Below are 144,179 nucleotides of genomic sequence, written 5' to 3'. Positions count from 1 at the left end.
GTCTTCCTCTTCTCCTGCTGCCCTCAACTTTTCCTAGCATGACTGTCTTTTCTAGTGACTCTTGCCTTCTCATAATGTGACCAAAATATGATAGCCTCAGTTTGCTCATTTTTGCTTCTAGGGTCAGTTCAGGCTTGATTTGATCTATAGCGTACTGATTTGGTTGTTTTTTTTGGTAGTCCACGGTATCCGTAGCACTCTTCTCCAACACCACATTTCAAAGGAGTCTACTTTCTTCCAGTAGTATCAATGTAATGGGATTTAATTCCTGCTGGTTTTAGATTACTGTCTCTACTGTATTCAACTTGGGGAAGCTTTCTTCAGACACCTGTCTTTCCACTAAGTTTTTCTTTCCTCAGCTTTCTCTTTGTCTCATTTCCTCTGAAAAATTCTCATTTTTCTAACCCTTAGCAACTCTCAGTTCCCTGCCTCGGGTCCTCTTATCTCCATGCTAACCTTCTCAGCAACTGCCACTCACTTTTCTTCACCTCCCTCAAAGAACTTTCCAGACGGTCAGAGTCACTCCCTGCAGCAGGTTTGCTACAAAGGTACCTACCAGGCATTCCAGTGGCTAAATGTCACTGAATGTCCATTAGTCCAGTTGAATGTCCCACCTTCCTTTAGCTCTGAAACCCCAATCCAGAAATATGTTTCAGGATGTAGCCCAACTAGACTAGTTAAATAGTCTTGTTCATATCTATGGAGAAGAACAGATAATTAATGTAGGCAAAATGATGCTTCTGCTGATTTGACTGCACTTTTAGATTCAATTGATAATCCACATATGACCTAACTGTGTATGTTAGGGAACATTCTCTGCTATAAACGTTATGTGAACTAGAAACTGCACAGATAAATATATACAAATAAATCCATACAAATAGATCCATGATTTATCCAGTATTCCTTAAAGGTTCAATATAAGATGGGTAAGGATGTGCAAACAGAAGAGCCAGTCCCTTAGCCTACATCCTCAGTAAATGCCAGTCCCAAATCTACCTTTATTCTGAATGAGTTACTGGCCTCCTATTAATAGCTTTATCTTTCTTCATATGCTCTTCCTTCTCATGTTGGTAACTACTGAAAAACATGCAGAGACCCGTGAGAATCATGCAGGGGGAACTCCCATCCCTTTTTCTTTCTTTTTTTTACTCCCCACTCCCTCACTGGGCCAACCTCTTGCTGGCCAGACCAACCCTGATTGAGAGAGCCAAGTCTGTACCCTTTTAATATCTGCCTTTGTACCCTGGTGGTCTGGAAGAGAAACCCAGCGATGGCTAATCATGGTGCCTGGAATATTTGGAGAGAGAAGCAAATGGGAGTAGCAGAATAAAAAGACTGGTTCTACTGATTTTTGTTTAGATTGGTTTAGAGATTTCTTAGGCAGGTTAGGGATTTTTGCTCTATCTCCAGTCGCTTTAGGGGGAAGACAACTGTTTAGACTGGTAGCCTAAAGTGGCCCACACTGGTTTAAGGTCTCTTCCATAGAATTTCGGGTATATTTGAAAGCTAAAGGGCAGACTGTGGTCCACACTTAAAAGGTTGTAAAAGGTTAGGAAACTTAGGGAAGAACTTAACAGGTCTTACAGTCAAAAGTACTTTGGCATTCTCTCCATCAGAAACAATATACATAATCTGCAAAGACACTGTATTACCATATCTCACTTTCTCCATAAGCTACATTTGTATAAAGTTGATCTTAAACATTCATCATTTAATTTCCCTTCCTAGCATATTAAAACTGTTCCTTATTGTTTTTTAAAATATCTGTTTTTATGGAGATCTTGGGTATTGTGGCTGCAAATGTGCACTTTATTTTTATGCATTTCTCCAGAGTCCTGCTCAAGGCAATGAAAGATGCACTGTTTGCATATAGAATTATTGACACATGGCTCCTTACACATGAAAAAAGCTGCTCTATGCAAATACAACATATGTCTGAAAAGTGCTAAGGGAATCAGTTAAAGCATGGCAGAGAACTCAAACCTAAGCAAAGCCATTGACCTGAATCACAGATGACAAATCAAGCAAATCCGTGGCAGACAAGAAAAAGAGGTATGGAACAACTCATTCCTGAAAGTGAGCCATCTAAGCCATGGACTTCAGGTTAGTTACAATATCGGTTCCATTGTCAAACAGTTAAATGGATCTGTCTCATGGGCATTATGAGATGCTGCTCCTTTCCAACCCACTGCTGCTTACTTTGCTTCTTGCTAGGGGTATGCCTCTAAAAATTCCCAAACAGAACCTATGCACACAAATTCTGCTTTATGTAATTACCATGATTTCCAGAATGGTAAACACAAACCTGGTATTCTTAGGAATTACAAAAAACACCATCAGGAAATATCAGCATGGTTTTAATGGTTTGGGTGCTTAGTGTTATCAGCAGCAGGTGGCATCTTGTTTTCTTTGATTCTCCTAATTTCCCAGACAATGGCTCCCCCTCACTCCAATTGGATCCTTGCAAGAGATCAGGAGAGTCCTCCTAACCAATCACTATAGGAGACAAAACCCAGAGGGGATTTTTTTAAGGCCTGAAGCTGATGCTTTTACCTGGATGGCATTGTCTGAGAACCAAGAGACCCCACACACCAGGAACTCCTCAAATAGTAATAGTAATAATTAAGGAACCCCTACAGTGGATGCCCATTGTAGAGACATGTTTCTCATAGCGATTGGATGATCAATTTGTTGCATGCAACCACACATACATACATACACTGTGTGGTTGTTTCTTGTGAACAATTCAAACTAGTTTCAAAGATTGCAGTGAAGGGAAGGGAGTCTTTTTAAAAGAAGTGGACTCCTATATCATAGAGAAGACTCAAGATTACATTATAAGGATGCAACACATCAAGATAGAGCCAATTGCGTGGGTAAACAGCAGTTGGCTGGTGCTATGTCTTCCTTTAACCAAGTCTTCCTCCATTGAAGGAAGTCATTTCTCCCTTGGAGGAAGAATTAGCAGAAGAGAGTCACCAGATCCAACCAGTTCACTGCAAATATCCTAGTAATTGCCTTCAAAGCATTGCTTGTTAATAGTCCCCCTCGTGAATCTGGATGGCAAGATTACCAGATCTTCTAAATTAAAATAAAACATTATTTCCTAAGGTGCCATAAGGAAGACTTTCCCTCTACTTATTATCAAAAGTTTTGACTGGTTCTCTTGTGTTCTTTGAGTCCAAAACGCAGCCCCCTCTCCCTTCATATTGAAGCCATGTGCTGGGCAAGGTGGAGTTAATTTTCTCCCCACTACCATTTTTCTGATTGAAAATCCCTGATCCCCTGGGCAGCAGTGAGCTCCAGTAAGAAACGAAGGCCAGTATCAGTTCTTTGTATCTGTTTTTTCCAGAGCTTTTGGCAGCCTGGAGGAAGCAGTTTTGGCTCTCCTTGCTCAGCATCACAGTTGGAATCCAAATTCGGCTCCCACAGGCTGCTTTTTATGGTCAACATGTCAGGCGATCTGATTGTGGATCTCTAACATTAACATGAAGTTTCCCCCAATGTGGCTTTTCACTTGTCATTTAGCAGCATACTTAAATATAATTTTTGCCCATCCCCCATGAATATCTTGTAATTTTTAAATATATTCCTACAAAAAAAAAGAAAACACAGAGTGTTCTGAGAGACTGATCACTTATATACGCTTCATTTAAAAAAACACACGCATATCTGCTAAGTATGCTTATTCGTGTAATTCTGTGATGTTTAATAATTCTGCGTTCTGTTGCTGACAGCTTTTTCTTGCTTGGAGCCATGTAAGAGTTGATGCGGAATTTATCTGGTATTGATTTCCTGTCGAAGGATCTCTAGTCCAAAAGTCATCATTGTCACCTGTAGATAATGTTTAATAATACTATTGTCAACCATTCTCACGATGCTGAAGCAAAATCTTTCAACTTGGTCTGACTGTCAGTGACCCTGAAGCAAGGCTTTCTGTCTGAGAGGAGGTTGAAGAGAGAGAAATGGCCCATGACCTGAACTTTCTGTCAGGGAGAAGCTGAGCTGAGGGGACTGGAATCATGAGGCTACTCGTCTGTTAAAGAAGGGACCCTGAAGAGTGGTTACCAGTTCAAGAAGGAAATAATGCTGGGAAGAGAATTCATCGGGTCACTCTAACAGAAATGCCCCATTGTGAATCCAATTCCACAAGGATTTGTCTATATTGATCAAATTGATAATTTATATACCACTCTTCTCAGTTATATTCTAAGTATGTGTCCATTGTGCTAAAATGGATCAGATAAATCAAACAAAAGGGTGAATTAAGGATCTAACTATTATACTAAACCTGTGTTTTGATTAGCCAGTGTGGACAAATGCATTGATACAGGAATAGCTACACATTTTGTAGAGCTAGGATTCCAGTCCATCACATCTGTGTTAGCTGGATTTAGTTTCAAACTGTTAAACCTCATCAGTCAGATTATCATTGCCAAGTATTAGGTTAGAACTGAGATAATTTTGGGAGTCTGAAGACACAGCTGTGAAATCAGGTAGGTACTGTTATTATTGTTATATGAGGTTTTTCCATATATTGCACTCCATACCTGATTTACATAAAATCATTGTACTGAATGGTTGAATTTATACAATAGAACAAAACTGTGACTTATCAATTATTAACTGTACAGTTACTGTTACTGTAGAGTTATTTAATAGTGTGGAGTATATATAGATCCTTGCTTGCTTTCTCATTTCTCAATGTATTACTATGCAGAGCCACTCCTCTCTAAGCCTAATGAAACCAATGGGCTTAGAAAATTGGAGCTAACTCTGAGTAGAATAGCAGCATTTGAAAAACAAATAAATCTGATTTCAGTTCATGCTTCTGATCCCCAATTATTAGTTGAACTGTACTCTGGAGGCCACAAAATCTCATTCAGGGAATTTATATGAGAGACTGAAACCTCATCTGATCTACTCTAGGAAAAGAGGAAGGCCTGTGTTCTTGTGGAACACTACCAGAGTACTACCAGTACACTGCTTATGCGCAAAGGAAGCTAATAGTTATTTTTATACTGAAATTGTTTGCCTGCAATCAGCAATTTCTCTTATGTTTGACATCAATGAAGACTATCCACACAGAGGGATTCATTTAACCGGTTAGCATCCAGATCCTATCAACTTAGGTAGCTTCAACTAACAACGTAACCCTATGCAGAATTACTCCAGTCTAAGCCCACTGATTTCAAAGAAGGGGCAAGCAGGTGCCCCAGCAGCCTTTTCTGCTTGCGAAACAATGCAGTAGGGAACCATGAAGACCCTACTCCGCCCTAACAGCACTTGGAACCATATACTAATTGTATGGTTTAATATAAAGGCTTTTTCCAATGGGGAAGCAATCTGAACACAAGCCATTGACAACAGTGGGGAGGGGGCACAGATCAGTGGGAGAGCACCTGCTTTGCATATGGGGAAAAGTCACATAAATCTTGATTAATTATGATTTAGATACATTATCGAGCAGCTTAAATATTGCACACTTTGAAACTCAAAATTCCACTATGTGATGGATTAACTTCTCTCTGGTGTGAGATCAGATTGAAAAAAGAATGTCTAGAACAGGGGTGGGGAACCTTTTTCCTGCCAAGGGCCATTTGCACATTTATAACATCATTCGGGGGCCATACCAGGTGTAGATCTCCCGGTGGGGGGGAGAGGCTAGGGTTGCCAGGTCTCCGGCCACCACCTGGAGGTTATACAATTCAAAAATCGTCCCTCGTGCTATAATAACAGAGTTGAAGGAAAATAACAAGCACTGATGGCTACTGGAAACATCAATAAGACTTTTTATAATTCAGTCATAAAAATCAAACCTTATACAGTGAAACAGAAGCAAACAAAGTCCCGTGGTGAAAATAAATTTCGCCAGGTGAGGTCTCCCGGTTGCCAAGTTCCAGGTGAAGGCTGGAGATCCGTTCACTGGGGCGGCACTAGCGGCATGCCAAGCCGCAGATGAAACAGGTACCGCAGGCAAAGGTAGTTGCAGATCGATATTGGCTGTATGTAGCCGAAGAATTTTGAGCCAAAACTTGATTTTAAAGTAAATTGTAACAAAAATTGGGGCTAAATTGCCCTGTACTTTGAGGAGAATTTCCTTAGAATATTTTAAGCCCGAAATAGGATTCCGGTATTTTCCTATTTCGCTGATGCTTTGTCCATCGGGCTTAAGGTGGCTTGAGCTAGTATATTTGGCTCTATATAAGAAAAATAATACAAAAATGCGAGACTTGAATATGCTATACAATCTTAAGAATACTAATATTGCTAATATAATTATACAGAGGAGTCTTAACACATACATACCAAATGCCAGTGAATAATATCACATCTGTCATGAGGAAGGCTTGTAGCATTCTTAACAATGAGTACTCATAGCAATGCTTAAATGTGCTATATTGCCAACAGGTGCAACTAGCATTAAAGAAACAGTACATTTTAGAAACAAGAGAAGGCCTTGTGCCAATTACATGTTCAAAGCTACCAGGTCATTTTACAAAAAACAGGAATAATCATAGGCTGTATTCAATCCATAAGGAGACATTGTGTTAAACATAAAAATAAAGCGATTTTCTTGTTGAGACAGAAGTCTGTCTATATTTTGTTTTGTGTGAGGTTTGGGTGCATATTGCCAGATCACAAAGAACTGAATGTCAGTGTCAGCATGTCTCATTTCATTGTAATGTGAAACCAAAGGGGCCTCTGCCACGTTATTGCGAATACGTGACCTGTGTTCACCCACACGTAATTTAATGGGTCTAGTTGTCTTTCCTACATAAAGTAGACCACATGGACATCTCAATAAATAAATAACATTTTTGCTATTACAGTTTGAGAAATGTTTTAATTTAAAACAAAAATTAGTAACAGGGTTGGTAAATTCTTTTACTGGCAAAGAAAATGGGCACATGTTACATTGTCCACATCTATAATGACCCAATGGAATAGTAGAAGATTTTTTAAGTAGGGCATCTGTATGAATTAATTGATCCCTTAAAGAGGAAGTCTTTCTATAGCCAAATCTGGGCTTTATAGTACAGCCAGGAATTTCCTGTACTAGATGCCAATGCTTATATATGATATTTTGAATATCCCTGGTATGGGTAGAAAATTGTAAAGATGAGGTAATCCCTTGAAACACACTTTGCCTTCTTTGGTCACTAATTAATGTAGAACGATCCATGTTATCCACTTTAGCTCTAGCTTGAGAAATCACTTCATGTGGATAACCTCTAGAAAGAAGTACTTTGGTCAAATCATCAGCTGCTTGATTGTAAATAGCTTGTTCTGTAGCATTCCTACGAAGCCTGAGGAATTGACCATAGGGTAGGTTTTGCTTTAAATGTTTTGGGTGAAAAGAGTTATAATGGAGTGCTCCTTTGTCTGTGATTTTTTTAAATGGTTGCACTGATAAAGTTAAATCCAAGGTAACAGCCACAGTTAAGTCCAAAAAATTAATTTTGTTTTTGTGCATCTGTCCTGTCCACTGAATATGTGGATTTTTTGAATTAAGCCAGACTATTAATTCATCATAGTGTTGCTTATTATTTAGGACCATGAAAGCATCATCCAAAAAACGAAAATAAACCAAAATATTAGAAATGAAAGGACAATTACTGTACAAAAAGGATTTTTCATAATCTGCCATATATATATTGGCCAGAGAAGGTGCACACGAGCACCCCATTGCTACTCCCTTGACTTGTAAAAAAATATCATCCTGGAAACGAAAAAAATTATTCTCCAATACTAAGTCAAGGAGATCCAACAAAAAATGAGAAGGAGGAATTTTTTCCATACGTGCCTCCAGCAAATCAGAGACAATAGCCCTAATATGATCTAAAGGAATATTTGTATAAAGGGCTATAACATCCAAAGTAACCAAAATTGAGTCCTTAGGGATGGAAATGCCTTCAATTTTATTTATAAAATCCTTACTGTCCTGTATGTAAGATGGGGTATTTTTTGAAAAATCCATTAAATAAAACTGCAAAAATTGAGCTAAAGGTTCAGTGATACTTTGATTCCCAGAAACTATAGGTCGGCCTGGTGGCTTGGAAAGATTTTTATGTATTTTAGGCAAGGAATAAAAAATAGCCATACGAGGATGTTGATTTAAAAGAAATTCAGCTTCCTTGCGTGTAATATAATCCATGGCTAAGCCTTCCTGAATTACTGTTCTAATAGATAACATTACTCTTGAGGTGGGATCATGATTTAATTGTTGATAATAATTAAGATTGCTGAGCTGGCTGCGATTTTCCTGAATATAATCCCGAGAGTTGAGTAGGACGATGGCCCCGCCCTTGTCAGCTTCCTTAATGGTTAAATCGGGATTATTGGCCAATTTAATTAAAGCCTCACGTTCATCTTTGGAAAAATTATTTCCTTGGAACCTGCGTCTTTTTTCCAGTTTAGTAAGGTCTTTAAGAACCTGATGGTGGAATGTCGTTATTAAATGACTGCAAGAGGAGGGAGTGTAAGTAGAACGTGGTCGAAATGTCCGAATTGGGGCGGCAGATTCGCCAAAATGTTCCCTTAATTTAATTAGTCGGACCAACTTAAATATGTCAATGCGGGTTTGAAAAGCTGAATATGTGGGTTTGGGAACGTACCCCAAACCCAAATTTAAAACCCGTTGTTCTGTAGGAGATAATACATAATCAGATATATTGACTATGAGATTGCTCTGCGCCGGCCGCGCCTGGGAAAATAATTATATCCCCGGCCTCTCCTGGGTCTTAAAAAGTATTCCCTGAATGAGGAGCGGCTGGAAAGGCTAGAGGAATCACTCTCAGTTTGATTTTGACGGGTATATCTTCTGCCTGTATTTTGAGGTTCTGTCCCTCCTTCCTGAATATTAAACCAAGGATAAACAGCATTTTTTGAATAATCCATTGTGTCCCTTTCAAATTTTTTAATTTTATAGGACCTTATGTTGTCAGTATAGGATTTCAAATCAGACTCCAATTTCTTAATTAAGCTAGCCAGTTCAGAAGTATCCAATTCATCTTTTAATTTGTCTTTCATCTCTTCAGTTTCTTTTTTAATTTTTATATTCTCAGCATTTGCCTGTTGTACAATAAGCAACATTAAATCATAAGAACAGACAAAGGAGCACTCCTTCATTATAACTCTTTTCACCCAAAACATTTAAAGCAAAACCTACCCTATGGTCAATTCCTCAGGCTTTGTAGGAATGCTACAGAACAAGCTATTTACAATCAAGCAGCTGATGATTTGACCAAAGTACTTCTTTCTAGAGGTTATCCACATGAAGTGATTTCTCAAGCTAGAGCTAAAGTGGATAACATGGATCGTTCTACATTAATTAGTGACCAAAGAAGGCAAAGTGTGTTTCAAGGGATTACCTCATCTTTACAATTTTCTACCCATACCAGGGATATTCAAAATATCATATATAAGCATTGGCATCTAGTACAGGAAATTCCTGGCTGTACTATAAAGCCCAGATTTGGCTATAGAAAGACTTCCTCTTTAAGGGATCAATTAATTCATACAGATGCCCTACTTAAAAAATCTTCTACTATTCCATTGGGTCATTATAGATGTGGACAATGTAACATGTGCCCATTTTCTTTGCCAGTAAAAGAATTTACCAACCCTGTTACTAATTTTTGTTTTAAATTAAAACATTTCTCAAACTGTAATAGCAAAAATGTTATTTATTTATTGAGATGTCCATGTGGTCTACTTTATGTAGGAAAGACAACTAGACCCATTAAATTACGTGTGGGTGAACACAGGTCACGTATTCGCAATAACGTGGCAGAGGCCCCTTTGGTTTCACATTACAATGAAATGAGACATGCTGACACTGACATTCAGTTCTTTGTGATCTGGCAATATGCACCCAAACCTCACACAAAACAAAATATAGACAGACTTCTGTCTCAACAAGAAAATCGCTTTATTTTTATGTTTAACACAATGTCTCCTTATGGATTGAATACAGCCTATGATTATTCCTGTTTTTTGTAAAATGACCTGGTAGCTTTGAACATGTAATTGGCACAAGGCCTTCTCTTGTTTCTAAAATGTACTGTTTCTTTAATGCTAGTTGCACCTGTTGGCAATATAGCACATTTAAGCATTGCTATGAGTACTCATTGTTAAGAATGCTACAAGCCTTCCTCATGACAGATGTGAAATTATTCACTGGCATTTGGTATGTATGTGTTAAGACTCCTCTGTATAATTATATTAGCAATATTAGTATTCTTAAGATTGTATAGCATATTCAAGTCTCGCATTTTTGTATTATTTTTCTTATATAGAGCCAAATATACTAGCTCAAGCCACCTTAAGCCCGATGGACAAAGCATCAGCGAAATAGGAAAATACCGGAATCCTATTTCGGGCTTAAAATATTCTAAGGAAATTCTCCTCAAAGTACAGGGCAATTTAGCCCCAATTTTTGTTACAATTTACTTTAAAATCAAGTTTTGGCTCAAAATTCTTCGGCTACATACAGCCAATATCGATCTGCAACTACCTTTGCCTGCGGTACCTGTTTCATCTGCGGCTTGGCATGCCGCTAGTGCCGCCCCAGTGAACGGATCTCCAGCCTTCACCTGGAACTTGGCAACCGGGAGACCTCACCTGGCGAAATTTATTTTCACCACGGGACTTTGTTTGCTTCTGTTTCACTGTATAAGGTTTGATTTTTATGACTGAATTATAAAAAGTCTTATTGATGTTTCCAGTAGCCATCAGTGCTTGTTATTTTCCTTCACCACCTGGAGGTTGGCAACCCCAGGGGAGGCCATGCAGAGAAGGCCTGGAGGGCTCCCCCAGTCCTCCCCCCCTCCCAGGTGGGAGGGCAGCCAGCGGTGGGCCCCGAGCAAACGAGGCACCAGGGAGATGCAGCCCGCGGTTGATCGGCAAGGAAGGAAGGGAGGAAAACAGAGAAAGAGGAAAAGGGAGAGAGGGAGAAAGAAATGGAAAGATGGGGAGAAAGAAAGGATGGAAGGAGACAGACAAAGAAAGAGACAGAAAGAGTGGGAGAGAGAAAAGCCTTCCCCTCCACACACACACCCGCCAGCCCCACACGACCTGGCCCCAGGCTCAATGCCCTCCCCGCCCCAGAGTCCACAAAAGGCCCCCTGAAGCCCGATCGACTCCTGCACGCATGCTCTGCTGCCGGGAGCTGCGGGCCTCTTCCCCCCCCTCACTGCTCAACAGCCGACAGGCAGCAAGAGGGGCTTACAGTGTGCCCCGGTGTTCCTGCACGCTGTGGCTATAGGGGGCAACCTTGGGGGAAGCGTCCCTCCCCCTCCTTTTGCTGACCAACAGCCGTCAGTCAGCGAGAAGAGGTCCAAAGGGCACTGCAGCACCCCTGCAAGCCATGGCCCCAGGAACACCCTCAGGGAGGGCCGTCCTATTCCGCGCCTCCACGGTGGGGCCCCGGAGCTCTCGAGGGCCACAAAAATGTCCTCGGGGGCCACATACGGCCCCCGGGCCTGAGGTTCCCCATCCCTGGTCTAGAATGTAATGCTGCATCACTCTAAATCGCTCACTGTGTTTTAACATATCTCCATTGTTCAAAACTGCTATTGGCATTTCATTAGTTTAATGAATAATGGGAAGACCAAGGTGTGGAACAACTCATTGTCCATTGTTATGCATTCAACATACCACTCATTCTTATACTTGAATGGAAATACACAGGGGTCTCCATTGGAATTGTCTCCAATTGTATACTGAGCTATACACAAAGTGGAATAAATAGAATTGTTAATACAGAAATCCTACAAAGTCCTCAGCCCAGAGCAACAAGTACAGTTCAACAAGTTCACTTCAATGGAAAGACCCATTTTGGGTTCACTTTCTTTTGCAGGGATGCTGTCTATGTCGTTTCCTTTGAAGTGAATGAGAAAGTCTTTTTGTACATTACCTTTGGAACTAGGGTTTTAAGGAAATGTCTGGTCCTGGGTAAAAACATTACATCTTGCCATCACTTACATATCTATGAGTTTCCACAATTTTGTTCCATTGAATTAAAGCAAAATAAATAAATAATTGAAAGTAATGAGTCTTGGAGATACATGCTTTGACCAGATTGTGATAATAACATATATATTTTAGGAAAGCATAATGGTGTCATAGAAAGGTGTATGTTTTGAAAAGAAATGTGTGTACCTGGTCTGTATTTGTTTTTGAAACAGTTCTTTTACAGGACATTTGTTTGCAGGTGAGAAAAGTTCAAATAAGCTATATTTATAGGACAAAATTTGTTTGTTTTGCTCTGGTTTTTTAGTCTCCTGGCAGGTGAAGGGCCAGCATGGCTAGATGCCAAAGATTCACCATGTTTAATCAGATGTTCAGTTTAACGCTGAAAACAAACCCTCTAAAATTTACCTTTTTTACAATGGCATTTACAGTTCTACATTAGGCAATATGATATTATATATACAAGAAAATTTTGCCATGCTGTTGATCACGCCCCTCCCCCTCAACCCACTAATTTCCAAGAAAGCACTGAACTTCCCTTACTCATATATCCATTGAAAAGACCAACGTCATCCACCCTATGCCTGCACAAAGTGTTAGCTGTGCATTTAACTTCTCTCTCTCTCTTTTGCTCACCATGTTCAGCATGTCATGACACTTTGCCCTCCGTAGCATTAAAAATTATGGGTCTTCTGTCTGCTTACCTGACAAATGCATGAATACATAGCGTTGCCTTATTCAGAATTAGACCATCAAAGTCATTCCATGAACCTGATACCCCTTATCTGGTTGCTCCTGTAGGCAAGTACCTGCCCTTGATTCTTCACTCTTCCAGCTCCACAATCCTCAGTTTCCTGATGGTCTCTCACTCCCTCAGACAACTCCGCCTTCTCTGTTTTGCTGCTCCTTAGTTCTGCAGCTGCCTCTCAGAAAATCTGCATGATGCCACCTCTCTCCTTTCCTTCATATTCTGCCTTACAACCTACCTTCTCCATGAAGCTTTTGTGGTGCAGCCATTTTAGACCTCTTTCTCTACGGATACTAAGCTTAAGTACCTGTAAAAGGAATGAATTGATAATCATCCTTTTTTGGTTCCTCCCATGCCCCCCCTTGCTTCCTCCATGTCAAAATGTAAGCAGCTCAAGGCAGGGACACATTTTCTTGTACTCTGCAGGCATCACACACATTTAATAATAATAGAATCCAGGTTCTTAAAACAAGACTGCTGTACTCAATATTAGGGAAAGGGTCTTACTGGCTACTGGTTCTTTCAGAATGAATATGCACAGTCTGTGAGTGAATGTGCATCAGCGAGGGCTTTCTACGCAAGTCAACCAAGTTTTTGGGAAAGCTCACGACTCTCAATAGGCAATTTAAGAACCCTTCCCATGATGCGGCATAATGTATGCAACTGTACTTCACTCCTTTACATGAAAAAGCAAAGCTACTTTGGGAGAAGAGAATTTACAGCAGGGATTTAATGGATCACTCAGTCCCTGTCCTCCCACTATTTCCCTACTCCAAATGGTTCCTAGGTGTTTTTTCCTTTGTGGATATCAGTGTGTCAGCGCATCTGCCTTGCAAGCAGCAGGTCCATTCGCTAGCATCTCCACTTAAAGGAGCTAAAGAAATAATAGGTAAAAATTTTCAGGCTGAGACAGTGGAGATCTGCTACCAGATAGAGTAGAGGATACAGGCCTAGGTGGACCAATGGTACGATCAATGCTATTGCCACATTGAGTACAGGCAGGATAGAATTGTTCATTTAAACTGAATGAATGACTTGGTGTAGTGGATAAGAGCAGTGGTTTGGAGCGGTGGAGTCTGATCTGGAGAACCGGGTTTGATTTCCCACTTCTCCACATGAGCGGCGGAGGATAATCTGGTGAACTGGATTGGTTTCCCCACTCCTACACATGAAGCCAGCTGGGTGACCTTGGGCAAGTCACTCTCTCTCAGTCTCACCTACCTCACAGGGTGTCTGTTATGGGGAGGAGAAGGGAAAGGTGATTGTAAGCCAGTTTGAGTCTCCCTTAAGTGGTAGAGAAAGTCGGTATATAAAAACCAACTCCTCCTCCTCCTCCTCTGGATTCACTTGTGGGACTCAATTTTTAAAAAGGTGTGTAAAAGGTAAATGTCCTCTGTGCAAGCACTGGGTCATTACTGACCCATGGGGTGACGTCACATCCTGATGTTTACTAGGCAGACTTTTTTTACGGGGTGGTTTGCCAGTGCCTTCCCCAGTCATTTTCCCTTTATCCCCAGCAAGCTAGGTACTCATTTTATCGACCTCGGAAGGATAGAAGGCTGAGTCAACCTTGAGCCGGCTACCTGAAACCAATTTCCATTGGGATTGAACTCAGGTCGTGAGCAGAGCTTGGACTGCAGTACTGCAGCTTACCACTCTGCACCACGGGACTCCTTAAAAAGGTGTGAGCTACATACTATTGTGTGTAACTTGTACTCGATGCCTTATATCAGGGGTGTTGAACTCAATTGTTACGAGGGCTGGATATGACATAAATGTCACCTGGTTGGGCCGGGCCATGCCTCGCAAGCCCAGATTGAGAGTAGGGAAGGGGGCTGCCTCAGCTGGCTTGCAGGCTAGATCTCTCAAAGGGCCAGATCCGGCCCATGGGCCTTATGTTTGAGACCACTACCTTACATTCTGTCAAGTTTGCTTAGGACAGCAACTTTACACAAGTTCCATTGAAGTTAGATGTTCACAAGAAAGATATTGAGCAACAGGATGTACGAAATGAATTCTTTCAACACCATGAGGTGGAGTAAGATATAACTGAAAAGCTAAATATATATCCTCTGCAGCAACGCCTGAAGATATGTGGTGTTTTCTCTCAAATTTGTAACAGCTCTTCAGCAATGAAGAAAACAAAGGCCCACACCTTTTACTATCCCATGTATGGGAGACTGCAAGCCTAACCCTTTGGTACAAGGGAAGACCCATTGAACTCAGTACAATTTTATTCTCAGAGAAAACGTGCAGGACTGGGCTGCCAGAGTAAATTAAAAATGGCAAAAGAATTCAACATAAACATTCCAATTCAGATGTCAAGTATTCCTCATACATCTGACTCTGTATATCCTCTCAGAGGACAGATCAAAAAATCCACACAGCAGCATCAGTTTCAGAAAGGGGAGAGGTTTCAACAAACCCTCTTGGTAGCAAATTCCCCAAAGCTTAAAAATAATACTGGGGTTGAAGACCCTGAAGTGATGTGTTCATGTGTATGCATTCCACAGCTTCAAAAAAATGTGGACTGAGATAATCTAGCAACCCCATACAACCAGGCATCTCAAGGAAGTAGTAAGGAGTGGCTGAAGGGAGGGAGAGAAATCACTAGTTATGAAACAGCTGGAGAAGTCGAAAGCAATAGTGGTTTGGGTATGTCAGGAGAAAGGACACAGCAATGAGAAGCTTAATGGTGAATAAAGGAAGTGGGTACAAATGGGAGGGATGGGGTTTTCTATCTCACATGAGTCCTTGCAAGTCCCCATCTTATATCACCTAGCAGTTATGCCTGAAATCGGGACATCCTTCAGATACTGAGCACTATTTGATGCTCAGCAAGCATTGCTACAACAATGGGCACACTTAGTTCAGGCATCACATAGAACTCATTTACCTGAATAGGAGTTAGCTCAAAAACCAGTCCCCCAGAGCCCCTCAAAGACTCCACATATTGTATAATGGAGCTGAGCTCTCTAAAAACTAAAGCACACAGCTCTATGTTAATCAATAGGAAATCTTTGCAGGGCTCTGGGGGTCAGTCATGGAGCTGGGTGAAGGAACACCCAGGGTGGGGAGGGAGGGGCACACCACACTTGTGTATGTCCACACCCCAATAGGAATCAGTGGAGAAAAGTGCACTTGTGCCAAGAGGCACCTGCTTTGGGGGAGGGTCTGAACAATCAAATCCCTTTGTCCACTCTGCTTGAAACTTAGGGGGTCTTTAGATGAGAGGGAGGACTATGTGCTGTGCAAATTTGGTGCCGTCTTTGAAAATATCTGCCCCAGACACTCAAACTGTTTCTCCATTGAAAATAATGATCCCAAAATTCTGGAATCTTTTTAAAAAAGGTGCCACCTGAAAATCAGCAAACAGTAAAAAGTTTTTCCCCGAACCCTGGATTCAAACGTATAACAATTTTTTTCTCCAAGCACGCCCCTAATGAGTACTGAAGAATGGTTAGGTTTGCAATTAGGAAAGGACAGATATGGCCTCAAGGAGTAGTACAGAATAGATATGCAAGTCTTATGGATTCTGCCTTTATTTCTTTTATTTCTCTGTCTTTTTGTGGTGCAGTGGTTACAGTTGGACTAGGATCCTTGACACCAAGGTTCGAACCCCTGCTCTGCCAGAGAGGTTCACTGGGTGACCTTAGGCCAGTCACTCTCTCAGCCTAACCTACCACACAGAGTTGTTTTTCTGAGGATAAAATAGGAGATGGGAGAACAATGTTGTAAGCTACTTTGGGCCCACATTGGGAGACAAGTGTGGTATAGCAATGTAAATAATTTTTGGTCTATCTTGTGGTATGTTATAGGGTCATTGTGACTCAATAAATTCTTTAATTCATTAACTTACTGTTTAATTCATTTCAATTATGCTTCCAAGACTATGTCTTCCTTTTGGGTTCAACATGCCTCAAAGGGGCAAAATAAATCCCCAAATAACAAAATAAACCCATCAATACTGTGGCTCCTACTTGCCTATGCATAATTTGATAAGGCAAAACTTCTAACAAGTTAGAAGTGAAAAGACAAAAAACAATTCAATTTATGTTTTTCAGTGCTCATGGATTTTTTAAAGGTTTGATAAACATTCAACATTTGTGAATCGTGTCAAAAAAGTAACATTAAAAGTAACTGAAACATGTCTAGTTGTCTCATAATAAAAAGAAAGCCCCTAATCAATTTTTGAGCAACTTCTAGCGAAACAGCAAGGTCCTGTATTCTTGTCTGTACTCAGTGAACTTTGTATCATGATTGGATGGTTATTGCACAAAACACCAAGAAAGGGGAAATGGGGATTTTATATATAAAATTATAAGTAGTAGTAAACACTAATTTAAGAATTTTGATGTGAAAAAATACCCTAGCAACATAAGAGCAATGTTAGTTATAAATTATATTTGACCCCCAGTGTCTCAAATCTGCATGTATATTGCCACTATTAGAAGACTGTTCTCGCACACTTATGCTCTCATGGAGTTACCCACATCACCCTATAGCAGGGGTGGGGAACCTCCGGCCCGTGGGCCGGAAACGGCCTGCAACGTCATTGGTGGCGGCCCGCGGACTCTCCCGTGGAAGCCACCGTCATTGCCGGGCCGCGCACATGCATGCGGACGGGAAGCCGGGAAGTCCGCCTGATTGCTCACAGCCGCTTGTGTGCCTGGGCGCCTGGGTGTGTGTGGGAGGAGCTGGAAAAGCTTTCCCCTTATCACTCCCGGCCGCTTGCTCGGGCGGGCGCATGCTGCGTGTGTTTGGGAAGGGGAAGCTGGGAAGGCTTCACCCGTGCGTGTGTGGGGGGGAGAGGCACTTCCTCTTTTTCTTTCACTCTCTTTCCTTTTCTTTCTCTCCCTTTCTCCCTCTTTTTCTGTCTTTCTCTGTCTCCTTCCGTCCTTTCTTTCTTTCCCTCCTTTCTTTCTCTCCCTTCCTCCATTTCCTTCCTTCTATCCCTCCCTCACCTTCCTTCTTTGTGTAGCCTCTCCTAGGGTTGCCAACCTCCAGGTGGTGGCTGGAGACCTGGCAACCCTAGTTCCTTCCTTTCCTTTCTTCTTTCCCTCCCTCCTCTGCATAGCCTCTCCTAGGTTTGCCAACCTCCAGGTGGTGGCTGGAGACGTGGCAACCCTAACCTCTTCCCCCCCTCGCCGGGAGATCTATGCCTGGTATGGCCCCCGAATGGTGTTAAAAATATGCAAATGGCCCTTGGCAGGAAAAAGGTTCCCCACCCCTGCCCTACAGTCAGGAACTGTTCTTGCGACCAAACTGACCCCGACCCCATGACATCTGAGCTTCAAGAGAGGGTTCTGCTTTGACACTAAGGCCAAGGAATTAAGATCCAGCTATGTGTGATTGATGTATCAAGAAAAGGCTGCCCATGCAACCACCATGGAGATTCTGACTTGCACTTCCCTATGGGTTTGCACTTTTCCTCTGAGACTCATCAACTTTCTGGCAGTCATTAATGACTGGACTTTGCAGAACAATAACCTACCCTCGCAGACTTCTAAGGAATCTCCCTGACAATGCAGACTTCTCTGGAAGGCTGATCAAATGCATGGTCAGGAACACTGATGACCCACCTCCTGACCAATTGTTCCCTGGTATTAGTCATATATGCCACACAAGTTGTCTGTCAGACCTATATCCCTCTCCTATAAGATCACCTAGACACATCCCTGATTAGCATCTCCCATAAAGAAAAATCCAAATCTTCCAATAACACCCTGGATCTATATATTTCCCCCAATGAGAGCACAGATCCTAACAGTTCTATAATTGCATAATAATTCCACATTCTCCTGAGAGACGCTGGTCGTTTACGCATGGCGATGATGTCACTGGTTTGTCCATCTCATGTCTCACACTTTTCTATCCCGAGATCAAAAAACTGAATGCATGGTGAACTCTGCCCCGTATCAATCCTGCAAAAGATCAGGGAAGAATGTTCCCATGTGCAGCACTGTGGTATAGTAGGGGAGTGATCATCATTTTCATCACTGCTTTGTGATTGGCTGAGGCTGGCAAGGTTTTTTATATATATAATTTTTTTAACACCGGCATATTGGTATACCATTGTTTCAATATTAAACTTCCTCTCTCTCTCTCTCTCTTTTATTTTTTTTAGCAAGTATGGTTTTAGACCTCCCCCCTTCTCTCAGATCTGTCTTTCTCTGCCTTTGCAAAATAAAAGCAGCCTGGTGTCATGACTTTTAGGGTGCAGCGAGGCAGTGAAAGAGCAGGCGGGAGGCATCCCAAAGACATTGGAGGGGGACTGCCTCTTTGTTCTTGGCGGGGAGAAGGGAACCCTACTCTCATTCCTTTTCACATTGCATGCCCCTTTGCAGCAGCTGCTGCTGCAGCAAAGGGGTATGTGTGAGTGTATAGGGGAGCAATGGCAAAGCTCTCATCCACACTATTCCACTTCTGTGTTTCTTGTTACTGCTGTGGTTTCTCTTTTTTATTGTTTATTTTTATACAAGTTTCAAGTATATATTCCTTACATACATTGTTTGTGTACCGTACTTTTCTCATTCCCTTCCATCCCTCCCATCCCCCTCCCTAGCCCCACGCCGTCTCCTTATAATTTTGAGTCTCTTGATCCCAGCCACGGGCACAAAGTCTGGATCTTCCACCGAATGTCTTTTCTTCCTTCCGTTGATATCCACTCTAAATAGGACTTCCATCTACTCTTGATTTCCCTGTTCTTGTCTTCCCATGAAGTCTTCTGGCGTAACATCTCGACGATATCTGACTGTATAAATTCAAACAGATAGTTGTGCCAGATTTCTTTAGTCCATTTACTTTTATCCTTCCAACCCAGAGCTATTATTGCTTTGCTTGCTAATAACATAGCCTTGAATATGGCCTGATCCCTCTTGTTTACCCCTGAGTTCCCTGTTGTGCTCATTAACATTAGTTTAAAATCTATGGTTAAGGATACTTTACATGTTCTCCTTATAATTTTTAGTATTTGTGTCCTAAAGTCCCTAACCTCTGGGCATTCCCACCACATGTGGGAGAACCATCCCTTAGATTGTCTACAGTGCCAACACATGGGGCTTAGTCCTGGGAACATATTCGCTAATTGTGCTGGTGTTTTGAACCATTTTGTAAAAAAATTATGTTCCAATTCATTGAATTTAATCACTTTAATTTCCTCTAGGCCTTTCATTATTTTACCTGCTGTGTTTTCTGATATCTGACCTTCCTTACACCAAGTTTTTTGTAAATATGATATTTTCTTGTCTTTATTTGATAACATTTTCCTGTAGATTTTTCCTGCCAATCCGTTTTGATTTTTGCATTTCTTTATATATTTCTTCCATTGGTTCCTCTGACCATATTTCCCCTTTTTCATTAAACATTTTAACCCTTCTATATAGGCCTGTTGTTTTTAGCCAGTGTTGTTTGCCTACCTCTTCTACTATCTCCTGTAAAGGTTTTAGGGTTCCTCCTCTGTACATATCTCCCAATCTATAATATCCTTTTGACCTTAGGGTTTCCCACCATTTACTTTCTCTCATTTCAGTGTGTATAGTCTCTAGCGAGGCCCATCTTGAAGTCCTTCCTAGCCATAAAGGTTGCCATTTATTCCATAACTCTAATGCTGTGCGTCTGGGTCCTATAGTTAATTTTAAATCTTTACTTAAGACTTTTGAGAAAATGCCAAATCTTCCTATGTTATTGTTAATTTTATTTTCAAATCTAACCCATTTCTGGTCACTTTCTTCTCCTATCTCTAATAAGGACTTTAATTGAAATGCGGCGTAGTAGCTATTCAAATCCAGGGCTCCCCAACCCAGTTCTGATCTAAGGCTATATACCAACCTTTTTTGAATTCTACATTTTTTGCTATCGAATATCCACCCTCTTATCATTCTATTCCAATGTTCTATTTTTTTTGTACTAATTTCTAGTGGTATCGTCTGAAATAAATACGTTAACTTAGGCACCCAGAACATTTTAGTACTTCTAATTCTAGAGGAGATTCCTAAATTTTTATTTCTCCATCTTTTCATATCCTTCTCTATCTTTTTCCATACATTATTATAATTGACCTCTGCTATTCTATTAATATTCTTTTGTAATATTATACCTAAGTATTTAAATTTTTTAGCTCCCAATCCTATATTTGTAATTTTATTAATATTTTTTTCTTCCCTATTCACATTGACATATATAATTTCTGATTTAGCCATATTGACTCTTAGTCCTGAACACCTTTCAAAGTCTTCTAATATAATCTTTATTTCTTTTATTCCTTCTTTAGGGTTTGTCATAATAACCATGATATCATCATCAAATAAATTAATTTTCATTTCTTCTTCCTTAGTCTTATAGCCTTCTATCCTTGCGCTATTTCTTATCCTTTCTGCTAGTTGTTCTATCGCTATGATAAATAGGAGTGGCGATAGCGGGCATCCCTGATGAACACCTCTCTGGATCTGAAAGACTTTCGAGTGATCATTATTAACCTTAACCACAGCTGTTCCATCTCTATATAACTCTTGTATTGCATTTAGATAATGATTCCCTATTCCGTTTTTGCTCAAAACCTTCCACAGGTATTCTTGGGACAGAGTGTCAAAGGCTTTTAATACATCTAGTGGTTTCTCAAATACTGAAGCACCACCTGCCTACCGCTCTGATTCACTGGTATACCAACATACCATCAAAATATTTTTCTTTAAAAAAAAATTAGAATGAAAATCACTCAGGAGATATACTGGCATTCCGGGCAATGGCAGACATGTTCCCGAGGTCCCCTGGGAGGGGAATGGGAGGAGGAATGGGAGGGGGAAAGTGGAATGGAGGAGTGTCAATACGAAGGGGAATCAACCCGCTGAAGCACACACCAGCAGGCGCTCGCAATTGCTGCGATTCTTTATTTACTTTTGGGACAAAACTGGGATGGGAAAACCTGGGAAAGTTTCACAACAGAAGTAGGTTGGACCCACAGGTGGGAGACGACCATGCATTATGACAACAGAGATTTGCTACATTTATGGGAGAATCACAAGATAAAACAGCCATGCATTATTGACCACTGTATCCTGGAATATAGTTCAATGGCAAAGTGGATTGAAACTATAATCAATGATATTTGACCTCAATAGTAAATCACAGGTGCTCCAAAATTGGCAAACTAGGTTCAATCCCATTCCCAAGATTACTCTTCCAGTGCTAACACTACAAGGACAGAAACATCTCCCACCCTTGCTATTTTGGATGTTTGTTCTGCAGGATCAGGCAATGTAATTACTTCAAATCAGGGCAAGAAGGGATTTGGAAATCATGTCAGAGGACCTTTGTATGCATTCTGCTAACATAGTTGGGATGACTCTATATCAGCAGATGAAGCACTGCTATGAATGTTAAGGCTCCAATTAATGTATAAACCTAGATCAAATGGTGGGTCATCTTATAACAAAAGTTTACAAATCTCAACACAATAGCATACTTATTCAAATCTATGCTTCTTTTGCATTTACTTTTGGTGACATTTTAATTTTGAATGTAAAGCACTTAGGAATGTATTCACATATTGCCTGTTATTATACAGAAAATACAGTTATGACATCAAAAAACCCACTGAGATTTTGGGCCATTTGTATCAAGCTGGAAAAAATTCATTAAGTTCTTCTGTGTTTGATATAGTAGAACCTTTAAAAGTACAAATGATAAACATTTGTGAACAATGCTATATCAGACGTTCTTTATGCAGAAACACTCAGTGACTTAACAGATAGCATGAAGCAGTCAACAAGCAGGCAATTGCAATTATGAAAAAGGAAATTTAACAAGTTTAAAATGTGCAAAAGGAAATACAGTCTTCAAAAACCCATTCTTCAAATATCTGCCATTTTTCTTTTCGCCGTCAAGTCACATCTGACTTATGGTGACCCCATAGGGTTTTCAAGGAAAGAGACGTTCCGAGGGGGTTTGCCATTGCCTACCTCTACATCACAACCACGGTATTCCTTGGAAGTCTCTCCTATCCAATTACTTGCCAGGGTCAAGATCACCCAGCAAGTATGTGACTGGCCCAAGGTCACCCAGCAAGTTTCCACTGCAGAGTGGGGATTTGAATCTGGGTTTCCCAGAACCTAGTCTGACACCATGCTGGCTGGGATTACCACAGTAATATGAACATGTGAAGCTATCTTTTACTGAGTGGAGTCTGTAGGTCCGTCTAATCTACTCTAAATTTGTAGTGGTTCCATAGACAGATTTCCCCCAAGACCGGCTCCCTATTAGCCGGTGATGCCATGGAGTGAAATCAAGATTTTTTGTATGTGCACTATCACAGGGCTATGGCATGATAATACTTAGCTGATCAGTTTGCAGAATTGGGGGTCCATGTACACAAATGGTGATGTCACAGAAAGGTGGAACAATTGGAACACATTTTTATGGCTATGTGACTGCTTGAAGAACTAAACTGAGCAACTCAATAAACAACCAATGTTGCAGTAAAAATGTCAGTTCTGAAATATCAGTTTGTTAGTAGATTAGCATGGCCACATCCTTGTTATTAATTGAGTTCTTATTTATATCTAGCAATGGCTCCCCTTGATTGCACTTCCAGTGTTCACAGCGCTGGCTTAGGGTTGCAGACATTGGGGGCGGAGGGTGAGCCATGGGGAAAACTATGTTGTCGATATCATTTCCTTCTAAAACCCAGAAGTGACATCACTAATGTTCTAGGAGTTCATCAAAATCCTACAGTGTTGTTAACATCATTTCTGAGCTTTAGCTGAAAGTGACATCAAAGCATCAATGACTTCCCCTGTTTCTCCCACTGCTTATTTGAGCACTGGTGGGGAATGAAGGTGCTTCAGTGGAGGATTGCCTGCTGAAAGCAAGCAAATGGCAACCCTACGTTGGCGCCAGGCTTTGAGAAGCCCTGAGGCCCAATCCACTCTGCCAACTAGAAAGAGGCAGAAGCTGTTCCTTCTTGCCCCTATCCAGAGGCAAATCTACTGTGAAACTAATGAAGCTTAAGCTTCAGGGCCCCCAATCCTGGAGGGCCCCCAAAGCAACTTTTTTTTAATGAGTGAATTTCTCTACAAAATCGATGGAGTTTTTTAGTGACAGAATCATAAGCCAATGGGTTGAAGTACTTAATATTGACTTTAGAACATGCTCACATGGCCTCAAAATGTGGTCAAATTTCAAAATTTTCTTGGGGGCTTGCAGTGCTCGAACCCCCAGCTATAAGAGCTCACTGAGCTCACCAGAATCTATTCATAGCCTACATTTTGGCAGCTGGATCCTCAAATCCTTCGTTGGTGCACGGCTTAATAATTCTATAGCTCAGCCCTTAGACTAGAGCCAATCAGAACCATAAAAAGACATCTGAATTCTCAATTCAGGCTGCATTCATCTCGCTAGTGCATTTTAACACCAAAAGATAAGATTTTCACCTCTTTATCCCTCTGATGACCCCTTCCCTATTATTATTATTTATTAGTTAAATTTGTAGCCCACCCTCATTCCCGGTCAAAGCCGGGCTCAGGGTGGGTGTCATGATCCTAGGCCTCAAGTCCAGCCTACAGGCCCTAGGGAGGCCTACATTAAAGTAGTTACCAGGCCTACATCTCCCAGGTACCCTCTAAGCCTTGTGATTGGTGGAAGAGGATTTGGAGGGAAGGCTAGAGCCAATCAGGGGTAAGGTAGTGGTGCCTGGGGAGAAGGAATAAAATGCCTTGCCTGAAAAGGGAGGGGGTTCACCCCTAGGGAGCAGGGCTGGGGAGAGGCTGCTGCAGATGGAGGGATCCCTCCTCCAGGAAGAGGTGAGTTAGCCTGAGGCCCAGTGCCAGGAGAGGGCTAGGGACAGTAAAGATAGATGTGTTAGGGTTTTCGTTTGATTGCCTGCCTTTACTGGTTTTCTCGTCCTATTGTGGCTTGGGTTATCATTATTATTAGACCTTTTTAATAAACTGTTTGTTACTCTGTCCTGGGTCCTCATGCCTCATTTGGTCACCTAGAAATGGTCACCTGTTGGGAGAAGGGGCAGCCAGGGGAAGGCAGGGTGCTCTGGGCCTTCTTGAGTTAGGCTCACACCAGAGTGGTGGCAGCTTGAGTTAGGCTCACACCAGAGTGGTGGCATTCCTCTCTCTTACCTGACAGCAGGAAACAACAATCATGATAAAATCATATATATCTAAAATTCATAAGTAATCAATAAAATTCATAAAACCATTCAATACAGTTAGCAAGATGGTACTCATATAATTACAGGGCTATTGGAGGCCCGGACAAGCAGCCAAATCCTCATATCAGAAGCCCCGAGAGAGAGGAGAGGGAGGCCAGTAACGATGACAACTTGTGGTTGCCCTCAATTGTAGGCCTGGTGGAATAGCTCTGTTTCACAGGCCCTGCAGAACGTCTGAAGGTCCCATAGGGCTAGGGTTGCCAGGTCCCTCTTTGCTATCGGCGGGAGGTTTTGGGGTGGGGTTTGGGGAGGGGAGGGACTTCCATGCCATAGAGTCCAATTGAGTCCATTTTTTCCAGGTGAACTGATCTCTATCGGCTGGAGATCAGTTGTAATAGCAGGAGATCTTCTGCTATTACCTGGAGGTTGGCATCCCTACATAGGGCCCTGATGTTACTTGGAAGAACATTCCATCAGGATGGGGCCAGGGCCTTGTTGGATGTTGCCCTATTATTGCTGGTTGCGAAAGGGCCCCATAACAGTTCAAGCTTCAGGGCCCCAAAAATGTAGATCCGCCACTGCCCCTATCACTGCTCACTCTTTTCCAAGTGAGATAGCAGTGACAGCACAGAAAACATACAGCAGTCCAAAAAGATCCAGGAGTTGACAGTAGGACCACTTCATGGCCCTGATTTTTAGAATGGATAGCCTGTTAAGTGTAGACAGCTACCCCCTATTATCCAGCCACACTGTTTTCTAGCTACTTTGGCCATTGAAAAAAATAATGGCTTCATTTAGGGAATTGTCATGAGATCAAAATGTAGATACTGCTGTTAGTGTTCAAGGACACACTGGAATAAAGGGGGGGTCACTGTAACTCTTTTGTATGGGAAAAATTAATTTTGGGCACAGTGTTCAAGAATTCCATCTGTTTATTACAACAGGACACAGTTTATATTGCATCAGACTAAATGGCAGCATGTTCATTTTGTTCCATATTCAACACAAGGTCCTTTGTATCACTAGTTCCAGGAGCTGCATCACTATTGAAATAGAGAGAGTTCTCAAAGTTGTCATCTGGCAGCGCCCTCTGACTCCTCTTCTTATAGAAGTAGTAAACTGCAAGAGCAGCTCCGGATAGGATGAGGATCACTACTATAACCACCACAGTAGCCTTGCTGTGGGATGGTTTAGGAATCTCTTCCGTCTTTCTTGGTTCTGTAAATTAATTTACAGTAGTTACAATAGTACAAGACTGATGTAAATAGCAGTCAGTTAGGTATTGGAAATATCAGGGTTCTCCCAATTTCATTCTTCTCGCTAATGAAACTTTGTCCTCTAAGCATCAAAGGGGTTAACTATGCCTAAATAATGACATGACTGCAGGCCCAATTAGGGTGCAATAAAATTATTTCTAATCAAAAGCAGCCTCTCTTTGGGTAAACATGTATTTCAACATAACAATTACACATCTGAGTAAAAATACACAGAGTTGAGTCGTAGCATCATCGATCATAGAGTTGGAAGGGGCCATACAGGCCATCTAGTCCAAACCCCTGCTTAATGCAGGATCAGCCTAGAGCATCCCTGACAAGTTTTTCTCTGCTTAAAGACTGCCCGTGAGGGGGAGCTCACCACCTTCCTAGGTAGCTGATTCCACTGTTGAACAACTCTTACTGTAAAAATTGTTTTCCTAATATCCAGCCATTACTTTTCCTCCTGCAATTTAAACCCATTATTGCATGTCCTATCCTCTGCTGCCAATAGGAACAGCTTCCTGCCCTCCTCTGTGACAGCCCTTCAAATGCTTAAAGAGAGCAATCATGTCCCCCCTCAACCTCCTCTTTTCCAGACTAAACATTCCCAACTCCCTCAGCCTTTCCTCATAAGGCTTGATCTCCAGGATAGACTCGTAGAATTGTAGAATAAGCCTTCTTCTAGTGCAAGGAGTCTTCCGACAGCAGAAGATACTGCTTCAACCAGAACAAGCATTCTTGTTCCAAAGAAGACTCCACTGTTAGTGGAAAGACAATTTTGGATATAAGCCAGAGTCTGTAGTTTAAAATGGTGGGGCTGAAGACTTTGAACAATTCAAAACACCATGTGCTATTTAAGCATTTAGTAAAATTTAAGAACGTTTGAGAACCCACATAAAATTCTTATGAATTCCAAAATCAGCAGACTAAAATACTGACAAATAATCATACAATTTCCCCTTAAATACCTCCAAGGAGGGCAAATCCACAACATACAGTGAGGGGGAAAAGTATTTGATCCCCTGCTAAATTTGCCCGTTTGCCCTCTGACGAAGAAATGACCAGTCCATAATTTTAATGGTAGGTTTATTGTAGCTGTGAGAGACAGAATAACAACAGGAAAACCCCCAGAAACCCAGAAGACAAAAGTCAGAGATTGACTTGCATTATAATGAGTGAAATAAGTATTTGATCCCCTATCAACCAGCCAGGTTAGGGTTAGGGTTCTGCTGTTGACAGAAGCAACCAATCCATCAGATTCCAAACTAGCCACTATGACCAAGACCAAAGAGCTGTCCAAGGATGTCAGGGACAAGATTGTAGACATGCACAAGGCTGGACTGGGCTACAAGACTATTGCCAAGCAGCTTGGTGAGAAGGTGACAACCCTAACCCTAACTGTCAACTTCCCTCGGTCTGGGGCTCCATACAAGATCTCATCTCGTGGAGTTGCAATGATCATGAGAACGGTGATGAAGCAGCCCAGAACTACACGGGGGGAACTTGTCAATGATCTCAGGGCAGCTGGGACCATAGTTACCATGAAAACAGTTAGTAACACACTATGCCGTGAAGGACTGAGATCTTGCAGAGCCCGCAGAACCCTTGCTCAAGATAGCACATGTACAGGCCTGTCTGCAGTTTGCCAATGCACATCTGAATGACCCAGAGGAGTACTGGGTGAATGTGTTGTGGTCAGATGAGACCAAAATCGAGCTCTTTGGCATCAACTCAACTCGCCGTGTTTGGAGGAGGAGGAATGCTGCCTACGACCCCAAGAACACCATCCCCACCGTCAAACATGGAGGGGGACATATTATGCTTTGGGGGTGTTTTTCTGCTAAGGGGACAGGACACCTTCACCGCATCGAAGGGACGATGGATGGGACCATGTATCGTCAAATCTTGGGTGAGCACCTCCTTCCCCCAGCCAGGGTATTGAAAATGGGTCGAGGATGGGTATTCCAGCATGACAATGACCCAAAACACACGGCCAAGGCAACAAAGGAGTGGCTCAAGATGAAGCACATTAAGGTCCTGGAGTGGCCTAGCCAGTCTCCAGACCTTAATCCAATCGAAAATCTGTGGAGGGAGCTGAAGGTTCGAGTAGCTACACATCAGCCTCGAAATCTTACTGACTTGGAGAGGATCTGCAAAGAGGAGTGGGACAAAATACCTCCTGAGATGTGTGCAAACCTGGTGGCCACCTACAAGAAACGTCTGATCTCTGTAATTGCCAACAAGGGTTTTGCCACCAAGTACTAAGTCATCTTTTGCAAAGGGATCAAATACTTATTTCACTCATTATAATGCACATCAATCTCTGACTTTTGTCTTCTGGGTTTCTGGGGTTTTTCCTGTTGTTATTCTGTCTCTCACAGCTACAATAAACCTACCATTAAAATTATGGACTGGTCATTTCTTCGTCAGAGGGCAAATGGGCAAAATCAGCAGGGGATCAAATACTTTTTTCCCTCACTGTACCTGGGCAACTGATTTCACCACTGAACTGCCCTTATTGTCAAAATGTTTAACAATAAGCTATTGTTTATCAATGCTACAGGCACTGCTTCTATTGTTGGGGAGTTAAACCCCTAGTGGTTCCCCCTTCCCCAGAGTTTTCTGCAAACCTGGAGCTTTTCTCAGCCTTGTAGAAACGTCTGTGGCCACATTGAGAATTAGATATATTGATGATGCTAAGCTGAGCTGTTAATGCTAAATTTTAATCAATATCTTTTAATTTTTTATTATCTTTATTTTGTAAGCTGCCTCAGGCAGGTTTCTGGAGAGGTGACATAAAATTTCCTAAATAAATAAAACAAAGCAGCACAGACCAACACAGTACCAAATTATCATCTAAAAGGATATTCTAACCACCAAGTAGAAGTGAATGAAAAGAGGATGAAGCAAGACTGATCTATTTGGCATGAAATAGATATGACATTTAGTGAGGGCTACCAACCTAGGAGCCCCGTGGCACAGAGTGGTAAGCTGCAGTACCGCAGTCAAAAGCTCTGCTCACGACCTGAGTTCGATCCTGACAGGAGTCAGTTTCAGGTAGCCAGCTCAAGGTTGACTCAGCCTTCCATCCTTCCGAGGTCGGTGAAATGAGTACCCAGCTTGCTGGGGGTAAAGGGAAGATGACTGGGGAAGGTACTGGCAAACCACCCCATAAACATAGTCTGCCTAGTAAATGTCAGGATGTGACATCACCCCATGGGTCAGTAATGACCCAGTGCTTGCACAGGGGATTATCTTTACCTACCGCAAGGTGCTCTCTAACAATTACAGCTGTTCCCCAGACCACAGAGACCGGTTCTCCTGGAAGAAATGGCAGCTTTGGAGGTCATACTCTATGGCATCACCTCCCTGTACAGCTCCCTCCCTTCCCCAAACTTTGCCCTTCTGAGGCACCGTCCCTAAATCTGCAGCAATTTCCCACATCAGACTTGGCAACCTTCCATTTAGTCTAAAAAGATACTCAAAAGACGTCTTGATTATTCTTGGTTTTTCATATGTGCCTTACTTGGTTAGAAAAATCTTACCTTTATTTTCTGGAAGCTTCATAGCAATAGTAGGCACAGCTTCTATAACTGCAACAATAGAAGACAAACATTTATTTAACATGTGTTCCAAAATGTGTTACTGTATAATACTTTTATATTGTACCAGATCAGATGGTGCCCGTCTGGATCTTTAGATCCCAAAATGCTATAAGCTATCCAGGCAACATCCCAATACACAGCCAGTGTGGTGTTGTAGTTAAGCATGTCAGACTAGCAGCTGGAAGACCCAGGTTCGAATCCCCACTCATGCCATGCAAGCTTGCTGGGTGACCTTAGGCCAGTCAGACTCTCTCAGCCTAACCTACCTCCCTGGATTGTTGTGAGAATAAAATGAAATAAATAAAATAAATAAGAAAAAGACAGGTGGTACCTTCTCCCTCCTTGCTGCGCCTTTTCATTTCTCTCCCTCTTTAATCCTTTCCTCTCTGAGATCCACATTGCCCACTGTGGATAAATATTGTGCAGAAGCTGGGACAAACATCCATGGGCTCTTTAGTCCTGCTGCATGTTGACCAACACCTACTATTAAACTGATTGCATGCATGTACAGTGAAGGGGAAAAGTATTTGATCCCCTGCTAAATTTGCCCATTTGCCCTCTGACGAAGAAATGACCAGTCCATAATTTTAATGGTAGGTTTATTGTAGCTGTGAGAGACAGAATAACAACAGGAAAACCTCCAGAAACCCAGAAGACAAAAGTCAGAGATTGATGTGAGTGAAATAAGTATTTGATCCCCTATCAACCAGCCGGGTTAGGGTAAGGGTTAGGGTTCTGCTGTTAACAGAAGCAATCAATCCATCAGATTCCAAACTAGCCACCATGACCAAGACCAAAGAGCTGTCCAAGGATGTCAGGGACAAGATTGTAGACCTGCACAAGGCTGGACTGGGCTACAAGACTATTGCCAAGCAGCTTGGTGAGAAGGTGACAACCCTAACCTTAACCCTAACTGTCAACTTCCCTCGTTCTGGGGCTCCATGCAAGATCTCATCTCGTGGAGTTGCAATGATCATGAGAATGGTGATGAAGCAGCCCAGAACTACACGGGGGGAACTTGTCAATGATCTCAGGGCAGCTGGGACCATAGTCACCATGAAAACAGTTGGTAACACACTACGCCGTGAAGGACTGAGATCTTGCAGAGCCCGCAAGGTCCCCTTGCTCAAGACAGCACATGTACAGGCCCGTCTGCAGTTTGCCAATGCACATCTGAATGACTCAGAGGAGAACTGGGTGAAAGTGTTGTGGTCAGATGAGACCAAAATCGAGCTCTTTGGCATCAACTCAACTCGCCGTGTTTGGAGGAGGAGGAATGCTGCCTACGACTCCAAGAACACCATCCCCATCATCAAACATGGAGGGGGACATATTATGCTTTGGGGGTGTTTTTCTGCTAAAGGGACAGGACACCTTCACCGCATCGAAGGGACGATGGACGGGACCATGTATCGTCAAATCTTGGGTGAGCACCTCCTTCCCTCAGCCAGGGCATTGAAAATGGGTCGAGGTTGGGTATTCCAGCATGACAATGACCCAAAACACATGGCCAAGGCAACAAAGGAGTGGCTCAAGAAGAAGCACATTAAGGTCCTGGAGCGGTCTAGTCAGTCTCCAGACCTTAATCCCATCAAAAGGTTGAGTAGCTACACATCAGCCTCGAAATCTTACTGACTTGGAGAGGATCTGCAAAGAGGAGTGGGACAAAATACCTCCTCAGATGTGTGCAAACCTGGTGGCCACCTACAAGAAACGTCTGACCTCTGTAATTGCCAACAAGGGTTTTGCCACCAAGTACTAAGTCATCTTTTGCAAAGGGATCAAATACTTATTTCACTCATTATAATGCACATCAATCTCTGACTTTTGTCTTCTGGGTTTCTGGAGGTTTTCCTGTTGTTATTTTGTCTCTCATAGCTACAATAAACCTACCATTAAAATTATGGACTGATCATTTCTTCGTCAGAGGGCAAACAGGCAAATTCAGCAGGGGATCAAATACTTTTTTCCTTCACTGTACCTTGGTTTTTCTCAATAAACCTTTCCTGTTCATACTGCAGAATTCCTATTTCTGTCATCATTCCAACTTTGCATTGGAGCCATGTTCCATTGTAAAAAAAAAAGAGAGAGAGAGAGATCCTTTAAATAGTTTGTGGTGGACCATATCCAGTTTTTGGACATATTCATTTCTAGTCAGAGATTAAACTTAAATCAGCTGTTGCTACAGCAGGTAGTAAGAGATGGTGGAGGAGGCCTTTCTCTCCTAGGCTTGGTTATTTTATGCAACTCTCTTGTTCTCGTTTTCCATTAAATTCAATAATTCTTTGAAAGACCCTAATTGTGGTGGCGTTTTTGAATGCTCATCTGCGCACCTCCCTTTTTAAAACGCTAGTAAGCATGGATATTGCAACAGAGTAAATGACTCACAGAAATTGTGTGTGTGGGTATAGTGCCATCAAGTCACTTCCAATTTATGGCGACCCTATGAATTAATAAGACCTGGATAGCCCAGGCTAGGTGGATCTCATCAGATCTCCGAAGCTAAGCAGGGTCAACCCTGGCAAATATTAGGAAGGGAGACCTCTAAGGAATACCAGGAGCGTGACACAGAGGCAGGCAATGGTAAACCCCCTCTGAACATCTGTTGCCTTGAAACCCCTATAGGGTTATCATAAGTTAAAAAAATTAATTAATGACCTCCAAAATGTCCTATCATTATCAGCCTTGCTCAGGTCTTGCAGACTGAGGGCTGTGGCTTGCTTGATAGAGTGAATCCATCCCATTTTCTGCTGCCTTTAACTTTTCCTAGCATTATGCTCTTTTCCAGTGACTTTTGTCTTCTCATAGTGTGACCAAAGAAGGATAGCCTCTGTTTAATCATTTTAGCTTCCAGGGAGAGTTCAGGCTGGATTTTATGTAGAACCCATTGATTTCTCTTTTTGGCGATCCATGGTATCCATAAAACTCTCCTCGTTACCACATTTCAAAGGAATCAACTTTCTTCCTGTCAGCTTCTTCATTGTCCAACTTTCACACCCATACATGGTAACAGGGAATACTATAGCATGAATAATCTTGAACTTGGTTGCCAGTGACACATCCTTACACTTCGTGGTCTTTTCTAGCTCATTCATGGCTGCTCTTCCCAGACTCAATCTTCTTCTGGATTGCAGTCTCCTTTTTGGTTGATGAGGGTGCCAAGGAATAGAAAATCTTGGACAATTTCAATTTCTTCATCACCAACCTTAAAGCTGTTTAATTCCCCAGTAGGCATCCTGCTTTGGTACTTTCTGCTTTAACCTTCATCAATAGCCATTTCAAGCCTTCACCAGTTTCTGCCAGTAATGTGGTGTCATCTGCGTATCTCAAATTATTAATGTTCCTTCCACCAATTTTCACTCCACCTTCCTCTAAATTAGTACACATAATTAAGTATTAATGATATCACTTACCTTTTGGTTTTTTACAAATATATCCTGCATAGGATGTGCAATAAGCATTGTTCCAGGTGCCTGATGAGGAATACATTTCCACACAGTCCTCCTCTGTTTGAGGTGAAGGCTCTCCTACATTCCAGTTGACAAAATCCACCACACTGTTGTCCAGCCATAACCAATTGCCTAATATTAAATTAGAAAACATACTGAGAAAGTGAGTAAAACTCCTGATAATTTCTGGCTTGTAGTAAGCAGGCCCGTGAACGTACTAGCCACTTACCTCGCAAGTTACACGCGTCCAGTACGCAAATATCCAAAACGCCTTTAAATTCCTGTTCCCACCACGCCTCCTTTCTCCGCTGCATTTGATAATCCCGACCGGCATGCTCCCACACATGCCCAGTCGGCGCTCCAAGCAAGGACGGCGATTGGTCGGCGTTACTAAGGAGGCGGGGGGAGTGCAGGGATTGGCTGGCAGCAGGAAGTGGATTTAATACTCATTGCATGTTCCCATTTTAAGGCTCCGGAGGTGGAAGACGTTTTATTTTTTTAATTCGACGAATAAGCGAATGCGCTTAATGTGGAGGAATTGTGTTCTGGAGACATCCTCAGAATCCTTCGGGTGATGAAGTGGGAACATGCAAGGAAAGCCCGCAGAAATCGGAGCTGCAAATTGTAAGTGCAGACATGGCCCAGGACTGGTCAATGATTAATTTTCTCAACCTTTAACTGCAGAACTCTTATTTGATCTCTTGGAGCCATGTATTTAACCTCACATTCATTTTCATTATAGGTGAAACTGTTGTGACGTAGCGAAGGCTTCAAGACCATACGGTACAGTTTAAATCTTCATTTGTATTTGTCAATATTTAGACTGTTTGTTTAAAACAAATATTTGTTGTTTAGGCAAGAAAATACTAAAATATTTTTAAAATTGTACCATTCACATTCCTGAACATTCCTGTCCAAAACGTTCGTGTTTTACTTTCAAGTTCTTCGGTGTTTTCTGCTATAAAACGCGCTTCCGCTGCATCAGCTACTGAAACTAGAGCAGAATCTGCAAAGTATCAGCGAGAAAACAAATGAAGATTAACTTGGGCTGTTAAACCAAAAGCACTGATCTCCTTTAGAATGGATACAATCCTATTTCGTTTTACCTGAACTCATATAATTAGTTCAAGCATTGTATGTCTGGATGGGATGTTTATGGGTTTTCACACAGGGCCACTATATTGCATTTTTAGTTTTCATTGTATTATTGATGGAGTTATACACATTTAAGAATATATTTGTTCCCTATTTCTAACCTGTTGCCCCTGAATGGAGATATATGTTCTGTCACTATTAACAGGCATGGCTCCCTTGCCCAGTTCTGCTTCCTTTTCTTTATCAACCTCACCTCACCCCACTCCATCCTATTCTCCAATGAAACTGACACAGGTTTTTTGTTTTGTTTTTAAAAAAGCCCTATAAATAGGATTGCCAACTTTCAGGTACTGGAAGAGATCCAAACAGCACTCCAAGGTAATGTTAACAAAGGATAAATTTATAAGAGTGCAGGTAAGTGCAAGAAGTGAACATATATACAAGAATTAAAGGGAAACACAATCAAAGTTTTTCTATACAATTAGCATAAATGGTCCAGCAAGATATGCAATATAACTAAGGAAATTGTCCATTGGATCACATAAAAACAATATAGCTGTCCATAATAGACTTTCCTGTGCTTCTCGGTAGCTGAACACAAGATGTCAAAAACAAGGACCACAGCGAGGAGGTGCCAGAAGAGGTGCCCGGACGTGTCGTCTAGATCATGCACACGTTTCGCACATGGCTTCATCAGCTACACGTATTAAAGAAGTTCATGACAATCATATCAAATTCAACGAGGGACCAAACGGATTTCTATCTAGGCTGGAGATCTCCTGCTATTACAACTGATTTCCAGCCGATAGAGATTAGTTCACCTGGAGAAAATGGCCGCTTTGGCAATTGGACTCTATGGCGTTGAAGTCTCTCCCCTCCCCAGACTCCACCCTCCTCAGGTTCCACCCCAAAAACCTCCCACCGGTGACAAAGAGGGACCTGGCAACCCTACTTATAAATCACTTTGGCAAATCTCTTTCTCTCTTTTTAACAGGTGCACAACACTGGCGCACATAACGATAGTTAAAATTAAAAAAGAAAGTGCTGAAGTACAGAGGGAAATCTGGTGAAATTCTGCTCATTGTGGCTCCAAACCAACTGCATATATGGATGTTTAATTTTAGCCTAGTCTCTGTCTCTCTGTCTCTGTCTCTCTCTGGTTCAAGAGTGCATAATTCTCTAAGCGCAGATATAAGGTCGCCAAGACCACGTATGCACACATACACACACAGAGTGAAGAAAATGAGTGTGCAGCCTTATTTATTACCTGAAAGTAGTGGGTTAGATACAGAGTAAATTATCCACTAATGGAAGGGGTGGTGTAACTTCCAGCAATTCCCTCTTCTTGCTGCAGGCCCTTGATTTACCTCTCATGCTGTTCTTGAGGATCTCCCGTCTCCAAGGAATAGCATTTTGGAAAGATCAGTGGGCTGCAGTGGGAGGGGGGATGCCGGAATGTTCTGTTCCACTGACAGAATGCCTTAAAGGAGCAGAAAAATTAGTCTGAATCCAACCCGCTGTGCTGTTCTTTCTTGTCTTCATAGCGGCCCCAAGGGAAATCCAAAAAGCCAAAAATATCATCTATATAATACCTTTATGAAACATGAGGTAATGACTACCTAAGCCCAGGTCCAGGAGTACCCTATGGAAAGCTTAACCTCATCTAAATCAGGTAGATCAACACCAGCCAAACATTCTGCCTTCCCAACCAGCATCACGTCCATCTTGTCTGGATTAAGCTTTAGTTTGTTGAATCTCAGCAACTTGACCACAACCTCAAGAAACTGGCCCAGGATCTTCACAGCAGCTTCTGTAGGCTTGGAAAAGGAGATGTGACAACGCAATCTAAATCTCCTGATGATCTCTGATGATGGTTTCATGTAGAGATTAAAGAGCACTGGGAATAAAATAAACCTTCTGGGTATCCCCACACATCATGCCCCACTTAGCTGACTCTGCCAATGACTGCTCCATGTATTGTGTAGAGTTTTAAGTATAACCTATTTTGGAAACCATTTGGGCTAAAAATTGGAATATAAACCCCAAAAATATAATTATAAGACATATACTTAGTTGCATTTTTCATCAAATGAATGGTGCTACTTGCCTAATTTTAAACAGTCTAACGATGCTCTGGCCCAAGGCTTTCTAGATGAGGATTCAAAGTAGTAGCAGTGGCCACGGAAAGGAATCCAGGATTTATCCCCTGATTCTGGACACTTTCCTGGAAGTTGAGGAGGTTCCGTAGGTGCCTTCACTGGAAAAACAGAAGTTCCGTGGAAACCATTAACAAGCCTGACAATGCTGTCTAAACATTCATGCAACCATAGCTAAGGTCAAACTATTGGCTTGTATACTAGGAACTGCACTAGAAAGATTTTGAAGCCTTCCGCTAGCCAGGAGACTTGTTCTAACTTAAGTCCTTCTTCTGTTGGAAAAAGAGCCACAAGCTAGAAGAAGGCTCCTAGGCTGGAGGAAGACTTCCAAGTTTTCCAAGTGAAGGAGACAGGCAAACACGTGTAAATCAAATGTTCTCTTAGCATATCCATAGTAGAGAATGGACACTGATCCAGCAACTCAGGATGTTGTGACACCATGTGTCACTCCACAAGATTTGTTTCACAATAGCTTAGGTAAAACTGAACCCTCAGGTTCCCAGAGTCAAACACAGCTACTGAACACGCAGGTTACCAAAAACAGACTCAATTCCTTTCTTCAGAACAGAGATTCCCTTACCTCCACCCACTCCCTTTCTCTGAGCTTCTCTCACAGATTAACTCTTTGTTCATCACACCATGAGTCACCAGTATCAGAATCAGCTAAAAGTGTATCTCAATTTACACTCCACAAAGGATAGCACCCTTATTTTATGGATAGCTTAAATTATATTCTGAAAAGATAAATGGTCTTGTATACTGAGTAATGAGTAAGGATAGAAGAAACACTAAATATCATTCTTCCAGAGAGATGCCTCAGGTGACACCCAGAAAAGCTGAAGCAATTTGTACCTCATCATGAATGTGTCCCTAGTTAAGAGTCAAATTAGATGTGACTAGGATGCTTTCCATACCCATTTTTGTTCCTAGATATGGAACACATAATTAGCTGGTCTTATTTCTGAAGCGACACTAATTAATTAATTAATTCCTTTCTTTACTTATTATTTACTATATTTTAAACCTTCCTTTCTCAGTAAGAACACTCTTTTGAATGAAGAATTTCTCTGCATTATGCTGGTATAGCATCATGGCCAAGAGAATGAAGACTGCCAATTCAAACTTCAGCTATAAACTCACTACTTAGTGTCTGTAAACAAGCTACTCTCTCAGCCTCATATGCCATAGGGGGATAATAATGTTATATTTTTGAGGAACATCATGGAGGAGAGATCCATCAGTGGCTACTAGCCATGATGACTGAAGGAAACCTCCATATTTAGAGGCAGTAAACCTTTGAAACTCAGTGGTAGGAGGCAACATCAGGGGAAGCCTTGACCTCTATGCTCTGTTGGCTCTCCAGGCAAGTGGCTTTTCATTGTGTGGGATGGGATGCTAGAGTAGATGGACCACTGGTCTCATCCAGCAGGAGGGTTTCTTACATAACAAAGTAAAGTTTATGGGATCATGTATATGAAACATTTTGAATAATGAAAGCACCATAGAGAGCATTTTTTAGAAAGTGGTATTTCTATGAATACTCTAATTTTATAGATACCAATAAACCATCACTGGGTTGTGCCTAACTACCATTCTTCTGGCAGAAATGAGAATTTCCCCATTTCCCCCTTCTCTTAGCATTGGGAGACTAATCATGAGTAGTTTGGCCCTAGAACAAATGAAAATCAGCCTCTCTCCCATTCCCTCCATTATAGGCAAAAAAACCCCTCATCTGGAAGCTGTCCAGAAAGGGGGGAAACTGGTCATGCCTGTAGAGAACTGGGCAACAGGCAACTCTAGCGTCTTGTAATATTCTCAAAACATTGTTGTGTGTTTTTTTTTTAAGAATTATTGGTTTTGTTTGATATTTTGCCTGGTGCAGAATTTTGTGAAAGATGAAAGCAACTACTGTTCATTACAAAAGGATTTGAGCAGTTACCTCGTTAGATGTTTCTTCTGCCCAAATGACATACAGTTCAATGTAACATGAAAAATACCTTGCATTACTTACCATCAGATAATTTACACAGTGAGATATGGTTTTCATTACATGATGCTGTCTTCCACATTCCATCAAGGTCCAAATACACACAGCTTAATTTCTGTTTCGGTTCTCCTGCGGCCCATTTAGTGTACTTCATTTTGAACTTATCAATCCATGTATATTGTCCATTGGTCTAAAAAATAGCATATGATGGGTAAGAGGCCATAGTGATTAATTCATTACCATAAGAGGATTGGAAAGATGAGCTTTTGATTTATTGCCAGGGTTTATACCTCACCCTTCGGCTTAAAAATTCCTTAAGAGAGGCTTACAATAAGTTTGAAAAATAACATTTACATAAAATAAAGTGAATTAAAATATACATCAGCTAAATAATAAAATCAAACAAGATGTTAACAAGACACACCAGTGCTCAGCCCAACTTAACTAAAAACCTTAAACTACAGCAACATATAGCAAATATATAACTTGCCTGCAAATATATTACCTGCCTGGCACAAAAAGTCAACTTTATGGGATAATTTATCCCCCCTCTGGACAGCCAATCAATAAGGGAAAAAACTGGTTCTTGAGGGAGAGGGTATTCCAGAGCCTGGGGACCATGGAAGAGGAAGCTCTACTCCACGTGTCCATCAGTCCCACTTTCTGCAGAATTGGCATGCAGAGATGGCCCGTCCCAAGAAGATCTTAAGGTACAGGCAGGTTCATACGGATGCAGGACCAGGCCATCAGATGCCCTGGTCCAAGGCCATTAAAGGCTTTAAAGGCCCAGAAAATAAACTAGGAACCAATGTAGCTGTTGCACTATGAGGAGGAAATGATTCTGGCAGTGAGTCTCAGCCAGTATCTTGACTGCTGCCTTCTGTACTAGCTGTGGTTTCTGGATAATTTTGAAAGGCAGCACCTTGTAGAGCGGGTTACATTAGCCTACCTTTTATACTACCAGGCTATGGGTGACCAAGACTCTTATGTCTATTAGTCAGGGCCTTTCAGAGGTCAAGAGAGGAGGAGGAGGAGAACAATTCTAGCAGAAATACCAATTTTAGAGGAGTAACTTGATGGAGGATACGGCCGTTTCAAATTCTTATGGGTAGAATTCTTCATCAGTCTTAATGATAACTACCCTTCATGAGAACTAACATGCATCCAGCATTTTGAAATTTAATCTTTAAGATGTGCAATATTAGAGGAATCTATATGAAGGACTGATGAAGAATTCTACCCATAAGAATTTGAAACGGCCGTATCCTCCATCAAGTTACTCCTCTAAAATTGGTATTTCTGCTAGAATTGCACACTTACCTGCATGGGACTTATAGAAGAATGCAGCACCTTGCCAAAGACCTTGCATTTTTGTGAATTTTGTTAGTGTCTGTGTCACCATCCATGTGGATTTGTTTGGTTGTGCTTGTTATTTTTGTATGCTTGTACATAACACTGTATGTTTATATGTATAGTTGTATTTAGACACCATAGGATAAACATTGGTTGCACTTAACAGTAATTGTTATTGTACATTTTTGTCGCCCCTGTACTGATTTCCTAACCTACAGGTAGTAGCTGGAGATCTCCTGCTATTACAACTGATCTCCAGCCGATAGAGATCAGTTCACCTGGAGAAAATGGCCGCTTTGGCAATTGGACTCTATGGCATTGACGTCCCTCCCCTCCCCAAACCCCGCCCTCCTAAGGCTCCGCCCCAAAAACCTCCCACCAGTGGCAAAGAGGGACCCGGCAACCCTACTCAAGATCCACCCACTAAATCTCAAGGTACTTCCCAACCCAGAGCTGGCAACAACCCTACGTGCACTGCAGATGGTGTGGCACACAAGTTTAAAGTTGTATAATAAATGTCTTCATTCAATCCTGTCAGTGTATCTCTGCAACTGTATGTACAACTTCATTTGGAAATAACATTCCAAGACTAAATTTGAGGCCCTCTGTGAATGTGAAGCCTGGGCCAAATGGCCCTCCAGTCCTGCCTATGATATGCCCTGCTAATGTTTTCAGGAATGGTTACCACTGGTAGATCAGATTAATTGTGAGGAAGTGCTATCATGAATAGAAGTCTCCAGCATTAATGTCCCTGGGACTTCTCCTTAACTATATCTTTAAGCAGATTCAATCTCATTTTGCTGCAGTCCACTAGGAGGTAGCAGATCACAGTAAAAAATACCTTGTGGACATTCTCATCATTGCATGATATAAGGCAATCTAATAGATTCAGTCAGTTAAAAGGTATACTATCCACTCCTTTTAACCATGCATCTAAATGCAATTGATTAAACGTATTATGCCATTTGAGTTGCATTATCTTGAACGCCTGCGATTAGTGAAGCATGAAAAAACACTGTGTGTGTGCGTGTAAAGTGCCTTCAAGTCGCAGTCGACTTATGGTGACTTCTTTTTGGGGTTTTCATGGCAAGAGACTAACAGAGGTGGTTTGCCAGTGCCTTCCTTTGCACAGCAACCCTGGTATTCCTTGGTGGCCTCCCATCCAAATACTAACCAGGGCTGACCCTGCTTAGCTTCTGAGATCTGATGAGATCAGGCTAGCCTGGGCCGTGTAAACTCAGATAAAAAACTCTGTGTATGCTACTTTGTGGGCAGATGTGCAGTCTACTTACCATATTGCTGTTGAGGCCAATCCACACAGGCCCCCCATATTTCAGCATCCGTAGCCAGAGGACTGAGTTGATGAAAGGATCTAAAATACTGGCAAGATCGTAGTCTCGTTGTTCACAGTTTTTCTGGGCATCTTTCCACGTCATTTTGGTTTCACTGAAGAAGTAGCTGCTATTACGAAAATGGAATAAATGGGCAGGTGTGGCTGATGGAACAACAGAGGATTTGGGATCTGCAAAGGGAAGGTGGAAATTAAATATGGTGCACTGCTCTTGACAAAAAAAAAGATAAGTCCATTTCATAAATTGCACGAGAGAAGAAAAAGAACAGAAGGTTATAGACATATAACACCTCTATCAGAAAGATAAATATTCATTGGAAGAGAGTGATTATGGCACTTTCAACACTTTTCCATTATTTGGGACTAGACCAAAATTTGCCTTTAAAAAAAAATCCACTGAAGTGAATAGAAATGGTACTTTTGGGAAAATAAAAAATGTAAACCTGCTGTGGCAAAACTGGAAAACCACTAGTCTAAATATATTCTATATGCCCATAAGCCAATTGCTCTAATTGAAGCATATAGGAGATAATGGGAATAAAGTTTTGGATAAATAAATTTTATTTTAATGGATGGAACGTGGTCAGCCAACTGGCCAGAGTACTCACCTGTACTTGTTTGACATATGTAACCTTTCTTAGATGAACAGAAAAAATCTTTCCACTTCCCCACTGCTTTAAGAGGTTTGGTTCTTATTGCAATACAATCTTCCTATAAAGAAAGAAAAAACAAGAACTAAATATAGTAAAGGGAAGACCACTCATTTCCCTCTTACCTACACAGGGGTGGGTAACTCCAGAGTTGTCAGAGACAGAAGAAGGAACTTCAGATCTATTTCCTCTTGGGCTGTGCCACGCAGGGCTACAGACTCCAGAGGTCTGTCTCTATAAACTCAAAGGTGACTCCATTCACTCAAACAGGCAGTCCTCCTAACACAAACAGACAATAAAGGCAAGCTTCCATGTGAAGTTTGGTCTTTGCACGGGCTACCATCAACATCATTCTTGCCTGCTATCTCTGATCCAGTCTGCTGGATTCCTTCATGGCCTGGCCCCAAAGACTCATATTTCTTGTTATCTGCCTTGCCATCACCTCAATGCCCGAATAATGACAGCACCTTCCCCCCCACCCCAGACTTTGATCTACAAGCAAGGTTGCTAACACTTAGTTGTAGGGTCGCCAGGTCCCTCTTTGCTACCGGTGGGAGATTTTTGGGGTGGAGCCTGAGGAAGGCGGGGTTTGGGATAGGGAGGGACTTCAATACTATAGAGTTCAATTGCCAAAGCGGCCATTTTTCTCCAGGTGATCCGAGATCAGTTGAATTAGCAGGAGATCTCCTGCTACTACCTGGCAATTGGCAACCCTACTTAGTTGGGAAGTTCCTGAAGATATGGAGATAGAGCCTGGTGAGGGTAGAGTTTGGGCAGTGGGGTATAAAACCATAGAGTCCACCCTCCAAAGCTGCTGTTCTCTTCAGGGGCACCAATCTCTGTAGTTGAAAATCAGTTGTAATTCTGCGAGATTTCCAGGCCCCACTTGAAAGTTAGCACCCCTATCTGAACAACCATAGACATCTAGATCTTTCTCTCTACCTCTCTATCTCTACCACTCTACCTCTATCTCTCTCAACCTCTCAACCTTTCTATCTCTCTACCTCTCTGTCTACCTCTCTCTCTACTGCTTCCAGTAATGTGCTGTTCCTTTTAAATGATTTTGTCCAATCATATTGCCTTTTCTTTTAATCATGTGGCTATAATTTTAGGCCTACATACTGAAGAGACTCATGAAAAGAGGCATAAAAAATGAATCAGCAGCAGAGCAGTATTCAAATATATTGTAGGATTAGGAAGAATGTGCCATCAAATACCCACCGACGAGTCAAACCGAGATGATGCCATTTCTGTGGCCCAGTTGGTGTACTGGACTGCTCTTCCAGTGGTCCAGAGGTACATTTTCTCTTCATTGACATCATTTAATCCAATCCAAGCATCATTTGGGAAATTATTTAAATGGAAAGTGAGGAAGGCTAAAAAAAGAAGGGGTGGGAGGAAACAAAGGCATGGCTAACATTTGGGGATATCATTTATCCAAACAAGAGCCAGATTTCGGCATGAACTAAAAGAAACACTTGAGCACTAACTCGTAAATAAATTTAAGAACTATGCAATATGAAAGATGAAAATGTTATTGAAACTGCAAAAGGATGTTTAGAAGGTACACTACACAGAGACTGGCTGGGTATTTGATATTTCATAACAAATCTTGAGCATCATTCCTCATTCTGGCATGCCTAATGTTCCTCTGGCTAGTAACATGCTATGGGCTTTATCTTACCTATTTGCATAATTCCCATTTATTTTACGCAAAATACTTGTAACGAATAGAAGGCATGTAACAGTACCATTTCTACATTATTTATTTAAAATTTTGAATCACAATTATTTACTTCATTTATATCTCACTTTTCTCTCCAGTGGGGACCCAGAGCAGCTTACATCATTCTCCTCTCTCCATTTTATTTTATTTGCATTTTATTGCATTGTAGAAGTATGCCAAAGAGTACAGGCAGGTGCATGAAAGATATGTTACTAAGGCCCCGCAAAAGAAAGTCACAAAACAGGCAATGTGATGTTTCATAACTATTAGCCAAAGCTTTATCTGCCACCATGAAGGTATCACACCTTGCACACGTTCATTAAGGATGGTGGCCAAGTTTCCTCCAAAGTTGATACAAATTTTTCGTGCACTCTGCCAATCCTTCTGGTCTTTCTCCTCATTTCCAAATAATTTGTAGCACTAAAAAAAAGACAAAAGGAAAATGGTGGTTTAGGAATTCTCAACCTACATCCTTATTACTTGGCCGCTATTTTATCTTGTTAATGAACTGGCTTAATCAAAGCACAGACCAGACCTCAAGTAAAATTGACCAATTTTTTGTAAAGATGCCAATTAGTTTGTGGCTGTGGTTATGGGGGGGGGGGGGAAGAGACATGTTTATGCCCTCGATAATCTGTAGACTTGCCAACCTCCTGGTACTAGCTGGAGATTTCCTGCTATTACAACTGATCTCCAGCAGATAGAGATCAGTTCCCCTGGAAAATATGGCCGCTTTGGCAATTGGACTCTATGGCATTGAAGTCCCTTCCCTCCCCGCCTTCCTCAGGCTCCGCCCCACAAACCTCCCGCCGGTTGCAAAAATGGACCTAGCAACCCTAATAATCTGGTAATTGAGCATTTATTCATTTATTTATTTTAATTTTTTGCAGATTTGTAACCAGATTTGTTAAGGCAGTTAAGGATAGGACACTTTAAAGGACATTGATTCATAGGGTCGCCATGAATCGGAAACGACTTGACGGCACTTCACACACACACACACACACACACACAACCCGTCCTCCCTGGCCAAAGGCCGGGCTTAGAGCGAGTAACAACATCAAAACAACAAACATAACAAGAAAACAAATTAAAACCATAAAATACAGTTCCTAAAATTATTAAAAGTTGGTCACCATATAATAGAGTGCCCACTGCAGCAAGCGGTGCAGATCTCTAGCTCAGACCTCTAGCTCAGAAGGATCTAAGACTGGTGATCCGCCCCCTCCCGCGGAAAGGAATAGCCTCTATTCAAGGCGGATGTGAGTTTGTTTTGCCAAGAAAAGGAACCTTTCCCCCCCTTGCAGAAGAGTCATTAGCTATGGAGCTGCTAGGACCGCCCAAGAATATAGCAGGCTAATTTTTAAGTTGATAATTTTGTATGGCCTGCGAATGATATTGTAAATATTCAAATGGCCCTTGGCAGAAAAAAGGTTCCCCACCCCTGCCATAAAGTCCAGTTGCGAAAGCGGCCATTTTCTCCAGGTGAACTGATCTCTATCAGGTGGAGATCAGTTGTAATAGCAGGAGATCTCCAGCTAGTACTTGGAGGTTGGCAACCCGAATATATATCATCTTGCAATGATGTAGGACAGAATCACAACTGACTTACAGAATTCATTGCCACAAGATGTGGTAATAGCCACTGGCTTAAATGGCTTTAAAAGGGAATTAGACTGTATGTGTAAGTTCTACTTGTTAGGACACAAATACTATGCCATTTCTGAAGAATGGGACCCCAAATATTTCTCCCTGGGTTCTGATCCTGGGCTCTACAAATCATTTTTTTCTCCCTAATTTTTCCTCTACAGGAGTACTGTTACAGGAGTACTGTTAGTACTCCACTTGAATTTTACTGCCCTGTTTTCCCCAACAATTTTTCATACTGGATGAAGAAGGAGTATAGCTTATAAGGCCTGAAGTTTAACTGTCGGGTTGGTTATGAGTAAGTAGAAGGCAATGAAAGAAGTGCTTTTTAATTAATGTTAATAGAGCCTGAAGTCCATGCTAAAAGTTTTGAAGGCCTACAGAAAACCAGCCTCACAACTAGGGTTGCCGGGTTGCTTAGATTGGCGGGCAGTTGCCTGCCAATTCAGTGCCTGGCTTAGAAGTGGGGATCACACGTGCGGCCACGCCGACGCGATATTGTCACTTCTGGTTTACACCCAGAAGCGCCACATCGCAACAGGCCTTTTACCACTCAAACTCTCCATTTCAGTGGTAAAAGGCCTGTTTTTAACACTCAAACTCCCAGTTTGAGTGGTAAAAGGCCCACTGAGATGCGGCGCTTCTGGGTGTAAACTGGAAGTGATGTGATTATGTAGGCACGGCCGCAAGCACACGAGCCCTGACTCAGCTCTGCCCCAAAAACCTCCCACCAGAGCCGAGGGGGGACCTGGCAACCCTACTCACAACACACTTATGTTTATGGCTCATGTTGTGCGTTTGTAAGCATGTTTAGTCAGCAGTAAGCTCCAGTGACTTCAATCGGACTTACTTCCTAGCAAGCAAGTTTTGGATTGCAGCCTTGGTTTTCCACAGCTGCTTGGAAAAGAGAAAATTACCACTCTACCTGATTTTCAAACAAAAGCCAGGATTCTGGACATCCTCCTGGAATGGAAGGTGTTGTAGGAGCAGCTGTTGCATTGATAGAACTGTTGTGTCTCTCACATATGTAAGGCTGTGGGTAACCACAGTTTATATCATTCCAAAGTCCTGAACATGAGAAAACAAGTCATATAATGTGAGTCACTTGTCAAAAAAGAATGCTGCTGCATTTCGTACACATTAAAATGGTTGCATCTATGCATTGTATTCAGGAATAATATTCACCCTACTTTAACCAAACAACAAAGCAGAAAATAGTGTTGATGGTAAAGCAACCTACCTGTCGTTCTGTATATAACCACACAATTTTCATCATTGTTTGCAAAGTTGGGTTCATGGGGTGCCCAAGCTAAATAGTTCACAGGGCTTCCATCCATCCAGCTAAAAGAAAAATAAAACATTCACTTATATTGTTTCTTTCAACATAGTTAATATTATTCAAGGTGGGAGGGGGCCACTTTTCAGACAAATATCAGATTAAACACTCTATTATTAAATTGGTGATTTGCCCCGCCTCTATTCGAGTTATAATGGTTATTTTTAAATAAAAGATTTCTTAGAGAATACCCAGAAAAAGTTCAACCAAGTTTCCCCTGGCCCTTTTTGAAGGTTCAGGCCTTTTCTGTAGCAAACGTACCTTTGCTGGTGGGGTAGCATTACCAGGTACGCAGTCTCCTTTGGCAGGAGGTTTTTGGAGTGGAGGTGGGAGGTTGCATGCAGCCGCAATTGCATCACTTCCGGTTTGAGTGGTAAAAGGCCCGTTGCGATGCGGCACTTCCAGTTGTAAAACACATCACTAGGGGCCATTTGCCACTCAAACTTTTGAGTGGTAAAAGGACCCTTGCAATGCAGTTACACCCGGAAGTGCCGCATTGCAATGGGCCTTTTACCACCCAAACTGAGAGTTTGAGTGGTAACCGGCCCCTTGCGACGCTGTGCTTCTGGGTGTAAACCGGAAGGGACGTGTCACCACAGGCAGGCACACGTGCACGCGTTGCCCACCAACACTTAGCTGGTCAGCGGGCAGCCAGGTGGATTGGCGGGGGTTTGCCGGTCACCACCTGGCACTTGGCAACCCTATGGTGGGGTTGCCATTATAATTGCAAGGAAGGCTCTCAGGAGGCAACAGAGGCTTTCTGGTCCTTTCATCATGAAGATGTGGACATTCATGAGCATGTTCAAGAGCATAATTTTCTGACAGGGTGTGTCGGTTTGTAGTTGCCTAGGTTTCCTGCTTATGGTTGCCAACCTCCAGGTGGAACCTGGAGATCCCCCACAATTATTTACAACATTTCCAGACTACAGTGCAGTTCCCTCGGATGAAATGGCTGCTTTGGAGTGTGGAGTGCATGGTATTATACCCCTCTGAGTTCCTTTCCCTTCCCAGACCCTGCCCCTCCACAGGCTCCTCTCCTAAATCTCCAGGAATTTCCCAACCTAAAGATGGTAATCCTACTCTTGCTTCAATTAAGTGAGTCTGGAGGCACTGGAAAGTGCAACTCTCATGTTTCCCTACAGGAAGCAATAATACAGAGCATCTAGTAATACGGAGCATCTAGTAATACGGAGCATCTAGGCCTTCATAATAGTTCACAGGGGTAAATTTGCTTAGAAAGAAAATGAGGACTGCTAGATTAGCTGCCTGGAAGCAGTTGGAGAGGAGGGAATGCCGTACAACCCTGGTCCAAAAAATGAAGAGCTATGGGTCTGGCTCATACTGGAGTCTGGAGCACAAATTTCTGAATTCAGGGAAGTTCATATCCTAGGTTTCCCAATTGCCTGGGCCTGGCAGGGAATTCCCAGTCACAAGCTCCAGTATTCTGCTCTCAAGAAATTGAACAGCAGGACAAAAAAAAAGAAGAAGCTTCCATAGTGATGTTCTAAAAGAATTCCCATGAGTCTCTGGAATGGGATCCCATGTGAGGGGTGGGGGCTCTTTGGCATTCTTCAGGAGGCACTGCCAGGCTTGCCTGTTTGCCAGGGATACTGAGGAGGTTTGAATGGCAGGCATCTTTTAAGTGGTGGGGGGGTGAGAGAGATTTGGGGTTGGCTATGTTATTTTCAGTTTTATCAGAAAACATTTTAAACTAGTATTGTAAGTCACCATGAACCACAAGGAAATGTGGGATATAAATGTTTCAATAAATAAATAATAAATAAAATAAATAACATGCCGTATTCATTTCTGTTTACTTACCTAACCTGCTTATCAAGGCTCAGTAGTAAACCAATGAAGTAAGCATTCCTCTCTTCATTTTGATTGATCTGAAACATGAAGATGTAAATATAGTAACATGCTTTGGCAAATTCTGGAAATTATGTTTGAGAAATAAATTCAGAAAGGTACTTAAGAAATCAAATGTCCCTTACTAATGTCCTTCTTTTAATAAATAGTGAGCATCAAATTAATAAGAGAAATAGTTCAGTAGATTTAAATATAAAATGGTGCAAGATATTTTGGATTTGGTTCTTTTTCTTCTAAAAGAATTTGAGTATTTTTTTAAAAAAATCAACATGAAAGCTATTTGCTAATCAATTTGATATTTGTTTCCATGGGTTTTGATAAGAAAGAAACACATTTCTAAGTCTAACTCCCCACCCCAATAAATTTGGATAAAATTCTCAGGGATTGTATTTGTCACCCAAGGGATGCCCCTTGCCAAATTGGAGGTGACAGGAGAAAGAATCCTTGTTGTATAAGGAACTGAAATTGATATTTGTACAGCAGGTATAGCAGTGTATGAAAACACTGTACTGTGAGCTCATCTTTCTTCCTTTTCTGGGATTCTTGAGGTTTGTAAGGAGCTGTCTGTTTTTGGTTTTTACAGAAGAAGAGTGTGTAGGCCAGGAGAGCTAACCTACTACTTAAAATTCTTTAACTTAGAGATGCCAGGGAGTAAACTTGGCAGAATCCACATGCAAAGGATGCTCTGAACCACAGAGCTATTGTCTTTCCCCATGAGAGTGGATCAACATCTCTTGGTTAACTTTCTGGCAGAACAAGGACTTGAATCTGAGTCTCCCTAATCCAAAGCCAATCTGAGCTGTAGGACCGTCCAGCCTTGTCAGATCTTGGAAGCTAAGCAGGGTTAGCCCCGGTTAGCATTTGGATGGGAGACCACCAAGGAATACCAGAGTGTCTATGCAGAGCAAGGCAATGGAAAACCACCTCTGAATGTCTCTTGCCTTGAAAACCCTACAAGGTCACCACAAGTTGATTGTGACTTGGTGGTAAAAAACAAAAAACTCCAAAGCCATCCTTTATACTACACTGGCTCTCATTATGGTGACAGCCATCTTAATAGTACATAGTCATATTATACACAATGTAATCAGATTCTTCAAGAGCTATTCCATTGAAGCCACTGGGTAAAACTAGTTGTTACCAACAACTCCCAGGCTTCAAAAGTGTACATTCTTATTTTAAAAGTATGCTCACTCTTCTCAATGATCTATGTCAATGACAACATACGAGTGCCTTACATAACTCAATAGGAACTTTCTTTCAGTGTTGCCATCAATGACAGCCAGATCTCCAAAGTTCTTCTTGCAAAAGTCACGTGCAGTCTCCATAGGGACATAAACAGTGCTGACGTAATACTGTTTGTCTTTAAAGATGATCCACCCATCACTGGTCATCTCAAACTCTGAAATAAGCACAGAGGGATACTTTACTGCCTATAGATGGGGTTAGTAGTACTTGTCTGAACCATAACAAAACCAGCAATATAATAAACCAAATTCTATACCCTGAAGAGCCAGTTTAAATTATCTGACCACATTTTTGCAAATTTGCAAACTTTTTTTGATTTTATATATAATTTCTGCTGCTTTGGAAGGCAGGGAAGGAGCTATTGAAAGAACTGAATCCTCACCTCTTTGCTACTTCAGTTTCAATTTTGATTTTATTATTATGGTCATCAGACCAAATATATAGCTTTAGAAAATTACATTGAGATCCACACTTTAGGCACTGCCCACAGCCATAAGGACTAAAACCTTGCCTTTGAAAAATGAGCTTCTCAAGCTATTGGATTCATCACCAAATATTGCAAGCCACACACTTTGACAGGACCATTGCAGGTAAACAAAGGTTAATATTGGTTGCCTAGCCCCAAGTTGTTTGAGATTTCCTTCCTAGAAAACTTTAAACATTTTGCAAAAAAGTTCAGCAGCTTTATTTTTTCCTGTCATATAACTTCATAAGTGCTATAATCTATAATTCAGCAATCAAAAGGAATTCCAAGGAAGAGGAGTGTTCTACTAGTGAGTCTCTCTGGGATCAGAATTTCAGTATTTTGGTGCCACAATAGAGGAGGAGGAGGAGAGTTGGTTTTTATATGCCGACTTTCTCTACCACTTAAGGAAGATTTAAACTGGCTTACAATCACCCTCCCCTCCCCACAACAGACACCCTGTGAGGTAGGTGGGGCTGAGAGAGCTCTAAGAGAGCTGAGACTAAACCCAGCTGGCTTCATGTGAAAGAGTGGGGAAACCAACCCGGTTCTCCAGATTAGAGTCCACCGTTTCAAACCACCACTCTTAACCACTACACCACGCTAGCTCTCCCTGATTGCTACCTGCCTAATCTCAGAAGGTGGGGCACCTAGCTTCAGAAGATGACCATATTGGTTGGGTAGGTTCATAAGGAAATAGGTGGTCCCTCAGGTATGTTGGTCCCAAGCCATGTAGGGCTTTAAAGGTCAACACCAGCATCTTGAATTGTGCCAAGAAACAGATTGGGAGCCTGTTTAGATGGTCAAAGGCCAGAGTATTATGGTCCCTACAATCCACTGCAGTCATTATCCTGGCTGCAGCATTCTGCACTAACTGAAGTTTGCAAATGCTTTTCAAGGGCAGTTCTGCATGGAGTGCATGCAGTAATCTGATCAAAAGGTAACCAGAGCATGCACCACAGCGGCCAGATCTTTAGCTGACAAACTTATCCCTGCAACAAAAACAACAGAGTTTAATGCAGGGGTAAGGAATCCCCAAACAGTGGCACTCCAGACCATTTTGGTTGGCATGCTGGGCTGGTTCTGTTCCCAAGTAACTGAAGCAAGCCCCTCAGGTCCTGGCAGGGCTGCCAGTGTTCATTCAGCCCCAGCATGTATGCAATTGCAACCCTTAACCCCTTTGTTTGCCCGTACACCAAAATTTTCATAGATAGAGATTGCCTGCCTGTGGCTATACATTTGGTCCCCAAAGGCTGTCCGCCCTGGTTTAGTGACACCTTAAACACCAGTACGTTGAATATGTTATAAGCATTTGTGACTACAGCCCACTTTATCAGAGTGCTTTTGCTTCAATGGGCATTACTGCTGCAATGTAATTTTTTAAGCAAAAGAAGAGCTTGTTGCAAAATGCCAGCACAAATTTCTCATGTTAATATGATATCCTCAAAGGAGACAATGCAGGCTTACTTGGGGGAGGTGGATCTGTTGGTTCAGATTTTATTTGTACTCCTGGGGAAAAAAAGCAGAACATGAAGGCAATTTACACGTACATAGTCTTAGTAATTCCCTGACCTGGATGGCCCAGGCTAGCCTGATCTCGTCACATCTCAGAAGCTAAGCAGGGTCAGCCCTGGTTAGTATTTGGATGGGAGACCACTAAGGAATACCAGCGTTGCTGTGCAGAGGAAGGTACTGGCAAACCACCTCTGTTAGTCTCTTGCCATGAAAACCCCAAAAGGGGTTGCCATAAGTCGGCTGTGACTTGAAGGCGCTTTACACACACACAGTAATACCAAGCACCAAGTTATCATACTCATACCACAAAGGAACTGAAACTCCTCTATTTTGCAGCATTATTTTAGGAACCTGAAGTGAAATTTAGATTTACATGATGGAAAACATAGAGACTTCTGTCACTTGTAGTCTTTTTAAAGGACTCAAATCTACTTTATCAACACAGGACTTTTGCCAGTTTTCCAGACTGATGGGTTTGTATATGGATTCTGAAGACTGGCTTCTAGGAATGGCCCAGAAGTCAAGCACCTCGTTTACATGCAGAAGGGGCCAGGTTTAATCTCTGGCATCTCCAGTTAAAAAAATCTCGGGGAACAAATGTGGGGGAAAACTCCTTGGAGAGCTGCGGCCAATCAACAAGTAAATTACTTAATCTGCTGGATCAATAGTCTGACAAAGATTCAACACACTTTCTAAAACAAATTGTAACAGAAATAACTTCTAAGGGTTGTATAATTCTTTAAAAAAGAAACAAAAGACAACATCAGTGCTATAATGGCGTTTTGCTAAAATCTGATAGAATTCCAATCCAATGTTGAATTTGTTTGGCTTAAAATGCAAGATTCGGCTTCCCTGTAAAAACCAATAGGATTACAGGAAAAAATCTTTTGGCTGGCTCAGCTGAGAAGGTTTTACCATACATGCCATATAACTAAATACCCTGTATACCACAATGATAAATTTCTAGTCAATAAATGTATTAATTACCTAATTTGAACATACAAAAATGTCTTCTACTGAGATTATTGGTCCAATCTAGCCAAACTCTCAGTACTAAGGCTCTCCAAGGATTTACGGGGTCTTTTCTCAGCCTGTTACTAAAGGGAGAGTCTGGAGATTGAAGCTGGAACTTTCACTGTGCAATACCACGGTTCCTTCCACACTATACCACGTGATGGGTGATATACTAACTTTTGGAACTTTTGAAGTATTCACTATCACTTGCTAGGAGTCATCCTGATGTTCAGTAGGCAGCCTAATAAAAGTTCCAAAGGTTTCATTCAAAGAATGAAATGAATATAATGAAAATATTTGTAGAAAGAAAATCTATTTTCATTAAACCAGTTTAGAAATTAGTTCTTTACCTTTAGCAAAATGGTTACTTCAAATGATTCAAAATAGTAATGCTAATAACTATATCATACTGCTTAAGCACATGTTTGCCCTGACATAGGCTAGCTTGATCTCATCAGATCTCAGAAGCTAAGTTAGGGTCGACCCCGGCAAGTATTTGGATGGGAGACCTCCAAGGAACACCAGGGTCATGACATGGAAGCAGGCAATGGCAAACCACTTCTGAATAGTCTCTTGCCTTGAAAACTCCACCAGGGGTTGCCATATGTCAAATGTGACTTGATGGCAAAAAATAAATAAAAAAATGCACGTTTGGTGATTGACCATTATACATTTAAAAACTTTTAGAGCAATTTGGCTTGAATCTAAAGATCACAGATCATCACCAATTCCAGATTAACTTCCCTGGTATCAAATTTTCTACAAGGATAGTAAACCTCTTTGTCGGAAAGTTATCTCAGACAAATTAGATAAAAATATCGTTCTTTTTTCCCCTTCATGCATGCCATAAGGTTTACATTCAGTGCTGGTTCACAGGAAAAGACTCTCATGAACTGATTTTTGGGCTAGGATTCAGGTTTGGCTTGTCTCCCTGCTTACAAGAAATTATGTTTTCATTTAACATAACAAGAAATCTTACCTTTCTTAACCTGACAGATCCAGGAGAATCGTTCTTCACAATGCATGTCATTCCATTCCATTCGGTGACCTGCATTTAACTCTCCACAGTGTTCTACGCCATTATAATTATTGGGCTCTCCATATCCCCAGTTTATATACCCGAGCTAAGGTAGAAATAAAGTTTGTAAATAATGCATTTCCTATGCCTTCCTTCTGTTTGTACAGCTCTTCGTCCTTTCTCGAGGTGGTCCTCCAGCCCCAGGTGTTTGGGGCTCATTGAAACATACTGGTCTCACACTAAGGAGAAGCACCTCAACCAAGAGGACCACTTTTGCAATTGAGAACAGTAGAAGCTAGACACAAGAACCATGCAACTGAGAACAGTAGAAGTTAGACACAAGAACCAAGCCATTGGTATAATGGGACAAGTTGTTCCCTTCCATCATGTTGTAATACCAGCTGGAGAGCCAACATGGTGTAGTGGTTGAGAGTGGCAGACTCTAATCTGGAGGACCAGGTTTGATTCCCCTCTCCTCCACATGAAACCTGCTGTGTGACTTTGGGCCAGTCACAGTTCTCTCAGAACTCTCTCAGTCCCACCTACCTCACAAGGTGCCTGTTGTGGAGAAAGGAAGAGATTGTGACTGTAAGCCACTTTGAGACTCCTTAAGGTAGAGAAAAGTGAGGTATAAAAACCAACTCATCTTCTTCTTCCACCAGTTCTGGGATCTACCCACTGAGTAACACTTCCAGAACAAGAGTAATCATTTTTGTAACTGCATCAGTTACTGCTGTATTTCTCAGCAGCTCTTGTTCAATTTTAATGGGGATTCAAGAGGATAATTTCCTGGTGGAAAGTGATACCCACAGGAATCACAACAGACTGGATGAAGGCTAATGGACTGAGACAAGTTATTCCAGTCACAAAATGGGAAGTTTGACATGTTCACCTTTTAAAAAATTATGGCGAGGCTGTTGATTCTATGTTGAACAATACAGTCAGTCTTTTTCAAAATGCAAGACTGTTTTATTGTGAAGACCCCTCATTTTTCAGTTTAGCTCCCTCGCCCACTAGACCCAGGCATGCAAGTAATCAAGAGAACAGAACAAAGAACTGGGGGAGGGGGGGAAGTGTCTGTCACTTACCGGAGAGCCATCACTCCATGTAAATCCATCATCTGGGTTGAGGTAATTTAAGCCTATCCAGAAATGGGTACTGCTGTATCCACTGCTCCTAAAATATCACACAAGCCAAACGGCAGGTAAACACACAAGTTTTTGTATTGTTAGGTTTTACCTCTCAGCTCTTATACCTCTCTGTACAAGAAAATGGCTTTTAAATACTTTTATCTGACTGACAAACGTTGCCAAAATACGAATGAAATATTAATGAGCGCATATTGCCTTACGTGGGTAGCCATGTTGGTCCACAGTAAAACAGCTAGATTTGAGTCCAGTAGCACCTTAAAGAGCAACAAGATTTCCAGGGTGTAAGGTTTCAAGAGTCAAAGCTCCCTTGGTCAGATATGAGAGCTTTGATTCTCAATACCTTGTTGCTCTGTACAGCGCTACTGGACTCGAACCTTGCTCTCCTGTTGCCATTGTCTTTGATATAAGCCTGATGGCTTTTACCTTAGAAGATAGGCATATGTCCCTCCTTGTAGCCATTTCCTCAAAGCCCAAGAACTGTACCATTATTTACTGTGCAGGGCATTTAAGACAGAGATGCTCTGCTAAGCATATGGTTGAGGCAGCAAGGGTTCATTAGATCAGCTGGCCTCCCTTCCCCTTCTCCCCCTCCTTTTTCTCCCTCTTTGAATTCCTGGGTTATTGTTGGCCATCTGTCATGTTTGTTTTAAACCAACTCGCTATTGGGAATGATTGGTATATATATAGCAGGGCCGTCATTTAGAGTGCCATCTTTAAAGCTAAAGCAGTAATTTATGATTTGATATTGTATGTTTTAACTCAGGGGTGTCAAACTCAATTGTTCGAGGGTCGGATATGACATAATGTCACTTGGTCGGGCTAGGCCATGTCTTGCCAGCCCAGATCAAGAATTGGTGGGGGTGGGGTCTGCCTTGGCTGGCTCGCAGGCCGGATAAGAGCTCTCAAGGGGCTGAACCCAGCCCCCAGGTCTTATGTTTGACACCCCTGTTTTAACTTATACATTATATTGCATGTATTTTGTTGGAAGGTGCCCTGAACCCGACCAGGTTGGGAAAAGCTGGTATATAAAACAACATAAATAAATACTGGTGAAGGATCTTACGGCCCCCTGAGTCCATGGGAACAACCCACCAGAAAATTTCCCTGTAAATTAAATGAACATTCTGCCCCTGCAGGGCCCCAAGATAAAGCAACCCTGCTATAGCTGACATTTGTTTCAACAAAATCAGACTCTTCTTATGGTGCTAAATACCAAGTTTCTCTTCCTTTGGAGGCTTAGGATGACAGGTTTATGGTAGAGCCATGTACTCACAACAAGTAAGACCGCAATGCGAATTGCTCCTTTGAACTACCAATGGTAACCAAATCACCTCCAACAGCTCTGCAAAAACTCTGAGCGTCAGCCCATGATTTCTTGTCTCGTCTTGCGTAAGCCTAATGACAACACAGAGTTTTACAATGAGACATTATAAACCATGCATAGGATAAAGTGGAGAAACATCACTCCTGAGCAAGGTTATAGGATAAAGATGGCTGTGGCAAAGTAAGCTTGACACAGTTGAGAGATTATCCTGTCCCTGAAATGCTTCCATAGGGAAGGCACTGCAGGCAAACCTGGTGCTGCTAAGTTAGAGAGAAGGAATGTCCCCTCCCAAAAAAACACCTGGAGACATCTTGCTAGTCTTATTAAAGCTTCACTCGAATTCTTCAGATTTTTCACCTAAGCAGCACTTTCTGTCTAAAGCGTTGTTTTGGGTACAATTTGATGACAACTCTATCTGGAGTGTAAATGCTAGAAATCAATAGTTATTGTTAACATTTGTCTGAGTTGTCCAGTAAATTATCAATTATTGAGGCTACACTGGAAAGCTGTGAGAAATATTGCACTTCTTGGGCAGATGACAGGAACCCGATTGTTTCTGAAGCATCATGGGACCTTTCCACTCCCCTAACATTATCTCTCCATCTTCATATGGTTCTTTGCTTACACCCCTTTTGTTACTCTGCTAAATTTGCAAAGATGTCTCACTTAACCTTACCCAGAGTTTCTTCTTGGGCTTACCTTTGTCCCCAAAATACTGATAGAAAGTGTCTAGAGAAAAGCTTTTTCAGTGGCTGCCTCTCATTAGCACTTGCTTAATCTACAGACTTTCCAAAATATAGGGTTGCCATCTCCAGGTTGGGAAATACCTGGTGATTTGGGGGGCAGAATCTGTGGAGGGAAGGGTTTGGGGAGGGGAGGGACTTCAATGCCATAGAGTCCAAATGCCAAAGTGGCCATTTTCTCCAGGTGAACTGATCTTTATCGGCTGAAAGTCACTTGCAGTAGCAGATCTCCAGCCACCACCTGGAGGTTGACAGCCCTACCAAAAGAGCACAGGACAATCTTATCTACAGCAGGAATATAGAAGTGAGACTTCTATCTGGAACAAATCATGGGGAATGCTAATTAGGTGGTATGTCTCGCCAAGAGTGGCCGTTGTGCAAGAAGAAACCAAATCATTGGCATAAACCACATGGTTGCAGCTTACTCATGTTCTCAAAGTGATGCAGAATTACACTGGAAGAACTGATTCCCACTCTGTTGTGGGTATGCAGCAACCCACCCCATCAAATCTGAAGGGCCCTGGGTGCCCTAAAGAAGACATTTCTGATCGTTCATCTGAAAGAACACTGCTCTGCAAGAAACTGCAAGCCAGCTGTTTCATGGAAGGCCAGTTTTTTATTCTTGACAGTGCATTTACTAATGTTTTGCTTCAAAAGTTAAGAGAGCAGGAATGACTCCTTAAAGATGATCAAATCAAAGACTGGTGACAGTCAAATGGAAGCAATGAAGTACAAGGGAGCAAGGCCAGCTACGAAGGATCCACTTGCAGAAGCATTGAGAGAGGGTACGAACAAAACCTGAGGATGCAGGCTTAGAAGAGGAAAGACACAGCCATCAGGGTTTCAGGATGAGGAAATGACACTCCCAGCACTACGAGAGGCTTCCTGGCCTGAAGAAAGGCAACTTCCATAAACAGTAGATAAGACTGTAGATTGTAGTCACAGTCTTGGACTTTCCACAAAGTCTTCCTGAGATTTTTAATTCCTATCTCTGTCTAAGAGCTTGCATTGGAGAGATAGCATTTACGTTCTGTCCTGCAAAAAGGGTACCTTTGGGGAAAAGATATAAGACCCTATGCAGTGTAAGTGATCCATCAAAACAGAGTTCTCTGGAAGGGAGAGAAAGACAGGGGATACATGAATGGAGAAAGGGGAAGATAAAGCCAAACCAGGTAGTGATGCCAGCCTCCAGGTAGGGCCTGGGGAATCTCCCAAAATTATAGCACATTTCTAAACTACAGAGAACAGCCCCCCTGGAGAAAATGGCTGTTTTGGAGTGTGGACTCTATGGCATTGTACCCCACTGAGGTCTCTGTCCTCCCCAGGCTCCACTCTCAAATCTCTATGAGTTTCCCAGTCTGGATCTGGCAACCCTACCCCCCATTCCTCACCATTGGCCAAGGGGTACTGACAACCCTAAAACCAGGTTCCTCCTGAAACTTAAAAGCAACAAGTAGCTATTTGACAATGAAGAATAGCATTAAATACATCCCTTTAGAAGGGAGTGAGTGTATCAAATATTCTTGGCTTGACAAATGACTTGGGCTACAAATGCCCTTGTATACCTGTCAATGTCCACTATTGGCCACAAGCCTGCAAGTATGATTATCTTTCAGAAGTTTATCAGGGGTTGAGGAAAGAAATGACATTTTGTCTTATTTTATTACTCTGAAAATAGGTAGTTTTTCTCTCTCTCATGGTAGAGGAGCATTTTTTAATGTGTCTTTGTATATGTAATCCACCCCAACTCATCCTAATGGGGCAGATTATAAATAGCAATATGTGTAAATAAAAAGAAAAGCATATTCATGAAAGCTTGTGCAGGTGCCAAAATCAAAAGACGTACTTTGTAGCAGGTGTTACTCTGATCACTTGAATGCCAGTCCTCGGGGCATCTGGGGGCCGGGGTCGTTGTTGGAGGAGGTGGGGGAGTCACTCCTTCCACCCACATTTTGCAGAGAAACTTTGCCTTGGTCTCACATTTCAAAAGATCCCACAACCCGCCTGCAATTCCAGTTCTCATGGCCACACAGCCTGGCTTCCTTCCTTTGGAATACATGACAAACACAGAAAATCCACGTCATTTGAAGGGCCACATAATCCTGCTACTTTCAGACTGTTGCCACAATTCCCAGCATAATCACCAGGATTATTTCTGAATAAATTTGGGGTGCTTTTCACAAACAATGCTAACAAAATCTCTAGTGGCGGAAGTATTAATTCTAAATATTGATGAAAATGGCAGAAGACAGCTTTTCTCCCCCAAAACTGATGGCACCATCAAATCAACATAGCATTTCTTTTCAGTATAAAAATACCAGAAACACAAGCATTGCTTCCAAAACCAGCTGGAGGATCCCTGTACTTCTTTACATTTGTGTGTGTGTGTGTGTTAAGTGCCATCAAGTCGCTTCCGACTCATGGCGACCCTATGAATGAAAGTCCTCCAAAATGTCCTATCTTTGACAGCCTTGCTCAGATCTTGCAAATTGAAGGCTGTGGCTTCCTTTATTGAGTCAATCCATCTCTTGTTGGGTCTTCCTCTTTTCCTGCTGCCCTCAACTTTTCCTATCATGACGGTCTTTTCCAGTGACTCTTGTCGTCTCATGACGTGACCAAAATACGACAGCCTCAGTTTAGTCATTTTAGCTTCTAGAGTCAGTTCAGGCTTGATTTGATCTATAACCCACTGATTTGTTTTTTTGGCAGTCCACGGAATCCGCAGCACTTTCCTCCAACACCACATTTCAAAGGAGTCTATTTTCTTCCTATCTTTACATTTACAGGTTAGTTTCTCAGTAATTTGTGCACTTTTACCCAGATTTATTTTATCTGTAATGGAATAAAACCAATGTATTCTTTTGTCAGAGAACCAGTGTGGTACAGTGGTTACGAGTGGCAGACTCTAATCTGGTGAACCGGCTTCGATTCCCCACTCCTCCATACGAAGCCTGCTGGGTGATCTTGGGCCAGTCACAGTTCTCTCAGAACTCTCTCAGCCCATGTAGAGGCAGGCAATAGCAAACCACCTCCAAACATCTCTTGCCTTGAAAACCCTACAGAGTCGCCATAAATCAGCTGTGACTTGATGACACTTTCCACCACCACCATGCTTTTGTCAACAAAGCCACCCGTTTTCTGTCTTCACAGTATATATGCCTGCCATTTGTGTCCAACTACAGCTATCATGGTCAAAAACAAGAGCTTTCCTATCAAAATAAATGAAACATGATACTTTGCATAGTAAGCAGACATTAAATGTGGCAAGAAATCCAAATCTTTCTCCAGACACTCCCAAGTATCATAGCAATTATTTCCATGGGCAGCTATGTTAGTCTATTATTTATTTAAAACATTTTCATTCTGCCTTTCCACCCAGTTAGGGCCCTCAAGGCAGCAAATGGTAAAGAGGCATTAAAAACAAACTTTAAAAACAACAGATATATCCAAAAAGACAATTGAAACATAAACAGGAAGGAGAGTCAGGAAGGGTATGCCAAAAAAAAAAAAAGGCTTCTCCCGTTGGTGGAAGACAGTGATAGAGGAGGACAGTTGAATCTAGAGTTGCCAGCTTCCAGGTAGGGCCTGGAGTTCTGGAATTGCAACTGATCGACAGACTACATAGATGAGTTCCCCTGAAGAAAATGGCAGCTGTGGGCATCAGGTAGTGCCTGACCATACCAGCTGCAGACCCTGGCCTTGTCCTTTGTTGCATTTGTTTCAAGGGGTTTCAAATCTAGGCAAGTTCCTATCATATGAATTATTTAGTAAGAGCTGCTGTCTGTATTTCTGAAACAAATTAATATATTTCCAGCAATAAACAGAACGGTGCCATACATTTAACTTGAAAGTAGAACAAATTTAATCAGGTGGAAAGCTATGCCGGCAACATTTACAAGCTCTAAGGCCATTTTTATGATTGTGTTTAAATGCTTCTAGAGAGGATATGACTTCATGAGAAATAGATATTTCGGTGGGCTCAGGACTGCGTGCTTTGATAATTAATAACATCAGTCCTCAGACTGGAGCAAGAGGTTTTTCACAAGCATCCAAATTACTATTTACACAAATCCAAGAAAGCAAATTCCTAGCCATATATACTGACAATTTCACAAAATTACTTTGGAAAAATCCATTTTCTGCACATTATTTTCCAGAGAAAGAAATCTGCCTGAAATTAGTTATTCTCCTTTTGGAAATTAAAAAAAATTGTGAGCTTTTAAGAATTTACTATGTGCTAAATATTGTAATGAGATTTTGTTTGCCACTCATTGCCAAATCCAAGTATACAATCCAAATACAACTATACAATCATTTCTTAGAATCATAGAATCATAGAGTTGGAAGGGACCACCAGGGTCATCAAGTCCAACTCCCTGCACAATGCAGGAAATTCACAACTACCTCCCCACCCACACCTAGTGACCAGAAGATGGCCAAGATGCCCTCCCTCTCATCATCTGCCTAAGGCCACAGAATCAGCATTGCTGACAGATGGCCATCTAACCTCTTCTTAAAAACCTCCAGGGAAGGAGATCTCACCACCTCCCGAGGAAGCCTGTTCCACTGAGGAACCGCTCTAACTGTTAGAAAATTCTTCCTAATGTCTAGAATGTCTTTGGTATATGAATTTACTCAGAAATAAAGCTGAACCATAATGTGATATAAATGCTGAAATAAATGTTGTCGTCTTGAGTATGCTACTTTACTCTTGTGAAATTTTGCTACCCTGGTGAGTTTAGTATATGAACATACCCGGCATTTCAGAATTCCAGTGAGTGAATCTGACAGCTTCTCCACTGGTCCATTTGAATGTTCCTTTTTCTTCTATGTCTGAAAGACCAATCCAGAAATAGGTTTCAGGCCTAAGCCCAATCAAACTGGTCAGATAGGCTTGTTCATATCTGCAAGAAAATAAGGATAAATGGCAGGAGCGAAATTTCATTAGTACATAATTTCTAGGACATAGTTTGTTAAAAAATATTTATCAAAAATGCTACTGAAGCGGCAGCATAAATTCATAAACTGTATATTCACTTCTGTTTTTAGACTTCTGGTTGATTCTACAACCCTAATTCAATTGCATCGTTTATTAAATGTCCCATTCATTGATTGTACTGAATCACTCTGTGTAATCCACCTTGAATCCAAGTGAGAAAGGCGGACTACAAATAATTTAAATAAATAAATATTGATAAACAGTAAATAAACCCATCTACTATATAAAAGGAAGGTGACATTGCTTAGACAATGCATGCATTCCTTTTCAGAAGGGAAATATTACAGTGTTCTAGTGCTCTAGAAGACTTGGGGAGGAGCTGTGGCTCAGTGGTAGAGCCTCTGCTTGGCATGCAGAAGGTCCCAGGTTCAATCCCCGGTATCTCCAGTTAAAGGGACTAGGCAAGGCGGTGATGTCAAAGACCTCTGCCTGAGACCCTGGAGAGCCACTGCCGGTCTGAGTGGACTTTGATGGACCAAGAATCTGATTTAGTAGAAGGCAGCTTCATGTGTTCAAGACTTAGAAATTAAAGTGGCATAAAGTCTTTCCAGAGCTCTTAAAACTGTTAGAATCAATGCATGAGTGAATCTACACATCTTCACATTGTACCTACATAGGCCTTTCCATCCTAAGCAGAGTTACACCTTTCTAAGATCACTGAAGTCAATGGGCCTAGAAAGACATAACTGAGTCCAGTAGCACAGGTGATATAATACCCTGAAAAATGAATATCGTTTGGGAGGAGGAGGAGGAGGAAGAAGAGTTGGTTGTTATATGCTGACTTTCTCTACCACTTAAGGGAGACTCAAACCGGCAATCACCTTCCCTTCCCCTCCCCGCAACAGACACCCTGTGAGGTAGGTGGGGTTGAGAGAGCTGTGCCTAGCCCAAGGTCACCCAGCTGGCTTCATATGTAGGAGTGGGGAAACAAATCCAGTTCACCAGATTAGCCTCTGCTGCTCATGTGGAAGAGTGGGGAATCAAACCCGGTTCTCCAGATCAGACACCACCACTCCACGGAGTTAACATTTGTACAAGTTGTATACAACTTGTATACAAGCTTTGAATACAAGCTAAGCCAATCATTTGCAACTGGTGCCCATGTAATACCCCAAGTCACCTGATCTTCCTCCCACCAATCCCCTTCTTGGCATAAATTCTACCTCCTCCACTGGCATTAACAATTTGTGTGTGTGTTAAGTGCCATCAAGTCGCTTCCGACTCATGGCGACCCTATGAATGAAAGTCCTCCAAAATGTCCTATCTTTGACAGCCTTCTCAGATCTTGCAAATTGAAGGCTGTGGCTTCCTTTATTGAGTCAATAGTTAAGGTTTATGTCACCAGTTACCCTAGCTAGTAGTTACTTGTTATTAGCTGAGCTTTTGAAACCAAGTACTCAAGGCAGCAATCAAACTCTGTCATTGGCCCAGAGAAGAACTCATGAGATACATTCTTATTTCCACCAGGTCTTGACAAATAAATAAATAAATAACAAGAGTTCTTCCCTCGGGAATTAAAAACATTGGGGGATGGGGGGGAGCTTTCCTACCTATCTTCAACTGCAGCTAGTTGAGCTCCATCCTTTTGGCATGTTTGATTTGCTTTTGCAAATGTGGCAAATACATTTCCAAGCATGTAGCAATACAAGCCATGTTTTTTCCAGCCCTGTTGAAAAACAACACACCCACGTGAAAGAATCATGAACATCATAGGTTAAGCGTGTATTACAACATAATTTCACATATTCTTTTACAGTAATTAAATCAAAGTATCAAGCAAGAGACATATAACAATGAAAGGGACACAGCCTAGGCAGTCACAGAAAGATATTCAGCTATATGCTACCTTAAATGAAATAAAAGAGTAGATATGCCTAACCTGTAAAGAGGCACTTTCCTGTAGGGATATCCGTTTCATTAAGAGTATATTTTTACAAGCAGCATGTACTAAAACCTCTCCTCTCCTTTCTTATCCAATCAATTAAACTGCCACCACATTTTTCTTCATGGTCAGCTTTAATTCTATTGTTAAAACAAATTTACTTTGGGTAGGTTTCCATGCTTGCATAGTAAAGCTTTGAAGGCCTGTTGACAATGGGAGGTGGTTATGACTAATCTAGACCTTATTTTCCTGGGTTAATTTTGCTCTGATCTGGAGATGATCATCAAAAAGATTTAATTTGTAGGTTAATAAGAGCTGGCAGGCTTTGTAGAAATGCAGGAGTATCAAAGAATATAGCAAATGTGTACATTCTTTTCTGTTAACCTTTAGATTCTGGCATATGCATTTGGAATTGGCATCTTCCTATTACTAATTTCATACTTACTCTCCGACATCCTTCTTCAACTATTTCTTTTTCCCCTGGAGATTCTTTCAATGGTTTCCTTTTGCAAATGGATCCAAGTTTCACATCACAAGGTTGGTCTGCCCAGTATCCATTCTGTGTGGAACACAAGGACAAAGTTTGTCACACAGCAATCCCACTATGAACTCATTGTTCAATGGGTTTTCATGAGTTTCCTCTTGAATCTTGACTCAGTCATCTATATCTTGGTAATGTTCAAACTAGATTTCTCGTACCTGAAGCTGCCTTTGAAAGGTCATCTGCAGCTTCACTGGTCCAGAATGCAGAGGCCAAACGATTTTTTCATAAAGAGTATATTTTGTCAGTGGTACTCAAAGATCTGCATTCACTTCCAGTTTGTTTCCAAGCACAATTCAAAGAGCTGGAGTTCACTTCAACCCTGCCATTTATAACCCTTTGTCTGCATACTATGTAAACAAGGTTGCCTGGAGATCTAGCTTCTCCCACATGAGCCTGCCCAATATCTGAGATCATCCTTAAAAGTCACATGAAGCTGCCTTATACTGAATCAGATCCTTAGTCCATCAAAGTCAGTATTGTCCAGTCAGACTGGCAGCAGCTCTCCAGGGTCTCAGGCTGAGGTCTTTCACATCACCTACTTGTCTAGTCCCTTTAACTGGAGATACCAGGGATTGAACCTGGGACCTTCTGCATGCCAAGCAGATGCTCTACCAGTGAGCCACAGTCCCTCCCTCTCTGGTTTCTTGCACCTTCTGAAGTGAGAAGGTTGTACTGGAGAGATGGCTTTTTCTACATTTGCAGCCCATTTGTTGAACTCCTTTCTGAAACATGTTATACTGGTTTTACCTTTTACTTGCCAGGCATAGCCTGTCTAAATGTCCAAGCTTTTGGTAACCAATTTTTCCTCCTCATTCCATTGCTCTGTTTGTTTGTGTCAGACTGCAGTACTTCGTTGCTTTTCTTTCATAAGGAACTTCACTCTAGACATAGTCGCGAGTTTAAAAGTTTTATTAAGAAAGCCAGCGAGTTCAGTAAGTCCATAGAAACATAAGGCTAGAATACAGACGTGGGGAAACACCAGTACATTTATAGGGTACATACAATAGGATTGATTATGTTCAGGATATAACACAAAAGGACGACGTGCGGCAGAGCTGTCTTGATAGTTCAGATACAAGGAAACAATACAGAAGGTAACTGCCGGTAACTACTCATTGAAAACGCATACAAGGAATTAACGCGTGAAATAGCTAGACGATCTCCAGGGCTCCCAGGCATTGTACTGCGGGACCTGGTATCATTCTAGTGATTATCAAAGGTGGGTCTCCATTGTGGAATTGGAATTGTGGACTGGAATTCCTGGGCATACTCCATGACAGAGCGGGCCCCTTGCTTCAATCTGCGCATGGCAATCTTGGCCCTCTCCCCCCTATGAGGGTCCTCAAAACGGCGTTGCAAGGCAGACATAAATGCATCCAAGGACCTCAGGATCCCGGGTTCAGTCTCCGTCGCCATCACTGCCCATTCCACCGCCTCCTTCTCTAGCAAGCTGATCACATACCAGACCCGAGCTTCCTCCGAAGGGAAAGTTTCTCCTTGATCCATCATGAAGCCGGACAGCTGGAGCACAAAGTGGGGCAACTGGGTGCTGGATCCGTCGAAAGAGACCTTCAGGTCCCGGGTTGCAGGTCGCCTGGGTGGGATGGGTGGGGGTGTCCCTGCGCTGTCAGGTGGTTCCGTGGTGGTCCACGAGTTGACCCAAGGTTGCTGAGTCAACGGTTTGAGCTCTCTCACCGCCCCCAATACTGCCGTCATGTCCCTCTGTAGAGCTCCCAGCTGTACCTGGAGGTCCCGGTTCTGTAGAGACAGCGCCCGATTCTGTTCTCGCAGCAGAATCACCTCTTCCCCGGTACCGAGGGCTGGGGTGACTGGGGTGCGGATGGCCGAGGGTTCGTTAAACCATCCAGTCGTAACTCCCTCCTGGCTCCGCTCCTCTCTCTCTCCGTATAAGGCGGTAAGCGGTCCCCGGCAAAAACTGGCAAGGTCTGGTTCCGTCACCAGCCGTCAGTCGACCCCCTCGAGGGCACCATCAGCCGCGGTCCTGTATCGCAGCTTGGCGTGCGTAGGCAAGGAGGTCCACACCGGCTTCCCGGGGAAACCGGCAAACTTGGCCGGGTGCCATCCCGGAGTTGCTTCTCCCCGGCTCCCTCCAGCGAGGGGGGTTGCCCCCTGCCAGTAACTCTGGCGGATGTCTTCATCCATGAGGAATGGGTTTGTGGATCATGCTGACATCCTATTCCTTAACTATTACAAAAATAAAAAAGAATAGGAGATTCTAGCCTACTGTCAGACTGCAGTACTTCATTGCATTTCTTTCATAAGGAACTTCACTCCAGACGTAGTTGCGAGTTTAAAAGTTTTATTAAGAAAGCCAGCGAGTTCAGTAAGTCCATAGAAACATAAGGCTAGAATACAGACGTGGGGAAACACCAGTACATTTATAGGGTACATACAATAGGATTGATTATGTTCAGGATATAACACAAAAGGACGACGTGCGGCAGAGCTGTCTTGATAGTTCAGATACAAGGAAACAATACAGAAGGTAACTGCCGGTAACTACTCATTGAAAACGCATACAAGGAATTAACGTGTGAAATAGCTAGACGATCTCCAGGGCTCCCAGGCATTGTACTGCGGGACCTGGTATCATACTAGCGATTATCCCAGGCGGGTCTCCATTGTGGTGCAGATGCCGGGCGGAGACAGAATGCAAACGGGGAAGGACGGAGCAAATTCAAACTCCATTTTGTTCTGGTGAGGAACCATCTTGTTTATCCGGGGTCGACAGAAAGCCCTAGCTGACAGTTTGTTTGAATAATCATGGGGTTCAGTTCCTGCTTTATTTCCTGGGGATTTTATGTACTGGGGATTATATGTAAACTGCTGTTTTAATTAGTTGTTCCATTGTAACTATCTTTTATTGTAAGCCACTTGACATGTCTGTTTGTCAAAAAGAAAGCATATTAGTTTGAAATAAATAGTGTTATTTGTTGTATGGAACTGAAAGCTGGGATCAATATCTACAGCATGCTGGGTTGATCTTTATCTTGTTTCCTTTTGTATTTTTTTTCTACCAAAACTGGCATATCAATCAGGAGAATATCCATACAATAACTATGGATTAATATGGAATGCACCAAATATGGCTAGGCTAGAGTGAGGATGGGGCACATGTAGCAACAACTTCCAGGAGGAAGACCTGAACTTAATCCTGTGTTTCCTAACACAGCCCTCTTGCCCACAGGGTTACTGCATCAGAGTGAAAGTTACTTGCTTGGACCATGCTGTTGAACTGCTTGTATTTCCCTGTACGTATGCCCGGGGTAATTGGTGCCACAGCATGCTGATAGTTCATTGTAAAATAATATTAGCAAGGGGAAATCTGAACCCATCTCTCAGTGGAGCTTAACTTCATGTCTCCCAGTTCATCATACAGTGCTTCTAACTGCTGGGCTACAGCTTCAGAATCTAAGAAGTGAGAAGGGCAGTTTCCTCTGACTGCAATACTATGAGTCCTTGCTACCAGTGATGTCATCTCAATGGACTAGATGAGTTTACAAGCAAATCATGACATTGCTAATGCTATCCACCAATTGGTGGTTTTCCTGTGTGATAAAGGAATTCTTTTTGGGCAATGTGTTGACTGGTAAATAGCTGTGCAGTTGCTATGAACTTTTGGGGATAGGATATTTTTTGTTTCTTTTTAATGTTGTTGGTTGGTTGGCTGTCGAGTGGCCATGAAATACTGACTGGGCCTTCCGCAAAGTACAACTGGATATTTTGGTGAGGGCCTATTACTGGGCTTATCTGAGACTTTGTACTCAAGGGGTTGTATCCTAATTTGGGAATATCTGCCAATTCCCCCTTTCTGCTGCAGACCCCCCCTCAGGTCATTCCTCAGGCTCCCTATTTTCAAGGAGCAGCATTTCACAGAGCAAAAAAGGGCTGCATTGGGACAGGGAGGGGAAAAGTTTCCATTGTCTTTCAAAAATTTTGTCTGGATGCAACCCAAGTACATCTTCTAACATGAGAACCACAACAGCAGCAGAAAATTTCTGCTGAATACCAGCTTTCTTAAAATATCACCAGAAATCTACTTCCAAACAGCAGTTACAGCCATTGAGTAATATATCCTGTTCCAGGAGTACAAGTTAGATGTAAATAACGAAACTATTTTACCTTTCCTTTCATAACTACACAATCTTCTTGTCTGTTGCTGTCATGTGTCGGCTCACCAGGAAGCCATTTGGTATACATTACAGGGGTCCCGTCACTCCATTCAAAGTACATTTGAATCTTGAGGTCATTTAATCCAATCCATAATTCATCATTTGGTTCTAGCGTACACACAGATGAAAAATGATTATGATTAGAATATTATTCTATTCTATAGGGAAAAAAATAGAGTATGTGCAGAATCATTAACCAATAGCTCCATGGGTTGCCAGCCTTCAGGTGGGGCCTGGAGAGCTCTCAGAATTAACAAATGGTCTCCAAAATACAGAGATCAGTTCCCCTGGAGAAAATGGCCGCTTCGAAGGGTAGAATCCATGCCATTATACCCTGCCAAGGTCCCTCCCCTCCCTAAACCCAGCCTTCCCCAACCTTCATCCCCAAATATACAGGAAGCTCCCAACCTGAAGTGCAACACAAATAGCTTCAGGAAGCCAAACATTTTGTCACTAAAGCAATACTAGTTTTAAGCCCCAAGTCTTCATCTTCCTATACTTGTTCTCTTTAAGAACTATAACTGACTGCAGTTACGTTTCACTTAGTAACTAGTTATGTTGAATTGGTTAAATCTGCAGTTTACTTACTGTGTTTGTTTGGAATAGAATATGCTTCATCAGGGACCTAGCAGTGTGTGAGTTTTACTGAGTGAGTTGCAGGATTAATAGCAAATATTTGACGTGTGCAAAAAGATAGGCAGGCAAATAAAAATCCTCTGTGTGTATGCCCTGATTTTGGGTGTTTTGTATTATATTCCTAGTACATAGCATCTAAGGCAGGGGTGGGGAACGTCAGGCCCGGGGGCCGTATAAGGCCCGTGGAATCATTTGGTCTGGCCCTTTGTGGGTCCTGGCAGATCTCTAGCTCAGAAGGATCTAAGACTGGCGATCCGCCTCCTCCCGTGGACAGGAATAGCCTCTATTCAAGGCGGATGTGAGTTTGTTTCACTGAGAAAAGGAACCTTTCCCCCCCCCTTGAAGAAGAGTCATTAGCTATGGAGCTGCTAGGACTGCCCAACAAACTGTGTCTTGTGTTTTCTGCCCTGCCTGAATCTCTGGGGCCCAGCTGGGAATGGCAGAGCTCAAAAGTGAGTCGCTCTATGTGGCAGACACTTGGAGCCGTCTCCGGTCATGCCGCTTGGCTAAATGTTTGACCAAATAGAGCAGGCTAATTTTTAAGTTGATAATTTTGTATGGCCTGCGAATGTTGTTATAAATATCTAAATGGCCCTTGGCAGAAAAAAGGTTCCCCACCCCTGATCTAAGGAATGTCTTCCACTGGCAGTTTTCTGATTTCAACAAAAACAACAAAGCCTTGTTGATGACATAGTAAAAGAAAGCAACAGAGTTAGTAACTCAACATCAATGGCCAGCTGTTAACAACAAGGTTGCCAACCTCTGGGTGGAATCTGGAGATCTCCTGGGATTACAACTGATATTCAGGCAATAGAAATCAGTTCAGATGGAGAAAATGGCCACTTTGGAAGGTGGACTCTATGGCATTATGCCCCACTGTAGTCCCTCTCCTCCCCAAACCCTGCCCTCCTCGAAGGGTTGCCAGGTTCCTGTTCACAACCAGCGGGAGGTTTTTGGGGTGGAGCCTGAGGAGGGCGGGTAGGGTTGCCAACTGCCAGGTAGTAGCAAGAGATCTCCTGCTAATTCAACTGATCTCCAGCCGATAGAGATCAGATCACCTGGAGAAAAATGGCCACTTTGGCAATTGGACTCTATGGCATTGAAGTCCCTCCCCTCCCCAAACCCCGCCCTCCTCAGGCTCCACCCCAAAAATCTCCCACCAGTGGTGAAGAGGGACCTGGCAACCCTAAGGGCGGGGCTTGTGGAAGGGGAGGGACTTCTATGCCATAGAGTCCAATTGCCAAAGCAGCCATTGTCGCCAGTTGAACTGATCTCTATTGGCAGGAGATCAGTTGTAATAGCAGGAGATCTCCAGCTAGTGCCTGGAGGTTGGCAACCCTACCTCCTCAGGCTCCACACACCCCAAATCTCCAGGTATTTCCCAACCCAAAGCTGGCAACGCTAGTTATTAAATATGTGCCAAAAGGTAACAGGTGTTTCCAGTGACCTGGATTACTAAGGAGGCTACCGCTAAGAGTTGTACTCAGCACTTCCTCTGACTAATTCAAATTTCAGGCAGAACATCTACTACTTGGCATTAAGCTCCTATTTGTCATTATAGTATTTGCTTCATGACAGAGATATTGCTTTTTAATGGTTTTTTCCATTGCTCTTGCATTCCTGTACTTTACACAGTGCTTTTCTGTTTGTCCTCACAGGAAAGTTTTGTATTGTCCCTTTTTGTAGTATTATAAATATCCACAGCAGTACATACACAGCAAAGAACAGAATCCAGCCAATTAGGACAGAACGTTATAGTCTGTGCAAAATCCTCAGAGCCTCAAATTGCACTGAAATAAAAACGAGTGTTTGGACCTCGGGGTTACGAAGAAACACGTGCCATATCTTGTAAAACCTAAAGAGACCTTTCAAGACAAATCTACATTAATATACCCAGTTCTGCATTGTTCACACACTTTGCCATCATATATTTGCCACAAGAAGAGATAGAAAATTGTATTTTAATGAAATGGAGATTCTGGGTAAGCTATTTCTGTACTACCACATTTCGTGCCTTTTCTACACTTGCATAGAGTTTTATTGCATGCATGGCTTTGCTAAATCTTTCCTGACCCTGCAGATCACATTTAGACTTTGAGATTCCACCTCACTACCACTCAATTAGAAGAAGAGTTGGTTTTTATACCCTGATTTTCTCTACCTTGAAGGAGCACCTTCCCTTTTTCTCCCCACAACAATTAGACAAACTTCTACATTTCCTTCAGTTCCTTAGTTATGTACGATACATCTTCTATACCTCACTCTCTCTCAGTCTATAGTATAATTCTCATGCTCACAACAAATAGAATAGCACAAGTGGGGAATCCACAAGATTGCACAGGGAGCACCACGTTTTCCCCTCCTCCACCGTTTCTTCTTTCCTTACCCTTGAAAGTTTTTTTCTCCTTCTTCTCTTCTTCCCACTCACCAGCCAATCTACCTTTATCTGTCCCTCTGTCTTTAGCTTCCTTTCCTCCTAAAACAGCCCTAGAAAGAGGCCTGCTCCTTCCGCCTGCCTTTTACTAGCAGAAACAAAGGTTTGAAGGTTACCAACCCTCATTCATTTCTTAAAGGTACAGGCATTGGTTCTATTATTGGGGGTTTTTAAACTCCCCAATGTATTTTTATTTAGATTTCATGTCTGTTCATGGCTCCAATCTCTGTATTTAAGTATCCACAGATGTGGCCATGCTGAGAATTAGATATATTGATGCACTTGTCTTGAAGAACATGATGGGAGACGGTTGAAAATATCAAATAAAAAAATGCTGAAGTTCACATCAAATTTTTGACACAATCATAGAATCTTTTAATCCTTTAGATAGTATATTTATCTTCATGCTATTTATAAAATCTACTGCTTTGAATAACAAAAAACATTATAATTATTAGAACTGAATATTAATAAAAACCCTGTACAAATACTCACGATATCCAAGCTGAGAAATGATAAAGCTGTACTCTTCGACATTGTGGATACTTGCCAGATCTCCACCTTCCTTTCTACAGAGTGCTACAGCATCATTCCAAAAGTTGACTTCTCTGTGAATCTTATAACAGAAGCCTGCATATGATACCCATTCATCGGGACACTTAATTGCCACATTTGATTCTGAGGGAAAGGCAACGACAATTGTAGAACACTTGTGAGTACACAAAATGTTGTATTGATACACCTGTGCACAGATGCACACCCTTGGTTCCTGGCAGTGGCTCTCTGTTCTTGCTTATTTATCATACCATCATTACATTCACAACAAGCTGCAATTAAACTTCATTTGGGCTCAAATAGATAGTTGCTGCACTTGCATGAACCCCCTCGTTCTTCCTTCCTCTACCTCACAGAACGTGACTAACACAAAGTCTGATCAGGCTCCAATTTACCCTCTCATCTGAATGGACGCAATTCAGCAAGCGAGTTCCCCACCACCAACCAGATTATAATCAGCCTCTAGTTTGCTGAGGTGGGAGGGGCACACATAAGCATAGCCACAAACTGTGGTGGTGCTCAAATGGAGTTATATTGCAGCTTGTTGTGAAGCCTGCATGCACAATCTCTTCATCCAAAGAGCTCAGTATTTTTTCCAGGTGACCATCCAGGCCAGCTTTTCTTCCTTTCAGCAGCAGAACAATGTGCTTCTGGAGCTTTCTCTCGGCATAGCCGTCAATACTACTGTGCCACTAACAACATGAAAATGCCCTAAGTTTCGTGTGTGTGGGAGGCAATGATACAGGACTTCCTCTGCTCCAACTGGCACCTTGTCAGGACATGAAAGTTGATGATTCTGTGCTCATATAGGACCAGCACTTAAATGTGACACTAGCCATGGAACTATAGCTGTTGTAAAAGTGGCTCTGATGGGTAGGCTTACCAATTGCCCGGTGGTGGTGGGCAAACGCCCACCAATCCACCAGGCTGCCCGCAGACCAGCTGACGGTTGGCAGGCAAAAGAGGGGGAGGTGCACAATGTGCACGTGCGCAACCAGTGCGCTGTGCTGACATTACTTCTGGGTTCAGTGCAGACACTCTAGCAACCTCTGGTAAAACTCTGTGAAAACCATAGAGTTTCGGTGGAGATTGCTAGAGTGTCCATGTCACTTCTGGCTAAACCTGGAAGTGACCTCTGTGTGTCTTGTAGGGTGTGGGTGCACATCGTGCAGGGCGCACACGTGTATCACAAGCCCCCAGCCATGCCCCTGCAAAGCTTCCGCTGGTGGGGCAAATGGACCTGGCAACCCTACTGATGGGACTCAAAAAGATCTGGGAGTGGAGCCCAGACCAAAAGTGGGAGGAGTCCAATGCAATGTATTTGCCTAAGGTGTACAGAATGGTGAGGGGGGTAGTAAAGAAAAAAGAAAATGGCTTTTTTTTCTGGCGACCAGCCATTTACTTCCCTTTGCAAAAATTAAGTCCAGTTGAATTTTTTTTTAACCTATAGTAGTAAGTCTACCTGCACCTGGCCAGATGTTTCCTGCCACTCACACATATCTTATAAACCACATTTTCTCCCCCATGTGAGAAATAGCTGTTAGAAAAAGGGAAGGCCATACTTGGAAGCTATGGTACTTTGGTCACATTATGGGCAGACAAGACTCACTGGAAAAGACAGTAATGCTAGGAAAAGTTGAAGGCAGCAAGAAAAGAGGAAGAACCAATATGAAATTGATTGATTCAATAAAGGAAGCCACGGCCCTCAGTCTGCAGGACCAGAGCAAGGCTGTTAATGATAGGGCATTTTGGAGGTCATTAATTCATAGGGTTGCCATAAGTCGGAAGTGACTTGACGGTATTTAATACACACACATACTTGGAAACAACACTGAGTCTGTGCAAAATTAGAGACAAAGAAAAAGAATTGGACTTTACCACCACCAGTAAAGCTCCACACACAACCAGGAAGCTAGTTCCTTATGTATCTAGGACACTGTTTATCCTGCACTTTCTTTAAGGAGATCCGATGGCATCCATAGCCCTCCTTTCCTCATGTATCAACACAACAACCCTGTGAACTACGTTAGGTCGAGAAATAGTGGCTGGTCAGAGGTCACCCGATGAGTTTCTGTGATATGGTGGGAATCTCAACCAAGGTCTCCCAGATCCTAGTCTAGCACTCTCACCTCTGCACCACATTGGTGCATAAACTGGTTGCTTTCCTGTGCTAAATTAGGGACACAGAATACAGGCTGAAGGGGAACTAGTTTAAAGTTGTGTTGCAAATTATCTAGGTGTTGCAAGCAATCAAATGTTAAAAAAATAACCCACACACAGCTTGGGGTTTGACCGTGCTAGTTCAATGAAGGCACATGCTTTGGACCCATTGATCATTGATGTATAAGTTAGTATGATTCTGCAGTGGGATGTTGGTGAGCTAACTTTATTGTGTGCAGGATTGCAGCCATGGCACAGTGTGGTTGCATTTAATGCTATGATCAGTAATTCAGTGCATCAGCATGAAACTGCTCCACAGACTGCTCATAGAAAACTCCAAATATATTAGTCATATCACTAAAGAAAAATGCATAAAAATAATACATAAATGGTTTTAGGAAACACCTGGGCATGTTTGCAAAGGTAGTTGGAAATCATGGCAGGAAACTGACAAAGCATGACAGAGAGGGATATTTACAAGAATATACTTATAAAGCAAACTGGCTTTTCCTGTGCCACTAATGCAAAACTGGCTGCCATATTTCTCTGTCATATGAGTGTTTCCTTTTCAAGCTGACATAAAGACCAGCACGAAGGCAGAGTCATGTTGCTGACAATATGCCAACTAACAAGGTGCACCAGGCTCCCTTTAGGCCAAAATGAATTTCAGCATTTGAGAAACTATTCTGGAAAGGAATGCTGCGGGGACTGACAAAATGGTGTGCAGTCAGCAGAAGGAATCTATCCAATAAAAGCAATTACCTTCCTTTGCATCTCTGGCTCCTTTGGAATAACATGCGTAGCAATTTAGGGGCAGTCAACACAGGGGGCTTTTAACCATACCGCTTTGGCAGAGGAGCCTTTACCTGCTACCCCAAAGAAGCAGGAACCTCCAAAGCAGATGAGGAGGCAACCAGTGTCAGTAGCAAACTCCCCTGACTCAATTCATAATTGGGACCAGCTAATTGTGTTTCCACCCAATTGGAAAATAGCTCATTTTCCCCTGAATCCCATCTGAATTACATTATTTGTGGTTATTATTTGATAAATTTATACACTGCTTTGCTGCATCCAAGGCAGTCTACAGTTCAAAACAACATTGTGTCCCTGATGGGTGCACAGCTTGGAAAGGTGACTAGGCCAAAAAGATCTTCCAGTCACCTCACAAATTCCAGTACCTCCCCTACCTCATCCCATGAACAACAGTCCTCCTTGGCTGCCTGATGTGGTGACACAGGTCACTTCCACACTGAACACCTGCTCTCTATTTTCTCTGTTGCTGCCCCGCTTCCAGCTGCAGTACTTTCAAAAGCTGCTTCCAGACTGGTAGCTTCCCCCTTCTCCCCCAGCCCTCGCCCATTGTTTCTAAGTTGTTGAGCCAGGTTTTCCTTTGCAAACTGGATCTGGTGCAGTATTGTGTTTCTGTGATGTCAGCATTTTCATCACCTCAGAGATGATCATGTGCCACCTCCTCCTTTTCTTTTGCACCTGTGCTGTATCGACACGGGGATAACACAAAGTGGTGTTCCCAGGGCAACAGCGAGTTTCACCTTTTCTAGACTGCAGGCTGCAACAGCCAAGCCCCCCCCCCTCAAAAAACAAGCAAAGCTAAGCAGAATCGCTGGGACTCTTATTAAAGGAGGGGGGCTGGACGAATCTCTCTCTTTCACTGACTCTCAGGCACATACCCTCCCTCCTATCTTGTCTTCCTAGACTCTAATTCCTGGCTATGGGAAAGCGACCCACCCTGCCCCCAGCTCCTTGGGTTGAAATTCAATGTTCCAATAGATGGGATCCTGTCTTACTCACTCCCCCCCCCCAGCCTTCCAGCCACTCTGGGGAGCCCTGGTGCCCAGAGAACAGGAAACTCTGTGTGTGAGAGAAGGAGACAGAAAAGTACGGAGCTGAGTCCTCCCTCCATCCTCTTGCTTCCCCCTTCTAGGGGTGTGCAAACATTTTAAAAAATGTGTTTTTTTCATATTCCAGTATTTTTTACCCAAAAATATAGGTATTCCTGATATTCCCAAATTCCAATGCCCATATGGTATTCGGATTTGGGTTTTTCAGGAATCTGAATATTTTGGGGTCCATTATTCCCTATGGGGAAACATTCTGGGTGCCGGGGGGGTTGTTTTTGAAGGTGCACAAACCAAAATTGCAACGGAGCTGCTGGTGCCTGTCCTTTAAATAACTCCCAGACTTCAAGTATATTGGACCAAGGGGTACAATTCTATGGGCCCCTGAACAGGGTGCCCCAGCCATCCTCTATTATTTCCCATGGAAGAAAAAAGAAAGGGGAAAAAAACCTCCAAACTGCTTCAAGGCAAAAGTCATGCCTGCAAGCCACGCCCGCAAACAGCAACCACTCATCAAATCATGCCTCCCATGGAAGAACCAACACAACAAGCCCAACAGAACCACTGCAGAACCCAATAATCCCAGTCGAACAAAAAGCCAATGTGTCAAGCCAAACAGTACCAAAATCAAACTAGAGAATCTCTACAGTGGAAACTCCCAGTTGTGTGTGTATGTGGGGGGCAGGGCACTTTTGCAAGCCCAGCAGAACAAGTGGCAATGTACACAATGCCCAGCAGAACCCAGTGCCACTCTGGCAATACAAGCTCAACAAAAATAATGTTAAGTCAGAGAATCTTTGAAAACTCAAACTGCGGGGGCATGTTTGCAAGCCCAGCAGGACCAATGTCAATGTACAGAGTGCCCAGCAGAACCCAGGGGCACTCTGGCAATGAAAGCTCAATAGGACTAATGTCAAACCATAGGATCGCAGCAGAACAAATACAAGCAAGGGATGTGGGGTGTTGCAATCCCAACAGAACAAATGGCAATGTACATAATGCCCAGAAGAACCTAGCGCCACTGTGGCAGTGTAAGCTCAACAGGATGTAAGCTCAACAAACCAGAGAAGAACAAATCCAAGTACTGAGCAGTGAGCAAAACTGTAAAAACCGTGAAGGGGACACAAAGCAACTCATGCAAAGAAAAAAAAACACCTCTTCAACTGAAAAAGAAACTTGAAACTGATAGAAGAGGGAAGAAAACAGAAATAAAAGGGGGGGGGGAACAGCCACAGGGAGCCTGCAAATGCTGGCTCCTAATCTCTGTAAATCCCAAATATTTCCAAGATTTTTCGGGACCAGTTTTTGGGTTTCCCAAAAAATTGCAGAAATATTTGGGAGACCTGAATATACCTCCGAAATACTAATAAGGTATTTATCAAAATACTGATAAGGTCTGTTAGCAGTACGCACATCTAAGAGGAAAAAAATGAACTTTAACAGCTAAGCATGCCACTGAACGGTAAGGCAAGACCCCCCAACCCCTAATTTTGTGAACATCTGTTACAGTGGGATATTGATAGTGTCACAAATTGTTGTTTTTTTGTCCAAAATGGCACATACTTCCAGGGAAGACATCATCTGCTCAGGAAAAAAAGTTAATGCATAAAAGACGAGAGACATAAAGTCTTTATTATGCTCTTTAGCATCTGAATGGTGCCTCAGCAGCGTAGCAAGTACCAAGAATCCTGGAATATCCCAAGCCTCTGGGAAAACTGCATTTCCCATGGTCCCTAGTACCTGAGACACTGCTGTGTCTGTGTTCCAGGCATCAGCTACTTTCACATACGTTGAATAATGCACTCTCATTGTACTACAGCAATTGTTCTCAACTAGATTTTCTATCCCTTTTTTCCAGAAATATGTTTTAAATTCTATTCTGTCCCAAGCATTCCAAAAGGCCTCAGAAATGCACCTAAACTTACAAAAGAGTACCTTTTCCCCATTGTCCCACTGCCAAGTTTTTAAATTGTATTCACTCACTTACCTGAAGGAATAGTAAATGAATTCAGAGTGGCATTTCCTTTTTTACAAATATAACCAAGTTTCTTGTTACATTCTAGGCTCTCCCATTTGGCACCTCTTGAAGGATTAAATGTTCCACAGGTTTTTCCAGGCTCTGGAGAAGGGCTTCCTTCAAGGAATGGATACAAACAAGAATCCCTTATTGTCAAACAACAGCCTTCATTGGAGAATTGCTTTATAGCCAATGAGCACATTCAGGGAATTCTCTATATAATTTCATACATCACACCAGCAAAGTGACTCGAGTTGCCATTTTATTTAAGGTGAAATAATCAGCTGAGTACATCACTTACAATCACTAACAAGGAGGTATCAGGTCTTCGATCTTGTGATGAGCCCATGAACAGTTGGGTCATCACAAGCCAAGAGGTACTACGTATTGCTTCATTTAAATGTGATGCCTGGTGTGCAGAAACAAATATAAAAAAGGTAAAGGTCCCCTGTGCAAGCACCGGGTCATTCCTGACCCATGGGGTGACGTCACATCCCGACGTTTCCAAGGCAGACTTTGTTTGTGGGGTGGTTTGCCAGTGCCTTCCCCAGTCATCTTCCCTTTACCCCCAGTAAGCTGGGTACTCATTTCACCGACCTCGGAAGGATGGAAGGCTGAGTCAACCTTGAGCCGGCTACCTGAAACCAACTTCCGCCGGGATCGAACTCAGGTCGTGAGCAGAGCTTTTGACTGCAGTATTGCAGCTTAACACTCTGCGCCACGGGGCTCCTAGAAACAAATATTACCCTGTGGCATTCCCACAAAGGGTGATGAAAGAATAAAATATTTCTATTACCCAAGCAGGGCTGCACAATTTATAATCCACTAAATCAAAGACAACCCACCAGCTACACACAGTGGCTTTCTGGTGATTTATTATGAGCCAAAACTATAAGTGGTGCTAGAATTCTATGACTGGATCACCAGATGTGGTTTTGGCCCTGAAAAGTAGTCATGGTGAGCAGTGAAATATGAATGGGGACCACATGGTGGTGGTGGGCAAGGGGAGCTTAATGCTCCCTTCCATGCTGTCAAAAATGGAACTTCCCATTCCAGCCCATGTAGGAAAAATAGAAATACCCATATTCTGAGTCAGGGCTTAAAGCAACTTGGGGCTAAGGGAAGCAACCCATGGGGTTCCCCTGAACTGCCACAGGTTTTTTTTGTGTGTGTGTGTGTGTTAAGTGCCGTCAAGTCACTTCCGACTCATGGCGACCCTATGAATGAAAGTCCTCCAAAATGTCCTATCTTTGACAGCCTTGCTCAGATCTTGCAAATTGAAGGCTGTGGCTTCCTTTATTGAGTCAATCCATCTCTTGTTGGGTCTTCCTCTTTTCCTGCTGCCCTCAACTTTTCCTAGCATGACTGTCTTTTCCAGTGACTCTTGTCGTCTCATGATGTGACCAAAATATGACAGCCTCAGTTTAGTCATTTTAGCTTCTAGGGTCAAGTTCAGGCTTGATTTGCTCTATAATTGATTTGTTAATCCACTGATTTGTTTGTTTTTTTTTTTTTTTGGCAGTCCACGGAATCTGTAACACTCTCCTCCAACACCACATTTCAAAGGAATCTATTTTCTTCCTATCAGCTTTCTTCACTGTCCAGCTTTCACACCCCTACATAGTAATAGGGAATACAATGGCATGAATTAATCTAGTCTTGGTTTTTTTACATGTCTTGAATTTTAATTACAGAACTCCAGTGCCACGTCTGGATTGGATTTAGGCCATCTGTTTGTGGCCGCTGCCTTGAGCAGCTGGGGATACAAAGTATATAGCTGCAAGAAGATGTGTGCTCTGATCAGTGGGTCAAACACTGCCTATATCTGCCTTAGAGGAAATGAAATTTCCAAATCATTTTGTGTGCTTGAGAGCCATGAATATCAAAATAAAACTAGAATTCCAAGAAGAGTATGTGGAGAAAATTATTTTGAGATCCTTTTTTTTGTACTGCAGATACAATATTTAAAATAAATTAACAAAAAATCATGCCTATATTAGTACTTACCTGGGGCCCAATTTAAGTATCTGAAAGCATGGCCACCACTCCATTGCCACCCACTATCAAAGTCCAAACTGTTAAGACCAAACCAGAGTTGAGAAGTCAACTTCGATGTCAACCCTAGGTAAGAAGCACAGCAAGTAGTCATTCCCAGGAATACATTCCACAGAGAGCTGCAACAATTACAGAACACGGGACAGGGCTAAGTAAACAAAGACGTAGAAGTGGAAGAGAACTTTCAACAGTTGGAAATATCTCCCATTGCTATAACACTATGATAGAATAAGCAACAGTGGCACAGAATTTCCTTGTGCATCCACTTATGTCATAGCAGGTCTGTGCTGCTGCTATTGAATCTGGTAAAGCAACTTCCAGACCTGCCTGTTCTGAATTTCATGCTCACCCTTAGCATGAAAGCAGCCAGGTTCCAGAGTTCCTCACTCTTTATTGAAGAGAGAGATTTTTCCTGGTCACGTCTGCATTCTCACTTTCATGGGCTGTTTTTGACATCCAACATGGGGAAACACTTCAAAATGGAACAAGGGTGAGAAACGGAAGCAAATTGGGGTAGGACAGCAATAGAGAGAAAGGTTATGTACATGTGGGAAGGGATGTGCTGTAATGTGGTTAGCATGTGGGAATTTCTATTTTATACCACTTTTCCAATCAGTTCAAAGCAGTTTCCAATAAAAAAAATCACAATATCAAATAGCAATCTGAAAATCAAAGCAACTATAACACAGATTTAGAGAGCCAAAAGTAAACCAGAGAGATCCGCAAAAGGGGCACCTTCTGAACAGCTTTGCTTTGCCGACTTTCCTAAAGAGGAGTGGAGATTATACAGTCTTCCCCTCAGTGGGCAGCTCTTTCCGCAAGGACAAAAGCAGCTGGAACTTGGGACTTGCCTTATTCAGTTGGTTCTTTGTTCAATCAATCAATACCTTTATTGGCATAAATGGTTCTTTGTTGTGATCTTTACTTTACTTTAATGATATTGTTTATATGGCCAATTCAGCCCTGAACAATGTTGCACTGAGATAAAAAAAAAAGGAAGAAAAAGGGAACTGTCTGAATAGCCCATAAGGAAATTAGTATTTTTTTAATCTTAATTGACTGGGAAAGAAATTTGGCGACTGCCAATGTAGTATTAAAATCTACCCCTGCTAAAAGAACCCTCAGCTTATCCAGTTTAGAGACAGATTCCCGAATAGAGGCTTTATCCATCTGTCTCTAGCCTCGTTGAGCAAGTCACAGCTACCCAAGGAATGCTGAAGAGTGTCTGTTTGGCCAGAACCACATTGACATACTCTCTCACAGTACAGTATCCTATTTAAGCGACCTATTAACTCCCCTGATGGGTTGGCATTCAGTCTAGCCAACATAAATCTGTAACGTGGGATTATCAGAAAATCAAAATACATTGGGAGGGATTGCGGCAAGTTTAGACCTAGGTATAGAGGTGAGCATAGGAGCCCCGTGGCGCAGAGTGGTAAGCTGCAGTACTGCAGTCCAAGCTCTGCTCACAACCTGAGTTCGATCCCAACGGAAGTCGGTTTCAGGTAGCCGGCTCAAGGTTGACTCAGCCTTTCATCCTTCTGAGGTCAGTAAAATGAGTACCCAGCTTGCTGGGGGTAAAGGGAAGATGACTGTGGAAGGCACTGGCAAAAGTCTGCCTAGGAAACGTCAGGATGTGATGTCACCCCATGAGTCAGGAATGACCCAGTGCTTGCACAGGGGACTTTTACCTTTATAGAGGTGAGCACACTCTACGTGCTCTTATTGTAGCACTTCCAGAATCCAGTTTTTGCAAGCAGCTCAAGATGGAGGAAAGAGCTGCTGATGACCCATGCTCTTTTAGGTTTTGTTGTGATCTAATAATTACAGCTGTTTTATGAGTACTGCCTCTTTTACTGCTTCCTGGCCTACTAGGAAATGTTAGGCAGATGATGACTTCAGCAAACAGGAAAAACTAGTCCTGCACCCCATGGGATCAGACCAAAGATCGATGTAGCCAGTATATTGTTTTTTCACAGTAGCCCACCAAATGCCTCCAGATATGAAGTAGGGAATTGCCTTTACTATTGCCTTCAGTTCAGATTTCATCATTGCTGTGAACAAACGGTGCATAAAACATGATTCTCTCAAATGAGTTGAACTTGGGTTACATTCAGGATGGTCAAAAAAAAGGGGGGGAAGCAAAACTTTCCCTAAAAACAGAATTAAGTACCTAGAAGGTCAAGCAAAAAAACAACTGACAAGGCCAAAAATATAATTAAAAGCTAAAACATTAAGAAGTTGTCTAAGTACACATAAGTTTAATACAAGTTAAAACCAAATAATGCTAATAACTCCTATATGGCCTTGCAAGGAGCCTTCCAAACACATATATTAAAATAACACAATTGGCATAATATACAATTAGACATACAATCATATGCAAACCATAGACATACAATAACATAAAGACCATACGCGTTTTGGCATATTTGCCTTCTTCAGTGGTCCAAAAGAAACTAGCACACCAGGCTGTAAATTATGTCTCAAATTTCTACAAATCCTTGTGACTTTTGGGCGTAATATTAGCAAGGTCTCAATAAATATAGAACTTCAGAGCTTCGTCTGTTAAAGGCATCCTTACAAATGAAACTTACAGCCTATCTTTAACAAAACATCCAGATCCCACAGTCACAATGTGATATGAAAAGTCTGGAGTAACTATCAAGTGTCATTCAGGATGGTACTGATAGTTCTGTGGTATGTCCCAAGTATATCTGAAAACTTCTCTTAGTTTTCATTATGTGAAATTCAGGAAAAATCTTTACACATTAGTAACTTACCTGCCAGATACATTTGTTCATGTAATTCTGTGATGCACAACAAGTCTGCACTTTGTTGCTGACAACTTTTCCTTGCTTGGTACCATGTGAGAGCAGATTCTGAATTTATCTGGTACTGTACCTCAGTCATCGGGTCTGTATCCCACAGGCGGCCAATGCCACTAACTGTAGGGAGAACCAAGAAATATTTCCATTTCATTATGACAATACCAAAAAAGAAGAGGAGAAGAAAGAAAGAAAGAAAGAAAGAAAGAAAGAAAGAAAGAAAGAAAGAAAGAAAGAAAGAAAGAAAGAAAGAAAGAAAGAAAGAAATCGAAATGATATACATGTCAGAGTAAGCCATGCTTGGTGTACAAAAGGGTATAAAAGAAGAAAAGAAAATCCTCCAGGGGGCAGTTAGCGTAATAGGGTCAGCACCTTTCTTTCTTGGTAGGTGTCATTCCTTGTCCGTCTCCAGATTGTTACTCTTAGGGCAATATCCTCCTTCTTCTCAGAAGTTCCACACTCTCTCTACGTGCAATCCTGAAAGAGGGTAGAACCGCACAGGAACCGGCATGACCCCTATGCCAGCGTCTGTGCAAACTGGCGCAGACACCAACGTAGGGCAAATTATGCCGGCCCTGGGGGAGTGACGCAGCAGCGTGGGGCTCAGGTGCTGACACAGCCTCCTGGCAGAATTTCAGTGGCGAAACTCCATGCGCCAGCATCCAGGGGGGCATTCCCGGGGTGTTCCCAGGGGTGGAGCTGCCTCTGTGCAGCTTCCTAAGCAATTTCAGGCCAGGAACACCCCCTCTGCCCTTGCTCCAAAAATGGTGGCATAGCCCAGTGAAACACTATGGAGTGGTTACATGGGGCTTGCAGGTAAGGGCAGGGTTTTTGCTTCAGTGGGGGGCTGGAATCTGCTCTGGAGACAGTGTGGCTGTGCCGCTTCCAGGCACTGCCTAACCCTCCCCCCAGGAATGGGCTGTCTCTCTCTCTCTCTCAGCTAGGGATATGGCTAGGAATCTATCTCTATTTGTTACTATCAAGTATGTTAGTTCCTGAATAAAATTTTCTCTACACTTTAATCAACTTGTGTCCCTTTGTTGTGCAATCCCTCTGCCAACAATACTTGCTTATTTCTCAGTTGAGACCCAAGAAATGCGCCAAGCAAGTCTTCATTAAGCCTCTCAGCACAGGAGCTGTATTAATAGTATTTTAAACCATGTGACAATTTCCCTCCTGGATTCTGCCAGGAAAAATGGGTTGTGGTCCTTATCGAAGCAATTGCAGTATTATTTGTTGACTAGTTGACCCACAGTCACCCTTCTAAATCCACGGATTTAGAGGGGCATAACTGCTTGGGTTTTCACAGTAGCAGCGCAGTCTTGTGCACAATCACTCCAATTTAATGGAAGTCCTTTCACTTCCAGGACTAAACACCGCACAGAGGTATTGCTAAGGATTCTGAAGAGAGATTTAGTCTCTGCTAGTGCACAGAGTCCCATCAAGGCACACACATAAGCCGTGGGCTGATGGTTGTCAAGAAGGAGAAATTCAAAAAGAAAATATTGCCTGCCCATATCAACTGTTGATGCTTTTAGACATATATGCGTGACTGAACTTTGCAAAAAAATCAGCTGCCCTTAAGGTACTTTGGATGAGGTTAGTGTGTAACACAAAAGGATGAAGAGAAAATGTGCAACAGACAAGTGTCAGCAATCAATTCCACATGTCCCTGTGTTAGATCTTACAGTCTAAAAAAGTAATGTAGCTGATTACCCAAGTTTATCATAGTGCTAGACATAATTAATATGATTTGCGATTGCCATATTATAAGCTGTCTACTATCCAGCTACCAGGCAGATATCCAGAGGGGTGGAATCAAATGTACTTTAATTAATTAGAGGGGAATCTTGGGATCTAGTCCTAGATGACTTTCAATTTTGCATGACACCCAGTGCATTCCATAAACTGTTATTTTTTAAAAAAATAAATCCTGCAGAGCTTACATTTTTGTGGACAAAATCCATAAAGCTTGTCTACATCAAAGTTTCTTGTGGTTGAACACCAGAATAAGCCATCTGACCTGCCCTCGTTTGTACACTCAGCATACCATTTGCCAAGAAACTGGAATGGGAATACACATGGTGCCCCTTTGCCATTGCCTTTCAAAGTAAACGTATCTGGAGAAAGAAGGAACAATTAAAAATGGAACAAAGCTGAAATAAACATAGAAGCTTCCACTTTATTTATTGTATAACAACAACCACAGCAATAATAATAATAATTTCCCTCTTCAAAATGGGGTAAGGCCTTAAAGCACAAATCAAACATCTGAACATTGAGACATGTGCTCTGCCACTGAGTCACAACCACTCTCTGTTTGCATGTATTGCTCAGTTTATGCTGCATGCAGTTTATGGGACCTATCACTCATACAAACAGATGTTGCAGTCAAGTCATGCTCTAACCCAGCCATCCTAATGTGCAGCATGTGAGAGCCGTGGCTCCTGCCAATAGGGTGCCTGCTTGCTTCTTGAGTTGTGCATGTATGTGGTAGGGCAATCCAAAGCATCGTGAATCAAACAGAGCAAAAATTGTGCTTCAGGTTACTCCTTATCAGCAGAATGACTAACAAAGAGCTGAACCTATTCGGGCAGGCTTATCACACAGCTGTGCACCTTCACCTTGACTCAGGCCCCCCATTTACCTACCCAAGGTGGCAAATTACCACCCCAAATTTCCCACACCCAGAGGAATTGAAGAGAGAGAAAATCACCTCCATGCAATGATGCTTGAGAATTTGGTAAAAACCATAGAGACTAGGGAAGACAGCCTAGAACCGTGTTGGCGAACCTATGGCACATGTGCCGGACTTGGCACGCCGAGCCCTCTCTGTGGGCACGCGCGGGTAAGTTGAGCAGCCATGGCGTCTGCCTTCCCTGGACTCCCCGCCGCCCAGCTGGGAGTAACCCACCCACCCCTTCCCTGGACTCCCCGCTGCCCAGCTGGGAGGAAACCTCAGTATTCAGGTTAAATTGCTGTGTTGGCACTTTGCGATAAATAAGTGGGCTTTGGGTTGCAGTTTGGGCACTCGGTCTCTAAAAGGTTCGCCATCACTGGCCTAGAATATCACCTAGAAGTGACATCACATCCTCCCAAAACTACACTCTCCCCAGGCACTGTCCCCAGTATCTGCTGGCATTTGCTGAGACAGTACTGGGAAGTTGGGAACCATACCTTGGCCACTGATACATATTTTCTTATGTCTTTTGGGATTGGAAACCTCTCCCTTTACCTAAGCAGGGAATAAAGCTTCCCCTTCTTTGGAAAACTGAAACTAAACAGCATATCCAAAGCAAACAGCGGATCCCACCCCCAAATGGCAGCCATTTTATAATTTTCCCCACCCCATGGCAACTATTTTGTGGTTGTGCCTTCCCTACTGTGCTTCCTCAAAATTATTAAATTGTCTGCTTGCTCAAACTAGGTTGGCTATCCTGTTCTAAGAGCTTGTGGGTGATTTTAAGAAAGATGTACATGTAAATGATCATTTTACCACACGTATGTATTTGGCATGTAACAAAAGCTCCCTTACTATCTAGATAATTCATTCAAATTCATCTAGACAATACAGACACCAGAATGGGGCTTTGTTTTCCTGCATCATACTAATAGGACTAATAAGATCAGTAAACAAGTATTTACCTTCATAGCCTCGTGAGCACAAATCATCTGTGGTTCCATAGACTTTCCACCGACTCCAGAGGCCTGATCCCTTGAACAGCATAATACTTTTCTCATTTTTGTTTCCATAGTTGAAATATAGGTCTGCTCCTTGGATTGCAAAAAGTGTGTCATTTCTGCATTCCCATCTTTGGACCTCACTAGTTGAATTACATGGGTACAGGGCAACTGGTGTCCAGTCTACCTTTGAAGCCACTCCAAAACATAGCTTCAGAGAGACACTCATTAACTGATGGCTGGAAATCCATCTGAATTTTTGTGCCTCGTTTGCATGGTCACAGGAGCTGGTAGTGACGAAGTTTGAAGAGCGTGCATTTACACAAACCCTGTGATCTTCATTAAATATTAAAAATGTGCTGGTATCTATAGACATAAAAGGTAAACATAAACACTGATAACTTCCAAAAGCAAAAGCCATGTAATATCTTTAAGACCAACCAAAACAACACCTCATAGTGTACAAACTTTGGAGTTCTGTTCCTCAAGTTGGATGTTAAAACAATCTTCACCAAACTTTGGGGTTCGTGCAAGGAGAGTCCCTTGAAGCTACCCTGAAAATTTGGGAACTCTACCTCCAAAAATGCTTCTCCCAGAGCTCATTAAAACATTTCCATAGGGAAAAGCCTTGGAAAAGCCAAAACTGAAAAAAATCCTAATACCTATCCAGCTGATTCAGTGATTGGCTATCTGGCTACAGCTTTATTCCCAGTTTTAATGTTCAGGTTAAATTAAGCCCGAAAGAAGCCAGAAAGGCCTTTTTCAGGTTTATTTTTGGTTGGGGTTTATCGATATACACAGCCCTATGAGGGATTCAACAAGGGGAAGCATTGGTCTCAGTGTTCAACTTGTAGGCCTTCTGGGGGCACCTGGTTGACCACTCTGTGAAACTAGTTGCTGGACTAGATGGACTACAGGTCTGATCCAATACAGCTGCTCTTTGGCTGTTATACAAAGCAGGGACTGCACCCAATGAGACTAAACCAACACAAACAAATATCAGAAGTGGAGGGATAGATGGTTCCATTGTTATGCAAAGTCATTTGCATAACAGGTAGCAGTTGTGTACTGCAGAACCTGTAGGAAGACTGAGCACACACTTACTTCACACCTTTCAGAAAGTCCTTCTAAGCCAAGGCAGGATTATATCCTTTTTGTCTTCCCAAGCATAAGGTACAGACATTTTTGAAACAAGCGACACTGCATTTTATTTGTATTGTTGATGTGCCAGTGGGTAACTGTCCTGGAGAAGGATAACCTGGAAATGAATGTCCTTCCATTTCAATGAAAAAGCTGACCTAGACTTATCTCATCCATTCTCTGGTTTCCTCCTCATGTCCCTCTTGGCTTCCAGCCCATTAACGAATATCAGAACTCTGGTGAGTACTGGAGACAAATTCTTGCTGTTTACCAGTCAGTTTTCCTTGTGTACAATACAAGGAAATGTACAATTATCAACAACGGTGATAAGGCCTTTTATTACATTGTTGTACTAACAATTAGCCCACATTTCTGTAAACTAGTATGTGCAATGCTTGCAATTTCCCATAATATTTATGAGATGGCAAGTCACTAGGTAAAAAGACTATTCAAGACTTAGCACAGTGAAAATGTCTCCTAAGTTGAAGGGCCTTATTTTGAGAAAGCCAGTCTCTTGCTGATATACTAGCAGTCTAGAAGAAAGCTTATTAAACTGTGGGTCGCGACCCCATATGGAGTCATGTAACTGAATGTGGGGGTCGTGAAAAATTTGGCAACAGTAAATGGTGAAATTATTTGTATACCAAAGAATTATTTTAAAATAAAATTCTTTATGATTTATTATCAGCAAATGTTTGATTTGTATATCTATTTTATATACCTTTATACCTGGGGCCACGTAAAAATTTCTTGAGCGAAAAGGGGTCGCGAGTGGGAAAAGTTTAAGAAGCCCTGGTATAGAAGACTGTCTGCCATGGTCCTTCTTCCTATTGGGAGCCAGTAATGATAAAAATTCAGTTCCACTCTGCAGTAAAATTTCCTATAATAAGTATACACGTTGTGCAGTCGTGCTTATTTTTACTTGGGAACAGGTTGGGACCTCCTATCCTTTCTTATCTCTCCATATTGGATCCAATCATGAATCCAGAATAGTGTTAGAACCTAGAACTAGTCCTGTGGTTGTTAATAGGTTTCAGACATGATACAAAAATCACACATTGCCTATAAAATGCAAAATGCAACCTCATGCTGACTTCATTTGCTTCTTGGCCATACAGGGAAGAAAGAGGAGGTTTAACCCTTCAAAGTATGTTTTGAAAGGCATTTATTTTCTTTTTTAACTTTTAACAGAGTTGGGGAGCCAGTTTCACACAGTGAAGCAGACTGCAGGTTGAAGTAGCATTCCACGCTGACAATGGTACATTTTTATACCTGTTGCCTGAAATGCATCATAGGATGTCTTCCTCATAATAGTAAATATGATACCACCTCAAATAGTATGCTAAGGTGTGAGACTTTTCCTTCACACACTTGTAGACCTGGCCAAAGGGTTAATGAAAATAATGAGAACAGCTTTCTGAGGTAAATGAAAGGAGCTGTAGCTTCATGTATTTCTGATGCGGATGTAGGAGACAAGAGATAAAAAGTGTATCTGTTCTCCTTGTGCCCTGCTCTGAGCACCATTGGTTCTATTAGCCTGCTGATGAAGCAGTTGCTTCGGCCAAGGCCAGAGTAAGAGGTGTTACATCATTAGCATCGTAAATTGCCCACCCTAAAGGAAGAATCGTCTCCACTTTCTGATCATGGGTCGCATGGAGAGATATGATGTGGGCTTAACATGAGTTTGTTTGTTTAAGGTGGGGAAAGAATGATGTAAAGAGGAGGAGAACATGATGTTAGTAATGATTGACATCTTGGCAAGTATATAATCTTATGTTGGACTAAAAGTGGTTGCTTCTGCCTTTAGACTAAAGCCTGTTATTCAGCTGAATAATAAATTTTAAACTTTCTCCTGCCACGGTGGCTTTTATTGGGCTACAAAGACACCAAGAGACGAACCTGTTGATTGTAAAACTGTCTCCAGTCAACACACTTGAACAGTCCTTGGAGGGGAAGAAGGGAAATTTGCATTGAGTTCAAGAGACATAGGTTGAGACAAGATGTGGGAACAATACAGCTGTCCCTCAACCGTTGGTTCCAAGGCAGTGGTGGCTACATAAGGGCTGCGGTCTCCACCAAACTCTGTGTGCATGGATGTTTGGCATGTTGTTCTATGAGTATCTTTCTGAGAACATTAACAAATGTTAAACATTAAATGCACATAGACCTTTGTGCATGCCACCATCCTTCACACAGCTGCCTGCCTCCATGCACTGAACAGCACCATGTTTGCTGCACTAGAGGTGGCTATAATAATCAGACCTGAACTCCATAGCACAAAGGAAATGCTTCATTGCTTACATTCTACCCACAGGTGTACAGGTTGTTACATTAAAAAATGGAAGACCTTCAGACAGATTCAATATTTTCTCAACTATTCAGACAGGAAGTTCCCCCTTCTATCAATGTGTGGCAGCAACAGGATAATGTGGTATGGTTTAAAAGTGTGTTTTATATTTTTGGAAGTGTATATAAAGAAGGAGCAAAAGTAAAAGAAACAAACAAAAAAGGTTAAGGAGGTTCAGCAGAAGACATGCTCCCTATTGGATAACTGAATAAAAAAGAAGCTTGATGTTGGTTGGACAAATCGGAGCGTCTACTCAGCCAAGATTGTGGGTATGTTTTTTTAGGTGGTTAAATGGCAGTTGACAAGTGACAATTGGAAAAAGGGAGACGAGAGGGATTCCTGAATAAGAGCGAGAGATCTTCCTGAAAATATAAGAAGTACTTTAAAAAGTCGAGAATAATAGGGGGCGGGTGAAGGAACAAAAGTTCCATTCTGCCATTGGAAAATTTAGTTTGGATCCAACCTCTGGTTATTTGAATTTAAAAACATGTCTAGCACTCCAGCTTGTGTAATCACTGTACCTAACACCTGGCCACATTACCAAAAGTTCTCTTTAAGTTGCTTACTTAATAAGTAAGGAAAGGCATTGATCACATTGTAGCAGGAATGGAAGCTACATATTCCTTATTCTGCTGATCACATTGTAGCAGGAATGGAAGCTACATATTCCTTATTCTGCTAACATGTCATGACAATAAGGGACCTGAAAGTGCCAAATCCAGGACTGAGTACTTAACTTATTTGCAAACATTACACATATTTCAAGGTCTTACTAGAAATGCCCACATAACTGCATTTATTTGTTCACCTAGCTCAGCATTTCTCAAGCCTTAGCAACTCAAGGAGCTGCTGTTCTGATTGATTTTTTTCCACTCACTCCCAAGCCCTTTTCCTTCCTGCTGCATGCTACAAACTGGGATGGTCTCTTTTCAAAATAGGCCTGGCAAGCCATGCATGTCCTGAGAATGCTTCCATTCTCTCATACATTCCTGGAGCTCTCCAGGCCCCACCTAGAAGCTGCCAACCTTACCACAAGGAAATGTCTGAGAGAGTAATTAGTTCCATAGTGCCACAATCTGTATCACTTATTAAAAAATATTTATATGCTTGCCTTTCTACTGAGCATCTCAAAAGGCTCTGACCCAAATTCCAATCATTCTCACTCCTGAAAGGGTCTTTGCACTGGAGACAACAAGGAACTTTTCTTACTGGTTAATAAATTCTGGATAGAGGTGAACTGGGGTGGGAAGTACATTCAGAGGGTACCAGTAGTCACTGCCACAGATTCAGCTGTGTACTGTGCCAGTACTAACCAACCTGTGTTGGGGCGGGGGAAGCAGTGGCATTCCTAATATATGCTGGGGGGTCTCTACTAGATGGAATGTTGCTGAGAAACCAGGAACCTGGAGCTGACCCTGAATGGTTACATGGTTCATACCTACATATGTACCTACAAATCCACATTTCTATTTCCAGTTAAGAGTACTTGTAGCATTTTAAAAATGATAGAAATCTAGACAGAACATTTGGTGTCTCCAGATGACTTTTATAATGTATTATATTACTAAGCAACAGAGGAAAAATACATGTATATATATACAAAATACATGTTCTTATCTTAGTGCTGAGTCTCTACTTGAGATGCAGATTTTAGAGAATCCTAAAGATTAACAGTGCAATCCTACACAGAGCAATCCCCTTCTCAATCCCTTGGATCTTAGAGATGCACTTGGAAACTCATCTCACATTGTCCTCCAAGCTAGTGGCTAGAGACAGAGATCAGTGGATAAAACCATTCAATGCCCAGAATTACATATTTAATCACTACAGAAATGCTTACTATTACGTAGCACCATTATATTTTTAATTTTTGATGTGTTGCACAACAAGGACTGGCATTTTAGGTTTTCTGTGTTTCCGGTACACCCTGATAATTTCCAATTTGTATATGTTAATTCAGGTGAAAGACGTGTACAAGATTCAAACATCATTTGGAAGGCCAAAAAATCAAGCGATGGAATATCCCAAGTGGACTGTTTAAATAGAAAAGACAGTCCCACTTGCATTTTGATAACACTCACTGTACAATTCAAACCACTAAGCATCTCACTGAGAGCTAGAATTTACTTTCCTGCACATGGGAAATAAATCAGAGTTGTCATTTCATATTAATATCCATATTCTTGGCCACAATCTAATAAGGACTTACCCACGAATGAAACGACGCCTCGTAGAACCGAAAGAAAAGCCAGGAACAGAGGAAGAGTCATTGTCAATGTATTACTACTCTCTCCCCTTTCACCAGAACACAAAGGGTAAGGGGTTCTTTTTGTATCCTACGTCGTGGAGGCCAGAAAGAAGGAAAGTCGTGCTCATTTCTGAGAACTGACAGTTCAGGAGTGCATTCTGGTCGGTTAGTGATAAGGAAATACCCTGCCACATGGGGCATTTTGGAATAACAGGAATTCACAGTTCAAGCTCTGCTTTCCTACGCTAATTTCACTACAGAGGGGAAAAGGAAGGAAGAGCTTCCACATAACTGCAGGTGATAAGGTGATGAATGTTCAGCATGTTTTTTCTTCGACCACCTCACAGTGAATGTGGGAAACAAATCAGTTACTGCACTGCCTCTAAAGAACATGTTTTTCCATTTTGAAAAGTAGAGTAAATTCAGATGATATTTTCTCTGACTTCATGGCTAGATCTGAAAATCTTTTCATTTATTTATACCTTTCCCAACTACCAAAGTACTCGCAGAAGCTTACAAAAAAAAAAAAAAATCCTGAATATTGAAGTGCAGAATTAAGAACAAACAATGTATCAAAAAACCAGCTGCAGCCTAAAAGTGTACAAATCACCTACCCGTATAAAGGCCAGCAGAAAAAGCAGTATAACTAAAACCCTAAAAGAACAATAATAAATTCTAGATAGCAACTGAAGAACTAACAGCACCCAGAGCTTGGCATTAAAACCAAGAAATCTAGTTTTGGCAACTTTCAAGGCCTTCTGGAAAACAACTTTCTTCACTATTTTTTGAAAGGCCAACAATAAATATACTGAACCTGCTTTTGGGGTTGGGGGTTCCATCTAGCTAGCGAGCTAAATATATTTTATCCCTGCCTTATTCCAAGGGGTATACATTACCGTCCCCACATTTTATCTCCACAACAATCCTGTGGAGTCTGAGAGAAGTGAGTTTCAGGATAGTGTGTGGATTTGAACCCAGTTCTCCAAGGACCTAGTTTAACATTCTAGGTAGTGTGTACCACACTAGGGTAGCCTGGGATCAGGGCTGAAAAAGCTTTATCTCCCGTGCCTACTAAACTGACCAGACCCTGCTCGGAACAGGCAAATAGAAACAAGCAGCCCCAGATGGCCTTAACTACTAAGACATGTTGCACATTTATGGGGTGCATGCTACTCTAAAATTAAGGCAACTTTGACTGCTGAATATGAACACCAAAGAACTGGTCCTTAGTTAGATGTTGCAATCTTGTGCATATGTACTTGGGAAGTCAGCCTAGAAAGCATTGGTCTGTAAGTGTAATAATGCTTGGGGGGAGGGGTTGTTTTGGAAGATACACCTTCAGCTTTGCCATTTGTATTATTTCCATAAAAATAATAAAATAAAATAATCAAATATAAAAGCAGACAATACAACACATAACTACATGAAGGCAAAAGTTTAGAAGCACTTTAAAAAAGAACAAGGAATGCTTAAGCTGTCGTTGTCCAACTATTAAAGAAACTGTCTTAACCAGACACCTGGGGGAAAAAGCAAGGTTTGCACCATAACAATGTTTCTGGAAAGGATATCTATTGGGGCACCACAAAAGAAAAAAGGTGCCACCCATCTTACCACAGGTGGGGCACTCACAAAAGTATACAACCTTCATGTTATTGCCAACATTTAAGTATTTCAGGAGAAAATGCCATCTAAAGAACTGACACAATTTGCTTACTGTCATGTGATGACATGAGTAAAACTGGGGGAAATATCTTGTCACTTGCAGCACAGGAAGAACGTGGGTTTTTTTTTGCTATGTTATACAAATTCATGCCAACTTCTGCATGTGCATGATGAGCAACTTTACAAGAATAAAGGAAACAGATTTCGCTTCCCAGCTCCCATGAGATTTTCATTTGAAGAACAACAAAATGATGTGAAATAGTCATGCTTCTAATGAAACTTTCGATTGCAAAATCAGCCTCATTAAAAAGAGTGGGTATGCAAAACACACTTGATATCACAGCAAAAGTGTGAAACCTGTCAGGCAGGTAATGTCATGTACGTGCCCTGTTGCATATAATAAAATGTTTTCCTATCCTGCTTTATTCCCTTTATTAGGCTGGGTTTTTAGTGCTCTAACATTTCTGGTTGTATGTTATTATACCGCTCTTACTGAATTTTTTAAATTTGTAATCCGTCTTGTGTCTCAGCAAGAAAGGCAGACTATAAATGAAGTAAATTTAAAGAAATGGTAGTGCTAGATGCTTAAGATTCAGTAGAAAATGTGAAACATTTATTTGACTAATGGCCAAACATATTTAAGCTTTCAGTCTGTTCCATACCTTACAGGCTTACCAATTTACCTAAATATTTACAGTCGTGTCCAGAAGAAAACCACACACTCCAGCAGCTAGTTTGGAGTCGGTCTGCCCACTTACTTAGTTAGCACATTTTTATCTCATCCTTCCTCCAAGGAACTCAGGACAGGGTATATAATTTTCTCTCAGCCCCACCTACCTCACAGGGTGTCTGTTGTGGGGAGGGGAAAGAAGGCGATTGCAAGCCGGTTTGATTCTTCCTTAAGTGGTAGAGAAAGTCGGCATATAAAAACCAACTCTTCTTCTTCCCTCTATTTTATCCACACATCTTCAGCCTCACAACAACCCTGTACAGTAAGCTAGGTTGAGTGACTGGCTCAGGGTCACCCAGCAAGCTTCCATGGCAGAGTTGGGGCTTCAATCCGGGTGTCCCAGATCCTAGCCTGACACTCTAACCCAGGGGTCCCCAACCTTTTTCTGCCCAAGGTCATCTTTGGAATTCTGACACAGCGTAGTGGGAGTGGTCACAAAATGTCCAGCCACCAAATGGCTGCTGCAACACACACTGCAAAGATCCTTGTATGGTGGTGGCCACTGCTGCCAAAGCAACATCTTAAAAAATCTGCACAGCCTATCAAATCTCCAGTAGCCAATCAGAAGCCCCGCTGGGCAACAGCTCCACCTGGCCCCACCCACTTTCTGAAAACACTTGATGGGCACCAGGAAAGGTGTTGGTGGGCACTATGGCACCCACAAAAACCACATTGGAGACCCCTGCCCTAACGCCTGCACCATGCTGGCTATGAAGACGTTCTGTGGTGGGAGACATTTTTGACAAACCCGATTGGTTTACAAGCTTCTATAAACGTTAAACCTTCAATCTGGTGGTGACACAGAAGCAAAATACTATAGTAAGTGTTTAATTTACCAGTTGACACACGTTAAGTTGGATCTGGATGTTTTACTCAGTCATCCTTGCACTGAACAGATCCTGTGGTGTGAAGACATTTGTTCAACCTTGTTCTTGGCTTGTGGTATATTCTAATCTGCAAGGTGTGAGTTCATAAATAAAACAGTAAATGTGTATACATTCAACATAAGTGCGTTGTAAAAGACCCTAAGCCCCCCTCCCTGGGTTTACAAAAACTCTACCTAAACCCCAGGTGTTTTCCCTTTGTGGATGTTTTGATCTGCACAGCAGGATTACCCAAGGAAATTAGATATGTAATAAGTTTCTCAGAAAATGCTCGCTGTTGATGTAGTGGAATAATGAATGTTTAGAATACGTGAAACATGTTACTCCACTTTCAAATACTAATTTTAGAAAGTAGTGACTACGGCTTATAAGGTGTGATTGTTCTAGGGCCAGGCCAATGAGCCAAAACAACGTTATTCAGGTCTTCATAAAGCCTTACAGTCCTGTTTTGAATTTATGGGGAAAGACAAGACACCATAAAAAGGCAAAGGCCACTTTGTTAAGCTATGTGCTTCAAATTGCAAAGCCAAAATGGCTATAAACGGCAAAATGCAATGGAAGATTGAGACCAGCAACAGATCCACCAATTTTATTTCTAGGAAAGGACTAGAGCCAAGGTTATATACTAAAAGATGACAGGTACAATGAACCAGGCATTGATCAGTACACTATAACCTCCACTCAGGGAGTCTCCTATGCAAACTCCACTGAAGTGACCAAAGGTGGCACCCTAATGGCACTTTGACAATTGCAGACATTTTTCACAAGTGAAAAGAGGGAAGCACAAATCCAAGTACAACAGATCATTCAAATGTGTACAGAAAACAATTTGTTTAAAGATAGTCAATAAAATCTGGCAATACGTTTCAAGCTGAAATAGCTCTTCTTCAGTAAGTCTTTGCTGGTTTAAACAGGAAGTCTGCAGACACATGCTCTAGAAGGAACTAGGTAATTTCTGTCATGCCACTATGATAGAGCAGATATTTATTTGATTTCACTTCAAAATATGTACGTGCTTTTTACTGAAGGTGTGTGTGTGTGTTAAGTGCCATCAAGTCACTTCCGACTCATGGCGACCCTATGAATCAATGTCCTCCAAAATGCTGAAGGTTACTTTTTAAAAAACCCAGCAACAAGGTGCAAGAGATCTGTCCTCACATTGGCAGACTTTTGCATGTTTTTTTTCATCTCATGGTCTCCAATATCATGGATGGTCAGCCAGATACACACCTCTGCTTGGTTGTGAGCTGGCCAGCCACTGATTTTTCTCCCAACTGAAATAAATTCCAGAGAAGGTAGATTCAAAATATTTGTGTGCCTCAGAACTACTCTATCACATAAATCAAACTTATTAGAAACATTTCCTGCTTTCACTCAATCTATTCAGACACAATGAGAAAAAAGCAGAGCCATTAAAAATGGCTTCCTGAGTCCCAGCAGATAGCTTTCTGAACATTACAGTTGTCTAATTAGTGCTGCTCCAAACAATTCATGAGATTCTAAGAAAGCTGCCATTTCAAGTATTTACTGCAAACAAATTTGTACCAATTTCCTCTTCTCAGTGTATCTAATTGTGCCTTTTTGCAGCCACGGTTGTTTCATAAGAACGTAAGAAACCAGTCGTCCAACTAGTCCAGTACCCTGACTCATATAGTGGCCAACCTGTTCTTCTTGGGGTCCAACAGCAGGGCATAGAGGCCGAGGCCTTCCCCGATGTTGCCTCTGCCCCAACTATTGCTACTTACGCATCCTTTCTTTTAGATGGTTTTCTCACCGTGTGATCCCAGCCAGTCAGGAATCACAGTGAAAAGGGTATCACTTCACCACATAACCAATGTCAACAAGAGCAAAGGCTTCCTTGTTGACACAGTCTTGTGGTATCTTAAAAACGAAACATTTTATTTGAGCATAAACTTTCATGAGCTAGAGCTTAATTCTACAGAGTCTTACACAGGCCTTGCATAGGCCAGTCCTTACTTAAAGATCCCCCTATAACCCAGGGGTCTCCAGTCTTTCTGACCCCACAGGCACATTTGGAATTCTGACACAGAGTAGTAAGTACAACTCCAAAATGGCTGCCACACAAAAAGCGGAGCTAACCACAAAATGTGAAGGAGTGAGGTCATGCATAACTCTAGTAGTAACTCTTCCACAATTCAGGCAAAAGCTGTTATAACATATTGTTCAAAAATATTCTTTCATACACCTTCTGTTAATCAGTTAAGGTCTCTGTGCTGTGGTAGCAGTTGCTGCCAAAGCAACCTCTTAAAAATCGACTCAAGTTGATCAAATCCCCAATGGGTAATCAGAAGCCCTGCTGGGCAAAAGCCCCACTTGGCCCCACCTGCCTTCTATAAACACTTGGCGGGTACTGGGAAAGATGTTGACAGGCACCATGGCACCCATAGGTGCCACGCTTGAGACCCCTGCCATAACCTAAAACAGCTTACTGTCAACAAGGAGCACCTAACAGAGATACAAACCCAGTGACTAGACAGTGGAATAAACCAACATACTTTCTCCATAAACACGTTCAGGAAACGCTATCACAGGACTAAATCCCATCATCTGTATTAGGCTTGGGCTTATCCACTTGCTCATCCTCTGCTGGAGGCCCTCATGTGTCAACAATGCCCATCTGCTCTCTACATTTGACAAAATGACTTCTGACCGGCCGCCGTGCTAAAGAGTGAATGGACACAAATGTGACATTAATCACAATATTCGGAAACCAGTGCAAGAACATTTCAGTCTCCAAAGGACACTGTGTTTCTGGCCTGGAAGTTGCTATTCTTCCAACTCTCCCCCTCAAAAGAAACTCCCAACACCTTCATATGAAGACCCAGCATAAAACTGCTGAATTAGAATTCATTAAGAGTTTGCATACTATTTCTTCCCTCTCTCTATGCTTGAAAAGAGACTTGGGATTTTTTTACTCACAGGTGCTTTTTGCCTTAGCAAAACCAGTGAACACCTACTCATTAAAGGTGTTAGCTATCTTGTGTTCTGTATTTTTCTGGATTAAATTTGCATTAAACATATATACATTGTACCTGGCACTTATTACATTCTATGGCCCCTTAACCTCACTATTTTTTTTATACTTCCTACATAAAAGGTTTACAGAGAGAGGATCCTCTGGTTGCCTCTGAAGTGGAGGGCACTTACTCTGCTATAAAATTCTGTTGGGTCTTTAAGGTACCACAAGTTTCCAGTTTACGTTTGTTGTATTTACATGGCTGCAGTCCTCACCAATTATTGTATATTACCTTCACTTTGAATAGGGAGGTAGGATGAAAGCAGAATGAATATCCCTTTTGTCTGGACATTCTGGCAAACTCATTGGCTACCAGTATTTCATAGCAAATCCAGCCATAGTCGAGAATAGTTACACATGGCTGATTGAGGCTGACTGTGGATAGGAGCACATGCTGTTTTAACTAGTAAGTTTCATGCAAGGGCAAAGGCAATGGCCCATTGTTTCAAAACAGAGATATATTCCCTCTTCCCCCATCTGATTGGAAACAGCTTTCTGCAAAGGGGTGTGAAAAAATTGCTACCTAATGGGGAGAGGGGCCTTATGTCTCATTCAACAGTATGAAATCCATATTCAGCAGTTCAGTGACTAAATTTTACTGTGAATCCTCATGCAAATTATGTGCTCATAAAATTAGTAATTTTAATTAATACATTTTGTTCTGAGTACAACAGCATTTGCATTCTTAAGAGACTCACTGAGGATCTGCATACAGATTCGATTGTTTTCTCTCCCAGAACAGGACCAGAGATAGGCATTTGAAACCACAAGATATGTTAAACCTTTTAAATTACAAGCTTTTGCTTTATGTTCTCCTATAGGGTCAAGCAATTGTAAAGTTACAATGTTAGTTATGATACACTTAGGAGAACATAAGAGTGTAAGTTGTGTCTACTATTGCATTAGTTAGATTAGCTGAAAGTATTACCAGTGTCTAGAATAACATCTTAATAGCAAAAGTTACAGTCCACCTACTAATTATTTCCCCAAGAATTCCTGAGGTTATCAATAGTTGTGTACAACAGCAAGAAAAAAGTGCCAATGTCTGTCTAGAGCTGTTGCTTCATAATATATATAGAAGCCAGACAGAAGAAATATTTAGTTCAAAATTTTATGGCATATGCAGCAAGAAATGCAATGCAAATTTTAGAGTGACAGAAGTATAAAGTTATCTACAATACATGTAAAAGTATTTCAGACAAACAGTACAAGTTGTTTTTCATGTCCAATTCAGCACTCTGAGCATTGATCGGGTGCGTTCCAAGATGCTGTTCTCAGGAGTTTTATTTTTTAGCCAAATAGCACAATAAGGGATCAACTATTTAGGTCCAGTGCAGTTAATGGCTACAAACTGGGTCTTTAAATTTAGACTGGAAATCAGAAGGAAGTATTACCTACTAGTCTCCTTAAAACAGCTACAGAAAAACAGAATCGGTGTCTAGGCCTGAACTGAGTAAGGTTATCATAATTTTGTGACTTCTACCTCGATATCTCTATTGTGACATTATGAGTCTGGATTTGTTCTTCCACATAATTTGGGAACCCCTCTAGCCCACTGTGGCATAGGAACTCGAAATTAGAAGCCAGAAACAAATCTGCACTATTAAAATTAGTTTTAGCAAAATTCTGTACATAAGCCTTGCTGATAAATTCATCATTGTACTTGGGGTTGGAAAGAAGTTTCTCCTCCATTGTGTTGGCCAGGCTTGCTTGTTGAAGACAGCCAGAGCAAACTGTTGTGCACCTTATTGCGCCTGGTCTCTACCTGTGGCACCATGATGGACTATATTGCACAAGTTAATCTGGGGAGACCCTAGCCTAGATGGCCCAGGCTTGTCCAGTCTCATCAGATCTTGGAAGCTAAACAGGGTCAGCCCTGGTCAGCACTTGGATGGGGGACCACCAAGGAAGCCCATAGTTACTACACAGAGGTAGGCAACGACAAACCACCTCTGTTTTGTCTCTTGTCTTTAAAACCCTATAGGGTCACCAGAAATTAGCTATGACTGATGGTGCTTTCCACCACCAATCTGTAAGGCTGAGACATAGTGAGCTTGGCCTTATGATCAATACACAGGCAAAAGTCTCTTCTACCTGAACAGCTCTTATCTTGTACATAATTTATTAAATACAGAAATAGGAGTTCCTGGAAACCTTTCCAATGCCTAAACAGTTCTCTGTAACCTGCACATTGCCAACTAGCACCTAATTTAGCATTATTTTGGAAATGTCACTGTTTATACTGACACATTACATACAAGCCCTACAGATATGCTACAAATAATTCCAACTGACTGAACACAAAATTGCCCCAAAGTGTAGGAAAAATGAATGGGGAAGCTTTAAAGAATTATTCAAGTACCACATCAGACTCTTTAGGATCACACAAATTACGACAGCAAGACGAAATGTACAATTAAGGCAGAAAAGTGGTGCTCAACAAAAGAATTCAGTGAGACTGGTTGATTACATGTAACTGATGTTCTTCAAGTGGTCCTCAATGAGGCCATTCTTAGGGGCTTCTGTGCTTGTTCAGAGCAACTTTGGGAATATTCTAGAGCTCTAGCCATCAAATTCACACTCATGTACCTTTCTGCTCCAGGAGAAATTTCTAAGTAAGTACCGGTATATATTGCTCAAGCGATGGAGCAGACTTCCACCCTTCATAACCTCTGCAAACTTTTCTCAATATAAAATCAAGGAAGACACTTGCAATTGGGAAGGAAAGCAGGATATGTGCAAGAACAGATACAGAAAGACAGCTAGTTTTTCTGAGTGATTACTGTACACTCCTAAACAAACAGCAGCCAGCCTGCCTGCCTGGAGAAGCACACCCTGGCGACCAGGAGAGTGTAGCATCCTAATGTTTATGCTCAATGCTGCATTCACACTTCTGTGCATATCCAGTTCATGTTACAGAAACATGCCATGTGTAGTCCAGATAGATAAGTAATGGAAATGCTCCATCACAATTGGTTACACTTTTGATTGGAACAGGTTGGCGAGCTAGGTCACAGCAGAGGAATGCAGAAGCTAACCAGTGAGAGAAGACCTATAATTCCTCCTTAGGTTCAACATACCAAATGAAGAGGAAGATATGCTTCTTTATCATGTTGAGAAAGATAACATCCTGGCTAAAAAAGGAAGTCAGGTACTGCTGCTTACGGTAGAAAGGTCACATCTGGGCAAATCACAACCTTGTGGAGAAAGGGTAAACACAGCAAAGACCATAAATAGCTAGAAAAAGGCTTTCTTGAATTAAAGAATACCACCCAGACTGCCCAGAAGCACCATATCCTCCATCGCATATGCCATGTGTGAATGTTGGAGGATTTTGCCATTACAGTGGGAAAGTAGATGGGGACCAATGGTAAATCCAGGTTATGGTAAATCCAGATTATTGTTAACAAGATGTGGACCCTCTCAGGAAATGGTCCCCTGCTGGTTCTTTCTGTGCTGTCCCACTGCATTTGATCATTGCTGCTGGTGTTCATCTTGTTAAGGGAGAACTGAGGGCACCATCTTTATTTTTAATGTATTGTTAATTTCTGGTTTGAAAGTTACTGTTATACTGTTTGTATGTTATTTTATGATACAGAATATTGTTAGCTGGTCTGAGTCCAACTTGCTTGGGAAGAGTGGGATAGCAATCGAATAATAAAAATAGTAGCTAATAAGGCCACTAGAAGTTATCAGGATATTGTCTTAAGCAGGTGTTCTGGAGAGGTGGTGTAGAAATTTTCTAAAGCAATAAATTTCTAGGCATCTTTATGTGGAAATTTAGTAACAAGAGGAAAGCAAAGCTGTGAGCTCCACTTCAAAATTTCATTAATACATTTCCCAAAGAATACCAGTGCCTCCACCTCCAAAAAAGAAATAATTCATGTCGCAAAGAAATAGGGATGTTCAGTACACATGACCTTGCAAAGGAGTGGTCAAAACATTATGTAGCAGGTCTCTGAGAGACTCTGTAGTGTCTGAGGGAAGCTCAGCCAGAGATCAAACTGAAAACTACCCTCCAAAACTGGAACCATGGTGTGGAACTTTTACACAATTCTATGTAGCGACCATAAGGACAATAGTAGCATGAAGACCATTGCAAGCATTCCTGATAAACAGACAGTTACCTAAGGGAATATCATCGCCTGCAGCTGAAGGAATACTGCAACAACGGCCACTTAGTGAAAACCTTTTGGTACAGTTGAAAGCCTGAAGGCTAAGATATTGAATTGAAAGCAGTATTTTCTAGTTGCACAGCCCTTGTGCTGTAGAAAAATGGTAACATAGAAATTAACATCCTGGAGATTTTACTGAACTCAAAGAGTGCCAGTGCTGAGACAGAGGAGAATGCCCGCATAGGATGCCACCTGTAGTTGCTGGTATTTTACGGTGCTGATGTCTGAAAAATTGAGAATGATCACCTTTGACCTCCATGGACTCTCTCAAGCAACACAGTATGTAGCTCTAGGAATTCAGAACTGATTCAGTTGCTCTTTCGTAGGATGGTGTTGAAAGGATGACACAAATCTTGAGGTCAGCAGTATAATAAATTTGATGGAACGGCTCATCTATGTTGTAATAACAGCCCAGATGACTGGGGTGACTAACCCCCCACAGGGTGATACATTCTGAGCACAGGCAAGACTCAAAGGTTCCCTTTAGAGGGACTGGAAGATTTTGTACTAGCTGAAAGCCACTTTGGTTTGAATCACTTAGCACAATGCATAAAACCAAAACTTTAAACAGTTGTTAACCAGTAGGAAATGAGGGCATGGGATACCATTGCCTAGTCTAATCAATGCTTAGATATTAGCGAAGGGTGAAAAAGCCCTTCAAAAGACTTAGATGCATCTTGGTACTAAGCAGTCTTTTACTTCTGATAGAGTCTCCAAACTGAGATCTGCTTTCTTAGAGAGGAATATTAGAACCAGGTACGTTGATAAAGCAATAGACCATACCATAACTTTGGAATTGCCGTTAACTTTATGGAGAACAGTAGTGAATGGTTTGTTTGGTTTCCTTGTGGAGCACAGACGTCCCCTGCTTGTTATCATCCAATAAACCATCTAGAGGAGACTGCTGCTCCCACCAGAGTACTGGCAGCTGGAGGTCTATGGAGTTAAAGCAATTCAGTAAAATTTCTTGTCTGAAATATGCACTTTGCAACCTTCATTTGATGGGTCTATGAGGCCAGCTGACTTTCCCTTTGACACTACTAATTAGCCATAGGACAGAAGATTTAACAAGAAGTAGCTGCCATTGGTCCATCTACCAAAACATTCCCTAAGTCAAGAGGCAGTGGCTCTCCAAGATCTGAGACAGATATTCCACCAGAGATTCTGTAACTGGAGATGATGGGGATTTAACATGAAAACATATAAATCCAAACCATGTATTGTAAGACGTGCAGTTCTTCAGAGTTTCTCCTTGAGGGAAGAGGCACAAGCACAACTTCCCTAGTTAGAGCTCTAGAAGGTTCCTTGTGTTCTGCACAGGTACAAAAGCCATATGTGGGAGTGCTAAAAGCCCAAGAAGGTCACAAGGTATTTAATGAAAACACACACAACCAAACACAGTCAATGTGACAATTATGGCCAGTCCTTAAGAACAAAACTTTAATAAATGTAGTGTAATCCTTTTTTTGTTGTTCCAGTTTAAAAATGTCGTTTACTCGCATCCAAAGTGTCTCCTGTCTTTGGTGTGATCTCCACCAATATACACAGCATAAAGTTCAGCATTCAGGTAACAGACACACACACAAACACACAAAACCAGCATGGAAATGTCAGGTACATTATTTAAACAATAAAATGAATGGATCAGATGTGCTTCATGGTCCCATTTGTTTAGCAGCTTGCAAGTTATTATTCTGAAGATCACCATTATTCATAAAAGCAGAATTTTCTTTGAATGCAGAGTGTCTGAAGTCCCAGACCCTTCACTTTGGTAGATAACGTCATGTAGAAGCACCAAAGGCTACAGAAGGCAGGACACACTTGCATTCAATGTAATTAATGAGAACTATGCAGTTCAGTTTCATGAGCATATCCATAACCTATTAAGTGTATTTATGATATGCAGGTTAGAACTCTCGCCTATACCTTGAGCAGACATCCTTATAAAATCCATGAACATGGTCCATCTGTTCATGATTAATAAAACAGTAATGTAAATTATTTAACACTGTTATATATTCACATGATCACCATAGTAATTCAAAAACAGCCACTAACACAAACATACTATATGTACATAACATATATGCCACAACAGTTTGCCAAGTTGAGTCTTCACAAACCAGCCAGTTTCAGCAGACATAAATAACCCTTGTACCAATGCTTTAGGCATTTTAAAAGGAATTAAATGCCCTAAAGTAGTTTAATTCATTTGCAAATTAAAAAAAAATTCTAAAAAGTCAGTGCAAATAGAATCATTAAACTTGTTCACCCAAGAAAGATTCCTATTAAGCCGAGGATAACCCATGTTTAAGATATTAAAGGAATAAACTTATAACATTGTAAACTGCCTTCAGCAGAGGTTAGAGCAGATTAGGAATCCAAAGTCCTATATCCTATAGTAGTGCCTTCTGGGGATAATTGTTTTGTTGTGATGATGGAGGCTGTTGCTGTGGTGGTTGGCTGCCTGGTGGCTGAGTCAGGGCGGAGGAGACTAAATTATAGTTTGGCACCTGGGAGATAGTTCCGGAATTCTGGTAGGCAGAAACGTCAGCAGTAGCAGCCGGGGGTGGGCTGTACACAGAGGCTTGGGTAGAGTATGTGCTTCCAGGAACAGAACCGACCATCGTGCTAGAAGTAAAATGGAAAAGGGAAAAAAAAGTATAAATAGACTGAGAAAAGTAGAGTTCTAGAAAGGTGTGTGGGGGGGAACTGATCAGAATCTCCCCTGGGGAAACCCTATGCTTATTCTCAAGCTGAAAGGGAGAGAAAGCCTCCAACACATAACCGAACCAATATGGCCCAGAGTGATTTGCACTGAACAGATGGAAACAATGCAGACAGACCTCTGCTTATACAACAAGGCTTTCCCTGCCTCTCCCCGCAACCCTTCCCCAAAGCCACTTCTGAGAGGCATGGGGAACTCAGGAACGTTGTGGGATGTAGAAAGGGGTGTTGATGCAAAAGGGAGGAATTCACAGCAATTGGTCGTCCCTTCTGTGTGAGTGGAAGGAGGGTCAGATTCAACTGACCGCTTTGAGACGAGGCAAAATTCTTCAAACTACTTAAAAAGTGTTTTGGGTGCGACAAGAAAAACGTGATACTGTAGCGTATAAGGCTACTTAAAGCAGTTCCTGAAGTAAATCTGGTGGCAGCACAATGCTTTCAGCTCTGTCACTGAAGAACATCATGCTTATTTGTATTATAGTAGCATACCTCAAGGTGATTTACTTTCTTAATGCTCAATGTTTTCTAGAGCTTTTCTAACCAGTCTATAAAGCTCATACCCTGTCAGAAATTTTGTTAGTCTTTAAGCTGCTACTGGACCCTTGCTCTTCTCTACTGCTACAGACAGACTAACATGGCTACCCATTACAGTATTTAAAAAAAATTAGTGCTATGAAACTATTTAACAAAAAATATTTTGCAAATCTCATTTAGCAATCCAAATTAGAGTTTGCATTTCAAAAATGTTGTAAATGAATCTGGAAACACATATATGCTGCAGTTGCCCTTCCATTGTTAATTGCCTGATACCGTGGGGAGAAATAAAGATAGGCTCAGTGTTTTTGAATTTTCCACTTCCAAGTTCCCTCTATTTAAATCCTTTTTTAAAAAAAATTAGGTCATTTGTAAACTGCCTTTCCATGAAAAATTTGCTCAAAGCAGCTACTGAAGGATAAGGCAAATATAATACGACCATAAAATCAAAATATAAAAGCCACAGATACCCTTGCTGCCGAGGTCTTACTGGGCTGCACCCTCTGACTAGGCTCCAATTTAATGACATAAAGAAGTCTTGGATATGCCATAACATACTTCTCATACATATATACTTAAGCTAAGGATGCTCAGCTCAAATAACAGTCCAAATTCGAGGTCATACAACTGCCAAGCCTTGCACTCTATAAAAGGAGCATATGATCAAATTTCGTTGTTGTTTTTATTTTCACAATTACTTTGTATAAGATGTCTGAACTGGCTGGCTAGGTAATCCTGAGCTTGCCGATGGAGGAACCGTGCCTTGACTGAGAGATGGAAGTTGCTCTGAAGGAAGACTGTAGCCTTGAACATGGCCCATCTGTGCATTCCCTGCCACCAGATATGCATTACTTTGAGGTTGCCCTGGATAGACCTAAAAAAAAAAACATGCAAAAGGCAGAGATAAAGACAGAAATACGCCACTTCCTTGTCAACTGAAAAGTTTGTTACTTTGTTTCGCATTTATCTGTGGAAACATTACTTGGCGTCTAATCCTTTGATTACATCTCAGGTGACAAAATACCGTGCGGCTGCAGTGAAGATATGACGTCTTCAAGTAACTGCAGTGAATTAACTGGAATGTGCAAGTTGGCTGTTTTAGATTAGGAATGTAAACTTAATGTCTGTATTACTATTTGTGCTTTATCTGGCTTAAAGCCGCAAATAAATAAATACACACACACACACATATATCTAGGCTTCTTCAATACAGTACGTAAACATTGTTAGAAGATAGGCTGATTGATGCTACGCAACACCTATTTATGTGTATCAACAATACAAGCTAATTAGGGTATCCACACCACCACTCCGGAAGTGGAACATAAACTGTTAGCTCCTCACTGTCTTCCACAATAAACTTTGTATCTGTTCTCTGTATAAAGGAACAGTAACAGTAATATATACAGAAGACTCCACAAATTTCATGCGCAAAGGAATGGGTAGCCCGTGAATGCTACAACACACTACTGCACAAAAACATGCCTTACAAGTAAAACCTCTCATCAGCACAATATGTACCGCAGGCCTCTAAAACATCCAAATACATACCTGAGAGCCAGAAACACCCGACTGTGCCATATAATACTGTTGGTTTTGTAGTTTTGAGTACACGGAATACATTGGATCTTCATTCATCAACTTTGTGTACAACGAGAGTGCCTCCATCACTTTGACATTGAGCTCTGACAGTTCCGAATGTTTCCTGAATTAAATATTTTTTTATACAAATAAATACCCTTTGCTTCAAAATCATGCATGTACACAATTATTATTTAGCTGCTACACATTATCTTCCAGTTCTCAGAATCAAAGAAAATATTTCCACAGGGGGGGGGGGAGTTTCCTGCAAATGAAGGCAGGGTAAAAATCACAGCAAAAGCCTTTTTGGGGGGTGGGGGAAATCCCTGCTTTCTGACAAGAGCAGTCAGAAACCTTCCATTCTCTTTTACAAGCACTTACAGAATACAAAGTTCTGCACAGAAGCACTATTTATTTTATGAGAGGCAACCAGGCCTGGGACATCTTGACCACTGAAGGGAGTCTGATGCCTACTCTGAATTACTAGACAGCACCATCAGAAACCACTGCTAGGAAGGAGACATATCTTGCTTAGAGCATATGGGAAAACATGACGACCTCCCTTGAGGAAAAACAACAACAAATCACAGTCCTTTTCAGGAATTACTACTAGATCCCCAGAGCACTGCCCGTGCAGAAACAGGCAAATGTCTCCTCACTCGTCAGAAAGACCAGCACAAGTGACTGTAAATTCTGTAAAACTCTTGTTCAAATAACACCAACGCCTCTGAAAAGAAATTTATTGAGTTTTCTTTTAAAGTGTTTATGACAAAGGCCAGCGCAATCAATTGACTTTTAAGACCATTTCCCTCCTGTGAACGTCTATCCTTACCTGTCTATGTCTTCCAGCTTTTCATCAATGAGGGGTCCCATTTGATGGCACATTGCTAGAAATAAAAAATTACTGTTAAGTCTCATCTAGTTCTACAATACAAGCTAACATCAGCAGTGATGAAAATTTTTTTTTTTCAATTTAAGAGAAGCAATTCAATAAAGAGAGACTAACTATTTATAGATTTACAAACAAGGTGGACTGAAGGGTTTTGGAGTAAACAGCGTTACAAACTTCAGAGATGGGACTTTTGGAGCTAACTGCCTCCCCTGTTCTCAGGTGAGACACCATTTGCTGCTATAGGGGGACAACAGTTGAAGACAACATCTGAAAATTTACCTTCAAGATGGATCAGCTCTGGGAGATCCGGCTGATCATCAGATGGATCTGCACTCTGAAGCATCTGCAACAGCTGATCCATTTTATCCTACAATGAGAGACAGACTCTTTATTTACATTTCAGGATCGCTGCCACAACACCTCTAAAGCCGTTTCCCAGCCACCAAAAGGTTTTTAAAAGCCTTTCGGCTGCTTTTTATTTTTTACATGGGGCATTTTGTCGGCGTGCCGGGCCGAAAGGAGACAGGAAGCTGCCTACTGACAGCTCCGCCCCGGCACGTCCCTGGAACGCCCCCTGGGACACTGGTGTGGGGCTTTGAGCTGGTGGGACGCCGGCGGAAAGTCCAGCCAGCATCCCTGGTGGCACCGCTGCAGTGGCACCAGGAGGAAAGCAGTCCAGGCCTTCCCGCCAGTGTCCGAGCCATCATGAGTGGCACAAGTAATGTGGACACCAGCACAGGAGGCCTGAACACCGCCGCAGCCTGTTCCTGGCCTCCAAAGGACTTTCATCCTTGAGGCTCAGGAATGGGCTGTTAGAGTGCCAAAACATGCTCAGTGGGATTTTCACTTTGCACAGCACACAATACCCTAACAGAAACTGATTTTTAAACATCCCCTTTGCTTCAAATGTGGCTTGCCATGTCCCACAGGAAGAGACTGGGAAATAAAACCAAAGCCCCGTTGGGTAGGAAGGCAGAACTAGTTACATTGCTATTTGGATCTTAGTCACAGCTATTGTAATGCAGTAATCCCAATAAAAATATTATCCCATGTGCACAAAATGCATCATTGTTCCTGTCTATAGTAGGAACACTACTAGCATTATGTAACTACTATGAATAGATTTGACAATACCAGCATATAATTTACTACCAGATGCTCATCAATAATAAATGCCCTTTATATGAAAAGTCCTGACCTGGATAGCCCAGGCTACCCTATTCTCGCCAGATCTCAGAAGCTAAGAAGGATTGACCCTGGCAAGTATTTGGATGGGCAACCTCCAAGGAATACCATGGTCGTGACACAGAGGCAGGCAATGGCAAACCACCTCTGAACGTCTCTTGCCTTGAAAACCCCACCACGGGTCACCATAAATCAGATGTAACTTGATGTGGTGGGGGGATATGAAAATTCACTAATAGTGGCTGAAATTTTAATCAATTGTTTGACTAAAAAACAATCAATCCAACCTGCATAAATTTGCTTAAGAGTAAAATAGTTCTGAAGGACAAAGCATTCCTGTATTTAGATGATATAAATATTACAACAAGCATTACCTTCTATGTAAGAATGGAGCAATGCCTGTAAAATGGTGTTTTTTGTGAATTCTGCTAAAAAAACCACCTCTTATTTAAAAAAAAAGCTATGACCTGATTAATTGGAGACACATTTTATATTGATTAAATATTGCTGTTCTTATTAACATGCAATAGAAATACCTTGCTTTCTGACAAAAGCAGCTACATATTCTGCCAGTCCGTGGGGTTTCATTTATAAGGCATTTAAAAATAACTGCAAATGTCTTCAGTAATTGTACAAACAATCTGTATGTGAAGTGGCATGCTATTTTCTTTCGCTGTTATACTAGCACCACTACCACCTAGTGGTTCGGGAGACAACCTTTATAAAAGTCACAGAATGAAAGCTGAAATATAGGAATTTGAAAAGAGCTGCAGAATAATCTGACGTGTGTGATAGCACCATTACAGCCCAATCCTAAAGGGGGGGTGCAGATCTGTGGTGGCTGGGAGCAGCGCATTTGCACCACCTCCTCAGAGTCTTCCTGGCTTCTGTGGAGGCAAAAGTTTACAAATTAGGGGGGGAAAGGGGAGGGGAATCCCCCATTGCCTCCAATGGGGCTGCACTACCTAAAAAGGTGGCGCAGCACTGCTGCAGTGTGAGGGGGCGTTCCCAAGGAGAAAGGGGTGAGGAAGATGCCTAACGGCAGCTTCTCCCCCAGGAACGCCCAGGGAACACCCCCCCACTGGCACGGGCTTTCCTTCTGGGAAATCCTTGCTAGCGTGGCTGCACTGGCAGCGGGGGCTGGCAGCTCCCGGACATTGGTGTGTTTGTCCCCGGGCCAGCATAGGTGCCACCTTATTCTGGGATAAGGTAAGACCTACACAGGCACAGGTTCATGCTGGCTCCTAAGGAGCTTCAGCCCCCTCCTTCAGGAATGGGCTCTTAGTCTCTAGGATTAAAGGAGAACAGATTACTAGACAAAGCTTGATCTAAAGCAATTATATAAAAATATTACAATACATAAAATATTACAAACAACCATGGTCAAGTGTACTCTTAAGTACTGAATTAATTAATTAATTAGGAGTGTCAAGGGTTTCTCTTTTAAAATGACATATGCAACAAAGCAGGTGGCTGAATTTACTAAAATTCAGCCCCAAGCATGATAAAAACAGATATTAAGAACACGGGAACTAGAAACTAAGCAGTCTAGACAAATCAGTGCCCATCTGAAGTAATCTGAGAAAGTAGTGCTTCAAGAGGAAGAAAAAGGTGAAAACAACAAAATAGGTTTTCTTGGTTAAACAACACTGTCTTTTTAAGACAAACTTTTATTTATTTTTTGGAGCATCTCTCAAACAAGAGATACGAGTTTGGTCAAGTGGAGGAGATTGTTACTGAAGGAAAAAGTGACAATGGGAAAGGAAGCCATTAGATAGTCCTTTTATCTATGCTGAAAGGAAAGAACACATATGCAAAGCATGTGTGGAATATCTAGTATGTTTAATAACCAAGAAAAGAATTATTTTAAGCTATACTTTCTTATTATGTGCAACAGTTCAAAGAAAATCTCCAATACGCAAATTAGGAGGTTTTAAGTAGCTAGTAAATGGCTGAGGTTTCATACGTACTTCATCAATATAAACTGGTTCAGGTTCAGGTTCAATAGTTTCAACTTGAACTTCGTCACTAAACTGCACCGTTTTCTTCTCAGTTTTCACTGTAAAAATATGTTTGGGAAACACTAAACAGCAAGATAACATTTTATAATAAAAAAGCTATAAAGCATTTTTGAAACATGTATTTAGTCTTCAATGCATTATCAAAATACTGAACAGGAACCTCTTCAGAGTTGGAACCTTTTCCAACATTTGAAGAATCTAGCTATATGTGTTTGAGTGTTTAAAACTTCCATTTCAGCAATTCATTACATTCATATTAACTCAATATACATTTACTAATAAACATAACAACAAAGCCAAGGAAGAAAGTAATATTAAAAATAAAGATTAGTCATCTCACGTTTAGATAGTCATGTTATTCATCCAATTATACTCAGAATGAGAGAGGCTCATGTCATTTCTGACAGCATACTAACCCAACTTACCCTTTTCTTCCAACTGATCTTAGATTAGATACAGGAGGATAAAATAACAATCGCATTTCAGTGATTAATACTTGGCTAAGTTTCAAATAATTTTGGGAACTACTTTGAAAATCTATTGAAGCAAGAGCATTTCAAAAGCTCTATTTAAAAAGTCTTTGTTCAGCCTGTCAACTTTGAATAAGACAGGCTTTTAAAAATAAAACATATCTGAAGTCAACAAAAGCATGAAGCAATTGCCCACTCGACATTTTAAAAGCCTCTGAGCAATGCAGTTATTGCTCCATCTAGCAAGTTTGAAAATAAATTTAATGAAATCAGGAGGTCTAGTAAGGAAAATGCTACTCTAAGTAATGGTGGCTTACTGAAATTTATGGGGGCCCTGGTCGCCTGCAGGGAAACCAATGTTTTCTATGAGAGCCATCTGTTATTTTAACTATTAATTTTATTATTGTTGTTGTTGTTATTATGTAGTTTTGTTGGGATTTTATTGTGTTTTATACTGTTGTATTGTATTTGTTTTATGTTGTAATTCACCCTGAGCCCGGCCTCAACTGGGGAGTGAGGGAGGGATATAAAAATAAATAAATAAGATCACAGAATTTATGGGAGGTGGGCCTTGATGCCTTGTTTCTGTACTTCTAAGAAGGATCTGCTTGGCCAATGCTGAAAACAGCATGCTTCTGAGAAAACTAGATGGATTACAAAAATCACAAAATCACACAAGGTTGGAAGAGACCACAAGGGCCATCCAGTCTAACCCCCTGCCATGCAGGATCCCACAATCAAAGCGCTCCCGCCAGATGGCCATTCAACCTCTGCTTAAAGACCTCCAAAGACGGGGATTCCACCACCCCCTGAGGCAGGGCATTCCACCGTCGAACAGCCCTCACCGTCAGAAAGTTCTTCCTAATGTTTAGGTAGAATCGCTTTTCTCTTAGTTTAAATCCATTACTCCGTGTCCTAGTCTCTGAAGCAACTGAGAACAAGCTAGTTCCCTCATTAACATGGCATCCCTTCAAATATTTAAACATGGCTATCATGTCATCCCTTAACCTTCTCTTCTTCAGACTAAAAAACCCCAGCTCCCTAAGTCTCTCCTCATAGGGCAGATTCCAGCCCTTTGACCATTCTGGTCGCTCTCCTCTGGACACGCTCCAACTTGTCAACATCCTTCTTAAATTGTGGAGCCCAAAACTGGACACAGTATTCCAAGTGAGATCTGACCAATGCAGAATACAGTGGTAGTATTACTTCCTTTGATCTAGACACAATACTCCTTTTGATGCAGCCCAGAATTGCATTGGCCTTCTTTGCCACCAAAATCACACTGTTGACTCATATTCAGTTTATGGTCCACTAAGACTCCCAGATCTCTTTCACATGTACTGTTGTCAAGCCAAATATCTCCATTACTCCAACAGTGCTTAAGTGCGTAAGCGTATCTGGGCCCATAAGTGCCCCTTCAGGACTGTACTTGCCACTCCCCCACAACTCACTCTGTAGGAAGAGGTGAAGGAATGAAGCACAGATACCCCATTATTAACTTTAACCCACAGTAAAACTGTGCAAGAAAGAAAATGGGATCAAAGTGATTCCACACTCAGATAAGTGCTGGATTTCCCTAATCTGGTTTCACTTTCTCCTGTAGTAAGGAAATCAGAATGTAATCACAACCCTTGCCCCAAATCTTACCTAGAATATAATCCCAGAGGTGCAGTGCTACCTGATGAGGTATCTAATTTCCCTATTTGCATATGCAACATTGATATAGGATATATACACAGAATCTGCCTTCCACTGTAAGTTAGTTCATTTTTTTTCTAGCAAGATCCTCTTGTTCTCACAGGAATCTCTCTACCCCCTCCTACTGAATTAGGTTCTCTCACAATGCCTGCTTCAACGGAAGAAGGATCTCTCAAAGATTAACTAGATCAATAACTTAGAAGAAATAACCATTAAATCTGTTCGCAAAATTACCTACTTGGTGAAAGCCAGGTGCAAAATAGTAACATCAAAATCAGTTGTTCTGGTTTAGATGTATTTTGCTTTGCTGCAACACAAGCCACAGTATTTTTCTACATGAATATTATGTTACTCACTCATTTCTGGTTCAGCAGTAAGATCAGCAGTTACAAAATTAGAAGGAAATAACCCGATCCCTTGATGAGTTTCACCTTTCCACCAATTTGGATCACTATAGTTAAGAAAACAGTAAAAGGATTATATAAGTGCACGGTTCTGGTTATTATGCAGGAAGACTAAAAGGCCAAAAATCTTAATTGATTTCAACCTCTAATAGCCATCTGAAAGGACTGAAGTTGACAATATTCATGATTATTCTAGCAGGTACTTCAAACGAGTATATCCTTCGATTTTTCTACAGCTTCATTCAAACACGCAGAGTTAAGCATCAAGGGACACAATTCATGTGAGACACTTAATGAGGGGGGGGACAATCTAGATAATTAAACAACTTGGCTTGGTGATCCCAGCAGAGCTTCCATCTCTTCAAAGAAAAAAAAATCCTTTCCTTTGCTAGAGACCTTTTGAAACTCAAATATGTTTTAAGCACAATACAGTGGGCTTCTGTTCAAAAAAAGAGGAAACAAGCCCATCGGACATGCAAAAATCCTAAAGTATGATGAGGGGACAACTTTGGATTGTGGCTCCAAAGGATTTTGAAAAAAATGGGTTGGATCCAAACTCCCACCTTTGTAAAGAGAAAAAGAGTTTCTGCCAGTTCTCAATGCAGATTGCCAGGTCACATCCGATGCAGTTCTGAGGCATCCCCCATCCCCCGGGCTGTGTAGGGGGTTGCAGCAGGAAGGGGAAGGCAGAAAAGTTCTGTTCAGTAAGGAGAGCTCAGTTCCTAATCTGTTGGAAGCAGCCTAATATTTTCAAAGACTATAACAAAGGAGTTTCCAGAGAGCATGGATAGTGATTTGCCTATAAAAGCCATAAACATGTTGTATATGACTAAGTACATCACTAGATGTAGGTTTGCTGAAGAAATTATGTTCTTCTCCCTCTAATTTTGAGACAATGGAAGAAGAGATGACAACAGATACTAAAGGGTACAGACCACTGAAGACTCATGGGAAATAAGTGAACAGTCTGGGGTGAACTGAAAGAAACTACATCTTGCAGGGAAAGTACCATCAATTTAAATAAGACTTAACTATATCCAATTTTCTCTAGACATCTGTGCTGAAATGGTAAAATTTTAAATAGGTAAAATGTAATTTACTAGCACACTCTACATCAAAAGTTTGGGATACACCGTATTTGCAAATCCAACTGCACTTTGATTCCCTATGATTTTCTTTAAAACATTACACAAAACTTTAGGACCCTTGGAATACAAACACAAAAGTTGCAATATGGCCACAAAAATCTAGCTTGTATCTATTAGTCATTGATACCACAACATGGAGAAGTTCCAGAAAACATGATATCTGTGTTTAACACTGAATTGCTATGTATTCTCCAAGGATTCTCTAACAAAGATGGAAGTAGAATGGATTTCCAGAACTACAGACTGACAGGACTCATTGGATACAACCAATGAATCCTGCCAGTCACTAATTCTGCAAATCCATACTACTTCCATCTTTGTTACTAGTACTGCTGACTATCTTTTGCAGAGAAAGGAATTTATGCAATAGAGTACTATACTAGTATTTCAATGTCTACACTAACTCTGATAAATACAAATTAAGTTATATCTGCAAATTCAAATTCAATACCTAGTTGCTGAAGTTCAAACCTTAGCAAACTGCTGAATATTTCATAAAAACAGACTTGCCTTTCTCCTAAAGGTACCCTATAATATTCTAACGAGTAACCAAAATTCCAGAAAGATTTGGTGAAAGTGATCAAAAATTTCCCTGGAAGAATGTGTAAGCAATTTAATAGTTTGCCAACAAAAATAAGCTAGGAGTCCAAGTGTAAATAATGGACAGTTCAACAATGCTTCATCCTATAACTGTTTTTCAGTAACCCACAAGTCCCAGGTCTTCTTCTGACAGAAGTAAATATCAAGGTCCCAAAAGCAGAACAGAAGTGTAAAATTTTCCCACTAAAGTGAAACTGAATATTACACTGTAATTTGATCCATGTACTTATATACTAGCCCAAAATAAAATAAAAGTGACAAATAAAAGCAGAACTATATGCTTTAAGATGCAACCTTGTACAGTAAAGAAGTCTCATTGTAGTAAATGCAAATAACAATTCTATATCCTGTGCACAGAATTCCAGCTTTAGGATTTTATCTGCCTTCATGAAGTCCTACTTTGCAATAGTTACCTGTCATCAAGCACAGTGATGAGTTCTCCTGCTTTAAACGTCAGCTCATTATCTTCAGCAGCTTCGAAGTCATAAATAGCACGAACCTTCCGGCCCTCATGTTTATGATTTGTTAAGAGACTTGAGGTGCTGGGATAAAGGCCGGAAAGTGGAGTTGGCTGCTGTCTTTGTTCTTTCAGTGACAATTCAATCGCTGCAAAAAGAGAATTAATCCAACTCAGTTTCAAAAAAACAAAAACAAAATTTGTTTTTCTGAATTTCAGCCACTCTGAGAACAACCAGAAAAGATTGTAACTTTTAAAGTTAATCTTTAGTAAATGCAACTGCAGAGAAAACCATGAAGATACACTGCCGTTTTTTGCTAGACACAGAAAATCAGAGTTATTTGTTTTCAGAATTCCACAAGCCTCCAAGTTGTGAGCCTTGATAATTTAAGTATTTTGACCAAACAACCTACCTTTAGCTAGATCTTCTTCCTCTTTCTTGTTTGCTACTACTCCAGGATCTTTGGCTACCAGAGCTGGGCTTGCCTTTGCTTGTTCTGCAGCCTAGTCAAAGGACACAGAAAGTTACTACAAAATTCAATGCAAAACATGAAACCAGAGACATATCAAAAACAAGCCTGCCAGAAAGTTACTTGCTTTGATTCAACTTTATAAGCATACTATACTGTCATGCATGCTGTTACAAACAAAGAGTAAAAGTCACAGCCATAGTATGCATTTTTAGACCTTGGCAGGTCAGCTCACAGCAGGATCCACAAGGCAGCTTACAATGTAAATAAACATAGAGGCCTTCTCAGCAGCTGCTCATCTGCTGTGGAACTCCCTACCACTCTTTACGCTCCTCACTCTAAGTCTTCCAGCACTATCCAAAGCCTCTCTTATTCCAGAAGGCTGTTAAACAGAATCATTGTCTTAACCCTGCTTTTTACTGGTTTTGATTTTAAGAGTTGCTAGTTTTATATGCTGTCAGTTTTTTTATTTGATTATTATTATAACTGGCTAAATATCAATGCCACAGGAGAAGACATACTGCAACTTTAAAGACTAATTCAGATGTAATGCAAATGCAGTTACTGTTTGAAGTGACCTGTTGTGTGAGTTCTGACAAAGTTATTTTCCAACAAAAAAACAAGCTCATGCTGCATTGGAATCAGTGACAAGAATTTGTGCTGCAAGTAATAATACAGAATTTGCTTTGAAGATGACCATTGTCTTAATACAAGTTGAAACAAAACAAAAAATAACAACAATCTAGTTTGCTGTCATATGTGCTAAGTTAAGACCTAAACAGGCCCCCAAAATTAAAAGGAATTCCAAAAATGTCGATTGTCCAATAAATTCTACCTATGCCAGAGGTTCAGTGTTTTCAGGAGACGCAACCAAGCACTGTTATACAACGATGACTCTGGAAGCCTTTCTACTCAAACTCACAATTAAAGTTTCTCCAGAGTAATACACACTAAACTGAACTGAGCTACAAGAAAGAATAAACCATGACTATATTTAAGCAGCAGAGTATGGAACTGTGATGGAAAGGTTAGGTTCCACCTATCCCTAACATCAACCAATAGGAGCAGATAGAATGTTAGTGAGAGGGAGAATTGAAAAAGAGGAGTTAAGAGAGTGGAAAGAGCATGAAGGCGTGGAGAAGGCGCATGAAGGCGTGGAGAAAAGCAACTTAAAGCTGGCTAATACAAAAAGGTCAGTTTGTAACAAAGGATCCCAAATTCTGGGATAGGGAAACAGTTCAAGAGTTTAGTTGAAAAGTTGTAACCTCTACCTGTCTTTCTTCAGTGTTATGTTCAAACCATAAATAAAAGCTACCGTATTTTTCGCTCCATAGCACGCACCTGACCATAACACACACACACACCAGCTGGCCGTCGGGGCAGGGAAAGCCAGCTCGCTCTGGAAAGACACGAGCCAGATCTGTGCGCCCCGCCCGCCTCCCAGCTCGCTGTTCCAACGCGCCCAGCCGGCTCTGTGCGTCGCCCGCCCGCCTCCCAGCTGGGAGGCGGGCGGGGAAAGCCGGCTCACGTCATTCCAGCGTGCCCAGCCAGCTCTGTGCGTCCCGGGGCGCACAGAGCCGGCTGGGCGCGCTGGAACGGGGCGCACAGAGCCAGCTTGCGTCGTTCCAGCGCCCCCAGCCGGCTCTGTGCGCACATTCGCTCCATAGCACGCACAGACATTTCCCCTCACTTTTGAGGAGGAAAAAAGTGCGTGTTATGGAGCTAAAAATACGGTAACTCCTTGTTTGTTTAACCCCGTGGGCTGGTTGTCTTAGGGAAACAGAACACACACACACAAGCAAAGATCTTGGTCTGTATATATTTTAGGATACAAATAAATCATGGCAGCATGTGAGTGGAACACTGTTTGAGTTACCAACCCCAATAACTGTGAGGGTCTCTGTGTCTCTGACTCTGTGTCTCTGCTTTCCATCACCTGCTGTGTTATCAGTGAACTCATAAAAGCAGTTCACACCTTCTGGTCCCAGGCGCCTGGCCTGATTGCCCCAAGTATCTCCCCCCCCGCTGTTCTTCCTGTCTGTACTCCCTCAGGCCGATGCGGCCTTGGAAGTGTGATAGCTTCAGCAGACTTCCTGGGACTCGTTTGATGTTTTGTATTATGCCAAGCTTGTAACTTCCCATAACAATAAGTGTGAACCCCAGTGCCCCAGTGCCCTGGAGTCAATATATTCTGTAACCCCGATAAGCCCCTCACTTGCAACTTTCTACCTGTGCCTGTCTCATCTCCTGATGTCTTCAATAAATCTTTTGTTTCTGTATCAACGCCTGAGCAATTGATTTGGAGAATTAGACTCAGAGAGGGGGAACTCTCACATTAAGTTGCAAGTCCTTGCCTCTCGGACTGCAGCTGTACCTGTTGGGACAGAATGTCAGCCGACGAGGAAACCACCCCTACCCCAGAGGTACCGGAGGAACCAGAGGTGCCGGAGAAACCGGACCCCAAGGAGGAGGGCGCCAAGCCAAAGAAACCTAGGGGTCCCATCCCCGACCAGGGCCGGGAAGGACGCCCCCGGGGATTCTTCAACAACTGGCTGGACTCCCCCAAAGGTTGGTCTCTCTCACGGACTGCGGCGAAGGAACGCCGGTTGGCCTTCCCCAGTACGGGACTCGAGGGGGATCCGGCACGCAAGGAGGCTTTATGGAGGAGGAACGGCGGCAGTGGCAGGAGGACCGCCAAGCCATGCAGGAGCAGATGGAGACCATGCAGCGTGTGATGGGTGAGATGGCAGCGGCCCTCGATGCACTGAAAGTGCAACCACCCGCCGGCAATCTCCCGGATGGGGCGCCGGCAGCTCCTCCCGCACCTCCTAGCCTCCCGTCCCGTCGGGACCTGAAAGTCACGTATGACGGTTCAGGGGACCAGTTGACCTTTTTTATGGTCCAAGTGGACATTTTTATGCGGGAACAAGGTCGGACCTTCACCTCCGAGGAGTCCCGGGTGCAGTACGTGGCTTCCTTACTGCAAGGGGAGGCGGCCGCCTGGATGGTGTTGCAGTATGAACTCCGCTCGCCGGTGCTGCGAACCCTGGACGAGTTTATGGTAGCACTCCGAAACCGCTTTGAGGACCCGACTCTGGGCGAGCGGGCTAAAGCCTCCCTGATGCAACTGCGCCAAGGGACCAAGTCGGTGGCGCAGTATGCAAGTGAGTTCCAGTCGTTGGCTAGCCGTATTCTGGACTGGAGTGAGGCCACTCTGGTACAGTGTTTCAGGGAGGGTCTCAACCCGGACCTCCAACATTGGGCCTTCATGCAAGGGAACCCCCCGGATGTGGAAGGCTGGGTTCGCCACGCTGCGGACATTGAGAATCGTAAACAACTCCTGAATTTGTCTAAGCAGCGCATCGGACGTGACCCGAGACCCCGGAGTGACCGGGGCCGAGACTTCCGACCGGGAGGGAGCGGGGGTCCCTCGGCCGCTGAACGCCGCAAGCGTTTTGAGACTGGTGTCTGCCTGACCTGCGGGGGTAAGGGACACTTTGCGTCGCAATGCCCCTCTCGTGCGGGTCGTCCCAACCCTCCTCGCCAAGCCCCGACCGAACCGCAGAAGGCGGCTGCTGAGGACCAGCCCCGCCGCAGGAGCGGACCACCGGGCCGACGTTCCGGCGCACCCTCCGCACTCCATGCGCGCCCCCAGGATGTGGTCTCCACCTCCACAGGCCCAACGGGGTCCCGGATTACAAATACCACTTTTGATTCGGACGGGTCCCCGAACGCCACCACTCCGTCCCCCTCTTCCAGCGAGGAGGAAGAGTGGGAACAGCCGGCAAAAAACGCCGTCGGTCTGCTGTAGAGGGGGCTCCGCAGCAGACCGCCCCTGTCGTTGTGCAAGGAGCTCCACCGATGGTAAGCGCCCAAGAGGACAATGTGTATGTGCGTGTTCACCTGTCCCTACCCAAAGGGGGTCCCAGTCTAGAATTCCCCGCCTTGGTTGACTCGGGGTGTGCCCGCACCATGATTAGTGAGGAAGCTGCCAAGAAACTGGGAGTCCGGCGCAAGCGGCTTCCGGGACCCCTCCGTTTTTCCCAAATGGACGGGAGCGATTTTAAACGGGGCCCAGTGACCCACAGAACTGCAGCCGTGATTATGTCTGTAGGGGAACATTGGGAACGCTTGTATTTTACCATCGCCCCTATCGTAACCCCAGTGGTGTTAGGGATGAACTGGCTACGGGGACACAACCCCTCCATCGACTGGGTTAAACGGGTGCTCTCGTTTCCCGAAAGCCCCTGTGGGTTGCATGACAAAGAACGGGTACTCAGGACTCCGGCCGCCGCATTGATAGGGTCCCCCACCCCAACCTCCGTTCCTCCTCAACTGCCCACAGAATACTCGCAGTTTGCGGATGTCTTTGATGTTAGAGAATGTGACGAACTACCTCCCCACAGAGAGACGGACTGTGCCATTGAAATTGTGGGGGAAGGCAAGCTGTCTAAAGGGAAGGTCTATCCCATGAGCCCTAGTGAGAAGGCGGTGTTGCGGGACTATCTGGATGCCAACTTGGCGAGGGGTTTCATACGCCCTTCCAAAGCTCCTTATTCGGCCCCAGCCTTCTTTGTGAAGAAAAAGACGGGAGATCTAAGACTGTGTATTGACTTTCGTAGGCTAAACGCAGTCACCCAGTCTAACGCTTACCCTCTCCCTCTTATTCCCGACCTTCTAGCACAATTAAAGGAGGGCCGAATCTTCACCAAACTGGACTTGGTGGAAGCATACCACCGCATTCGCATTAAAGAAGGAGACGAACCCAAAACGGCCTTTTCCAGCTGTTTTGGAATGTTTGAATACCTAGTCATGCCGTTCGGACTTTCGGGGGCTCCCAGTGTTTTTATGCAATTAATTAATGAGGTTTTACATGATTTGCTGTTTCGGGGGGGGGGTGGTATTTCTCGATGACATCCTTATTTACTCTGACACCATGGAAGAACATGTGCGTCTGGTTCGAGACGTGCTCCAGCGGCTGCGGGAGCACAAACTGTATGCTAAAGTGTCCAAATGTGAATTCCACCAACCTTCCATTACTTTCCTTGGGTACGTGATCTCCCACCAGGGTTTGGAAATGGACCCCGCTAAGGTCCAGGCGGTGCGGGATTGGGAAACCCCCACTACCCGCCGCCAACTCCAGCAGTTTTTGGGGTTCGCCAACTTTTACCGCAACTTCATTCCTAACTTTGCCCAAGTTGCGCTTCCCCTCACTGCCCTGTTGCGTACCAAGGACAAGGGGGCTAACGCCGCGCTTCCCTCAGCCCGTTTGCAATGGTCCCCCCAGTGCCAACAGGCTTTTGAACGTTTAAAACTACTTTTTTCATCCGAACCCGTGTTGGCTCACCCTGATTGCACTAGACCTTTTGTGGTGCAAGTTGATGCCTCGGATGTGGCCATGGGCGGGGCCCTATTGCAAAGGGATGAGGGGGGGCGGTTGCGGCCGTGTGCCTACTTCTCCAAAAAATTTTCCCAGTCCGAAATCAACTGGGCTATTTGGGAGAAGGAGGCGGCAGCGGTCAAACATGCCCTCACCATATGGAGGCACTTCTTAGAAGGGGCCGAACTGCCATTTGAGGTGTGTACCGATCACAAGAATCTTGAGGCCCTCAAGGGAGCTAGAAAGCTCAACGCCAAACAAATTCGGTGGGCCCAATTCTTCGCCAAATTCCGGTTCACCCTCAAACATGTTCCTGGCAAAGAAAATGCCCTAGCCGATGCTCTGTCACGACTTCCCCAGTATCGCAACGATTTCGATCGCCCGGTCGACTCCCTGTTCACTCCCGAGCAGCGAGGGGAGGTCCCAAGCTTGGCGGTCACAACCCGGTCCCAAGCCCGTCAACCAGAGACCCCCCCTACGCTCAAGGGTATCCCGGAAGCCTTCCAACAGCGGCTCCGGAACGCCTCCTTACAGGAGGAGGAGCACCACCTCCTCCCCACTGGCATGGAACGAACAAACACCTGGTGGGTACAAGGGGGAAAGCTGTATGTCCCATCCTCCCTGCGCAAAGAGGTGTTGGGACTTGTACACGGTGCCAGGTTGGCGGGTCATTTCGGCTTCATAAAAACTCTTCACCTGGTTAGAAGGCAATTCTGGTGGCCCGGTATGAGGTCCGATGTGGAGCTGTATGTGCGCAGCTGCCCCACTTGCGCCACAGCCAAGAAACGAATGGGAAAACCCCCCGGGCTTCTCAAACCGCTTGAGAACCCCTCCCGTCCCTGGGAAGTCATAGCCATGGATTTTATCACCGACCTACCTCCCAGTCGGGGAAAGACGGTCCTTTGGGTAATCACGGACCTTTTTTCCAAACAGGTCCATTTCGTTCCATGTGCGGGTCTTCCTTCGGCCCAAGGCTTGGCTAAACTGTTTGTCACGCACGTCCTCAGACTACACTCGATCCCTAGGAAGGTCCTCTCCGACCGGGGGGTCCAGTTTGTAGCCAAATTCTGGTGAGCCTTCCTAAAATTGATGGGGGTGGAGGAACAGGGCCTCTCTTCTGCCTATCACCCCCAGACTGATGGTCAAACTGAACGTGTAAACGCGGTGGTAGAATGTTATTTGCGTTGCTATGTGAATTTCCACCAAGACGACTGGGTCGACCTGCTGCCATTTGCCGAATATGCGTACAACAATGCACCCCATTCCTCTACCGGCTTTAGTCCCTTCCAAGTAGTATACGGGACGGAATTTGGTCCTTTCGGTTCCGCCCCCGTCACGCCAGAGCTCCAGTCCACCCCCGACCTTCAGGAGTGGATTCAAGTAATTAAATCTACCTGGCCGTGGCTGCTCAAAAACCTTGAGAGGGCAAAAAGCAAGTACAAGGAACAGGCAGACAAACACCGGTCTCCGGGATGGGAACTTAAAGTGGGGGAGCAAGTTTATCTGTCCACCAAAAACCTCCGCTCTCTTCGTCCCTGCAAAAAACTCAGCGACCGTTATGTGGGACCTTTCCCCATTACCAGGGTGATCAATGAGGTTACCGTGGAACTAGAACTCCCAAAGACCCTCAAGGGAGTCCATCCTGTCTTTCATATAAGCCTCCTCAAACCCTATGTGGCAGCTCCCCAGTTCCACCCCCCTCCCGAACACGAGATTCCTACCGTGGTGGGAGGGGATACCCATTTGGAAGTGTCCAAGGTTTTAGATTCCAAATGGAAGAAAGGGAAACTGTATTACTTTGTTCGTTGGGAAAACCTTGGGTCCGCGCACGACGAGTGGGTGGCCGCACCCCACATGGCGGCCCCTCGCTTGGTCCGAGAATTCCACCTCGCTTATCCCGATAAGCCTCGTCCTTTCCAGGACGCGGGAGGGGGGCCTTAAGGGGGGCAGAATGTGAGGGTCTCTGTGTCTCTGACTCTGTGTCTCTGCTTTCCATCACCTGCTGTGTTATCAGTGAACTCATAAAAGCAGTTCACACCTTCTGGTCCCAGGCGCCTGGCCTGATTGCCCCAAGTATCTCCCCCCCCGCTGTTCTTCCTGTCTGTACTCCCTCAGGCCGATGCGGCCTTGGAAGTGTGATAGCTTCAGCAGACTTCCTGGGACTCGTTTGATGTTTTGTATTATGCCAAGCTTGTAACTTCCCATAACAATAAGTGTGAACCCCAGTGCCCCAGAGTCAATATATTCTGTAACCCCGATAAGCCCCTCACTTGCAACTTTCTACCTGTGCCTGTCTCATCTCCTGATGTCTTCAATAAATCTTTTGTTTCTGTATCAACGCCTGAGCAATTGATTTGGAGAATTAGACTCAGAGAGGGGGAACTCTCACAATAACTCTGTCTGAGTGAGGGGCAATTAATTATTAAAGGGGGCTGGGCTACTATGTCTGGTAATGTCTCTGTGAGTGAGAAAAAGGACCTAGGATGTGAAATGGTCATGGCCCTCCACAGATGTTAAAAGAAGCAAGAAGGGTAGCAACCTGTGACAGGCTGACCTACTTGTAACCCTGAACCTGTGGAAGAGTTTGTGGAGGGTGGTAGGCACTCTGTGTGAGTGCAAAAGGTGCATCACAGGTACTGACAATTCTAAGGACTTTGGAACTATTACGTTGCTCCCAGCTTATGTATAGCTTTTGCCATGTTAGCAAATTACCTGTGAACCAATAACTGGAAATGTAACACCTTGCTCCTTAAGATTTTTTATCATAGCGGATATCAGACTAAGTTGGGGGTCATTTTTGAATTCATCTGTCCATTCCACCATGAGGGCTTTTAATTTTTCACAAACCTTTGGATGACCCTGCAGCAAGGATAAAATTATATTATTTTCAACTTTCAAGAAACAACACATAAATAGATTCCTTACGTTAGTTTATTTACAGAACCAACTAAAGTGTGGCCTTGGGAAAACAGTATTAGAGAGCCACACTGAAATCAATTTCTGAAAAAGACTTCCTTTGTACAGTTTTTCTGAACACAACTAACATTTAGTGTTAAGGTTGCAGACTAGGTTAGATGTCACGTATCAGAGATACTGCCTTCTTCCCTATATGCTATCACGAAAATTAAGAGTCACAAAGTGCCATCTAAACTAAATATTCAAAAGATGAGAGGAAAGAAAGAGATATGTCCTCACAACTGTGTACTCCTTTTCTCTGGAGTTCACTACTAAAGCCCACGTATTTTGAAGGCTATGAAAGAGCAGGTTATACGGCATTTATTAACATGGGAAAGGAAGGCTATTCCAACTACATTTATCTTCTCTCCCCAAAGCTAATTTGCATCCTTCTCTCTCAAACTATTATAATGATCCATATTTAAGCAACCCCCAAGTCCTTTCTGGCTTTTTCTTCATGTTTCATTAAAACCATTATTAACAAACTTTAAAAGAATTTTAAATACATTACCTTATTTAATACGTTGCTTACTTCACTAGCAAAATCTCTTGAACATACTTCTAAATGAAATATTTTACCACAGTTTGAAACACATGCTCCTAGAAGCTAAAAAGAAAACAACAACATGAAAATGTAATATTTGATAATACAACTTAGAATGTTGAGGTCTTTTGAAAAGCCACCTACTGTCAATGCTTGCATAGCAACATGAGGATCCTTGTGGTTCACTCTCTTCATAATAGACCGAAGGCAGTCCTTAGGCCTAAAAAATAAGATAAGGTAGTTTTTAAATTATCCTCGCACAAACCACAATGCGCATTAAAAGGACAAAAACATCCATATAGAAGGAAATTAAAAACAAATCTCTGTATTAGTTATTGAAGAGGTAACAAAATTCTCTTTCGCAGGCTATCTAGTAGTTAAGATTATCATTTAACTGCAGCAAGAATGGTTTTAGCAACGGTATGGAAACAAGAAGATGCTCCAGAAATAGCGAAATGGCAACAGAAAATGGGAGAATATGCAGTGATGGCCAAATTAACCAGCATGTCGAAAGAGAAAACAATCAAAGAATTTCAAAAGAAATGGAAATGTTATCTTGATTATGCTAACTTTAAAGTATAGAATAAGATATTTTTTTTCTGAGGGGTAAAAAGCAAATATAAGATTAAAATAGAAGCAATAGACAAGGTTTATAATGTTAGAAATCACAGCTTTGGAATCTGGAATAATTAGAAGACTAGTAGTGTGGCTAGTAAAGAATGGAAAGCTTATATATACATGGATGAAGTAATGTGTGATGTATACTATTATTTAAAATTGTTAATTAGTTTCCCTGGGAAAAGCCCAATCCGAATGTGAATGGGTACATGTATGTCTAAGTTAAATTTGAAAATGTTAATAAAAAGTATAAAAAGAGAAGATTATCATTTAACATTGACTATTGTACTCAAAGACTAATTCACTTCTCAGTAGTGACTTCGTAAACCTACTTGCCTGCTTCCTCAGTGAAAGCCCCAGTGTGGAAGAAAAACCACTGCACATTTCCTCCACGGAGACCTGGGAGGTTTTTTTTTTTTGGGGGGGGGGGAAGAAGCATTGTCTCTTTCTATCAGAGAGGGACTAGGAGAATGGTACCTCCTTAGAAAGGGTCAGAAGCAACCACAATAACGGCTGGTTAGTAAACCAAACCAGAGTATGTGGACTCCCTGGTTAAAGAATTAAGAGTACAAACCTAGTATCTCTCAGTCCACACAGTTCTTATCACCTTCATAGACGATATATCAAATTTTCTCCAGAACAGATAAATACTTTTAAAAATTGTCCAAATTAAGTATTTATTGTTTAGAACCTATAGAGGGGTTTCTTGAGAGGTGGGATATGCCTGTATCTTCTGCACCTATAATATCAGTACATCCAATGGTCAACATGACTCCATCTGCTGATCGGGCTGTATACAAATAACAGGTTTTTCTGCCAACCCTGGAGAAGTGCAGACAACTATGTCTGGACTAGGCGGGTGTGCAGATGGGTGGTGGAGAACCAGAAACTGCAGATGGGTGGGGAAGGAACAAGAGATGCTGCCATCTCCCCCTGGTGCCAAAGGGGAATGGCAGGCAGCCTGAGCAGCATGGAAGGGGGCAGAGCAGTGGACTGGTGAGAAGGCAGAGTGGCAGGGAGGGGGAAGGCAAAGCACCAAGGACGGGGTTAGGGTGCACTGGACTTGCAAGGAGGAGGTGTGGACCAGTGTTGAGGGTAAGGGGGGAAGAAGGAATGTGTGCAAGGAGAAAGATGTGAGGAGAGGGCACCAGTGGGAAGAAGGGGTAGTGGTAGGGGTAAAAGAAACCCCAGAGGAGAATTTCCTTCCATGAGTTTCTCATTGGTCTCCACTTGTACTCTATAAAATGACAAACTAATACAAAGTATGGCATCACTTAGTATTATTGGTTGAATATACTTCTTCAGGAATAGAGTTTACAATCTTTGGTATCATCAAGAACAGAAAACAGGAGGACAAATAAGTCTCAGGTTCTGAGAACAAAGTTGGATGCCAATATTTTAGCCATTTCAAATAGTGTTCCATTTATTAAAAGTTTCAGCATTTGAGGAAGAGTGCAAGAAAATACAGATGGCTTTAATGGCACAGATACTGTTGATGGCATTCCCGTAGCACAGGTTATGATTCATTATCACCAGGGGACACTTTCTAGATGTAACAAATAGCTACTGCATTCCTTTACGTTCAGAAATGCTGCTAGGCATAACTGTTATGTTGAAGTATGTAAAGGGGTAGTATAAGGAGCATGCTCTTGTTCCCCAGTGAAGTATTTCATGGTTTTCACATACTTGTAACTAAATGTGACAGATACCCACAGTTGGCATTTATACTGCAATTTTTAAGAAATTACTTTTTGAAAACTCTAGTGCATCTATGATTTCAGTTCTATCCGAAGCACTGATGTCCAGCAACTGAGAGGAAGCTCTAGTTTAAGTTACACTGCAGCTTTAGGTAATCTATATTTGGTCATGTCTGTTTTACAAACCTCCACATCATACTTAGCACTACTAATTATAGAAAATGCTGCCACACAGCATAGTAATCTCACACACTGTACAAAACTATCAACTTGTTTTATTTGAAGGAGAAACTACTATCAGGTTTTCCATAAAGATAACAAGTTTGGAACAAGAGGTTTTCATTACATTATACATGAGTTAATAAATGTCAATGAATACAAAGAAGCATTTCCATAGAACTTAAATGTTTTAAAGTATTACCAACATTCATTAATTCAGCATTGGAAAGGCTAGAATTTACAGCAACACAACAGTATTCCAAATGCATGTTTTACTAATCAGTACAATTCTGCCAGCCCTGACCTGAATGGCCCAGGCTAGCCTGATCTTGTCAGATCTCAGAAGCTAAGCCCTGGTTAGTACTTGGATGGGAGACCCCCAAGGAATACTAGGGTCGCTATGCAGAAGAAGGCAATGGCAAACCACCTAAGCTAGTCTCTTGCCTTGAAAACCCTACTGGCTTGCCGTAAATCAGCTGCAACGTGACGGCACTTTACACATACAACATTCTGCTGTATATTGTTCCTATGGAAAATTAGGTATTGTAAGAAATTGTTAAATTATAAATTTCTCTGATCCACAAGCTGCAACAGGATGTTCTCCAGTCCAGCAGTGTGTGTCAAAAATAGTCAAGGACATATAGATAGAATGTTTTCAGATAAGAATTGTTGGAAGAGGTACACTGCTAATGGTAAGCATCAAGCCAAGATGAAGAGTTGAAACAAAGGACAAGAGTAGTACCCAGGAGTTGGGAAGGGAAGCAGTAGCCTTTGTTTGCTGACTAAGTATATCTAAAACTACAGGCAGGAGCAAATTTAGAACAGAAGGTATAAATTGATTTTAAGCACTAACAATAGAGTGTTCGGAACGCTTTTCGAAGGACTGGTCAGGAGAGAAAAGCAAACATATATCCTGAAACTTTCAAAGGTAAGAAAGCCTCAAAAAGGACAACTGATCAGGCTGTCAGTGCGACCTGTGCAGGATTCTTTCCAGTTTTACCCTCTCAGCTCCTTGGCTACTTAAAATTATGGAGGAAAACCCTGATTGTCTCCACAGTGGGGGGTTTCCTTCCAGATGCTGCTAGCCTCAGGCAACAGGCACAGGAGCGATTCCACCTAAACATTAGGAAGAACTTTCTGACGGTGAGGGCTGTTGGTGGAATGTGCTGCCTCGGAGGGTGGTGAAGGGAATAAAAGGACAGACAGCCCATCAAACCTTTGAACTGGTCGACCGAGAGGTGCCAATTCCCGTTTGATTGCAATTAAAACGGATTTCTCTGGCCTCAGTCTTCATTTCTTTAAAATGGAATAAGAACCTTCTGGCATTTTTAACAGGTATAAAAATAATTCCTCACTCCACTCACTAATATAAAGGTCGGGTCTTGTTTAGGGTCTTGTTTTTTAATTAAAAATTGGTATCTTACATGTACTACACTAATAGCCCATTCCTGAAGGGGGGCGAAGTTCCTTAGGAGCTGGCATGACCCTGCGCTGGCGTAGGTGCCACCTTCTCATGGAATAAGATGGCACCTATACTGGCTTGGGGGTAAACACGCCAGTATCTGGGCACCGCTGGCCTCCGCTGCCAGCACAGCCCTGCCAGCAGAGCTTTCCCAGAAGGGAAACCCTGCACCGGCATGGGAAGGGCATTCCCAGGGCATTCCTGGGGGAGGAGCTGCTGTTAGACAGCTTCCTCACCCCTTTCACCCTGGGAATGCCCTCTCACGCTGTGGTGGTGCTGCGCCACCTTTTTTGGTGGCACAGCCCCATTGGAGGCAATGGGGGGATTTCTCCCATTTCCTCTATTTTTATTTTTTTTAAACCTTTTTTTGCCTCCAATGGCCAAGAAGCCTCTGAGGAGGCAGCCAGCTATGCCACTCCCAGCTACCACAGATCTGCCCCCTCCTTCAGGATTGGGCTGCTCGAAGCAAAGCAAGTCCAGAAAGCCTGGCCTTGGCCAGTGAGGATGGGCTATAAATTGAAAAATAAATAAATCCATAAGACTGGAGTAAATCTGAAGGTCACCTGCTCCAACCCCAAATTAACGCAGACTGCTTCTCAATGCAATCCACCCCCTTACCCCATTCCTACACTGGTTCACATAATCCAAATTTCAGCATGCACCAAAGAAAAGTGCAAAAGGCACAAGATACCTGCAGACAAGAGAAGCTTAGAATGACCAGCTGAAGGAAAATTGTTGAGATCAAAAGTAATGTGTAGCATTCCACGCAAAGTAGTGTTTTGTGATCAGTATCATGTAAATGAATCCAAATTTGTTAAAATATCTTTGATCAGTTTAAGTATTACAGTTAGGACACTGGGCTGATATAAAAATAGTTGAATCTTCAGCACAGTCCAGAAAAAATGTTGACAGATCATGTTGAACTACACTAGTAATAGAATACTTAACTGAAGAATACTTAACAGAGTAATTTTAAGAGGACATAGTCCCAGAATCCCTTACATTTTAATCCACCTTAAAAATCAAGCCAAATGAATAAAATCACTATGAAATGTTATGACAAAACTAATAACTACAGTAATGTTTCAGAAATTTAAACTGGACTGATATGTTGTAAAATATGTAGAAAATGAATCCATCCTAAGTTCCATAAAATAAGACAGAACACAGCCATAAATGCACACCTCTACTTCTTAGAAGACAAGTGCAAACCCAGCAAAATATTTCAGGCAAACCTAAGGCCTTCTGCATACCCAATGGCATTTTAAGATTTCTTCACCGGATTGAAGACTCCTAAACTATGCTGAACTGCTTTTGAAAGCATCCTTGGTTTTAAAAGTAATTCACCATATAGCATAGGTAAGCACAAACACCAATCCAAAACAACTAGCAATGCACTCCTCTTTAGCTCCTGGTCACATACTAGAAATACAAAAATTAATCTAAAACAGTTAAATTATACAAATGATCCCAAATATTTTTTGCCTAGTCCAAAATATTTTATTCAAATAATCCTAGGAATAATAGAAACGTTAGCATTTTAAGCAATATTTCCTGATGACAGCAATGTATTTGATAGCCAAATGATGGAGCAAAATGAAATGTTAATCGCTTTATCACACTAATAAACCAATACATCACCGCATGGGTATTATAAGATCTATTTCTGCAATGTTTTAAAAGAGCTAGGAATTTTAAAGGATCAACTCATCAGATGACTGATCACATTGAAATTGCTCATACTTCAGGTGATTGCATTAAAGCAACTGAGGGGGATATGTTAGACTACTTGATCATATCAAATGTTGGGCAAGAAGATTTAAGTAGTATCCAGTTACACTTCTAACCCAAGCGGAGACTGAAGTGTCTCATTTACAACATCAAGCAACATTTAAAAAATATAGTAGGTGAAGTCTGCAGTCATAACAGAATACAATATGAAATGCCTACCACAACATTTAACAATTCTGCATTAACCATATAAAAGTAGCTCTGCAAATGCACTTCAAATTTCCAGTACCTCTCACAAAATGAATACTTTGTACACCACTCAGTGTTAACAGAAACACTTTTCTCATTCTTCCTGTAAGTGCCTTGCATATTCCGATATGGAACTTTTACGAAACAAGCTTGCAAGCGTAATTCAATTTTCACCACCTTTAAAATAAAATCCATGCATTTAAACTTACCCGGTTCGTGACTGCCCAACTTTATCACAAATATCTAAGATGAGTCCCCAGTCTTCCGCAGTATTCATCTCACTGGTTGCTTTCTCTTAAACAAAACAAAAACAACAAACTATTAATTTGGGGGGTGGGGGAGCTGTTAAGTCACAACCAACTTATGGCAACCCTATAGGGTTTTCAAAGAAAGAAATGATCAGAGGTGGTTTGCCATTGCCTGCCTCTGCATCATGACCATGATGTTCTTTGGAAGTCTCCCATCCAAATACTAGCCAGGGCCAACCCTGCTCGGTCTCTGAGATCTGACGAGATCAGGCTAGCCGGGGACTAACCAGGTAAAAAACTAACTATTTATATTATGCTGTATACGGTAAATGTCCCCAAACTTAAACAGATGTGGTCATTCTACTTTTTATTAGGTTCATTAAAGCATTTCGAAGTCACCTACGCAAGTTTAACATTAGATTTAACATTAAGTGGCATCAAAAAGTAGGATGAAACAGTGACATGTAAACTCTTTTTAAAAGTAACACTTCCAGTTTTAAGGTTGTGAATAAAGTTCCATAGGGTCTCATTACTCAAGATACTCGCACATCGGCTTATCAAGCCAACACATTCTACTGCAGCCACTCCCGCAGGCAAACAACAACAATCTACTTTATCATATGCATGCCTTGAAATGTTGTTTAAGGCTTGGGGGATGTCATACCAAATTCTCTGCAACAGAACCATCTTCACACTTGCAGAATAGTAACATACTGCTTCATCAAATCTCCCAATTTTGGAGAAAAAATAAAAACAAAACATCACCCTGCTATAGAAGTAGAAGCTGGCAACTTAAGACCTACAGGTCATGTTGAGCTTCTCAGTTTCCCCCACATCACTGACATGGCATTGTGCCATGCAACAGTTCTTTTGAGCAAAGGAAGGCTGTTCCATGTAAAGTTTCCACTTGATTTTGATTTGGCCAAAATAATTTGTTTGAACTCAGGAGCAATTAAAATTGGGACAAATTACCTCACCCACTTACCTGAGTGGTTCACTGCTACAAGCCTCCTCTGCGTCTTTCCCCAAGTTTATCTCACAAGGGGAGACAACGCTGGAGACAGATAGCCAGGAGCAGTAACAGGGAGAGTTGTTAACACTGGATCAAGTACCTCCCAAATTAGACCTGAAACTCCGGGACAAAAGTCACTGGGCCCAATTCAGAAAGAGAAACCCCTTTGGTCTACCTTGCCAATCCTCTCCCTGTTCTGAGTTTCAGTGCCGTATTAGAGCTAGCATCACCTTGTTCATTTGATCAGGTAACCTATCATGAACTGCCAACTTGCAGCTACTATCAATTGTATGAGGTTGAAATGCTAAATTATTATAATACAACAAAGCTCAGGAATAAATGAGAGATTTGCGAAGTAAGGAACCACCTGCTACATAACTGAAAAATTATATTAGCATACAGTTTCATACAACTGACATCTCAAGAAAGATGTTTTCTTAAGCTACTGAGGAAACTAGAAGGTAACAAAAAGGTGCCATTCAAAGACAGAAGGAAAGGGCATCTCGTCGGGGGAAAAGACTCAAATTGTGGGCATCTAACTTGAAGACAAATTATAAGAAAATTGTTGCTTGCTAATTAAGACAGGACTACATGTTGGCCTAACTACATAACAAAAATAATAATAATAAAGATTTCCACGTAAGGAAATCAGGACTGAAGATTTGCTTTGCTGAATGGAACTGACTATTCATTTATAGAGAAATGAAATATTTTGCCAGGATAATTTCAGTGCTGCTTCTGCAGCTGATGGATTCTTATTATGAATTCATTTATAAATGTTTTAGCATTAGCTGGTTAGAATGCTTCAAGCAATCTTGGACATGGTGTTACATGTATTTTCTCCCTCCCCCCGAATCATCTGACCAACATTAATACACTCCCTACTATATTCCTTTCCAAACTTATGCCCACCAATATATTATTAACACAGTAAACTGACTCCACAAGTATACAAAAAATTCAGGAATAGAAAAGCAGTGTAGAAAGGGGACAGAACAGAAAGCTGTCTTACTGCTTGGTAGAGACTGTTAATCAGAAGAATGTGCATCATTGTGTAGCCTGTTCTGTATCACAGAGCAGATTACACTACTATAAGCATAGAAATATGCAAAATACTGCAATCTATTATATCTGTTGTATTATTAAGAAAATTATGCATTAGAAATGTTTTGATATTCTGCAAACAGCTGCATGGATAGATAGAAAATTATCAATTACTTGTTCAGAGACAAACTTTAAAAGCCCTAAAATGCAAAAACAACTGCCAGTACGGTTGGCAATTTATTTAAATATTTCTGTAGCTTCAATATGAACTATTTAATACAAATCTCTAGCAATATCTGAATAAAGTGTCAACAAGTGGATGTGCTCTAAGTCAATAAATGGCACGTGCAATTCTCCATTTATAAACTACTTCGTTATTAAGCTTAATTTGTCAAATATTAAAACTGTCATAATTTATGCTAGCCAAATAGTGGGTTTTTTGAGCTCAATAGCCGTACCAACCTAGAGCAAGGGCGATTAATGATTACACTGCTCAGACACCAACACACTGGAGTGCAATCCTAAGAAACTTGCTGTGGGTGACTTTAAGCCACTCTCTACTGCTGACCCTGACCTACCTCACAGGGATTTCATGAAGAATAAAGACGGGGAGGCATGTATGTTGCCCCGATCTTACTAGAGCTCCAACAAAAACTTAATAAGCAACATAAAGCTTAAAGACAACAAATTGCGATTCATGTCTTACAAGCTGGAGGCCAAAAGGAACTGCTAGAAGGGCAAACAGTTGGGAAATTCTCATTTCCATCCCTTCTCTTGTATACCACTTAAGGGCATGATCAGGTCACTTTCCCCATCTCACTCCCCCACCCCGTAGCTTACTCTCAGCTGTATACAACCTTTAGGGCAATAAACATTCTTGGACTTCATGTGGCTGGGCTTATTTGGTGTGTATGCATGCCTTTAAAAATTACAAATATTTTTCTACATACACAGGGAGTCCCCTAAGTATACCAAGGAAAATCCAGCCTTTTTGCAGGCTGGGTTAGTTTCACTATCTAGGAAGCAGGCACTTAAACATGAGTTTGCCTTTACAGAGAACAAGCTAGGACTCACAAGGAACTCACAGAGGGTGGGAAATCCCACCCCTCCGCTGGTCCCTGCTTCCTCCTGCAGCTTTTTTTTTTTTTTGCCCCAACCTTCTCCCCACCTCTTCCTACTATTTCTCCTTTCCCTTCACCTCTACCACCACCATCTCACTTGCCTACTCACTCTACCTCCTCCGCCACTGCCTCCACTACCACCACCTTGCACGCTCACTCGCCAGTACCACCTCCTCCCACCATCTGCTTGGCTTGCTCACCTCCCCAGCAGTAATGTATCTCTCACTCTCTGCTCCTTTGCTCCTGGTTGTCTTGTTTGTCTCCACTGCCTCCTTCCTTACTTGCCTACCAGTCTCATTTTGCGAGGCCTCGTCCTCCATTTCCTGTGCCCATTGCCTTTTTAACAGTGTTGCTAAAAACAATCCTCAAAATGACAGCTGAGACTCCCGGCCCGTTGAGTTTTTAGGAATTTGTTAAAAATCCACTCACTTAATTTTCATTTTGGATATTTTTGCAAACCTGGGGCTCCCCCTAGTTTGTAGACAAATCCTGCTTCTTCCGTGCACATGGCTCCATTGTGTGAATTTTTGATCCATTTTCTGGGACAATGTTCAGAATATACAGATAATTATGAGATTTTTTTCTTTACTGTAAAGTGGCAGAGGAATGCAGAAGCAACAATATTTATGAGGGAATGAAGAGCGTGTTCCTCTACCCTCATCAGTGTTAAGAACTTGTGAGGCAGCACAGTTAGCTCTGTGTGTGCTGCTCTACAAGTGCAATAACAATTCAACACAATAGTAAAGCTTCCATAGAGGGGATCAGGGCTATCTAGCTTTGGCTTCCAAGACCATGACTTGTCTAGAAACAAGACAACACCCCTATTTAATCTAAACATACATTCCGCTACTTGCTGCTTGCCAGCTCTCTCCATCAGAGCTACTAGGCCAAATAGTACTTATCTTTCAACCATTATGAGAGGTTTCCAGATAACAGTAATCCTCAATATAATAGTTCTGCTATCAATTAAGACTAATATATTTTGTCACTTGATGTTACAACACATCCGGCAATTTTTTTTTTTTGCACCAGACACTTGTGTGAGCAAATCACCATACTGAAAGACCTATGATTGATTTTATTAATTCACAACTAGCCACACAGGAGATAAGGTTTATAAATTTCTGATAGAATTCCTTGTAAAGTGCATTTCTGGATGTGTTTTTAATAATCATGTTTTGCATAATTTGACCACTGAGGAAGGCCCAAGAGGCCAAAACATGTATGGTCTATTAGTCGTTTATATTTTGTATATCATCAACGGCGTTGATTATTTTTGTAACTATTTATACTAGTGGTTTTATATGTAGCCTGTATTCCAGGCCCAGTGTTTTAATCCATTTTATTGTGTACACCTAATAAATATATTATTTCATAAGACTTTTTAGTTTTCAGGTCAATCCTTAGGTTCCCTCACCTAGGAGACCAACATCATCACACTGTTTTGCCTTGGGCACCAGCAGTAACATGTAAATCAATGGTAATTAGGCCTAGTGTTAGCATGCCTACAGGGTACAAACCTGTAACAAAGTAAGCATTTGCTATAATACATATTTAAGATAAAGATAAAAAGAACAATTAAGGTTCCAGTAGTAATGTGACAGAGCACTGTGGATAGAGTGCCACTCAAAGCTATCTTAAGACCTGAAATGCTTGATTGATTCCAAAAGATAATGGAATAACAGAAGTAGCAAAAATGAAATGTGTTACATACTGATATACTAGTATTCTTAGTAAGAAAATAAAACTACATTATTTGTATCATTATGTTAATGTGGAATAACTAATATTAGCATTAAATTATTGTTATTACCCATCAGCATAATTCAGCACCTTAAGGACTAGGAACAGTGTCACAATTATGTTGAGGACAAACACTTCCAATTTAGAGAACTACAAGCAGAAGGCCTGCAAGGACTTACAGGGATTATATAAACCCTCCACCCCACTATTTCCTCTTTCCCTTTTCGGCAAGCCACCCCAGCCACTCCCTTTTTCGGGTTTCCTTATGGAAGCACCTCACTTTCCCCTGTATCCCCTCTTCACACTACTACTTCTCTTCCTGACAATCCCCACATCCTCCCCTTTCCATGCTTCCTTTTCATCTTCCCACCCACCGCCTTCTATCTTGTCCCCCATCTTCAGCTATATTCTTTATAAATATAAATATATACTGTACCTTTCTCCATAATGAGGACCCAATGCAACTTATAGCATTCTCCACTCCTCCATTTTATCCTCACAACAACCCCCCAAGATCAGTTAGGCTGACAATGTGTAACTGGCTCAAGGTCACCCAGTGAGTTTCCATGGCAGAAGAGAGATTCAATCCTGGGTCTCCCAGATCCTAGTCTGAAACCCTAACCACTACACCACACTGGCTTTCATGGAGTGGTTGCTGTTGAACAGCAGCAAGCAGCTGGGCCTGGATGAGTCATGCAAATCGTGTTGTATCAGTGCTTGCTGCCAGCACTGACCTCAATGAGTCCTCCCGCAAAGGTCAACACAGTGCCTTGCTCCCTCTCCCTGCCTTTTACTGACAGAAACCAAGGCTTGAAGGCTGGCAACGCTGTTGTGGTTTCCTAGCAAGCCCAACAATGGCCTCTGAAAGGCATTTATTTCTTAACAGTATAGACATTGCTTCTATTATTTGAGAGTGTGTGTGTGGTAAACCCCCATGTATTTGACCCCCATGTATTTGTTTAAGATTTCAGATTTTTCTGCAAACCTGGTGCTATTTCAGGTTTGTAGAAAGAGTTGTCTTGTCTGTTCATGGCTACAATCCCCGTGTTTAAGTATCCACAGATGGGGCCATTTTGAGAATTAGATACATTGATTAACATTCCCATCATTGCACAAATGTCCTTGCTCATTTTAGTTAAGACAACCTGCCAGCAGCAACTAGGAAGCAAACAGGTCCATGTCCTTGATAACATTTTGCAACCACCATAATACTCTTTTTAGTTAAAGAAACAGCAGTGCAGTAATTTTGAGGATACACAGACATCAGTTCCTTTCAAGGAACCAATTCCCTGTATGTAGCCAGAACTACAATATGCAACATTCTCAAAGATAGGTTTTTAAAAAATATTATAAGGCAATATGCATTCTGATCTTATACATTCAGAAGTAAACTATATCAAATTAAGCAAGATTTATTTCCATGCAAGCATCTATAGGACTGAGAACCAGTGTGGTGTAGTGGTTAAGGAGTTGGACTAGGAAGCCCAGGTTTGAATCCCCACTCTGCCATGGAAACTTGCTAGGTGAACTTGGTCCAGTCACACATTCTCAGCCTCGAACCTGGATGGGCGACCTCCAAGGAATTCCAGGGACGTAACATGGAGGGAGGCAATGGCAAACCGCTCCTGAACATCTCTTGCATTGAAAGCCCTACTGGATCACCATAAGTCAGCTGTGCTGGCAAAAAATAATAATAATCGACAGGACTGCAACCTAAGTGTTGACAGTACCATCATCATCTAACTAGAGTTATACGGAACATATTTTTAAAAGGTAAAGACTTCTCAGCAAAAAAAAAAAAAAAACAAACCTGAAAGTAAACAGAAGTGAAAGACTCATTTTAAAAACAGTTTGTTTATGAAAAATACCCAATGCAAGACCTATTGAACGACTATAAAATAGGTGAAGTATTTTGACAGGTTACAGCTCTTTCCTACTTTCACTTCAAAGTGGTAAGTAAGAACAGGATAAATCATTGGCATTATACCAGAGACAACAGCCAAATCCAGTTTATTTCACAGGAACACAGAATTCTTTGTTTAATGTCATCATGGAGTTTATGTCACTGCATCTGTGCTACTCTCTTCTCCTCATACATAGCATAATTGAAAAACTTCATTTCAGCAGCCTTGAATCAATCTTCAGTTTGCCATGATGCCCACCTGTGAGCACCTGGCTAAATTGCGATTTGTTACATCCTCAAAAACTGTGATTTTAAACTGGGATACAAACATGGCTTAGAACCATGGTTTGAGGGGTGAAACGAACTCCAATTTGACCAAGCACATCCAGAGTTTCATTTAAGGCTTCCAATCATACTCTGCAGATGAGTAGGAACGGCAAATGATGATGTCATCAAGTCAGGTATACGCTTGTTATGAAAAATGGTGTGCCCTGCTTCTGTGATGCCCAAGAGTATCTGTCTAGGACTTGCTATTTTTCCCATTAAACCTATCCACCCAGATTCTGAGACCGGCAAAATAACTTTTTTTTCACAAAAGGAAAAAAGCATGAACCTAGAAATCCCAATTATTTGAAAGAGCTTCCTGACATCTTACTCTTCTTTTGGGGAAAAGAGAGGAAGGATAGGAGAGAACTTGTAAGCTTGTAGGAGTCTGAGTCCTGCTCCCACCTTTTTTGCAATAAAATCCAGTTTAAAATAAAAAAATCAGAACAGACTCTCAGGGACAGACTACTGATCTTGGGTCTGACTGAACAAAGAAGTTTATTATTATTATTGTAATTACTTTTGTTCTTCCTGAAACACTGTTTTCCCTGGACGTCTTCATTCCTAGTTATTCTACACAATGGCTATGTTTTGCATCGCTGCCTTATTGTGATTTCTCTCTGACTAACTCATATTTACAGGTGTGACCCTATGACAAACATCCAAATGGAGTGTATGACTCACTGATGACTCTCTGTATCATTCATAAACACTGAAGACAGCCAGTAATGGTCATAACAAATTCCAACATGTCTAACAAAAAACTCTTTCCTGCTAATGCCTGTTGTCAGCTGACTACAATGCCCAAACATCTCTCATACCATATAGAGTCCCTTCCAGCATCTAAATGTCACTGGTCCAACCCAGTCCTTAATAATGGCTCTGATCTTTGACATTAGCTCCGACTGAGCTAAAAGAAGATTCTTAAATGAGTGCCAGAGATAAACAAGACAACTTTGAAGGGAAGAAACAGTAGATGATTCGGCGTTCTTACAAAAGCACTCTCATTATCATACATGTACCTTTTTGCTATATATTACTAAACTTTTTTTTAATAAAAAACACATTTGGGAGTGAATGAATGGCTTGGAATTCCAACTGCACTATAAACAATCCTCTATGTTCATGACAATCACACACATGAAGCAGGAATTATACAGTAAATAAGTATACCACTTTTAAGCCCATGAAGTCAGTTTATAAGAGTGCAGGAATCCACTACAACCAGAAACCATCCATCAAAACTGTATGTTCCTTTCATGGTACTACAAGAATACTGCAGCATCCCAAAGGCCATTTACGAATGGGAGGTTTTGCCTTGGATTTGCTGCTCTCTAGCTGCACCTTTTCCCCATCAAAATTCTCAAAACTCCAAAATAAGCCCCCATGCAGGGTTTTGAGAATTTGGATGGGGAAAAGGTGCAGCTAGAGAGCAGCAAAACCTCCCATGCAAAAGCAGCCTAACAGAAAGGCCACTGGGTAAACACAGACAAGGAGCAACAGATATGGAGAAAAATATTAGAGATACCAAGTAAACGAATGAGCAATTGTTGGGCCTCACATTTATTTTTATTTGATATCACTGATATAATGTGAAGCCTACATCTCACCAATTTACTGCTTGAACTAGCCTTCAGCCTATAAAGCTCTTTTCATGGATAGCGGGAGGGTGGAGCATCCTATTGAGGCTGGAAACGTCAGTGGTATCAAGAATGATTAATACACTTTTTAGAATATTGTCGAAGGCTTTCACGGTCAGAGTTCATTGGTTCTTGTAGGTTATCCGGGCTGTGTAACCGTGGTCTTGGTATTTTCTTTCCTGACGTTTCGCCAGCAGCTGCTGGCGAAACGTCAGGAAAGAAAATACCAAGACCACGGTTACACAGCCCGGATAACCTACAAGAACACTTTTTAGAGTTTGTAATTTGTTTGTCCAGTTAAGATTAAAAAAAAAAAACACCCTGAAAATAAAAGTTCTGACAGCAGCTCATACTGAAATGGACATAAGCTCGTCAAGGAAGACAAACGATAAGAAAAAGGGCAAGAGTCCAGTAGCACCTTAAAGACTAACAAAAATATTTTCTGGCAGGGTATGAGCTTTTGTGAGCCACCGCTCACTTCTTCAGACACAGCTAGATTGTGAATCCATCTGTCTTTAAGTAGAGTGAATTCAGACAAGCATTAGTATGCAAATATTAACAGTATATAAATGTGAATCGCAGGCGTGATGGGGTTAGGCGTGGTACGCAGAAGAGTCTGTGATGTCCAGGGGAGAGATGGGTGTGGAGAAACCAGCATTGGTCACGAGCCATGCATGCAAGGTCTTTATTCATCCCAGGTAAATGCACTGACTTTAGTTTGAATACCCACTGTAATTCAGCAGTTTCTACCCACTGTGAATTACCTTCATGGAAAACAATAAGAAACGCGCGAGATGTTCACAGTTCACACCCCTCCTGTTTCGTCCGGACAAACGTATGGTAGGGGGAGCGGAGGGACAAAGGCACATTCCTGCCCGGGATGGAGGGGGGGAGGGGGGGAGGGGTGCCAACTCTCAGAGGGGGAGGAGAGCCACGGTGAACGGCCGGGCTGGGGCGGTCGGATAGGAAAGGGGGAGGCACCGGGTGGGGCCCGGAGGAGAGCGCTGCCCGGCCCGGCCGGATACTCACCCACATCCTGGTCGAAGGGGTTGCTGGTGAAGAGCGGCATCGTTCCCGGCGGCTGAGGCGGGGAGGCCTCACCTTCCCCCCGTCCGGGGCCCTCAGGGGGGCAAAACAAACGGCGACCAACGGCTCAGCCCAGCGACTGCGCGAGGCCCCTCGGCGGCTTAGGCTCCGCCCCCTCCCCTCTTCGCTCCGCTCTCCCCCGTCACCGCCTCCTCGCCGGAGCCGGCCTCGCAGTGCATGCCGGGGAAAGAGAAAGGCGTCCGCCGCACTGCCTGATGTGGCTCGCTGTAGGGTCGAATGTAATGATACGTTGCCCAAAAATAAATAAAAATCTTGCACCTAACGGACACTTTCGTCGTTGTGGTTCCCTCACGCAGTTCCAGGCGATTTCGCTCGCTGCGTTGTAATGGGGGGGAGGAAAGCCCCCTCAGGCGCGTTGTGGTCGCCTGCTTAGAGAGGGTGCAAAGAGTCAGAGCGCCTGGTGCTGGCAGAGCCGTAGACGTCAGGCTGCAAAGCATGTTTATCTGGAAGTCAAAACTAGTCCCCCTAAGAAGTGTGGGTGCTGCATGGCTTTATTTCCCGCTCAGCCATTTGGCTAGTGCCCACAAAACCTTCAGAGGCAGAATGTCTAAATCGGTGGTTCCCAACTTTTTTTTTTGACCAGGGGCCACTAGGACTTTTTTGTCCGGTGCAGGGACCCCAAGGTTCAAAATAAAAATCCCAAGGATTTGAAAATAAACTTTAATCATAACTGTTAGTTAAACATTAAACTTAGAATAATATTTGAATATATATATTTTATAATAGAGAACTTTTAATTGAAAATCAGTGTGATTTTTGAGCTTGCGCCCTTTTTACAAGCTGGGCAATTCTGGGGCTAATACTGTTGCTCAGAGCTACACGGATATCATCACTTGCTTCCAATCGATTTCTGGGCTTGTTCTTAATTATAAGCAAAGCAGAAAACCCTTGTTTGCATAAATAAGTTGTGGAGAAGAGCATAAGATATCGCAAGGCGAATCCCCGAACTGTAGGATATGAAATTGCTTTTTTACACCACAACTCTTCAAAAGAAACTGATTCAAACGCATCCTTACAGTGCCTATCATCTTGGAATTCAATGAGCCTTTCCTGGATTTCTTCTGCAACCTCTTCAACAGCAATACCAAAAGGATTGCAAATCAGCTTTTGGGTATCTTTTGATTCGGTCTGGTTGTATTCCGGGAACTTTATAACTTTGTTTCGCGGACCTTAATTTAGTTCTCGCGGACCCCTGGGGGTCCACCAACCCCCGGTTGGGAACCAGTGGTCTAACTGGATGCCGGGAAGTTCAACATGGTAATGCTACTGTCCTCACGACCTGCTCGTAAGCTTTCCTGTGGCATTGACTGGCCACGTCGAAACGTTGGTTGATTAGACGGTGGCTGTCTTTACATGGGGCTGATTCTCCATGTAGCTCCTGTTGTTGCTGCTGCAAACGCAAAGGAATTTGCAGTGGTTGGGGCGAGGAAACACCCACAAGGCCGTTTCCCCCACATTTTCTTTTATGCATGTGTAGGTTACACATGAGGCAGGAGATAGGGTTCCAACAGCAACTGCTTTATTCAGTTAACAGGGAAGAGAGAACTAACTTAACTGCAAAACACCCCAACTTATATACAGTTCCCAACCACCCGGAGCCACCACAACCCCCAGTCCGTGGGTGGACGGCCAAAGTACACCGTCCAACAGGAGAAACAGACGACGGAGCCTGGAGCAGAGCCTCAAGCTCAATGCAGTCCTTGCACCAACTAAATACATTACACTTTCCTTGCCTCAAATTCCCCCCAACACGCACACACACCACCAACAGAGGGCTTTTAAACGCTGTTTTAAAAAATCAGCAAGTACTAAATTGCTTTAGCCCACTACAGCTATAATGATCTATTGCCACAATCTACTAGCTTCTCTGAAATCTCCCTCTGTTTTTAAACATCCAGCCTGATGAACAGTTCTGGACAACTTAAAAGCTTATACACAGTTTTGTTATAGTGCAATTAGTCCTAATAAGAGTCATCATACAACATTTGTTTTTGCATCCCCTGCCAATAAACCAATTTGCAACCGTTGCAATGCCATGTACTCTGTTCTTTGAACAGGGCTTTTTCCTCCCATCCGGTACTTCCTGTGT

The 144,179-nt window shown here is 42.2% G+C and overlaps 2 protein-coding genes across 2 annotated transcripts; both read right to left on the bottom strand.

Annotated features, from left to right (window-relative positions):
- Window positions 1–25,801: 25,801 nt before the first annotated feature.
- On the bottom strand, window positions 25,802–100,423 carry MRC1 (mannose receptor C-type 1). The gene is made up of 31 exons (XM_056857099.1): window positions 100,364–100,423; window positions 98,211–98,376; window positions 86,648–87,049; window positions 84,949–85,122; window positions 82,958–83,122; window positions 80,127–80,240; window positions 78,090–78,236; window positions 72,027–72,209; window positions 68,412–68,569; window positions 64,170–64,283; window positions 63,393–63,508; window positions 61,599–61,747; window positions 58,690–58,889; window positions 56,050–56,171; window positions 54,714–54,801; window positions 53,587–53,731; window positions 51,546–51,587; window positions 49,606–49,769; window positions 48,320–48,387; window positions 46,403–46,503; window positions 46,088–46,230; window positions 43,821–43,935; window positions 43,011–43,165; window positions 41,748–41,850; window positions 41,081–41,310; window positions 38,460–38,625; window positions 36,400–36,549; window positions 34,087–34,203; window positions 33,162–33,329; window positions 29,689–29,736; window positions 25,802–26,105 (listed from the first exon to the last, which is right to left on the bottom strand). Exons 1-31 carry the CDS (start codon window positions 100,421–100,423, stop codon window positions 25,855–25,857), a joined length of 4,524 nt encoding a protein of 1,507 aa, XP_056713077.1. The 3' UTR covers window positions 25,802–25,854.
- Window positions 100,424–104,381: 3,958 nt separating this feature from the next.
- STAM (signal transducing adaptor molecule) lies at window positions 104,382–142,068 on the bottom strand. The gene is made up of 14 exons (XM_056857680.1): window positions 142,013–142,068; window positions 132,158–132,242; window positions 126,117–126,192; window positions 125,940–126,035; window positions 125,186–125,332; window positions 117,037–117,127; window positions 116,580–116,772; window positions 114,371–114,465; window positions 111,796–111,884; window positions 108,920–109,007; window positions 108,581–108,635; window positions 107,719–107,872; window positions 106,866–107,041; window positions 104,382–105,537 (listed from the first exon to the last, which is right to left on the bottom strand). Exons 1-14 carry the CDS (start codon window positions 142,050–142,052, stop codon window positions 105,303–105,305), a joined length of 1,620 nt encoding a protein of 539 aa, XP_056713658.1. The 5' UTR covers window positions 142,053–142,068; the 3' UTR covers window positions 104,382–105,302.
- Between the last annotated feature and the right edge of the window lie 2,111 nt (window positions 142,069–144,179).

The sequence above is a fragment of the Euleptes europaea genome, chromosome 11 (assembly GCF_029931775.1).
Source record: "Euleptes europaea isolate rEulEur1 chromosome 11, rEulEur1.hap1, whole genome shotgun sequence".
NCBI lineage: Eukaryota > Metazoa > Chordata > Lepidosauria > Squamata > Sphaerodactylidae > Euleptes > Euleptes europaea.
The sequence above is the reverse complement of the archived record's forward strand: the minus strand, read 5'-3'. Positions and strand labels throughout refer to the sequence as shown.

Excerpts from the sequence above, each read along its gene's own strand:
- STAM (XM_056857680.1), bottom strand. The coding sequence starts at position 142,052 with ATGCCGCTCTTCACCAGCAACCCCTTCGACCAGGATGTGG. Across the intron at positions 126,193-132,157 it reads GTTGGGCAGTCACGAACCGG|GCCTAAGGACTGCCTTCGGT; the intron begins GTAAGTTTAAAT and ends CTTATTTTTTAG. Across the intron at positions 109,008-111,795 it reads AACCAGTTTATATTGATGAA|GATAAAATGGATCAGCTGTT; the intron begins GTACGTATGAAA and ends CTCTCATTGTAG.
- MRC1 (XM_056857099.1), bottom strand. The coding sequence starts at position 100,423 with ATGGAGGAGAAACTTCTTTCCAACCCCAAGTACAATGATGAATTTATC. Across the intron at positions 87,050-98,210 it reads TGAACGTGTTTATGGAGAAA|ATACCAGCACATTTTTAATA; the intron begins GTATGTTGGTTT and ends TTATGTCTATAG. Across the intron at positions 33,330-34,086 it reads AATGTTCAGGAATGTGAATG|GCAATTGGTTATGGCTGGAC; the intron begins GTACAATTTTAA and ends ATTTAATATTAG.